The 143,639-nt window shown below is 48.1% G+C and overlaps 2 protein-coding genes across 2 annotated transcripts; one reads left to right on the forward strand and one right to left on the reverse strand.

The window, feature by feature from the left end:
- The first annotated feature begins 3,087 nt into the window (after window positions 1–3,087).
- Gns (glucosamine (N-acetyl)-6-sulfatase) lies at window positions 3,088–39,449 on the forward strand. The gene is made up of 14 exons (XM_041672316.1): window positions 3,088–3,332; window positions 9,020–9,079; window positions 12,291–12,497; window positions 14,011–14,076; window positions 14,442–14,540; window positions 16,283–16,450; window positions 18,510–18,592; window positions 19,695–19,813; window positions 21,700–21,803; window positions 29,143–29,244; window positions 32,569–32,676; window positions 33,316–33,426; window positions 34,600–34,760; window positions 37,196–39,449. The coding sequence occupies exons 1-14, from the start codon at window positions 3,171–3,173 to the stop codon at window positions 37,272–37,274; spliced, it is 1,629 nt and encodes a 542-aa protein (XP_041528250.1). The 5' UTR covers window positions 3,088–3,170; the 3' UTR covers window positions 37,275–39,449.
- A 12,703-nt stretch (window positions 39,450–52,152) lies between these two features.
- Window positions 52,153–113,263, reverse strand: Rassf3 (Ras association domain family member 3). The gene is made up of 5 exons (XM_041671435.1): window positions 112,943–113,263; window positions 59,230–59,337; window positions 58,544–58,781; window positions 56,934–57,043; window positions 52,153–54,850 (listed from the first exon to the last, which is right to left on the reverse strand). The coding sequence occupies exons 1-5, from the start codon at window positions 113,051–113,053 to the stop codon at window positions 54,701–54,703; spliced, it is 717 nt and encodes a 238-aa protein (XP_041527369.1). The 5' UTR covers window positions 113,054–113,263; the 3' UTR covers window positions 52,153–54,700.
- Window positions 113,264–143,639: the final 30,376 nt, after the last annotated feature.

Here is a 143,639-nt window from a genome sequence, read left to right on the forward strand (position 1 = left end):
TATGTGGGTACCTGAAGAGATGAGGCCGACAGCCCTGGAGCTGGAGTTACAGCAGTTTGTGAACCCAGCTTGGATGCTAGGAACCCAAGGTCCTAGCAGGTCCTCTGCAGGAGCAGTAAGCATCCTTAGCTACTTACCCATCGCCTCTCCAGTCTGACATCTGGCTTCTAAGCAAACTGTGTTGAAGAAATACCTTATGTCTTTGAATCTGCATGACTGAAAGTATGTATGGATAACCCAGCTGAACCTCACTGAGATCTCCGTGATTTCCGGTGATCGCGTCTGAGCAGCACTGGCCCCAGAGAATGCTTTTTATCATGGTTGACCCTGTAACTGCTGAAAACTCTGACAGGAGTTACAGTCAAATCTGCGTGCTCAAAGTCATATTGCTAAAACCGGGGAGGAGGCATGTCAGACAGAGGCCAAGGGGACTCACCCGGGAGTCATCTGCTAGCTTGGAGCCCCTTGTAATCGGTAAGCGTGTTTCTCTTGCTGCTTTTCCCCCTTTGTCTTCCAATGTCTTTTACTGTGATGCATCTACTTATGGATCCTTAATCAGTTAATTAATTTGCCAGGCTGGCTGCAAACTATCAGAGTAGCTGAAAGTGACCTTAAATTTCACGTCCTCCTCCATCCGCCTCCTAAGTGCTGGGATTATAGTTGAATTGCATGTGTGAGATACCAGGCCCTGTTTATACAGTCCTTAGGGTTGACATAAGAAGAGCTTCTTGCGTGCTAGCAGGTAAACCCGAAGAACTATGCCCCCACCCCCATCTGAGGATATGCTTGGACATTTCTTTCTTTCCCTTCCTGCTGGTCTGGCTGCCTCTGAGACCACAATGCTGAAAGGCTGGTGGAGAGTGAATATTCATGGTACCAGCCTAGAAAGCTAACATTAAGCCTTTTTTACAGTGAAGCGGGTGGTTAGCTGGAAATTTTTCTTAAGGCTCTCCCCCTGCCCCCCAGCCCAGGTTAGCCTCAAATGTGTGACCCTCTGACAGGAGATGACATCTCTGTTAGTGCCCGCCTTGCCCTCTTCTTGGGGAAAGCTGGAGCATCCATATTCTTCTCCCCAGCCCCTCACGAACACCTGCCAGAGGTCCCCAAGTCACTTCTTTCCTGCTGTCGGGGTCTCCTTGCTTACAGGCCCGCACTGGCTTTCTCGTCTCTGCGTGAACGCGCTTCTCTCCCCGCCCCCGTCCCCCCAGCGCCTAATTGTTCACAGCAGGAGGGCTACTTTGGCTTGGTCAGTCCTTCCTGGTTAGGGCTGTAGCTACCAGGTTATTAAAAGTTCAAGTGTAGCATGGGCGTGGCGGTTCACCCGGAAGTCCCAGCGCTCCGTGAGGCTGAAAGGGCTAAGTGACAGTTTTAGGGCAACCAAACAAACCTGGGCTGCGGAACAAGACCCTGTCTCTCAGGAGTGGTGGGAGGGGGTGTAAGGGAAGGAGGTTTACATTCCAGAGATTTTAGGGGAAATAGTGTTTATCCTATAAGGAAATTTTCATGGGAATTCGTCATTTAAAAGTTGGACTTTATCCACTTTTTCCTAAAGTCTTATTTAAAAAAAAATTAAAAGGGGGTCTGGAGAGATGACTCAGAGGTTAAGAGCATTGCCTCCTCTTCCAGGGGTCCTGAGTTCAATTCCCAGCAACACATAATGGCTCACCACCATCTGTAATGGGGTCTGGTGCCCTCTTCTGGCCTGCAGGCATACACGCAGACAGAATATTGTATACATAATAAACAAATAAATAAATATTAGACAATTAAGGAAGAATTAATCGAAATAAGAACGCATTAAAAGTATTAAGTCTAGGGCTGGAGAGATGGCTCAGAGGTTAAGAGCACTGACTGTTCTTCCAAAGGTCCTGAGTTCAATTCCTAGCAACCATATGGTGGCTCACAACCATCTGTAATGGGGTCTGGTGCCCTCTTCTGGCCTGCAGGCATACATGGAAGGAATTCTGTATACAGAATAAATAAATAAATATTTTTTAAAAAAGTATTAAGTCTAGCTGCCTGGGGAGACTTCTCAGGGGCCAAGAACACAGGTCACTCTGGCAGAGGATCCGGTTCAGTTCCCAGGAACCCTCATGCTGCCTCGCTACCTCCAGTCCCAGGGATCAGATGCCCTCTTTTGATTTCCCCAAGAACTGGGCAAGTACAGTAACATACATGCAGGCAAACACTAATACACATACATCTTTTTTAAAAACACATAAAGGTATTATGTCCAGTACCTAACCGAATGGCAAATGACAGTGTACAGTCAGTCTGCTCTGCATAAAACATTATACTCCTTTGGTATACCGTGTACTAATCTCACAGGAAGCTCTAATAGCAATTTAACTTACTAGTCAACCGGAAATATTTATCTGAGGCCTTATTCAACAAAGCAAAAGATTTGTTGCAATTGATAGTGCACAGTCTAAAAGCTTCCAGGAAGACTTGTAGAAACTCTTCAAAGCGGCCTGGCTAGGATGACTCAGCATACAAAGCCACCCGCAGCCAAGCCTAAGAACCTGAGTTCGGTCCCCTGGACCCACTCACTAAAAGGCAAGAACTGACCTTCACACAAATGCCGCAGAATGCACACGAGCGCACAAAACACACCAAAACAAATGCGTATTAGAATGTAATTAACTTTTAAAACATCCACCGAGAACTATTTAGTGTAAAGTTGTTAAGATATTCCTAAATTGTTTGAAACTACACGCCAGCTAAGCTCAGTAGAATAACAGCTGAGCCGAATGAGAACGTTCATCTCTAAAGGTGAGAAGTCAAAGGACGCAGGCAGAGCTGTCATTAACCCCAGGAATTAGCTCGGACTTTGGCCATCAGCTGATCTGTGTACACAGCAGACGCGCTCCTTCTCTCTGGAGGGCGGATGAGCCGTCTGCCCCCGGATTTCGTCCCCAGTCCCCTGCCGTCCCGCCCCCAGCAGCAGAAACAGGCGCGGCCCGGGCGGTCCTAGCTCTGTCCAGCCGCCCAGCGCCGGGCTCTCCGCGGCTCCCCAGACCCCGCCCCCGGCCGCCCGTCACGTGACGACGCGCCCCACCCCCTGCCCCCGGCTCACGTGATCTCGCCTAGAGAGAGCAAACCTGACCCGGCCGGCCTGCGCCCACTCGGTGTCTGTCTGTCTCTCTCGGTCCCCGCGGAGCGCGGCGGCCATGCGGCTCGTGTCCGCAGCCTGGCCCCGGCCGGGCCGCTCACCCGCGGTGCTGCTGCTGCTGTCGCTGCTGGGCTCCTGCCTGGGGCTCATCGGGGCGGCTCGCAGGCCCAACGTGCTGCTGCTGCTCACCGACGACCAAGACGCGGAGCTCGGCGGCATGGTAACGCCTCTCCACGCCCTTCCCCCACTCTCCCGTACCCCTTTTGCTGGGTGCCTTGGCCGTGGGTGGGTGTGCGCAGCCGCTCCGGATCCTCCATGAGCTCAGACGGACCGAAGGACTCGGATTCCTCTCCTGGGCTCACCCGCACGCACGCTCCATGCACACGCTGCCTCTAGTCCGGACCTTCCTGCTGCAGTGACCACTCACCGCTCAGGACAAACCTGTGGAGGCCAGAGATGGATCAGGGAGATCCGAGGCCTCGTCGGCCCCCTTCACGAGGGACCTGGGACGTCGGCATTTGTGCTTCATTGATGACTATAAGTGATGATAGGAGCCAGAGTGGTTGAGAGTGTGTTTTTGCTTAAGAAGCATCAAGAAAAAAAAAATCGGCCTAATTGAACACCTGACTGAGGCAATTCTGTCAGGGCTCCACTTTATAGCTAATGGGTGTTGTGACGCGACTTCATTTCCTTCCCGGAGTCACTTCTGCTCTTTCGAGGTTCTGGAATTTGACCTTAGGGAACATCCACACCAAAACCTGCTCCCCCACCCCCACCCCCTATACCAGGGTCTTGCCCAAGGCTCTGAAGGAGGAGGTGGATTAAGAGGAAACCTCCACTGTTCTGTCCTGGGTCAGCAGTGCTCTCATTTAAAGAAAAAAAAAAAGTCTTTTCCCTTCTCTCTTCAGTTCCCCTTTGGCTCTCAGCTGATGGCCGGAGGGTCCTGCCCTTTCCTCTGTGGCAATAACCTTAGGCTCAGTGCCCTTCAAGTTGCTGGTCCCAGCCGGTCTGTGAGTTGTGAAATCAGTTTAGAGAGTGGCTGCCAACATTTTGGCTTTCCGTGTGTCACATGTGATAATGGTAAGCAGAGCCATAGGTTTCGGGACCGTGAAGTAATGTGTGCCTTGTATTCCGTGGACCTTCTCTGCTAAGTGGCGTTTAAGATGTCAGCGTGGCCACTCAGTCCCACGTAGATCCCGTTGTCTCGTTGCTTTGTAGTTTCCACTGAGCCACGAGGATGCTGAATCTCTTCTCCTGAGTTTTGGGGATGGAGCCCAAAGCCTCATGCACGCTGAGCCAGTGCTCTCGGTTTGAGCTAACCCCCATTTCCTGAACCGAAAGTCTCGATTTAATTTCACTCTTAGATTTTAGGTTTTACTATCTATCACTCCAGCTGTTTCACAGCCTCCTGCTCCCAGAGCTTTCTTCTCTTAATTCCTTTTTCTTTGCTTGTTTCTTGGTTATTTGGTTTTTTTGTTTTTTGGTTTTTTTTTTTTTTTGAGACAGGGTCTCACTGCGTGGCTCTTGCAAGCCTTGAACTCAGAGATCCATCTTCTGCCTCACATGTGCTGGGAGTTCAAAGCTTAAAATAAAAAAAAAAAGATTACTGTTAAAAACCAAATTCTCTTTGTAGCAAAAAGGCGCTCTTAGTTCAGTGAGCTTCTCTTAGCACAGCTGCTGGCCGTGTGTAGTCGAGGTAGTCGAGGTATCATTTGCTCTCTCTAACTTTGTTTCTCCCAGCAGATTCTGTATTTAGGGGTGGGGATGTGCACCTTCCACTGTGGCCTGAACATGGAGGTTAGAGGACAAGGTGGAGGAGTCACCTTGCTCATTCTCCCTGTGGGTCTTGGGAATTGAACTCAAGTTCTCAGGCTTGGCAGCACATCTCCTTGTACTCCATAAGTCATCGTGCTGGCCCTAGCTTCTTTTTGTTTTGTTTTGGTTTGTGAGACAGGGTTTCTCTGTAGCTTTGGAGCCTGTCCTAAAACTCACTCTATAGACCTGGGTAGCCTCGAACTCACAGAAATCAGCCTGCCTCTGCCTCCTGAGTGCTGGGATTGAAGACATAGACAGGCCTGAGAAACCATAACAGATAGAGGGGACAAGATGAACCTGCAGCCTCTGGCTCTTGGGCTGTCAACAACCCGAGTCCAGTTCCCTGAGTCCTGCGATGGTGTTTTTATTTGTTTCAAAGCTGTAGCCCCTAGGCACTTGAGAGAATTCTGACTTTTTTCACAGCCCCTTTCAGAGTCGTGACACTGAGTGTCAGCTAGGATAAGGTGGCGAGCCGAGGCAGGAATGGTGTTCGAGAACCTCCTTGGTACCAGGCAAGGTGTGAGGTGTCTTATATTTGTGTTTCTAACATCACAGAAGCTTGGAGGGACAGCAGTCTTATTTGCTTTCCTAGAACACTGTGGTAGCCCTGCCTTGGCACGTGTCATCTGGTGCTCACACCCGCGGAGGCACTTTGCACTGTGTCTGAGTCTTCAGTGGCATTCTGGAATGTTGTCAGTGGGGAGGTCACCCTTATTCCTTAATTTACGTGTAAAACTTCATGTAAAGAGTGTTTACCATAGAGAGGAATTGTGTTTCAGTTTTTGTAATAGTTGGCAAAGTAAGCAGTTGGGACCCCCCCCCCCCCACACACACACACAGCACATCCACGCTGACTCAGGCCACAGTTTGATATCATAAGGTTTTCATTTACTGTGAATTTTTTTCTTTTCTTTTCTTTTTTCAAGACAATCCATGTCCTACTGAAGGACACTATTGCTTTGATGAAACACTGACAATAAACAGGTTGGGGAGAACGGGGTTTGTTTGACTTACGTACCCATAGACACAGTCCATAAAGGGAAGCCAAGATAGGAACTCAAACAGGGCATGATCCTGGAGGAGAAAGCTGGCGCAGAGACCCTGGAGGGGTGCTGCTTACTGGCTTGCTGCCCATGGCTTGCTCAGCCTGCTTTCTTCTAGAACCCAGGACCACCAGCCCAGGGCTGGCACCACCCACAGTGGCTGGGCTCTCTCCCATTGATCACTAATTAGAAAAATGTTCTATATACAGCCCGATCTTATGGAGGCATTTTCTTACCTGAAGTTCTCTCCTCTCAGATGACTAGTTTGTGTCAAGCTGACCATGCTGTCCAGCATAGTCCAGGAGGACTCGTTAGCTGTGAGGCTGAGGGTGTACCTGAATTCCTGATCCTCCTGCTTCTACCTCCCAAGACTTGGGATTACAGGCATGCACCGTGTTTTTTAAAAAAAAAAAATATGTATGGGTGCTTTGCTCATCTGTGTGTATGTGTGTACAGCCGTGTGTGTGTCCTGGTACCTGCGGAGACCAGGAAAGGCATCAGATGTGCTGAGACAGGACTCAGATGGTCGTGAGCTGCCATGTGGGTGCTGGGAGTCAGACCTGGGTCCTCTGGAAGCGCAGCCAGTGCACTTTCCTGCTGCACCCTCTCTGGCCCCCGGCCTTATCCATCTTATTTGTGGTCAGAGCATCTTTCACATTTAATGTTTCATAGCATTCGTTCCGCGTATTATCCGAGGGTCTATGCTTTTATGAATTTTTCCAGGGTATGGTGTCTGCAAAAGCATGGGCTGTTTCTTAAGTCCTTCACTCTAGGAAAAGGGGTGCTTGGTCAGGAGCCATGCGGAAGGGTAAGGAAAGACTAAATATGACCTGTGTTACCTAACGCAAGATGACTTCCATTGTTCAAAGGAAAGTCAGCCATCGGCTTATCAGAGTCATCTGAGGACGTTCAGAGTGCTGTGCACGATCAGGAGGGTCAGTGGCACCTTCTGTGTTTCTGAAAGGGAGTTTGCTTAGGATGATAAGTAACGTTGCGCCTCCACTCCTGAGAGTGAGTGTGGCTGTTTCTTAATACCGTCACGTGGCTTCCACCTGACCAGCCACTGTCACTTCGAATTAGCACGGACACATACATTCAGTACCGCGCGATTCTTGCCCGGGACCTATTCAGCCATGCGAAGATTATTAACGTAAACATTTGAGTTGAAATTCCTATGAAGCCCTGTGCTGTCTGTCACCTTGTGTTCCCCTTCTGTCCTGAGCTGTTTCTTCCACATTGGCTCCTTCCCATTTTCTCTGTTGGGATATTTGCCTGCCTCAGCCTGTAAGCTCCTCCTCTTCGGCCCATGAATGACCTTAGCCCTGCTTGCCCGCTGTAGGGACCTCTCAGCAAGGTTGCCTCCTTTAAGGGCCCTCCCAGTTGCTCTTCTGAAGTAGCCCCTACCTCCTGCCCGCCAGCTGTGCCACTTGGACCTGCTGTCTTCCCTTTGTAGCACCTGCTACTACCTGAGGTCACCTTCAGTTGTCCGCATCCTAGAACAATACGGTGAGGTCAGGACCTTGTTACCTGCCTTTGCCTCAATCAGTGTGTGGCACATAAAGTATTTAACAAATGTGTTAGCATCACACCTTATATCCTCCTGGAAAACAAATAGTGTCTAGTAGTTTTGCATGTGTACAGACAGTTTGATAACTGAATTCTCTCTCAGTCCCGGGTCTTCCTCTAGGTCAGCAGTTCTCAACCCCTGTGACCCTTCACTAAGTTCCTCATGTTGCGGTGACCTCCAGCCATAAAATTATTTTTGTTGCTAATTCATAACTGTAATTTGCTACTGTTAGGAATCGTAAATATCTGCTATACAGGATATCTGCTATGCGACCCCCAAAGGGGTCTCGACCCACAGGTTGAGATCTCCTCATGGCATCGTCAAAGCTTGACTTGAATGAGTTGGAATTGTCCTTTGGAGACTGCAGGGAAAGGGACGCATTGTTGAAAGCGAGTCTCTTGTTAGCCTAGGTGTGTGTCTGGAAGCTCCACCTTCAAGGAAATACTGTGCCAGGTGGACGCAAGGTTGTATTTAGTCTGTTCTTGGGGTTCAGAGAATTCAGAATCGCACGGACCTCCTCTAGATCCTCGTTGTCTTGCTGTCTAGAAAGTGAACAGGATCAGTGTACCTTTCTTCGTAGTTAAATAACTGCCTTCAAACCTCTGTCCTTTGGGATGAAGTTAACTTTTCCCTGTACTTAGTTCAAAATTGTAGATTTTGAACAAAAGATAAAAAGCAAGAATATAATAATCAGAGTGATAGGACTGGATTTGTAGCTCCCTGGGAGAGCACTTGCCTGGGTGCACCAGGTCCTGGGTTCAATCCCTAGCCCTGAAGGAATGGTGTTCAGGATTGACTGGGTGTGTATGCTACGGAGGGGGCTCAGCAGGACTCTCACTGTCAGAGTCCGTCACGTGGAAGCTTGGAAGCAGTCTGCGAGCCTTGAGATCTTGTGTGGTTTCAGACATTTCAACACTCCATCTAAGTGTTGTCTGAGTAGTGTGTAGGTTTCCTTTCAGATCATTTCATGCCTTGGGGTTATCAGCAATAATAAGAGGGCATTGTGATTTTATTACCTGCAGTCAGCGCGGATGGAGCAGGGCTATGAGCTGTGAACTTCGCTTCCTGCTTGCACAGGGTTCATCTGATTGTAACCAAACCTGTTTGGTTCTGCTTCTACAAAACCATTGCTCTTTTGCTTTGTGTCAGAGCTGACCAAATAAATGACTAAGATAAAGCAAAAGGGGCTGGAGAGATGGCTGAAAAGTTAAGAGCACTTGTTGCTCTTGCAGAGGAGACCAGGATTTGGTTCCCAGCACCCACACAGCCACTAACAACTGCCTCTATGTCCATTTCCAGAGGATCCAGTGTCCTCTTCTGGCCTCTGCAGGTACTGCATGAATGTGCATGGTGCCCAGACATACACAGGCAGGCAAAACACCCGTACACATGAAGTAAATCTAAGTTGTAACCAAACACAAGTGCTGTTTGCATGTTTTATTTTATCAAGCATTGTTTAACAAGAAATTGTTTCCCTTGTAGACACCGCTGAAGAAAACCAAGGCCCTCATTGGAGAGAAGGGGATGACTTTCTCTAGCGCTGTAAGTTTAGAAATCAAAGTCGCGTTGTTAGCTTTCCTATCACATTCTGGGAAAAAAACACTCACGCTGGAATTCTAGTGTGGTTTATGTGGAAGGATTTTTGTTTGTGTTTTTCAGCAAAATGTCTAGCCTGAGGGGTTTTATTAATTCTTTTCATTGAAATGATAAATTAATTGCAGGTTTTTGTTTTGGGGAATGGGTTGTTCTTGATTTTGAGATAGAGTCTGACTATGTAACTCTGGCTGTCCTGGAACTCACTCTGTAGACCAGGGTGGTCTTGAACTCACAGAGATCTGCCTGCCTCTGCCTCTCAAATGCTGGGATTAAAAGGCATGCACCAATGCACTCAACTAATTGCTGATATTCTAGCCTGTCACATAACTAGGGTATTTTATTGAGGTCCTTGCTGTTTGAGGGTTGAAACTAGGTTGTACAAACCAAGAACATTTATGCTATGTAAATTGTTACGGAGTAAAAGTTCCATGAGCTCTGCTAGCTGACTTGAAAACACACATACAACATGTATGGAGTCAGAGACCCCAAATCTAACCATTCATATTCAAGAACCTTACAGAAAACTCCTAAGTGGTGGTGTGGTAGCTTCCTACCAAGAAATCCACTGAGCAGCGTCACAGTGTCGTGCTTGGGTTTAAGCATAGACTCTGAGCCAGATTGCCTAGTTTGAATAGTTACTTATTTATTTATTCACCTGTGTTTTGGTTTTTTGTTTCCCCATTTTAAATGAAGTCTGTACATCCACCTCAGGGTTACCATGGTTACATGGATTGGCACATGTGACGTGCATGCCAGTGTAGGACTACACAGTAAGTTGATTTGGGGTATGTTGTCCACAGAAGGGGAACTGAAGGGGAGAAGGGGAAACGTTTATCACAGTAGTTGTGTGAGGGCAACCTTACTAAGAGTATTCCAGACAAGTGGCATATCTCACGCTTAAGATGAAGGACTCTGCATAATCGGGGATAAGACTTTGGTCATTCAGGGTTCTGGATATCCTTACTATCTTCAGAAGTACATAAAACTATGGGAAAATGACAAAATTATTTCCATTCTTTTGGATTTTTTTTTTTACACCGGGAAAACTCATCCTATATAACAACTTAATAGAACCCAGGGTGGTGGCGCGTGACTTTAATCCCAGCGCTCAGGAGGCGAGATTGGCAGATCTCTGTGAGTCTGAGTTCCAGCCCAGGTTACATAGTGAGACTTTTTCAGGGAGGAAAAAATGGAACAAAAAAAGTTCCATTCCTAATAATAGCAGCAGAAAATTCACTCCAGGAATAGCAAGTGGTAGCCATAAATGGTTAAGATTTATACAAACAACCCAGACACGGTGGCACAGACCTTTAATCCCAGCACGCAGGAAGCAGGGTTAGGCAGATTTTTGTGTGTTTGCGGCCAGCCTGATCTACATAGTCCCAAGATAGCCAAAGCTACATAGTGAGACCCTGTCTTTGGGGAATGTTTGATAATGTTGCTAGGCACATTGTTTTCTATGTGAAGACACTATTATAAAATATAGTTCTAATTAAAGTCAAAACTTTTCTTAGATCCAGTTAAGTGATTTGAAATATTATCTAGAATGATTAAAATGAAGATTGGGTAAGAACCGTCACGATGGTGTGTCATTTGGTATTGGGATTGGTACCAGGGCTGTTGTATCATGCCCAACCACTGGCTTACACATCCGGCCCCAAGGTGGGGTTGCTTTGTGTCAGTACCAGAGATCAACCCCATAAAGGAAGGAATGCCTGAGCCAGTGCTGAAATGAAATGTGCAAATTCAGTAATGATGCCATTCTGGCCATAAAAGGTCACAGGGCAGAAAGGGAAATGTTGCAGTTTCTTTTCTGCTACTGCAGTAGAATACAACAACTGAAAGCAGCATGGGGGCAGAAGGTCTGATCCGTTCATATCTGAGGCAAGTCAGGGAATTCAAGTAGAATCTTGAAACAGGAGCCATCAAGGGAGACCGCCCTGCTGGCCCTGCTGGCCCTGCTGGCCCTGCTGACCCTGCTGGCCCTGCTGGCCCTGCTGGCCTGTTAGCTTTCATTTGTTCCTTTTGTTTCGTTTTTCAGGATTTCAGTGTAGACCAGGCTGGTCCTAAACTCAGAGATCCACCCACCTCTGCCTCCTGAGTGCTGGGCTTAAAGTTGTGCGCCACCATGACTGGCTTTTCTAGCTTTCTTATACAACCCAGTACCACCTGCCTGGGGAATGGTGTCACCCACAGTGGCTTGGATCCTCCTGTGTGGATTCACAATCAGGACACTCTGACCCTTCTGGGTCAGAGTGACAGGAGGCAGGGCTGGAGAGGAGGTCCCACAGTGGCAGCTGCCCGCTGCACCATCCTGAGGACTGGAATGTGGGTTCATCGACCGTGTAGCAATGGTTGTAACCATGGCCCCATTATAAGGGACCTGACACCCTCTGCACCCACACACAAATGACAAACACTCATGAGTACACACACTCACACATCCATGTAAATAAAATCTTTGTAAGGCAAAAACTTGAAAAAAGAGTTACAGAGGACAAACACATTTGATTATAAAGAAGGAAAAAGTGAGTGTTCATGTGGAGACCATCACCCTCCTGAGCGTTTTCAAACTCCAGTCAGAGAGCTGGAGGCTCAGCTTGGTGGGGGCGTACGATCAGGATGTGCTGGGCCCTGACCTTTCTGTCCTAGCACCTAAAGGGGAAAGCAGTCCAAGTCCAACTTGAAAGGCAGGAAAACAGCAGCAAGTACTTAAAAGGAAACAGTAATGCTAGCATGAATTCCAGATGATCAGTTTTTGTGCTAGGAAACAAAAAGTAATGGGTCTAATAACAGTGTGTGTGTGTGTGTGTGTGTGTGTTCGTTCCCTTCCCCATCTTCACTTCCCTTTTGTTGCCCCCCCCGTCCAGCGTCCTTCTGCTTTCATGTTGTATGTATCCTGTTTACCACCCCCACTTTGACCCCAATCTCTTCCACCTCTCTCATCATCTCAAGTAGCAACTTGTTCACTTTTTTTTTTTTTTAATCTACTCTGTTGCTTCTGATGAATGACTTGAGCAGCTCTGGAGTGCGCCATGTGTATAGAAAGAGCTCTGCTCCAGGAGACCCTGAAATTAAAATGCAAGCATCGAGTGCTTTTCCCTCTCAGTGAGTCTTTTTTGTGGTCTGACCTCACCCTTTGCTTCTGTCCCTGTAGTATGTGCCAAGCGCTCTTTGCTGCCCCAGCAGAGCCAGCATCCTGACTGGGAAGTACCCACACAACCATCACGTCGTGAACAACACTCTGGAGGGGAACTGCAGCAGCAAGTCCTGGCAGAAGATCCAGGAGCCAAGCACGTTCCCCGCCATCCTCAGATCAATGTGCGGTTATCAGACCTTTTTTGCTGGGAAGTATCTGAATGAGGTGTGTTGAACGATCTTTTCCTTTCCTATGATGGCATTTGAATGTGAATTAATATATTTCCTGAGAATAATTTTTTTTCTCATTGGTGTCAATTCAAGTCATGCTATTAAAGAGTTATTTGCAGCTTTTTGCTGACCTGCGCATTCAGCAGACAAACACAGGTGCTTGGGTTCTGTAGTTGCTTTCCTTCTACCCAGCCCCCACAGCATTTATTTACAAATTGTCCTGAGTGCTCTTCCATCTGTCTCTGCTTCCCTGTTCTCTCCAGGGATTCTGGTCACAGGGCTGTCACAGCATCTTCCTTTCCATTTCCTCTTTTCCAGCATCAAGTGGGGGGCTTTTGCTCCCAGCCTCTGCTCGGGTCTCATGGGATCATTTCTTAATTAGAACAATTCAGTGTGCAGCTCCTTTTCTACCTTCAGGGTGAGAATAGACTGAACAACCAGACTGTGGGGAAACTGATCAAGGAACGGCCCCATGGGCAGTGCGGCTGTGGGAACATCTGGCTGGCCCCGTGGGGCTGGGCGGGCGGTGCCTCACTGTGGCCTGTCACCTCGAGGCCCGTAGCCCCAAGTTCACCGCCTGGGTCTCAGTTTTCTTAGCATCTGTGCTGTGTTGGGGGTGTTTGGGTTCTCTAGTGATGGCTGAAACGGGGTGCAGGGTGAAGAGACAGTGTGCATTTTCTCACACCCTTTTCCTGCAGTAGCCAGAGGTCTGTATCTGGTCTGGATTTTCTCCGCTCCTTCCTCCCTGTCATTGAGGGGATAGCTCTGTGACCTGTGAGTCAGTTTGAGAGAATCATGGAAAGTCGAAAGATGCTCTGTCGCGGGGTCAGAGACCTTTGATGGCCGGGAGGGAACTTAGGCTGCTTTGCACAGTGAAGGTCATCTGATGTGTATGTAATGATGTTTCCAGAGATTCCATCCTGCCTTAAATGGCAGCACTAACTGTGTTTAGGTAGGGAAAGTGTACTGTAGTCACAATCATTTTACCGGGTAACTTGGCCTTCAAACTTAGATTTCATCAGGACAGCTGAAGTAATGATCCATGGTCTGATTCTCTAGGCTGTTGTCAGCCAAGGGTCGTAGCTCAGCTCTCACTCCATGAGAGTCCCCTGCAGTAGCCAGACGGTGAGTGTTGGGCTTCGTAGGCCACACACCATGTCCTAGAGCTATCGCGGCGGCGTCATAGCGTAGGTGCAGCCTGCTCTCCGAAGTGTGTTCAGATACAGCCTCTGCATTGAAATCTGACCAGCTCTGTACATTTAAATGATGAAATGGCACACTGGCCGTTCAGAACAGGGGCAGGCAGGATTTAGCAGTGACCAGTTACTGACTCCACTGAAGAAATGGCTTGAGTTAGGGAGTTCTTTATTCTTTAACTATTTGTGTGTTTGGGGCAGTTGTACGCTGCTGTGTTTTAGGCCCTGGCCGAAAGGTGTGCTCGGTTGACTGTTCTTTCTGGTCTGGTCATATCTAGGGAGTTCTAACATCCTGCTTGGTTGTCTTTTCAGTACGGAGCCCCGGATGCAGGTGGCCTGGAGCATGTTCCTCTGGGCTGGAGTTACTGGTATGCCTTGGTAAGTGACTGTTAAGGTCAGTGGCGACTAGTCACAGCCCCAGATGCAAAATATATGTGCTCTGACTTAGCCCCATTGCCAACACAAGTCTCACTTTATGGAAAACTGTTTGTCTCCTTAATGACAGTCTGTGGACTGGTGAGTCACTCGGTTCCAAGTGTTTTCCCACCATTAGTGGACTGGTCGTCCTGACCCATGTCTGGCTTCTAAAACCACACAGACTTACGAAACTCTTCTGGTCTATGGTGATGTCCCCCAAACCCAATTCAGTATTGGCTTGAGCAGTTGTCCCTCTTACTTCATAGAGCCCAGCAGGAGCTCACACTCTGGACTCAGATTTTGAATTTCCTTCCTCCTTTCTACAGGAGAAGAACTCTAAGTACTACAACTACACGCTCTCCATCAACGGGAAGGCGAGGAAGCATGGTGAGAACTACAGCGCCGACTACCTGACGGACGTTCTGGTGAGCTCTGGGGCCGGTGCCATCTAGACAGGCGAACCTCCAGAGGGTGCTAGTCTTGGGTCTCGTGTCCTCATGATCCCTACAACTCTAGTGGCTGCCTCAGATGTCCTTCAGGGCTCTGTGGCGGTGGAGCCCTCCTGTCCTCACACGTGTGTGATGGAAACCGTGGTGCAGCCGTTCCCTGATAACTGAACAAAGCCCAGTTCCTCGGAGGGGAGGGCAGCCTCTTCACGACCAGCAATTAACCTGCCGTGGGTGTGTGGTCGTGTGCACACATGTCTCTGTCGCTTCGTTAGGGGCTGATAGGTTAGACGAAGGGAAAGGGTGACTTAGGTAACTTTTGAGCAGAAGCCCGAGGGAGGTTAGAGTAACCAATACAGACAAGGGAGGATCCATCGCGAGTGCTTTGGCCAAACAGAAGTGAGTCTTGAAGAAAACCACAGGAAGCTGTAGAGCTTGTGGTGTGAAAGAATTAAGACAGATGCTCTTTAGTGTTGGGAGATACGAGGGCATGAACGGGCTAGAATGAAATGATTAAAGAATGTGGGATCAGTTCTGCCCTTCCTTCCACCATGATGGGATCAGTTCTGCCCTTCCTTCCACCATGTTGGGATCAGTTCTGCCCTTCCTTCCACCATGTTGGGATCAGTTCTGTCCTCCCACCATCTTGGGCTCAGTTCTGCCCTTCCTTCCACCATGTTGGGATCAGTTCTGTCCTCCCACCATCTTGGGCTCAGTTCTGCCCTTCCTTCCACCATGTTGGGATCAGTTCTGTCCTCCCACCATGTTGGGCTCAGTTCTGCCCTTCCTTCCACCATGTTGGGATCAGTTCTGTCCTCCCACCATGTTGGGCTCAGTTCTGCCCTTCCTTCCACCATGTTGGGATCAGTTCTGTCCTCCCACCATGTTGGGATCAGTTCTGCCCTTCCTTCCACCATGTTGGGATCAGTTCTGCCCTTCCTCCCACCATGTTGGGCTCAGTTCTGCCCTTCCGCCATGCTGGGATGTCTGGGAGGATACGCAGCTCATCAGGCTTGGCAGCACTTTACCTGCTGAGCATCTCACTGGCCCCCTAACGTTCTTTGAGGCCATATAGCCATCATTATTTTAAGTTAATGCTAAAATAGACAATTTACTATGTCTTACTGTTTGGGGAGCATAACAACCTCTAGGTCTCGTAAAGTTAAGGTCTCAGTTGCTTTCCTTGGTAGACATATCAAGGTTGTAAGCATTGTCCAAACCAAATTAGTATTCCAGCAGTGTGTTGCGCATGAGGGCCTTCTGTATTTGTGTTGATTTCATTGGTTGTATAAAGAAGCTGCTTTGACCTTTTGATAGGGCAGCCCTTAGGTGGGTGGAGTAGACAGAACAGAATGCTGGGAAGAAGAGAAGTGTGGCAGATGCCATGCTTCTCCTACCCAAGATGGACGGTGGTTAGACTCATTCCGGTAAGCCACAGTCAAGTGGCGATATACATTAATAGAAATGGGTTAATCAAGATGTGAGAGTTAGCCAGTAAGAGGCTAGAACTAATGGGCCAGGCAGTGTTTAAATGAATAGAGTTTCTGTGTAATTATTTCGGGTGTAAGCTAGCCGGTCCTGCCACCCTCATACTACATGCATGACTGTGACGTGAAATACATTAGAGATTCGTAGCCACACTGTCTACCAAGAGAAACTTCCCTATTGGATGTGCAGTTGCTAGGCGGGGGTAGGAGATGACAACTCTCTGTGTGTGTCAGGCCAATCTCTCCCTGGACTTCCTCGACTACAAGTCCAACTCTGAGCCATTCTTCATGATGATCTCCACTCCAGCACCCCACTCACCTTGGACAGCTGCACCTCAGTACCAGAAGGCTTTCCAGAATGTCTTTGCACCAAGAAACAAGAACTTCAACATCCATGGGACGGTAGGTTCCTCCAATCCGTTAAGTAAGCCTCACTCTCCGTATCTAGCAGGCAGGGAGCCTTGGAAGAAGTCCCCTCCCCCCAGAGCTCCCAGAGGGACCATTGCACTTGTACCTAGTGCAGTTTTCAGGGATACAGACAGAAAGTTCCTGCCACACATCAGTGAGCAGCTGGAAGAGATTCCCAGGAATGGTAAAGACACCACCACTCCTGATGCTAGGCATGTCTCCTTCCTCCTCTGTCCTGGTAGCTGTGTCTCTAGAACATCTGCCCTTGCCGCACCTTCAGGGCTTCTCACTGGCCCAAAGCATGAGAAGGAAGGTGGCACAGTGCAGCGTGTGTAGGGATGACAGGCTGCCAGATTAAACCACAGCCAAGCGGTTGCCTCATCTGTTAACGGCGCCTGTATCTTAAGCTGTGTAGACCAGGAAGGTCTCAGACTCACAGTGACCCTCATACTTCTGCTTCCTGATTGCTGGGATTAAAGGTGTGTGCCACCATGCCTGTCTCCTTGAAGTATTCTTTAGTTAGTGAGTTATGCATCCTTTGGCAGAGGGTGTAAGCAGGTCCCCATTGCCTGAGTCTTCCCGAGAAGTCACAGTGCTTCTAATGTACAGAATGAGTCTTGGCATCAGAGCCAGGAGCATCAGTTTCTGTCTGTGAAATGAGCAGGAGTTTATGCTCCTGTTCTCCTAAAGGGGGCGGCCTCGAGCCTTTGATTACTGTAATGGTTACAATGGAGAGAAGCATCTGACATACTCTCAGCCACACCACAGGCGTATGCTTGTTACAGTGGAAGCTGACTTAACTAGTGGACTAGTCTCATTTTTGTGTTCCAAAAAGAAGTTCCCGGGGAGCAGCAGTAAGATTGAAAACCTTGAGTTACATAAGTCACAGGACTTTCCAGTCACATGATCTCATGGGAACCTCCGACAAGAGAACTTAAGATTAAATTTCTAAAACCTGTTAACCGAGGAACAGTTTCAGGAGTGTAGTTTGAAAGTCGTCACTTAGAGTCTTGTGAATACAAGATAATTGATGGCATACGGGGATGTTTTTGTTACTTAAAATGTGGCTACTATGTAAATAAAAAAGTCCCTCTTGCCTGGCAGTGGTAGTGCATGCTTTTAATAGAGACAGGCAGATCTCTGTGAGTTCAAGGCCAGCCTGGGCTACAAGAGCTAGTTCCAAGACAGGCACCAAAGCTACACAGAGAAACCCTATCTCCGTCTCTAGCTCTGTTTCAAAAAGAAAAGGAAAAAAAAAAAAAGATTCCTCCAGAATTGAAGGGGTTTTTGTTATTTTTTTAAGATTTTGTTTGTATTTTTAAATGTGTGTCTTGGCTGTGGGTTTATGTTGTGGGTACAGTACCCAAGGAGGCCAAAAGAGGGCTCAGATCCCCTAGAACTGGAGTTACCGGCAGTTGTGAGCTGCCGAGTGTAGACTGCTGGGGACCACGCTTGCCTGCTCTGCTAGTGTGTCAGATGTGTAAAACTTGAGGTTTTAAACCCAGGGTTTTTCTGGGGATGTCAGTCTCCTGAGCTGACAGACCGTGGAATGCAGGGCCATACAGGCAGAACTTAGAGAGAGGTAAGGTAGAGCTTGCCTGTAGATGATGGGATTAGAGTCACCAGCTGAATCTCACTTTAGCTGATGGCTTCTCTGTGGACCAGATTGTCTGAACACTGCTGCCAACCAAAGAGCGCGGGGTGTTTAGCAGTGGGAGGCTGGTGGAGTACTGGAGTAGTCCATCTGTCCATCTGTCCATCTGCAGAGCTGAGAGGCAGTTTGTCATGTGATTATCAACCTTCCTAATGCTGCGGCCCTTAATACAGTTCCTTATGGAGTGGTGACCTCCAGCCGTAACATTATTTTTGTTGCCACTTCATAACTGTAACTCTGCTGCTGTTACGGATCATAATGTAATACCTGATACGCACGATATCTGGTGGATTCAGAAGCACTGTTCGCGATAGTTTGCTAGAGTGTAGATGGTCCTTTGTCTTCCCTGGTATGTGACGGTGATGACCTGGTGTAACATTGGTTTCTTCTGAACTTTAGAACAAGCACTGGCTAATTCGGCAAGCCAAGACTCCCATGACGAACTCTTCAATACAGTTCCTAGATGATGCGTTCAGAAGGAGGTAAGCGCTGCGGTGGTGAGGTTTTGTTTTATTATTAAGACCGTTCTCAGTGTGCATGGTTTTAGGCTAGAGGTGGCCACTGTGTTATTCCTGAGCAAACGGAGGCAGGCCAGTGGGAGAAGCACTTGGGGCACTGACACCCCACCAGCAGGCGTTCGTCTGCCTTCCAGTGCATGACTGATTAAAATGTCTACTTTTAAGACTTGGTAAGGAAGTGACAAACTTGAACTATTTGCTTGACCATTTTTCCCCAAGCTTAAAGGAAAAGCTACATAGAAATCAGAGCAAATAGTGAGCAGAGTATTTATCTTTGATGTTTGGGAGTTGAAAGACGTGCTAGGTCAATTTTTGTGAAAATTCACTACTTTTCTCTTTTCTTTTTTCTTTTTCTTTTGACTTTGGACCAGAGGTCAGTAAACATTTTTTGTAGGATCAGATAATAATCATAGCAAATGTTGTAAGCTTGCAGGCCGTGTGTCTCAGCATAAAGGTAGCCTTAGGCAATATGAAAATATTGCTATATGTCAATAAAACTTTATAAAAACAGGCAGTAGACAAGCTTTGGCCTCTTGCCTGTAGGCCAATGCCTAGTGTTTGGACTAGTAAACAGTAGTGTGGCACAGACTTATTTGAACCAACCTATAGTGATCTATGCTGAATTAACAACTATCCTTTCTAATTAAGTCTATTCCCAAACAGTAAAAGATAAAGTTTGCTCATTATTAAAAGCCTGATTTATTTCTTTGGAAACAGATTTGAAATAAAGTAATTATTATGTTCTGGAATTTTCTTTTTCTTTTTTTTTTTTTTTTTGGTTTTTCGAGACAGGGTTTCTCTGTAACTTTGGAGCCTGTCCTGGAACTCGCTCTGTAAACCAGGTTAGACTCGAACTCACAGAGGTCCGCCTGCCTCTGCCTCCTGAGTTCTGGGATTAAAGGCGTGTGCCACCACCACCCGGCAATGTTCTGGAATTTTCTAATCTGTCTTTTGCAATGACAGAATCTGGGGGACAGACTGAGCTCTTGGTGTTTGCTTTAGTGGGATGGGTGTTTTTGTGCAGCCATTGCCCCTGAAGTTGATTCCACCCTGTGTTGGTTCCCAGGTGGCAAACTCTGCTCTCGGTTGACGATCTCGTGGAGAAGCTGGTGAAGAGATTGGACGTCACCGGCGAGCTGGACAACACGTACATCTTCTATACCTCAGACAACGGCTACCACACAGGTGAGGCAGGGTCAGCACTGTCGTCCGTGAGAACACATCCCCATTGTCACCGTGTGGCCGGAGTACAGCGCTTCACAGCAGACTTGCCAGGCTGAGGCACAGAGAAGATGAGCTCCTCTGTAGGATAAGTCAGACAGGAGACAGAAAGCTGTCCTGCGGGCAACTTTAGTACGAAGTCTTGCAGTTTGGGGACATTCCTGGTTTTTGAAAGCGGCAGTTTGAGTGGACTCGGTGCCACTGACTTGCGCCTCCTCCAGCTAAAGACGAGGGTCCCTTTCTGTGTCTTTGTGTTTCCTCTTAGCTGGCGCGAGGCTTTCGCCTGTGCATTGGTGCAGCATTCACTACATCATCATGGCTGTTCCTTAACGGGCAGAACAGGAACTGGAGTGGCTGTGTGTGACAGCGAGGCTGTTGTAACTGAACTAACTGAACAGGCTAAGGAGCTTGAGGCCTGGTCAGCATCCATCCTGCCTCTTTGAGTAGAGCACTAATGAGAAACACCTTCCTGTCTTCCTGCTCATATTTCAGCTACAGATGGCCAGTACTGTGCATTCTGACCTCCTCCCTGTGGTGTTCTCTGTGTGTAGGGGTGGGGGGCAGGTGTCACGGTGGCTCTGACAGTCAGACTGCAGCCCTTACACCACTGAGCCCTTGGGTTTTTGATTGGGGTCTCACTTTATCTCTCAAATTGACCTTGACCTCATGATCACCCCCACCGTGGCCTCAAATGTGGGGATTAATTACCGTGTACCTTGGTATCCGGCTATTTTCTAAAGGTTTTGAAGGCACTTGGGAATCCACAAATAGTTCCATGGGCATCTAATTTATCAAGCAGATAACTCTACTTACGACCTTGAATTTTGAGTTCTTCCAAGTCTCAAACTTCCTGAGAAAAGTGCCCCCTCTGTCCTGTGGAACACTTCTTATTCTGGATTTGGCTAGTTACCATCTGGTGAGGGAGGCCTTGCTTATTGATTTCCACTCCGTTTCCTGTAGATCGGTACTGATAGATCTGGAGACCTGACACAGGCTAGTGTCTTCAGGTCAGCAGGCTGCCCCAGAGATGCCGTCCATGCTATACTTCCTGCCTCCAGTTTGTGAGGCCATGGTGTCTGGTTGTGCCTCTCTGGGGACACCAGTGTGGATTGATGGGCCAGGCGGTGTAACACGGTCCCTTCCTCTGGACCTGTCATTGAGATTCCCTTGGAGGTTGTTGCTGAAACTGTACCTCAAACCAAACTGCCATATGTTGACCTCTTTGTTCTATCCCCATGTGTCTGCCGGATCTCCTCAGGAGGCCTTTCTGCCTTCATGGCCTTGACTGCGGTGTACCGGGGGATGGGGCATGTTTCTCTCTTTATGTGGCGGTGTTGGAGTGGCACCATTCACCTGGATCAGCTCACATGTGCATACATGTTTCCATGCTTGCCTCTCGTTCCTTCCCGACATTGTTTTGCTCAGTTTGCCCTGTTTAGAACAGGTCATTTTTAGTTACTTACCTGGAGAAGGTAAACTCAATTATTTTTCCTGTCTTGTGCTGAAAAGGACCCCAGGCAAGTTAAGCTTTGTATTATAAAACTAGAATTAAGGGGCTGGAGAGGCAGCTCAGTGGTTAAGTGGAGTGCTTCCGGAGGACCTGAGCTCAGTCCCCAGACCCATGTTAGGTGACCTGTAACTCCAGCTCCTGGAGATCCAGCATCTTCTTCAGCCTTCAAGGGCATGCACACATGCAGCATACTTTCACACAGATACACACATAATCACACACAAATGCTCATGCAACACATAGATCTTAAAACAGCGTCTTTTCAGTTTCTCAGTGGCTCAGAAGGTGTGTGTGCTGCCAGCGTCCTGGCTCTGCACTGACCTTGTGTGTTTTGTTTCAGGGCAGTTCTCTTTGCCAATAGACAAAAGACAGCTGTATGAGTTTGATATCAAAGTTCCACTGCTGGTTCGAGGGCCTGGAATCAAACCAAACCAGACAAGCAAGGTAGGTGCCTGACTACAGCCAACCCTGTGTGGAGGTCGTACTCGCCTTGAAAAGTCGGCAGTCACTCCTGGGAATGCTCTTCTGCCCTTGGGAACCTTGGAAAGTGGGGCTCTTCTCTCCCCCAGCTGTCCACCGCCATGTGTGTATGTCATGTCAGCGTGCACAGCTTTGGTTCATTTCAGGATTTACTTCTGGCCCTAGAGATTCTCATAAGAGTCACCATCGGAAATTGTGTGGTTTATTTCTTTCCAGTTTTCATGTGTGTGTTGACAGAGGTTTCTGTCCTGCGTGGTCCCGCAGCCATTCAATCTCAAAGAAATACACAGAGGTCTACATTAATCATAAACTGGTTGGCCTATTAGCTTAGGCTGATTATTAACTCTTATAATTTATATTAGCCCATAATTCTAGTCTGTATTAGCCACGTGGCTTGGTACCTTTATCAATAAGGCATTCTCATCTTGCTTCCTCTGCATCTGGATGACGACTGCAGTCTGACTTTTTCCTCTTACCAGAATTCTCCTGTTCTTGTCGCCCCTTGTTGTCCAAGTTTCTGTCCTGTCCAGTTCCCACAATTGTTAAGTCCCAAAGAAATCACATGGAGGTCTACATTAGCTATAAACTGATTGGCCCATTAGCTCAGGCTTCTTATTAACTCTTATAACTTATATAGCCCATTATTAACCCATTATTCTTGTCTGTGTTAGCCACATGGCTCAGTACCTTTTTCAGCAAGGCAGTCATATCTTGCTTCTTCTGTGTTCGGGTCAGGACTGCAGAGGAATGGGCTTCCTTCTTCCCAGAATTCTCCTCTTCTCATTGACCCGCCTCTACTTCCTGCCTGGTTGCCCTGCCTCTACTTCCTGCCTGACTACTGGCCAACTGGCGTTTATTTAAAATATAATTGACAGAATACAGACAGTTCTCCCACACCAGCCCCCGTCTCTACTTCCTGCCTGGTTGCCCCGCCTATACTTCCTGTCTGGCTGCTGGCCAATCAACATTTTATTAAAACAATAGAAGACCATTGTCTCACAGCATGTGTGAATGTGTGTGTTTTTCTGTGTGTGTGTACACATGGGCAGTACATGCATATGTGTATGCATGCACATGTATATGCATACATGTAGAGGCCCAAGGTTGATATCTGTAATCATCCTTGATCAGTCTTCCATTGTATTCTTGATTGCTCTCCCACCATATTCATTGGGGCAGGCTGTCAGTCAAACTCAGACCCCACTGATAAAGCTAGTTTTGCTACCCAACATGCTCTGCTCCGTCTCCACCTTCCAAAGCTGGAGTGGAGGTCAGGTTGCACAACCACCTTGGCTCCAGAGATGTGAAATCTGGTCCTCACGCTTTCCTGGCAAGCACTAAGTGCTGACCGCCAGCACAGTCCACCCTGTGAGGTCATGAAGGAAGGATTGTGATTGGCCTGCGGTATAGAACAGACACCCAGCACCCACTTTTCATTGCCCTTTCAGTGTGGATTGAGACCTGGTGTGGGCCCTCGTGGTACAGCAGAACACCGCAAGCTTTGCATGTGAAACTCCCCGGGCATCTGCTACTGGGCTGACCTCACTGCGTGTAGTGAGGGGCTGTGAACAAATGCCCATCCACCCCAGTTAGGGCACCAATGGGAAACCAAAGCCGTGGCTCCACCTGGCGAAGCTCATGAGTCAGTGATTTGCTGGGGCTCCTTAGAGATGGCGCAGGGGCTTAATCTCTGGAAAGCCTATCCCAGAATGGGCGGTGAGTGATAAGAGACACTTCGCTGGGGCCCTCTGCAGCTAGAAGCTCCACCAAGGAGTCTGCTCCATTCTATCGATTGTTGCTGCTCCCAGTTTCATGAGTCTACATGCAGGAGAGCACACTCTCAGGCACTTTGTTTTCCTTGCTAAGCTTGTTTGCTCTGTCCCCTTCTGGCCTGTAATGTGCAGCATATTCTGCAGCTTCCATTGGCCAGTGTCCTTTACCAACCATCTCACTGGGACTCTTTGTTCCTAGAGGTGGTGGCCACCGTGATCCTGAACACGTCTCTCTAGTGGTCAGGAGATGGCAGTAGGTTCTCCCAGCTATGTCTTCTCTCTTCTTGATTTCACGTTGTCACCTAAGCTCTGGGACCAGAGAAAATGAACAGACACATAAAGCTAAAATTGTAAGATGGGTTTCCAGAGGACTCGAACTTACGGGTATGTGGGAGGTCTGGCCTGTATGCAGTGGTGGTAGTGGTGGGTGCTGATGCTCACCTCGCTTTCTTCCTACCTTTCACCTACTTCCTGTTGCCACATCCATGGTGCAGCACTGTTAAGTTGCTCCCAGAAAGGTAGACTGGCCTTCACAGCCATCATTTGTGCTACATTTGCTCTTATCAAGACCTCTGTTCCACTACAAGTGTTGGCCCTTTCTGGTCAGGCCCCTCCTCTCAAAGGAGGCGAGCTGGGAAGGTCAGCAGATCTTAAGGCTGGCATTTGACCTGAGTGCCGGTTCTGTCTCAGCAGGATGTGCACGTCTTGTATTCTGTGGGAAAGAAACTGAATGGGAGCAGAGTGAAATGTGCCCATCAGCGGCGGGAGGAACAAACTGTTCCTTCTTTTCATCAGCTTACTCTGCCAAGCAAATATTCAAATCCGAAACCGCGCCTCTTCTAAGCATTTAAATGGTGTCTGGTTCATCATCAGAGCTATATCATATCGACATGTGGAGTTCTGAGTGCTGTGTGAATGGACCCGTGAGATCATGCCCTCTTACCCCATCCCATCGGGGAAGGAACTAAAGGGTCAAGGGAATTATCTGAGCTTACATGAGTTAATAAGTAGCAGAGCCCTGCCTTGCAATTCACGGTGTGACTCAGAGTCCATGCACTGGCAATGGTATTTACTCGGTACATTTTCTTTTTCTTTTTTTTTTTTTTTTTGGATTTTCGAGACAGGGTTTCTCTGTGGCTTTGGAGCCTGTCCTGGAACTAGCTCTTGTAGACCAGGCTGGCCTCAAACTCACAGAGATCCGCCTGCCTCTGCCTCCCGAGTGCTGGGATTAAAGGCGTGCGCCACCATCGCCCGGCTACTCGGTACATTTTTATGACGGCGTTGCCTGCCTGAAGTCCTGGGCATAGCAAGAAGCAGCCAGGGAAGATAAATTCTTAAATCCTTGCATCTGAGAAGACAAGAAACTTTAGCCAGGAGAGGCCTCTGGGCATTGAAGCAGAGACCTAGATGTTGAGGAGAGTGGAGTCACATGGTCCGTGGATCCAGCACTCTGAGCGGAACAGTGGGAAAGCAAAGACATTAGAGCAGGCAAGGGAGGTGGCAGCATTTGTACGGACCACTTTCCCCTCTCAAGGAAACCATACCTCTCCTCGGCTTTGGCACAACTGGCTGCTGCTTCTGACTGAAATGCCCACCTCAGCTCCCCAGCCTGCTTGTCTTTAAAGGCTCTGGAGTGGGGTTCCCCTAGGAAGGGTCTTATCACTTTCCCTTGCCTGGCATCCATACCTCTCTATACCTTCATCATCCTGTTGAGTTTACTGCTTGTTCCTCTGTGGTCCCCTACTGAGAATATAATACCTCACATTCCACATGCACTGGGCTCACCCACACTGGTCATACCTCATGCTCAGATACAGTGGGGTCCACACACACTGTTAAGATGGATTTGTAGTAAGTAGAGTCAGGACTGAGAAGAGCTGTGTCTGTTGTCACCATGGGGTTTTGTCACACTCGCTGGGCTGACAGGTGTGCAGTAGAAGTGTGAACTGCGGGGAGCGGGGTGGGGGGCCTAGAGAGGAGCTCAGCAGTTCAGAGCAGGGGCTGCCCTGGCAGACAGCACAATTCTGCCCCCAGAACCCACATGAAGGCTTATGCTCAGTGTTGGGGATCTGATGGCACCATCTTCTGGGGTCCTTGGCACCAGGCATACACATGGTACTCACATATATGTGCAGGCATGTCTGCATGGCACTCATACACATGAGATTTTAAAAGTCTTCAAATAAAAAGAACGTCAGGGAGCATTACTGTGTGTTGGCAATCACCAAACAGCCAGTGGCTCTGTTTGATCTATGGCCTGAGCTACCTGTCACTACTCAGAAGCAGAGATAGAGTGTGTCTGTCAGAGCCAAAGTTGACCGATTTTTCTCCTCCGGCGAGACATCAGTCTAGGTCTAGATTCTGCAGTAGCAGTTCCTCAAAGAAGCTTTAGAAAAGGAACTATTTCAAAACTGCTCTGGCCCAGGGGAGGTAGATCTGATTAGAAGTCAGGAGGCTACCTGTTAGCTCTAAGACCCTGACAAAGTCCTGCTGCTCTCCCTGGTCCTCAGATAGGGAGGGTGTTAGGTTTCCTCTCTCTCTCTCTCTCTCTCTCTCTCTCTCTCTCTGTGTGTGTGTGTGTGTGTGTGTGTGTGTGTGTGTGTGTGTGCATGCGTGCAGTACCCACAAAGGCCAGGACAGTGTTGTAACAGCAATTCTCAACTTGTGACCCCTTTTGGGGGTTGCATAACAGATATCCTGCATATCAGATATTTGTATTATAATTCATAACAACAACAAAATTATAATTATGAAGTAGCAACAAAATAGTTTTATGGTTGGGGTTCCCACAACATGAGGATGGTACTCAATGGTCCCAGCGTGAGGACAGTTGAGAACCAGTTCCCTATAACTAGAGCTAGAGGCAGTTGTGAGCCGTCCAGCCTGGGTACTGGGAACTGAACTCAAGCTCGCTGGGAGAGCAGCAAGTGCTCTTAGCCTCTTAGCCGTTGAGCCATTTCTCCAGCTACCATCATCTCTACTGGCTGACACCCTGGGCTTCTTCCTACCTAGAGAAGCTAAAGGCAGATCCAATGCTGCCCCTTAGCTTTGGTGGCGCTAGACTCTCATAGACTCCAAGCTCTTTTGCCAAATGAACCCTTGGTGCCTTCTGAGGTGCTGTGTGACTTGCCTTAGGTAGCCCTACATGGTTGTTTAATATCAGAGCTAAGTGTCTGGAAACCTGACCGTGTTCTGAGAGCACATCCCCTTGTTTTCAGTGATTTTGCAGGATTGTATTTCTTTCAGAGCTAACTATACACTCGTGAGACCAATGGCAGATTCAGTTAATTCTCTGCTCATAACCTGTACCCATGAGGTCTCTGGATCTCTTGAAACCATCTACTTCATAGGAAAATATCATGTCCTATTTAGAGAGGACACAGTGATTGTGTGTATATAGGAAAATATCATGTCCTATTTAGAGAGGACACAGTGATTGTGTGTATATAGAAAAAGATCATGTCCTATTTAGAGAGGACACAGTGATTGTGTATATATAGAAAAAGATCATGTCCTATTTAGAGAGGGCACAGTGATTGTGTGTATATAGAAAAAGATCATGTCCTATTTAGAGAGGACACAGTGATTGTGTGTATATAGAAAAAGATCATGTCCTATTTAGAGAGGACACAGTGATTGTGTGTATATAGAAAAAGATCATGTCCTATTTAGAGAGGACACAGTGATTGTGTGTATATAGAAAAAGATCATGGCCTATTTAGAGAGGACACAGTGATTGTGTGTATATGGGAACACATGTATGCTTGTGGTGCGTAAGCCACATTGTAGTGATTTGTACTGGAACTGACAGGCCTTGCCACTGAGCAGAAGTCCATTAGGAAGTGTCTCCCATCATGCAGCTCTGGAATTAAAAGTGAGTTGTTTCTGTGTGTGTGAGAGAGACTGGCAGTCACCGTTTTCCTTTGGATTTTTATTGCTTGGTATTTACAGTTTCTCTTACACCCTGCGTTGACTGCCCCGTGGCCTATGGGACGGCTCAGGGGCTTATGTTCCCTCCTATGGTGATCTCTTCCATTGTTATAGGCAGACTTACCAACTGTGAGCCCAGCTGCTCGGTTCACCCAGGGGTCTGGCAGGAATCTCTGGGGACAGCTCTGGTGAGCTTTCTTGGTGACATATGGATTGCTGCTCCCTGAGGTGTCTCCGTGACATGGTAGCCCACGACATCTGCCGGGCGCGCTGATGTATTCAGCACCAGCTTGCGCATCCCTGGCTCTCCCAGCTACCAGGAAATCTGAGCCCCGCTTTTCATACAGGCCCTTCTGGTTTGGTTTTAAATTAAAAATGACAGTTAATTGATTTTTCTAATCTCCATGTTTGACTGCCTAAAATGAAGTTTCCTTCCTAGTTTCAAAGACTATTGTGGGTGTGCGCGCACTTGAGACTGTGCGCATGGCCAGAGGACAGCCCCAAGTGAGGTCCTTGGGAGCTGTTTGCCTTGTTGCCTTAAGACAGGCTCTCGCTATGTATTTCTGGCTGTCCTAGAACCCACTCTGTAGACCAACCAGGTCTCTGTCTCCCAGAGATCCGCCTGTCTCAGCCTTACATTTGCTGGGATTAAAGATGTGCACCACTGGGCCTGGCTTCTCAGGGGCTATTTTTGAGACAAGGTCTCTCTGCCCTGGAGCTCACTCTGTAGGCTAAGCCACACATAGATACGAGGACCTGAGTTTGCTCCTCAGAATCCACATAGAAAAGCCTGTGATCTCAGCACAGAGGAGGCGGGAGGTGGGGACCCAAAGGCTCTCTAAGGCTTGCTGTAAACCCCAGGCCAGTGAAAAACTGTCTTAGAAGAACAACACCTGGCCCTCTTCTGACTGGGCATTGCATGCTTGTGGTGCATTTACATCTGTACAGGCAAAAACACATACGTAAAATACATAAATCTTTTTAAAATGCTAGGAATGCATGCGAGGTCAAGTCTAGTGAGTGACTGTGAATGTCAGGTGCCGCAGTAGTCAACAGTGCTCCCATGAGTCATGGTGAGGAGACTGCAGGAGTGTTTCAGATGGTCTCTAGTAACCGTGAGGTAAGACGAGTGCACAGCTCCCCGGTGCATCCGCCTGTGCACCTGATAAGCTCGTGTTTAAGATGAGTGCACAGCTCCCCGGTACATCTGCCTGTGCACCTGATAAGCTCGTGTTTAAGATGAGTGCACAGCTCCCCGGTGCATCCGCCTGTGCACCTGATAAGCTCGTGTTTAAGATGAGTGCACAGCTCCCCGGTGCATCCGCCTGTGCACCTGATAAGCTCGTGTTTAAGATGAGTGCACAGCTCCCCGGTGCATCCGCCTGTGCACCTGATAAGCATGTGTTTAAGATGAGTGCACAGCTCCTCGGTGCATCCGCCTGTGCACCTGATAAGCTCGTGTTTAAGCTGCAGTTGAGTGTCTGGAACTGGGTTCTAGGAAAGCGATGGCGCCGTGGATTTCTGGTGGGCGGCTCAGGTTTATTAGAGGGAAAGGGAAGATGAGACCAGCTGTGTCCCATCCTGTTTTCTTTGCTCATCAGATGCTGGTCTCGAATATTGACTTGGGCCCCACGATCCTAGACCTTGCTGGCTATGACCTGAATAAGACACAGATGGATGGAGTGTCCTTAGTACCCATTCTGGTGAGTACAATCAACAGAGCCCAAGCTCTGAGGAAACCCAGGTAGGCAAAGTAAAATTCCTAAACCTGGTAGTCAAAGGACAGGATTTGTCTCTCGCCATGTGGTGGGAAGACGCTTCCTAAAGGAAAGATGACATTGGGTGGTGGTGGCACACACCTTCAATCCCAACACTTGGGAAGCAGAGGCAGATGGATCACTATAAGTTTGAGGCCTGCCTGGTCTACAGAATGAGTTCCAAGATATCCAGGGCTACACAGAGAAACCCTGTCTCAAAAAAAAAAAAAAAACCTGGCTGACTGACGGGACGGACCACTTGTCATCTCTGCTTTCTGTATTCTCTCCCCTCCCTTCCATGAACATCAAGGTGACTGAAGGGTCATCCAGGTTCCGTCCAGGATGACAGTTGATGGCATGTGAGGGCTTAGAAAGAGAGGTTGACATCCCAATAGAGATAAACCAGAGAGCTCTGAGTAACCAGCCACCTATGAAACGGAGGAATGGCCCAGGTCACTGTGGTCACCTCACTGTCATCAAACAGAGGCTGAAGTGAGGAGGTCTGTGTCACCTCAGAGTGGCAAAGACTAATTAATTAATTAATGCCCACTGTCTCAGAAGTCTGAGGCATGGAGGGCGCTGGTACACTATTTACGAGGGCCGGGGAAATAACTGTCCTGCTAGTTTACTGCCCCGAGTGTGGGTGGAGAGATCGCAGATTGGCAGGATTGCGGATGCGGCTCATGGTGGAGCACTTGCACAGCATATAAGGCCTTGGGCTCGTTCTCCAGCGTCAAAGGGCGAGGCGGGGGGGGGGGGGGGGGGACGGGGACAGGAGGGGTAGGAGAAATAAAAGAATCAGGGGAAATCTATGCATGTTGACACTCCTCATTGTCCCCATGCTGGTTATGTATGTCACCTTAAACATGCTAGTTTTGACCTTGCTTTGAGCGTCACACACATGCACACATGCACACACACACAATTCTGCAGTGGATCTGTCTGGGCTTTTTGAGAATTCTGCATTGTTTGCAAGATGGATTCATATTGTTTCAGCTACCTGATCCCCCATCACCTGACTCCATCGTCACCCCGCTGTCTGTCTCTCCTCCGTTAGTGTCTGTGGGGCTCTAGCTCTGCTGTTTAACTTCTTTCCCAAATGTTCTCTTCCACCTCTTGGTGCTTCTTACAGATTTCTGCAAACTGACAGGGACGTCTGGGGAGTTTCTTCTGCTCTTTTCTGCAGGTCTGCACAAAGGGGGCACAAGTAGGCGTCTTTTCTCTTTGTTCCTGGTCTGAGGAGCATGGGGCATGACTCCCAACCGAATGCTAGCTGCCTCGGGTGCCCTGGGAGATGTCTCCTGGGATATTATTTAGACACTGAGTCTCACCCTGGTCCCCGTTAGAGTCACCTAGGGAAATGAGATCCTAGTGTTGGGCCCCCCCTCCATGAGAGCTGCTGATTTAATTGGCATGGGCCATAACCTGGTCCTCTGGACACGTGACACCTAAGTGTGGGACTCAGGTCTACCCACGCGTGACAGATAAGCTCTCCCCAGCTCTGGCAGCATGAACAAGGAAGAAGGGGCACTTCTGCAGTCTCCAGTGACTCATAATTTGAAACCTGGACCTGCACAGTTTTGCTCAGGTTTGAGTGTAGCCATGAGTTAAGTAATCCTCATCACCGACTCTCCCTTTCCTGGCATTCAAGGCCATGCACAGGCTAGCACCCACTTCCCTAGGGCTTCCAGCTTCAGCACAGGCTAGCACCCACTTCCCTAGGGCTTCCAGCTTCAGTACAGGCTAGCACCCATTCCCCCCAGGACTTCCAGCTTCAGTACAGGCTAGCACCCACTTCCCTAGGGCTTCCAGCTTCAGCACAGGCTAGCACCCACTTCCCTAGGGCTTCCAGCTTCAGTACAGGCTAGCACCCACTTCCCTAGGGCTTCCAGCTTCAGTACAGGCTAGCACCCATTCCCCCCAGGACTTCCAGCTTCAGTACAGGATAGCACCCACTTCCCTAGGGCTTCCAGCTTCAGTACAGGCTAGCTCCCATTCCCCCCAGGACTTCCAGCTTCAGTACAGGATAGCACCCACTTCCCTAGGGCTTCCAGCTTCAGTACAGGCTAGCACCCATTCCCCCCAGGACTTCCAGCTTCAGTACAGGCTAGCACCCACTTCCTTAGGGCTTCCAGCTTCAGTACAGGCTAGCACCCATTCCCCCCAGGACTTCTAGCTTCAGTACAGGCTAGCACCCACCCCTCTAGGGCTTCCAGCTTCAGTACAGGCTAGCACCCACCCCTCTAGGGCTTCCAGCTTCAGTACAGGCTAGCACCCACCCCTCTAGGGCTTCCAGCTTCAGTACAGACTAGCACCCACCCTTCTAGGGCTTCCAGCTTCAGTGGTCTTTAGAGCCATGACTCTCAGCTGACACCAGGGATGACCGTGGACTTGCTAAAACCTGAACTGCTCTTCCCTGATTTAAAAGGCTTACGTTTATTGTTGCTGATGTTAGAACCACATCAGCCAAGGACAGGATCTAGAGATGAAAAGGCCGAAGGCAGGTCCAGTCAGACTCAGTGCGGCCTTACTCTGCCCTTCCTAACCATCTCCTGCCTCTTACTGTGCAGAGTCGGGTCTCAGTATGTTGCCCAGTGATCAAACTGGGCTCAGTCATTTCTTGTGCCTCAGCCTCCCAAGTAACTGGTGCTGCAGGCTTGTCCCCTGGGCCCAGCTTGCCTGCTGCTTGGGGCCTCCTGGCATTTAGACCCTGGCTGTCCACCCCAACCTGTTCCTGCTTCCACCTCTTGGAAGCTGGGGTTCATGACCCACCTATTTCCATGTTCTCTGCTATCCTAATTCCTGAAGTCATCTACTTTTCATCTCACACTTTGTCCTGTTCTAGAGCCTGCCTTCTCCAGCATTCATATGTCTGCCTCAAATGTGTGTGTTTCAAATGCTGCAGCCTCTCTCCACATGGCTAATATGCAATATGGGATGCACGTGACATGTGGGTGGTACTCAGGATCTGCACCCCACACTGCCCGTCCCTCTCAGGCCTGCACTCCTAGGCACTGTTCACACGGACCCTGGTTTGGAGCAGCCTGGACCACCGTCAGCTCTTGTTAGCTACCAGCTTCCATTCAGCCTGCCTCACTACTGCCCTGTAGAGAACTATAAAACATTCTAAGTCCCTTTATAGACTGTAAATCCCAGAAATGACAGTGGTGGCTTCCATCGGCGTCCACGCTCTTCACTCCTGTCCAAAGGCCCCGCAGGCAGCACAGTGAAAGCGTGCCTAGCAGAAACTACCTCCACTCTTTTTCCTAGAAAGGAGCCAGCAACTTAACCTGGAGGTCAGATGTCCTGGTGGAATACCAAGGAGAAGGCCGTAACATCACTGACCCGACCTGCCCTTCCTTGAGTCCTGGAGTGTCTGTGAGTAGAGCTTGTCTGGGATTGCAGCTTTCTCGCCACCCGACTGATGCCCTTTGGCTGGTCCTGGCCTCAGGCCCCACCCCCCTCACCTTACCCACTCCCCACAGCACACTGTCAGGACTGATGGAGACATGGGGTTTGCCCCGTGTGCCATCACATGCCTTACACTGGCGGCAACCCCGCAGGTCACACAGATGTAACTGACACATTGACTGGCTTTGGGAAACTGAGCCTTGGGTCTCCTGTCACTCAGTGTTCTGAGTAAAGGACCCAGCCCAGTGCAGGCACACAGTCCTATCATCCTAGGTCTTGGAAGGCAGAGACAAGTGGATTTCTAATTCAGGCCAGCAAGGGCCCTGGTTGGGGGGGGGGGGTGTTCTTCTAAAATGTGTGTGTGTAAAAACACAACACAGCCCACTGTGGACTGGCAGAGCCTGTGGAGAACATGGGGCTTGGTCCTTTGTAGCACTGAGATCTCGGGGCACTCTGCATTTTTCTTCTCACCCCAGGATGATCGTTCCAGATCGTCCTTCAGAGAGATTCATTTGATATCTGGTTCCCCTCCCTGGTGACTAGCTTCAGCCATGAGATTCTATTACTGTCAGAGCGATCCTCATTTAACTTGTAAACTTCCCCCAGCAATGTTTCCCAGACTGTGTGTGCGAAGACGCCTACAACAACACCTATGCTTGTGTGAGGACGCTGTCATCGCTGTGGAACCTGCAGTATTGCGAGTTTGACGACCAGGAGGTAAGGGGGACTTGGGCCTGGTGGCATTGATCGGTCCCAGCACTACCCAGGGAAGGTGAGTTTCTTCTCTGCAGTCTCAAGACAGTCCTATACAGACAGGCTTCATTCTCTGACTCTTCTCAATGGAGCCTTCTCTCCTCACCACCCCCGCAGCCCCTACTCTTTTAAGTGCACAGCTTACTGTCTCAGAATGACACACGCCTGGTCTGTAGGCTAAAAGTGAGCACTTGAGCGTCTACAGAGAGGAACCGGGACATTCCCAACAGGCTGGCCAGCAGCTGACATACCTGGAAGCCCCCTTGGCTCACACAGCACAAGCCAATGCTGTCTGTTATTAGAGTGGGGGACACAGGCCCAGAAGGGCCATCCTTGGGAGAAGACGGGACTTGGCCAAACTGATAACTGTGGATCCCTGAAGGGTCCCGAGGACACCGGGCCTTGCAGTCACACTGAGCTCAGCAAGTGCTTGCATACCCAGTCTGGCCCCCTCTTACCGTAGGAAGTAAATGCTCACTGCCTTCTTCAGAAGGGGACTGCCCCTTCCTGGCAGCTCAGCAGCACAGTCTTCGCTTGAGCTGAGCTGGCCTTCCCCGTGTTTATCTGTTTGGTACCATTGCATGGTAGACTGAGGGCAGCATTCACTTCGCATGTCCTGGAGAACATATGCGGATGAGAGGGAGGCCCTGATGCCAGACAGTCTACGTTAGAGATAATGCTGCCGTAGACAATACAGCTGTAGCCTTCCCCGCTGGCAAGAAATAGCCCCAACTACTTTTTAAAATAGGAAATGATTCAGGGGCCGGCAGTCAGCGCAGTTCTCTCCTCTATCCTCACTTGAACCCCCAGGTTCTGAGGCAAACATGGCTTTCCGTACTGCCCTCACCGAGTACCTGCAATACTGTCTGGGTACTGAGGCCAGGCCATCGAGGGCTCACCTCGTGTTCACTTCTAGAGTGTGTGGTGGACAGGTGACCGCAGTTCATCACGGGCTGTGTGTCCAGTGCAGGTGAACCCCAACAGTATGCGAATGTGTGGATCTTGAAGCCTTAGCCCACCTGATGGATGGGCCTTGGTTTTTCTGTATCTTCCCTTTCCATTTAGAAATAATTGCCTTAGGAATATTCTCAATATAACCTTTGGTTTTTTTCCTTTGCTCCTTCCTTTCTTCCCTAGGTGTTCGTAGAAGTCTATAATATAACTGCAGACCCAGACCAAATCACCAACATTGCTAAAACTATAGACCCCGAGCTTTTGGGGAAGATGAACTATCGCTTGATGATGCTCCAGTCCTGTTCGGGGCCAACCTGTCGCACTCCAGGGGTTTTTGATCCGGGGTAAGTGTCCCCGTGCTGTCCCTAGAGGTCCTGCTCTTCTGGAAGACAAAGGGAGGCTGTTGGCTCCCCCCACATACACACTTTGAGCTGTGTTTATTTTTCTGCTTTTTGAGGGAATCCTGTGTTCTTGCTGTGTCGGCTTGTTATGCTGGGAACATAAACTTCTTGGGACTTGGCTCTCTGCTGCCAGTGGCTGCTGAGTCCACAAGCTGAGCTCTGCTTGGTCACACTAGTCAGCTCTGGCCTAGTGCTACCCTGATCCTAGCACTTCAAGAGCAGAGCGCTTTATTCCTTAGAAATCCAGTGTATGAAACACGGCTGAAAACAGATATGAACTGAGGTGCATTCTGAATGGAAACCCACTGCGGCATGTTAAATGTGAATGGCAGTCCTTACCTGTAAAGTCGTGTGTGCCTCACACATTGGAACCTTCTACAGTACTGTGTCTGCAGAACACTGACTGCTGCAGCCCATGCATTCACGCTGCATCAGCAAGAAGCATGCTGTGATTTTATGCTTTAGGGTGATAATGATTAAATCAGCATGTCTCTGGGAAAGGATTGTTTCAGCTCTCATAAGCAGTGACGTGCGGTGAGGTGTGACTGACTCTTCCTTCTTCTCATTGCCTTCATCTGCTCTCCAAGTCAGAGATGAACGAACATGCGTAGAGAAAGTGGATTGTGGGCCGTTACCCGGCACACAGCCAGAAACAGACCCCAGACTGCCCCGACAGGACCGCCGCACTCAGAGAGCCCTCAGTTCAAGCCCCAGCTTAGCTTTTTGTTTTGTTTAGAGACAGGTCTCTCTGTCTTAGCCACGGTGGGTGCTTCTGGGATTAAAGGTGCACCACCGTGCCTTGCTAAGATGAAGGGGAGAGAGAGAGAGAGAGAGAGAGAGAGAGAGGGAGAGAGAGGGAGAGAGAGAAAGAAAATGAGATTTAAATAGCTAGGCAACTGTATAAAGAGACAATGCCATCTTATCTAGCATAAACAAATGCGTGTAGTAAGGCTGCCCAGCCATTTTCACTGTCCGGCCTCCACCCTCTTGGAAACAGGTCATTCTCAAAAGTCACAGACATCAGCTCAGAATGACATAGCCATCCAAATGAACTTAATACTTTTAATCATATGTTCTTTGGCTGGCTCTGGGAATTGAACCCTTGAAAGGAGAGGGAAGGACTCTCTGGGGTTATGATGCATGGCCACCACCCACAGTGACTCTGCTGCTGGAACACAGACCTGCCGCAGCGTCTGGCCGACCAGAGCAGGATGGCTGTGGTGCTGTCTTGTTTCTTCTGGGTCATTGTCTGCTTTCCAGAGAGCCCTCAGCCCCCACACACACATTTCACGTCAGGAAGTTAACCAGACGCACGATTTGCCCAGGGGTCCCTCAGAAGAATGGATGCAGCATGACCCTGCTTCCCCAGCACTGTTTAACCCAAAGCAGTCTTTATAATTCACTCCGGATGCATATTTATATAATAAGGAAGACGCTGGCTTTGTGTGCTCCTATTGACCTGAGCTATGTAAACACCAACCGAGTGTGTTTTTAACTTATCATCCCAGGTTATTCTTTCCTACCAAACATTTGGTTTTACAGAGTCCTCTGCAGTAGGGTCATCGGGGTAGATCCTGTAGGCACAGCTGTAGAACCCAGCCACACACGTCCATCACACACTGTCTGTGGCCAAATGCTCCTCAGTCTGTGCCTGTCATCTGGCTCCTTATAACGCGTTGCTGCAGAAACTGGCCACAAGCAGGAGCCAGCGTGAATTCCACGCAGTGTGTTTCTGCTTGGCATGGAAAGCCCATCTCTGGCCAGTCTGTGCTCTTTATATCCAGAGTCCTAACTGTTACCATTGAGCCTGTGCTTTGAGCATCCATACATTTTCCATGAATGCCTGTGTTTGGTGACCAGAGACATTTGGAGTTGTTTTTAGCTTCATGAGGCAGGCTCAGGCCTGCATCTGAGGTCCATGTGCTGTGTGCTCTTAAGTGCCGGTGGTCTAAAGAGGAGGAGACCGTGAACCTGCAGTGGAACTCTGAGGGTCAATGCAGCCACCTGGATCCTTTCTACATTAGAATTTGCCGTTCCTCCCTTAACCACCTGCCTTTAGTCCCAGCACTGAAGACTGAGGCAGCAGCTCTGTGAGTCTGAGAACAGCCTAGTCTGAGTAGGATTTCCAGGCCGGCTAGGGCTGTATAGCAATTTATTTTTTTTTTTAAGAACCTCCTGCTTTTTACCATTAACCTTGTTCTCTCAACTCACAGTTTGTGTGGAAATATTCTCACCTTCAGAAACCACCTTTAGATTACAGCCTCCTCCGACTAGCTCCTTGTAGTGTGTCAGCCCCTCTTGCCCACTCTGCTGGAGAGTGTGCCACAAAGTCCCCATGGCTAGCTAGAGTTCATGTGCTGTCCTTTTCCTTCCCTCAGATACAGGTTTGACCTGCGTCTCATGTTCAGCAATCACGGCAGCGTCAGAACGAGAAGGTTCTCGAAGCACCCTCTGTAGGGACCGTGCCAGCTCTGCGTTGGATCCTCACACACCCCTTTCTCGTGAAGTGGTTGCAGTAGGAGCCTGGAAGAGCTCTGGCCTGGCTGTTCAAGTCCTATTTGAAAAATCCCCCCACTGCTCAGCTGACTTCCAGTACTGTGACTCCAGCCCCGTGTTGAAGCGGCTGACTCTGTCTCTTCCTTCAGATGACAACCAACACTCCTGAGGTCTTTGTCCTCTCCATGTCCCTTCATCTCGGTTGGACACAATGTGTGATGACCTCCCACGTGGTCAAGTCTGAATTTGTCAAACTGTTCAGATAAATGGCAATACTTTAGGGCAGAAAGAAAAGGCCTTTTGGTATGTGGCTAGCCCCAAATCTACAGCCCTGTATAGCATCTCAGACTGAGCCTCACCATCAAACACACACAGCCCTGCAAAGAACTGTCTGTGGAGAAGTGGTGTTCACAACATGGTCGTGGTAAACGTGCCCCTTGTCACCCAAGCTCTGCTCTGTTCTGCTGGAACCCTGGGCTATGCTGGTGCAGCCGGAGGCTGTGTAGGGTTAAAGGTGAATCCCCCTAGCTCTCGGAGCCATCAGCTCCTCAGTGGCTCCAACCATGCCGCGTGCTCAGAAGCCCTGGAGAGAAGGCACGCCAAAGGGAAGGGCTAGCATGCTTCATGAGTGCCAGAGACCAGCGCAGAGCAGGCTTGGCCGAGCAGGTTGAAGGGCTGCACAGAGAAGTGCCTGTCCAGGGGTTCTCAAGTGTCAGTGCCACAAGATGTCATTGTGACCAGCTGCAGTTAGCTGCCTTTCTCATTTAACATAGTGGGTGACTCAGGGCTGGTGTGAAGGACCAGCTGCTTTGTCCCACCTGCTCCCGCCCCCCCATGTAAGCTCTTGAGTCTCCAGAGTCTTGACCAACTAGGGTTCAGTCGGTGTTCCCTGTCCAAGGTTCCTTGCTGCCCAGAACTGCATCCTCCTGTTCCTTAGCTCGAAGACCAATTCCACTCTGACATTTCTGCAGTGGGGCCGAGTGCTGGTAGGACAGCAGAGGAGAAGGGAGACGTGTGGTTTTAACCTGATCTGCGTAGGCAGTACGTGATTTTAGCTTTACACGGCCTCTGCCCAGCTTTAAACACTTGGAACACACAGCTAGAAGCCACTTTTGGGATCCCAGAGGCCATGTTGGGGCAGTAGCCATGGAGTTGATTCCTTTACCTCATGTGACCCCAGCAACTGCAGTGGTACTGAGACAGACAGTGGATGGACGCTCTCCTGTGGCCGCTTTACAGGGAGAGGATGGGAACTGAATCCCAGACACTGTCTTCTGCATTAGTGAGGGTGACCGTAGCTGTCCCCAGTACAAACCCAGCTGCTCTCACCAGGCCTTGGGCTGTGGCGCCATCGCCTTCAGTTTCGGGGCAGCGCCCAGAAGCAGGTGAAGCCAGAGTGGCGTGAGCCACCACGAGTGTATCTACCTCGCTGCCCTTACTTTAGGTGACATGTCCAGGGGGTGGGGCATGGTGCCGGTCCTGCTGACACTGGAGTGGACCTCAGTTTACCCCAACAGACCACAGCGTGCACAGCTTCCCACCTAAGGGCCTTGTAATCTGATGTCTCCCTTGGAGGTGTCCGCCAGTGTCTTCAAAATAGAGAACCATAAAACCAATGTGGAACGCAGGGATTTTGCCTTAAGAGACTTAATGTCTTAAAGCTGTCCCTCAGACACAAAGTAAAGGGCATGCTTAGAGTGTCGTTGGGTTTGACAAGTGGCACTGTCGCAAACACCTTCTGAATTGTCAGCGCTAGGGGTTTTGTACAAAATAGTAAGGGTAGCTGTGGAGGTTACACCTTCATCTGTGAGAAATAATCTTAAACTTGCAACTATCTACAGACAGCGTTTTTTTCTATTTTTTCTTTTTTTTTTTTTTAAACAAAAGAAAACAGGCCAGAATCCTCAGGAGGAAGCCGAGGGCCCTCAGCTGAGCTCCACTGGGTAGGCGCACACTGCAGGCTTTAGTTCACCAGCTCTTTCTGCTCGATGGACTTGGAAATTCTCTCCTTAGCACCACGTGTTCTGGAAGTCCCTCTGCCCCGGCTCTGTGTCATCTCATCACTTAGAAAGTGCCCTTCAAAGGACCCTGTTCACTGCTGCACTTTTCAATGAATTAAAACTTGTTTCTGTTCGAGCGGCGTGTCTGGTTTGTTCAGGCCACAGGAAGGCGTCCTCACAAGGTGGAAGGTGGCTGCTTCACGGCGATTTGTGGTGCTGGGCACCACACTCAGACCCGACAGATCAGGTCAGCATTGTCCCGCCAGAAAACCTTTCGGCTGTGGCGTGATGCTGATCACTGGCCGCTTCCTCGGCTGAGATCTCCACCTGAAAAGCTCTCACATACCAGTCCCTGCCGATCATCCGAGCCCTGGGAAGATGGCTCAGTGGGTTAGAGTTCAATTCCCAGCAACCACAGGGTGGCTCACAACCATCTGTAATGAGATCTGGAGCCCTCTTCTGGCCTGCAGGTAGAACACTGTATTCATAATATTATTAATAATAAAAGCATAAGTCTTAAAAAACAAGAACATTTGATCTTGCAGAGGGCCAGGTTCAGTTTCCAACACCCACAGTAACCACTACAGATGGTTACAACAAGCCCAGGGGCTCAAGTGCTTCTCTGCCCCCACGATCTCCTTCATGCACACAAATACATATAAATTAGTTATTAAGAGAGAACATCCTGATTCCTGATGAATCATTTCTAGTGTTTAAGTCAATGGACGAACCCACCCACGAAGATGCCTTGTGGTAGTCAGGGTTTTGAGCCATTTCCCTGAGAGAAAAATGACATCTTGCAGGAGTCAGCAAACTTTCTTAAAGGGACAAATACCTCCCATTCTAGGCTTACAGGTTATGTGGTCTCATCACAACTACGTCACATAGAGTTGGGCTACAGCTCAGTGGGTAGAGTTTGCCTCATTTGCACAAAGCCCTGGGTTCCATCACTAAGTAAACTGGGTGTGGTGAGGCTCCTTCAGCTCCAGTGTGCAGCTCTGCTCCAACTAAGAAAAACAAACTGGCCACAAGCTACCAGCCAGGCAGGGTGGGTTACTTCACAGACCAAGGAGATGTCAGATGTTGAGAATTAGATTGACAGGTTACTGTCCGAAAAAAAGAATTTGGGACTGGAGAAATGAATCAGAGGTCAAGAGCCTAAGTGCTATTGCAGAGGACCCAGGTTTGGTTCCCAGCACCTACATTGTGTGGCTCACAACCACCTCTAACTCCAGCCTCCGGAGATCCAGCGCCCTCCTCTGGCCCCCATAGGTACTACAGACATGCACAAACCCACATATACACACTTAAAAATCCTTAAAATTAATTTGAGCGATACTGTCAAGATCACCCCTAGGAATCACAGGCCTGTCCGCCTCACTTGTGTGAGTGCCAGGCAAAGTCCCACACTGAGGGGACACACGTGGGTTTGGTTGCAGGTGAGGAGACTAAGCTGAGCCCCCTGCCGTCTCCTAGCAAGCCTGCTCTTGGCCCCAGAGAAGACATTACCTCACCCATCCAAGCTGTTCCTTTGCCAACAGTCCGGAGAAACAGCCCGCATAAACAGTGTTGGGGGGGGTGGGGGGGCTTGCAACTGGGATGCCGTAGTTGACTCTCACCCAGCAGCTTTCGGCTGGGTAATAGCAGGTGGTCACTGAGTTGGATGCATTCCCTGCCCAACCACAGAGTCTAGAAGCCAGCAGCCATCCACAAATGCTGTGATGTGGTCAGGAGAGCTGCTTTTTAATCAACCCTGTGTTTAAGGTGAAGGGTGTGTATAGGTAAGTAATGAGGATGGGCACTGTGCTTTTATATATTCTAATCTCTATTGTGTGTGTGCACATCAGAGGACAGCTTCTGACAGTTCTTCATGTGTGTGCTTGTATGTGTGCATGTGTGCGAACATCAGAGGACAGCTTCTGACAGTTCTTCATGTGTGTGCTTGTATGTGTGCATGTGTGCGCACATCAGAGGACAGCTTTTGACAGTTCTTCGTGTGTGTTTGTATGTGTGTGTGTGCACATCAGAGGACAGCTTCTGACAGTTCTTCGTGTGTGTTTGTATGTGTGTGTGTGCACATCAGAGGACAGCTTCTGACAGTTCTTCGTGTGTGTTTGTATGTGTGTGTGTGCACATCAGAGGACAGTTGACGGTTCTTCTGCCCACCATGTGGCTCTTGGGGTTGAACTAGAGTCCTCAGGCTGAACTGGGAGCCTCTTTGCCTACTGAGTCATATAATCAGCTGAAGCACTGGCCTTTTGACATAGAAGATACCAAAGCCTTAAAGAGATGATGAGGGAAAGGTCACAGTGGAGGTGTTTTGGTCAGAATATAGTCCTAAATAGAAAATAACAGTGCAGGGTGATCACAAACTACCCAAAAAAAAAAAAAAAAGGAAGGTTTGCAGATCCCTTTAGGAGGAAACATAAGACTTAGCTCTGTCTCACTGGCATGCCAACAGCAGTCAGCACAGGCCCTCCTGGAGAAGACCTAACATCTCACCTTGTCCCATTGACATGGCCCCTGTCCCTTGGAGCCCCTTCCATCCCTCCAGCAGCGGCTCTCAAGGGCTGGGTATATGCATGCAATGAAGTCAGATCCATGAACCACAGAATCTGCATGACCCAACTTCAAAACCCTGTAATGAGCTCTCCTGGTGGTACTGGGGATCACTGTAATTAGACCAGGTGGAGAGGTGGAGCTGGGTGTGGCAGCACACAGCTCCAATCCTAACTCAGGCAGACTCGGTGAAGGCCAGTGCTGGCTACATAGCAAGACCTGGCCACCAAAGGCCTGGAGAGATGGCCCCCTGGATACAGCACACGTGTGAGAACAAGAATGGGTCCCTAATGGATCCCTAATAGCCACGTGGGTGTGGGGAACACAGCTCTGACTCTAGTGGCAAGAAATCCCTGGGACGAGCTGGCTAGTTAGACTAGCAGTCACCAGTGAACCCTGCTCCATTGGAGGTCCTGCCCAACATGAGGAGTGGCTGGTTGTCAGCTTTAAGCCTCCGTGTGTGTACACACACATACACACAGGAGAGAGAGAGAGAGAGAGAGAGAGAGAGAGAGAGAGAGAGAAGAGCAAACACTTGCATAGCCACACAAATGGGAGGGATAAGAAATAAGAGTGCCAGTTCTTATGGTATCATAGCCTAAGAGAGTTCCACATTATAGCTTTGTGTTGAAGGGAAGTACTTCAGAAATGAGCTTGGCAGTGCATACCTAGAATCCCAGCATGCAGGAGGCAGACGGGTCAGGAATTCAAGGCCAGTTTTAGCTATGGATCAAGACTGAGGTCAACCTGGGCTATGTGAGACTATTTAACCAAACATGTCATGGCCCCACTGTAAGACCCAAGCTGCTCATGTCCCCCCTCCCTCTCTCTCCTTCCCCCTCCACCCCATTCCCATGTCCATTCTCTTAGCCTGCACCTCTAATACCTGGTGATGATAGGTTCCCAAAGCATAGAGAAATAAAAGGTGCCTATAATTTTGTTAACCACTAAAACTCAGCTGGGTGGTGGTGGTGCACACCTTTGATCCCAGCCCTCAGGAGGTAGAGGCAGGATCTTGTGAGTTCGAGGCCAGCCTGGTCTACAGAATGAGTTCCAGGACAGGCAGAATTATACAAAGAAACCCTGTCTCCAAAAACCAAAATCAGGGCGGTGGTGGCGCACGCCTTTAATCCCAGCACTCGGGAGGCAGAGGCAGGCGGATCTCTGTGAGTTCGAGACCAGCCTGGTCTACAAGAGCTAGTGCCAGGATAGGCTCCAAAGCCACAGAGAAACCCTGTCTCGAAAAAAACCAAAAAAAAAAAAAAAAGACAGCAAAAAACCAAAATCAAATCAAAACAACAACAACAACAAAAAAAAAAACCTCACGGGCCTGGTGTGGTAATGCATACCTTTAATTCCAGCATGGTCAGTCGCTTTCTCAAAATAGGAATAAAATTTATGGACAGATTACCCCTTCAGCGTAATTTATCAAAGCTCACAAAGCTAATTAGTAAAAATATAGATTTTTTAAAATAAGGATTTCAAAGATCCAAGTTTAAGTTGGGAATGGCGGTGATAAACCTGTAATTCTAGCACCTGAGACGCTAAGATGGAATGACATGTGTTCACGGTTAGGCTGGGCTGCATAGTGAATTCTAGGCCATAGCAAAACTCTCTCTCTCTCTCTCTCTCTCTCTCTCTCTCTCTCTCAAACAAAGTGGAGCTTTAAGTCCATCTTTTGTCCTTTTATGGCCAGGAGTGGAAATGGGGAGATGTTTCTTTTTCTTTTTTTTTGTTTTGTTTTGTTTTGTTTTGTTTTTCTAGACAGGGTTTCTCTGTGGTTTTGGAGCCTGTCCTGGAACTAGCTCTGTAGGCCAGGCTGGTCTCGAACTCACAGAGATCCGCCTGCCTCTGCCTCCCGAGTGCAGGGATTAAAGGTGAGTGCCACCACCGCCCTGGCGGGGGAGATGTTTCTTAAGGTCATCATTGCGCAGCGTGTCTCTTCATGTGACACCTAGAACTCTCCTGAGACATGCCCATCCACAGAAGGAAGTAAACTGCAGGATACGGCAATGGAGCTTGAGATACTGCAACCGTGTAATGAGAACGAATGATGGCAGATACCTGAAGATAGCACTGCTTGGAGGAGCGCATGGGAGAAGGCGAAGAGGAAGGTGCAGAAAATGCAGGATAGACAGCGTAAGGAAGACTGTGGAACCTTAGGTGTGACAATAACACAAGCATCTAGGACTGCCCAGGATAAGAACAACTGAGAACCGCCATAATCGGGATACACATGCATGCTTAAGCATGGCCAGAGCATAAATGATGATGATGATGATGATGATGATGATGATGATGATGATGATGGGGGTAGGGGGTTGGTGCCGTGCTGAATAGTTTTTGACCTGATACAAGATAGAGTCATTTGGGAAGAGGGAACCCCAACTGAGAAAATTCCCCCACCAGACTGAACTGTGAGTAATCCTGTGCTACATTCTTGACTGCTAATGGGTATGCAAGAGCCCGTTCACCCTGGGCGGTACCAACCCTGTACAGATACCCTGGGTGGATAAAAAAGCCAGTGGTGTCAACCCCAAGTGGGAGGTGCTGAAGGGTTAAAGGAAAGCAGGCTGAGCAAGCCAGGAGGAGAAAGCCAGTGAACAGCACCCCTCCGTGGCCTCTACATCAGCTCCTGCCTCCAGGTTCCTGTCTTGTGATGTTGCTCTGACTTCCTGGGTTGATGGACTACAAGCTGTAAGATGAAATAAACCGTTCCCTCCCCAAACTGCTTTCGGTCCTGGAGTTTTACCACAGCAATAGAGACCCAGACGAAGACAGACAGGGTTGCTAGGCTTGAACCCTAGAACATTCTAAGCCTGCTCTATCACAGAACTGCAGCCCCTGCCAAATCCGTTTTTCCATTGAATCCACTCTCTCTGCGTTCTGCAGGGTTTGCCCCTCCTTTTTCCAAAGCTTATTTAATGACAGGTATCTGGGACAGAGAAAAGCCAGCCATTGGCAAATTCAACTCGTTTCCAAAGGGGACAGAACTACATTGTCCAGGTGCAGGAACCCATGCCTGTAATCTTGGCACTATGACTTACCCATCTTTGGGTCATTCCTCCTCAGTTCTTACCTCCCAGGAGGCAGGAGGATTACAGGGTTGAAGCTGAACAGCTAAAACAGTCCACAGCAGCCCGGGATATACATAGTGAGCTCTTGTCTCAGGAAACCAAGGACTAACAATGTTGCTGGGTGGTGGTGTTGCCCACTGTGCACCAAACCCTAGGTTTAACACCCAGTACCGCCTCCACCAAGTGTATGTACACTACATGTACAAGAACATAAATAAACACGAGTCCCCACCTTTGCTCCTAAAAGGAGCAGATGTGTCTGCGGAATGCTTGCTAAGTGCTCGGCATATGTTGGAAAATATTTGAAGGGGCTCCCTAGTTGGCAGCTCATCAGTCAGACCTCTCTCCAGTGTGTTTCTGGAGCTCCCAAAAGTGACACAAGGGACAGTCCAGCTTAGACTGCCAAGCACCTGTTAGCACTCCCCCCACGCACCCCCACCCCAGTCTGCCTCTGAGCACTGTTGACGCTATTCGGCTTAAAGCTGCGCTGTGACCTTGCTATCCACCTCCTCATCAGCAGCATCTCCCATGCAGTGTGACACTCTGGACTCTGACTGGGGATCTGGAACGAGTGACAATGACTGAAGTGGAGTCTCCTCTCAAGGCAGCCGTCCACGTCCACCTTCTTTTGCACTCTCTCAGAGAAAGAAGCCCATGGTGCCAGAGTGAAGAGAGAGACGCTTCAGACCCGCGATGGTGGCCGCTTTGTCCTCCCTGAGGTGCCCGAGAAGCCCCACCAGAGCTCAGCCGGGGGCAAAGGCTGCAGCAGAACTGACCCAAGCTGCAACTGGGTGTGCCCGGGGAGGGAGGACCCTTCTGTCTCCAAGGTATCCATGTGGCCACACCTGTCTAGGAAGTCTTTCCCACCACATTTGGTGTCCCCAGCTAGGAGCCATGCAAAGGAGACCCAGAAAATCACCAACTGAGGGAACTGGTTTTCGTCGTGGTGGTTTATCCTTGAGGCCACACACTCCTGCCTCAGCTTTAGAAGCGCAAGGATGACAGCTGTAAGCCTCCATGCTCCGCTAAAAGAGGGGGTAGGGGTTTACTGGCGTGGAAACATTAGCCTCCAGCTATGGCTTGGGGTCTGGATCTCTTGCCATCATCCTCGCCTTGCAATGATATGACAGCCCCGTGGCACCGCTGCTCCTGAGCCTGTGATTCTATGTTACAGGAAAGAACGCACCCTGTAACTGCCTCTGCGGGGAACACAGGGCTGGCTGTAAGTCAGCCTCCATCAGTCGCCCACCGTCGCGAGTGGTCTCTGTGGAAATCAATTTCCTTCTGCAAGCATACACTTTAAAAATACAAACAAGACACTTGGAGATGGCCACTCCCAGCTCAGAGTCCCTCAAGCTCACACACTTTGCTGTGCCTCCATAGCCATGTCTGGCCCAACCCCCAGAAGGCCAAGATCCAAAACTAAGTCAAAACTGAAGACGGCAGAAACGGGAGAGGAAGAGCCAGCTTCCAAAGGGAATGCTGGGAGAGAAAGGAAGGGGGCAAATGGCAATGAAAGATAAATTGCCAGCCTTCACTGTACTCCCCACAAGCAATACCTTAGGTTGAGTCTTTTTTTTTTTTAAAGATGTATTTATTTATTATCTATACAGTGTTCTACCTGCATGTGTGCCTGCAGGCCAGAAGAGGGCTCCAGATCTCATTACAGATGGTTGTGAGCCACCATATGGTTGCTGAGAATTGAACTCAAGACCTATGGAAGAGCAGGCAGTGCTCTTAACCTCTGAGCCATCTCTCCAACCCTGTTGGTTCTTGTTATGGAGGTGTGCACACGCATGCACGGACATGCATGTTGAAGGCCAAGGTTAAAGGCAGGCAGCTCTCTGAGTTCGAGGCCAGCCTGTGAGCTGCAAATGCTGTTGAACATGTAAATGTGATATTTTGAAGCCTAAACAAAAGCTTTTCTCCTTTGAAAAGGGTTCCTCTTGGAAACTGACAGGTAGGAAGCTCCTAGACGAGCTTTGGTGTCAAATGAGGACTGAGAAAATACCACCCTATGGTACACCGAGACTCCGAGACCGGCAGTGTGCAGATTCTCTAGTGTCTCTCGTGACCTCATCTCGTCCTCACAGTAGCCCTGTGACAGAAGCCGACAACCCCGCCCTTCCCATCTTTCCATCCTTGCAGGGACTCAGGTAACACGGGCTGGTCCTGAATTCACTGTGCAGGTGAGAATGTCCTTGAACTTCGGATCACCCTGCCTCCAACTCTCTAGTGCTGGGGTTACAGGCACAGACCACCACACAAGGCTTACACAGAGTTGGGGATGGGTCCCAGGTTCTGGTCATGGGAGGCAAACAGTCAACTGAAGGGCCTCAGAACTTTTCCATTTCAGAGAGAAACAATAACGAACCAACTGAGTTTGACTTGGAGCAATTGTTGCTACAGACTTAACTGTTTGTCTTCAAAAGTGAACTGTAATTCTTGTCTAGAATAATAGAGAGCAAAACTGCAGACGAACTCTAATAAACACCATTAAAACCACCTCAGAAGTTAGTTCACCTGCTAATAGAAAAGACACCCTCCAATTGTGAATCCAGCTGGTGGCCCTCCCCCTCAAGACTTCTGCTCTAAATGGCTTCTCTCGTCTCTTCAGTTGTCACTCTTTGAAGCACCTGGACTCACATCCACAGCACCTGGCTGTTTACATGGCCCCTTGTTCCTATGAAGGGGTGTGTGTGAGGGGGGGGGTTCCTGCTGCCATATAATCCACCCAGTCCCCAACAGCTAACTTCCTAACTCCTGTTGATGACAGGGATGGTATGGCTCTCCCTATAATCTCAAAATTGGGAAACAGTGACAGGAGAATTGCCACAAGTTGGAGGTAAGCTTGGCTGTACAGTAAATTCTAAGCCACTTTGGCTACAAAGCAAGACCCTGTCTGAGAGAAAAATTGTTCAGTTAAAACAAGATTGGGCAGTGCTCTTAACCTCTGAGCCATCTACTGCACGTACTGGCTTTGTGGGAGCCTAGGCAGTTCGGATGCTCACCTTACTAGACCTGGATGGAGGTGGGCAGTCCTTGGATTCCCACAGGTCAGGGAACCCTGATTGCTCTTCGAGCTGATGAGGGAGGGGGACTTGATCGGGGAGGGGGAGGGAAATGGGAGGCAGTGGTGGGGAGGAGGCAGAAATCCTTAATAAATAAATAAATAATAAAAAGAATGCTAAAAAAAAAACAAGATTGGGAATCCTGGAGTTTCTTTTCAAGCTAAGGGCAGAAGGTACTAATAGAGATGAAAAATGTGAAAAACAGAAGGTGCTATGTAGTAAGGAGCTGCGGGCAGGCCTGCTTTTCTTCCCCTCCGGCTCCTGCACCGCTAGTTTAACCCATTTCTAATAATCTGTGTAGCACCACAAGGTGGTGGCTTACCGGGAAAGATTCAGCATGTCTGACCTGGCGGCTGGCTCCATGGTGGCTGCCTCACTGCCTTCTTTCTCCCAGCATTCTGTTATGTTTACTCCGCCTACCTAATTTTCTGTCCTATCAAAAGCCAAGGCAGTTTCTTTATTAACCAATGAAAGTAACACATAGACAAATAACCCTCCTACATCAGTAATAAGAAAATGGGCATCAGTTGGGTGGTGGTGCATGCCTTTGATCTCAGCACTTGAGAGGAAGAGGCAGGCAGAAGTCTGTGAGTTCAAGGCCAGCCTGGTCTTCAGAGTGAGTTCCAGGACAGCCAGAACTACATAGAGAAACGCTGTCTTGAAAACCAACAACAACAAAAAGCTGCTCTAGAACCAGCCATGAGTTATTTGACAGAGAGATGCTACCAGACCAGAAACCAAACCAAAGCCTAAACCATCCCTGCTGATGAGGCTGATGAGCTCAACCTGGAAGTAATTCCATACCTGGCTACTCCCTGTTCTGCCTCTTTCGGCCTTCACCTGGCCTGCCTCCCAACCTGTTAACCCTTAAGTCAAGATTCTCTCTAGAACACTGAATTGAGCAAGTAGTGGCTCACGTCAGTAAGTGGCACGTGGCAAACTCTACTTAGCTCCATTGCAAAGGATGACGCTTGTCTTGAGGTGGCAGCGTGGGTCAACCCCCTGCAAGTTTGCATGGTTTGCATGACTTGCTCCTGAACCCTTTTTTTTTTCATGGTAGTTCAAGAAATTGTCAGAACAACAGCAAGAGCAACACTGGGATTGGCTCCCTGATCTAACCACTCCTCCCTGGCAGTAGACCCTAAGGAAAAACCCAGGACAGGTCCTTGCTGTAATTTAGCATTATCCCTTAAATTAGTGGTTCTCAACCTTCCTAACACTGTGACCATTTAATACAGTTTGAGTTGTGGGGACCCCCAACCATAAAATTATTTTCATTGTACCTCCTAACTGTAATGTTGTTACTGTTATGAATCATAAATATCTGCTATGCAGGATAGCTGATTCAATCCCCTCCAAGGAGGTCGTGACCCACAGGTTGAGAACCTTTGCCCTAAATGAGAACAACCACCAATAAATAAGTAAATAAATGGGTGAAGGTCCGTCTGCTCCGACACAAGCCTGCTTTCATGATGTACCCATCAGAGATGTGTTTGTTCTTTGAAAACGCAGTTTACTGCACTCCTTGGAACTGGAGAACAAGGTGGCTGAGAAGGCAAGTCGTCTGAGGCCTGCCAATCACGCTCACGGTAGCTTGGCTCTGACTGACAAAGTGGTTCCTCGCCAGGGAGTGGTGATGTTTCCATCATCCACTGTGGGCTTTACAAATAAGCCTGGCACATGGTTAGCACCTTGTTGACATGAGGTAACAGAGACTTCCTTTGCAGGAGAAGGAAACAGCAACTTCGGATCATCTGACAGCACCCAGATGCAGTGTTTATGGAACTGAGTTCTGTTCCTCTTACAAATCCCATGCTCACACTGCTCCATGGTGTGAGCCCGGAAGATGCGAGGACTCCCCACCAGCACACAAGAAACTGTACAGCGAAAACCAGGAAGATGACCTCTTGCAATCCATGCACAGCTCAAGGGCTCAGCCCCCAAAGCTCATTGCACACTGGACACTGACGTCCCAGGCTCTACATCTGGGTCCCCTTGGCCCTCCCTCAGGCTTCTTTCATTTACTAGAACAGCACGCAGGAGCCAGGGAAACACCCATCTGTGTGTTCTGGTTTACTACAAAAGATACAGACGAAGAAATTCACTGGGCAAGACACAGCATCCTCCAGGCAGCTCCAGAGGAAGATGGAGCCTTCGCCACATAACATGCCTGCAGGGAAGCATGGGCAGCCATGTTGAAATGGGATAGATCAAATGCGGAAACCCAGCAATGCTGGGGAGATGGCCCCAGTGCTTTGAACAGCCTACCTTTCTACAGCAAAGAGGCAAGAACCCTTTGAAATGGAGTCTGATGCTACACTTCAAATAACTTTCTTCTCATCCTATCAGGAAACTACTCTGACATAGAGCGGGGACTGGAACTCAACCCAAGGTCACCTCCATTTTTTCTAGATGGTTTTTATTTTTAATTATGTGTCTGGGGGTGGGGGAGGAAGGCACGTGAGCATAGGTGCCCACAGAGGCCAGAGGCTTGAGAGCAACCCGAAGCTGGAGTTATACATAGGTGGTTGTAAGCACCCTGACGTGGGTGGGTGCTGGGAACTGAACTCAGTTCTTTCTGAAAGAGCAGTAAACACTCAACTTCTGAGCCATCTCCCCAGCTCCAAGACAAAGAGAAGAATATTTGTTTCCATGACCTGCCTTAGGGAAGAGAAATTCTCATTTCTATGATTTGCCTTAGGGAGGGAGGAGTCAAGAATCATAGAAATGTAAATGTTATACAAATATGTGTATGTACTGGATATATACGTACACATATATATATTTGCACACACACATATATGCATGCATATGGGTACTGGGTGACTGTCTTACCGAGGAAAGAGGAAAATATCATATACATTCTCTCTCTTTAAGACAGGGTCTCACTGTGTAGCCCCAGGCTTGCCTTGGAACTCAGTCAATCCACCTGACTCTGCCTCCCAAGTGCCAGATTAGCGTGCACCCCACCCCCACGCTAGGCACCATACGCAGGCTTTGTGCAGACTTGTGGGAGGAGCATAAGGAGCTGCTCTCGGGCTTCGGTCACCTCAGTTCCTAAGTGTTCACAGTGTGGAAAGTCAAGACTGCTAAAGAAGAGGGGAAATCTGAAGATTTGGCAAAGGCAGACCAGGCTTGTCCTGAGAGGAACGAGGAGCAGTCTTTCCGTCCCCAGTGTCTGTTCCGGCGGAGCCACATGGCGTCTCCTTGACTTCGCCTACTCTCTCTATATATATTTCTTTTAGCCTGGCTATATTCTGTTAAACTATTGCCCGAAAGCAGCTTCTTTATTCATTAGCCAATAAAAGCAACACATATCCAGAAGGACTTCCCATACCACCCATGGAGTCCAGAAGAGGACACCAGATGTGTGCTGGGAATTAAACCCTGGTCCTATCAGATGAACAGCCAATGCTCTTAACCACTCCATTCCCCCAGAATATTAATTAGGGGGGAATCAACTGACAATACATTTTGTAAAGAAGCCTAGGGCAGGAAGGTAGTCCCTTTAAGGGGAAAAGTCCCAAACCCTTCACTAGAGTTGAAGGCTATCCAGAGCCAGGCCCCACCCTCCACCCCCGCAGGTCCTCATTTCACAAGGCCTCTAGGGGGCAGCATAGCAGAGCAAACACTTTGAGCAGCCTGGGAGACAGAACAAGGGGAGGCAGTCCACACCATATCTAAGAAAACAGCTCTGTCCCATTGTAAAAACAGTGTAGGAACCGACACTAAACACCCCCTGCTGCTGAAGTGACCTGTTTCAGGGAAGAAGTGGTAGGATGAGAGAGGCAGGAGTGGGCAGGAGTTTCCAAGGACTGCCTGGTTCTGTTGGTGTATTTTCATGTTCGCATGGCTTTCTACAGTCTTCCATGGGTGTGTGGCTCACAAGGAAAATGGTGTTCATGCCCAGGACAGGCAGACATGGGGCTAGAGGAAGGAAACAGGACCAGCATCTGGAAGAATGATATGCCCATTCCCAGAAAACAAAACAAACAAAAAAACTTTGTAAACATTATTGAATTCCGGTATATATGTCTCCCATAAAAGCTTGTTCCAAAACTATATATATATATATGTATGTATGTATGTATTATAATATATAAAATAAATCATAAATAAAGACATACAAATATCAACTAACAACTTCAATTTTTAATAATAGAAACAATTTTGCCATTCCAGACACAACTTCAGGGGAGAAAAATCTTCCCTATAAAAATAAAACTTAAAACTCATCAACATTATAAATATAGCTTTTAACTTCTAGATTTCAAATGCTCCCCTGCAACTCCGCCCTTCATTCAACACCGTTCGTTCGGGCACCATCGCATTCCGGAGAGAAAACGGCATTACAGTAAAGCTTGCTTTCACTTGACAGAAAAGCTGGAACGCTGGGTGACAAGAAAGATCTTTGGCCTCTGGGGCTCTTTTTCATGTTTTGGGGACGCTGCTGTAGTAACCAGTGTTTGGGAGAACAGCAATCTCCAGGATCCCCGAACGGGCAGATCTTCAACAGTTTCCGAGTCATGGGGTGTAGTGCACACGGCAGCGAGCGAGGTTCAAACGAACACAGGTGAGGATCCCTGCATCACACAGTCTACTTCAAGTAAAAAAAAAAATAATAATAAATTCACAGATAGCCATCAGCTACTACTTTCAGGTTCTAGCAGGGTCTTGAACTGAGAAACGAACACTTCACCAACTCTAAGCTTACTTGGAGGAGTAATTAGAAGACCAGGTGGTGGGCGACAGCAGACACAAACCCCAGCCCCAGTCTCAATAGTAAAACCAGCACAGAAGCCACGAAGGCGTTCCCTGAACAACAAAGGCGAAGGGTTGGGTGACGGTGTCACTGAAGCCAAGCTGATGCACTAAGAAATTACATGCAAAATTAAACACGATGTGTCATCCATATTTTATAGCTAGTTCTATGTTTTTGTGTTTTACTGTTTTTTCCAACTCTTCCTAATAGCTTAGACGATCCGATTGTCTCGGGAGCCGTGGGCACACCCTGCACTTGGATCTGCCCCACAGGGTGACAGCCTCTGACGAGTCACGAGAGCCACCGCGAAGGGACAGATACTCACTCAAAGGCACGGTTCATAGAAAGGCAAAGAGCTGGAGCACCTTGGAATTTCCAAAAGAATCCATTAAGTCTCACCCGTTAACAATTCCTTGGGAATTTATAAACAACAACAGAATCTACCTAGACTCAAAGCAGAGCCCCTCCGGAAGCCCAGCGCCCCGCTCCCTCTGCTCTCCTCTGCTCTCCGAATTGCCAGCTGCTGCAGAAACCGAGGAGACGGCACCGTCCTCAGGAAGGCTTCTATTGCACATGCATTTCTTTGGTTGGAAGGATCACGCACAAGTCTGTTAAAATAGTTCCAGAATGAGCAGCTGCGGTGCAGTCAGTGGGGTGTGGACTTGCCTTCCTTGGGGCCTTAGTCAAGTCTCTGCGAGGCAAGGATGTGGTAGGATTGGCCTTTGATCAGCATCCCTGTCCTCTACTTTGTAAGAAGAACACTTTAGAGGGACGAAGGGGACACCAAAGGGGTGGCGGAGGGGAAAGGGGAGGTGGAATGAAGGGGAAAGAAAGTGATTGTCAAAAAGTTTGCTGTGAGCCCTGGACTTGATACATCTTCTAGCTAACAGCTGAGGGCAAACAGCTGCCCTACCTAAACTCCTTTTTAACTGAAAAAAAGCTCTGGGTGGGGGGTGCGGGGGGCAACTACATTTAACAGAGATCAGTCATGGTCAGGCCCCACTTGAACCTACACAGAAGCTATAGGCAGAGATCATCCGCTCTACACCAGCAGAGTCGGGGAACTGGTGCACAGACGCCAAGTCCAGCCACAGGAGCAGGAGGTCTACGTCTGGATCACCACAGGGCCAGCCGCAGGGAGGGGCCTTCCTTGGGATCACCTCAGTCAAGGGTAAATCCACCACAGGCCAGCTGCAGTTCATGACCCCTCCTTTGGGCTCAGCTCCTAGTTCTTTGGCTCTGACCCCACACTTTACCACTAAATCAAGCCATCTTAACACATCAACCCTGAATGCTTTTAAATGCTTTTGACTCCTTTATGAACAAATAACACCTTCCTCTGCTATCACTGACTCAGAAGCCACACCACCCTCCGAAGCCGGGGGCTCTCCACTTTCTCTACCTTCCCAACATGCTCTTTACTTTCTTTATCAAAACTCTTACACATCTTCTCCCAACCCCCCAGAGTTCCTACATTCCTGTGTCTTTCAGATCACGGAGCAGACTGTTCTGAATGAAGACAACCAAGCAGGCAGTTTCGCCGCAGGACAAGTTTGCAAAGACCACTTGTTAGTATCTGCTCACCCTGAAGCCTAACAAAGATCACAGAATCAAAGAAACTAGAAGAAAACAGGGAATCGACCCAGAGTTCATGCTTCTGAGCACTCCAGGATGTGCCTGAGGACCACAGGCTCACAGCTTGCAAGAGGTAACGTCGCCATGCCAACAGAACAAGCTTGCGGAGTCCCTTGTGCCAATCGGTGAGGCGCAGGATGCTGCGTGCGCAGGCTTTGAGAACTGTGTCTAGAGAGAAAAGAGGAAGGCCCCAGCATGGCGGGCACGGAAACAGCTCTCTGAGCAGGGGCAGTGCCGCTCTTTCATGGTCCGAGCTGTGCCTTCCTGACAGGAAGCCCTCGCCTTAGCCGGGCTTCCACACCTCGCCCAGGGCTTCCTCCAGCTTCTGCCGGTAGGCTGTGTAGCGCCGCTTCAGGCTCTGCAGCTGCTCATCCTCCTCCTTGTCCAAGATGCGCAAGAAGTTCTGCAGCTCTGGCAGGCTGAAGGCTTCCCACTGTGGGGAGAGAACAGGCCGTGTGTAACTCAGAGTCTGGGAATAATTACTTCAGTTCCTTTTTCCCCAGAGACAAGGTTAGCTACGTAGCACAATCTAGCCTTGAACTCATGATCATCCCCCACCTCAGCCTCCTGAGCGACTCCAGGCCCTGCAGAACACTGGTTATCAGAAAGTCGGGTGTATGGTTGTCCTCAGCTCCTAGACCAACCCTCCAGAGATCAATTCCCGGTGTCTGCATCTTCTTCCTCTCCTACAATCTCATCAACTCCAGACAGTTGCACAGCCCACCTGCTTTCTCCATCTCTGCCCCCCAGCTCTTGGTGGCCACTCCTGGACCCTGGCATCAGCCTCCTCTTCTCAGTCTTCTCTCGTGCCCCACAACCACCTGGCCCTCCTATACACACGGGTATGGCAAACGCCCATGGTTACAAGCATTCAGTTGTCACCCACTGAACACCACATGAAGTGAGAAATCCGCTACCTCCCCAGCCCAACATCTCACACTCACCCAGTACCCCAACTGGCTTGGGGCTTGTTCGTCCCTTCTCTGCTTTGCCATTTCCTGCTCACCCTTTGGATCTCAGCCTGCCTTCCTGACCTTCCAGGATCTCCCCGCCTCCCTTGCCATGCAAGGCTCTCACTGCACCCTTTAAAAGCCCTGCTTACAATCCGGACTGAAATGACTGAAGCTCCCAGGGTCCCTCACCTACACCTGCCCTGCGTGGCAGCTGGCTGCCTCCCACTACTCGGAGTTTGTTTCCTGTCCTGATGACAGAGTCTCTCCCCACAGCAGGTACCGTATCGCACACACACTCAAACGCGCGCGCACACACACACGCAGGCACCAAACGGAGTGATGACAGTGAGGTGCTTCAGTGGTAGCATCATCTCTTATCAAGCTGATGACTCGAGTTGATACACGTGGAGAGATCCGACTCCTGCAAGCTGCCCTGACGTCCACATATGAGCCACGCCAAGCGCATGAGCACACATCCACACAAAACAATAAAATATAATTAAGACAAACTTCTTGTTTTTTTAAGCAGTGACCGTCAAGGAAAGTACTGCACAAGCCTGGTGACCTGGGTTCTAGCCTGGGACCCACCTAATGCGGAAGGGAAACGATTCTACACGGCTGTCCCCTGAGCTCTATGCCTGTGCTGTGGTACACATGCCCACAAACACATATCACACATACACACAGTAACAATGACGATACTTTAAAGGAAATATTTAGCATCACCTTATAGATCATTTTGATTAAAAAAGCTAGAACAATTATAGGTTTGCCTCAGGCCGTGTCCCCCGTCTAAGCACAGTGCTGGTCTCTGCCGTCTAAGCCAGCAAGCCTCTTCTCCCAGCTAACGCTCTCCACAGGACATTTCACACTTCTGGTTTTTAAATTTTTATTTATTTTTATTTTATGTGCACTGCTGTTTTGCCTGCATGTGTGTCTGTATGTGAAGGTGTCAGATCCTCTGGAACTGGAGTTACAGACAGGGCCAGCTGTCATGTGGGTGCTGGGAATTGAACTTGGATCCTCTGGAAGAGCAGCCAGTTCTCTTAACCACTGAGCCATCTCTCCAGCCCTCACTTCACACTGAAAGCTCACAGATGATCTACAGGGCAGAAAATGTTTTCCAATGAACACCCCAGGATATCCTCCCCTGGGGAGAAGGATGCTCACGTCAAGAACTCCCAAGTCACCCACTGCATGAAGAGGGAAGCGGATTCTGAGGTCCGCATGTGCTGGGTTTCCCTTTATTTCCTGTCAGAAGGAAACTGGCCTGGAAGTCTTTTCTCAGCAGCAGAGGGAAGATGAGGCTCAGCTGAGTGAGTGATACGGGGCTGGGAGGAGATCAGAATGGCTCTCCACACAGAGCCAGACAAGGAAGAATTATTTCCTGCGACTCCCCGAAGAGCTCCCGGCAATGTAATCGCCTAAGAGAATTATACTGTAAGCTAACTTGGGGATCATTCCGGGCGACTCCTGCTCCCTCCCGCCCCACCTCCTCGATGAAATAAAGCAGGCCAGCTGTTCTGTGGGGCTGGGTGCCACTGTCAACAGTTGCTCGCTCACCTCTCCAATTTCGTGTTCTCGAAGGACAAAGCTCAGCGTGTCAGTTCTGGGCCCTGCTACCAAGCGCAGGTAGAGCGGGTGCTCCCGGTCAGAGAGCTTGCAGGCATATACTGGGGAGGGAGACAAACAGCCTGTTACAGAGGTCTCCCTCACCCCACCCCCAGCCCACTCCCAAGCCTCTATAAACACCAAGGGCACATGGTGAACAAACCGCCCAGGATACACCAAGCCTTGATGAGGAGGAAATGAGTTCTAAAAACAAAATAGGATTTTCCCCCAAAAGATTCTGTCCTTCCTGTCAGAAAGAAGACAAACTTTTGGAGAGGCAAGAGGAACTTAACCCCTTTAAAAAATAATGAAAATATCTCAATCAAGCAACATGAATCCAAAGCTCTAGGAGCAAGCCTCTTTGTAGATTAAGAACTGGCAGCCAAGCGAACCAGAAATTGTCACATGGACATGGCATGTCTCTACACAAACGCACTCTAGTGTCTAAAGATATGCCAGCGACGAGGGTGACAATTCAGGACATGGCTGCTTTAGACTGTGTAGCTGATGTCCAGCTGAGAAGTTGCTGGCAAGCTAAAAATGTCGCCAGACCTTCCCTGTCCCTTGCTACTTCAGATGGCACTTCACCACAGTTCCCTGGTCGTCGTCCACCAGGCTGCGGAGCCTGTGGCTTCAGGAGGACCGGAGCTCTGTCAGGACTGTGTCTAACAAATGGCACACCCTCAGAAGGACGCTGTGTCAGTCACCCTGTGTGCCAGCACATCTTCCTCTATGGCTGCTGCTGGCTTTTCCCAGAGCCAAACCGGAGAAAGCGCAAACAGCTCACTGCTATTTGTTATACTTCCGGGTTGGAGCAGAGTGAATCATAGACACCAACTTCCTTCAAACGCCTCGCCCAGGACATCCCATCCCATTTTATGAGATAATCCACTGGGCATGGGCCTAAGTTCAGACAGAGCCCGGGTCAAAACACCACTTATTCTTCTCACATGTGAGATGAATGAATTATACGTGTGCCTCTTTGTCCATCACACCACGTGTGTGGGTGAACTTCAAACGTGAAAGCATTACTGAAGACTTCAACTAAAATAGTCTTCTTTTTTTAAAAAAAAGTTTTATTTATTTACTATGTATACAGTGTTCTGCCTTCATGTATCCATACAGGCCAGAAGAGGGTGCCAGATCTCATTACAGATGGCTGTGAGCCACCATGTGGTGGTTGGGAATTGAACTCAGGACCTCTGGAAGAACAGCCAGTGCTCTTAATTGCTGAACCATCTCTCCAGCCCATTCTTTTGTGTCCTGAAAGGTATTAAAATCCTTGCCACCACACCCTCACCAAACCTGCCCCTCCGGGCGTGCCAGCAAATCTTTCCACACGTGCCTACTACCTGCAGCCCCAAAGCCCCTCAACCACTTTTCAGCTCAGAGATACAAGCAGCCAGGAATCATAGAGATCCGCCTTGAGCGTGTGGCTTCCAGTCTGTCCCTGGGCTCTGACACAGTCTGACACAGCATCTATCTGCTGCCCTTCTCCCAAGGCAGACAAGAGACATGAACAGAGCGGACGGACTGCTCTCCCTGGACGTGTGGCCACACACCTTGGTCTTCCCTGTGACATCGCTTGTAAAGTGCAAACTTGCTGGGGCTCTCTGTCACCAGAAACTTCTTGAGCAAGGCCTCGATCACTTCTCCCACGGTGTTTGTACTGCTGATGTGAAGAGTGTTCACACACCCTCGGCTGCTGGGTGGGGGTCTCCCGGGGCTGGGTGGGGTCTGGGTCGGTTTGCAGAGTTCCATCTGCACCTTAATGAAGCCAGTGTAAATCCCATTTGAGTTCTGAAGAAGGAAGAAAGGTCACGGTGAATGGTGTGGGCAGGACAGGAGTGCATTAGTGCATCAAGACCAAGGGGAAGGCCAACAGTTCTTTGTGGCTCTTCTCTCAACCTCCCAGCAGAGTGCAGAGAGGGACCTCAGAGAGGAATCGGAAATGCAGTGGAGGAAACACACTCGCCCTGCAGCGCTGGCTGGCCCTGCGGATTGAGCCTCTGAAGTCTCGTGTGCTGGGCCAGGACCCATCCGAGAGGACAGTCCTGTGCGGCACATGTCTGCCAGACCATAGCTCCTTTTCTCTTCTCTGAAGGGGTGTTGCTATTACAGATGTGCACTACCCCATCTGGCCTTCTCCTGGGTCTTGGGGATCAAACCTGCCAGGCTGTACCCACCGAGCCATCTCCCTGACCCCATCTGTCTTTTGGTAGAACCAACTGAACCAGGAAGGACTTACCAAGGTCATCTTCAACTTGTCTGTGACGGCTAAATTGTACTTATGGACTTTCTCCTTGATTTCCTCTTTGCTGAGATAATTGTGAGTTTCCTTCTCTTTCTCCACATCCTAGAAAAAAAAAAAATCGTATCATGCACGAACAACATAGGGAAAAAGGCAGATTGACTAGGCGTCTTCTCCATCCCAGAAAAGAGCAGCAGGCGCATTTCCTGAGACACAACACTGCTCCATTTCACCTTTAACACCCCAGGCTCACTTGCCACATGTGCCCCCATTTCCCACACTGAAATGAAACCAACCCACCAGCAGCTGAAAACAGTGCTTCATTAAACAGCATTCTGCAAATCTCCCTCTGGTCAATTTCCCTTCTGCAAAAACATCATTCCACACAGTACGAGCTACTGGACACTTCGACTTCAAGCAATTGCTTATTTACATGTTTATTTCATTTTCTTCAAGACAGGGATTTCTCTATGTAGACCTGTCTGCCTCTGCCTTCTGGGGGCTGGAATTAAAGCTGAGAGTCTACACCCAGTTTCTAACAATATTTAAAGAGGCATGCCTAGAATTGAATTAACGTTATGGTCGCTCCAGCTTTCCAGTCTATATTAGCAATAAGCACAGCAGGGAATGATGCCAATCGACTGGCGCTAACCATCACCTGTCAAACCATGCACAACCTCCCTAGGCCAAGACGCAAGTAACCAGACCCCTCTACCCAGCACCCTGCCTGCTTCTCCCCACACCTCTCTCTCCGTATAACCAGAAAGGGGGAAAACTGACCAGTTAAATTCTCTTGTGAGCCTTTAGAATTTACTACTAATTGCCTATAAATAAAAGACCATACATCCTACCTAGCTTTATGTCAACTTGACACAGGGTAGAATCATTTGGGAATAGGCGACTTCAGCTAAGAAAACACCCCCACGAGACTGAACTGTGGGCAAGCCCGTGGGTCATCTTCTCGACTGGATGATGGATGTGGGTGGGCCTAGCTCACGGTGGGCGGTGCCACCCATGGACTGCTGGGTGAACACTCCTCCAAGGCCTTACCCTCAGATTCCTGCACTCTGATTTTCAGGACAATGGACTACATGTAACTCTAAGGAGTAAATTCTCTCCTCCCCAAGCTGCCGTTGCTCAGAGTCTCACCCAGCAGTGAAGACCCTAAGACAGCACAGGTGCAGCCACGTAAGCCCGGTGCCTGCCTGGGTCACACGGAACTCTCCCAGACACCTAGCAGAGCTGGCATAATTACTCCGGAGCCCAGGTGAGACCGAATTTGAGGATTTGAGGAAGAGGATTAATTTGCAAGTGAAGAAATTTCGCTGCTAAGGGGAGGCCTAAGACCAGAGCCCAGCAACTCTCCCCAGCCCAGCTGTCTGGCAGCCTGTAAGTCTCCATGTGGGCACTTTCATTTAATCCTCCCCCAAACTGAGCTAGCTAGTCTCTGTGGCTTAAAGAGGAGTCAGGAGAGGTCTGCAGAGCTAACCAGCCCTTCCAGTGACAGCCCCCACTAGTTACCAGAGCAAGCTCTCCCTTGCTCCGGGTCCTACATGTCATTTCCACTAAACCAGTCTTCAAGGCTCTGGCGTAGACGAACATTTGAAAATGTAAAGACTGTGTACAGTCAGCTTCAAGCTCGAGGAGCGGATTGGAATTAAATTTGGATGGTTTATCCACCAAAAAGAAAGGATGAAGACACCTCTCTTCTGTAACATGTAAGGGCCTACTTGTTGGGGGTTTCTGCCGAAGATCACCACGCTCACGGCTAGATATTCTCCAGGCAGCAGCATAAATACATCAGGAATGGCCACTACGGAAGCCACAAGCGGAGAACCACCCAGCATATAAAAAGGCTCTTAGGCCCTAACGAGGGTGAAGGGCATCGACTATGACCACTTCCAGTTTCTGCACTGGCCTGGCACAGTACTGGAAAATAACCAGCACGGATAATATGCTCATCTCCGTGGCTCCGCGGGCAAGCCGGAAGCCCGCTGGGAACACTGCCAGTGCCGACGTGGTCCCCACCGCACTCCCGGAACAGTTTTATATTTGTTGTTACTGTGGGTTAAGATTTTCCCAAAGAGGACTGGAGAGATGACTCAGCGGTTAAGAGCACTGACTGCTCTTCCAGAGGACCCAGGTTCAATTCCCGGGACCCACATGGCAGCTCAGAGCTGCCTGTAACTCCCATTCCAGGGGACCCAGCGTCCTCACAGAGATGTGCATGCAGGAAAAACACCAATGTACATAAAATAAAAATAATTTTTTAAAAAGGAAAAAAAAGATTTTCCAAAAAAAATTCTAAGGAAATGTAAAATATGTAGCCCAAACTGGGCACGCCTTCCACCCTAGCACCTGGACAGAGGCAGGAGGATCTCTGTGAGTTCCAGGACAGCCTGGGTTGTACAGTGAAACTCTGTCTCAAACAAAACAAACAAACAAAAATGTAGCCCATTCCTCCTTGCTGTTCTTTCCAGTTGACAACTAGTCAGCCAATGGCCACAGCTGCCAGGGAATGAGGTAGCCTCATCTACAATTCGTGGTAACTGCCCAGAGGCCTTCAAAGTACATAAAATTATTCCTGAGAAGACAGGTTAAAGGTCATTGCCTCCTCCATAGACACCAACTCCTTCTGTCCCGTATAAAGAAAAAGGCACGGGATTTGCGGCTAACTCGGCTTCTCTCCCCGCACAGCTTAGACATCTCCAGGTTATTTCCCACCGCTAACACGATGCCAGCACTGCAGAAACAGTTGCCGCTGCGTTATCAAAGTAATACTAGTGAGGAAAAAATTTCTATGCAGATTCAGTAGCGATTGTAGCTGGTTGGCTGAATCCAGAGACAGAGACCATGCGGGTTCAGAGGGGTGTGGTAAGAACTGAACGGCCCCGGTGTGGTGGCACATGCAGGAATCCCAGCACTCAGGAAGAGCTAGCCTCGGCTACATAGCAAGAGCCTGCCTTTAAAAAACAGGAAAAAACTAAAGGAATAGCTGAGGGGTAGCAAGCACCAGGCTTTGCTTTTGATCCCCAACGCTGCAAATGAGCACCCGACTAACGGTGTGGGGTGACTGAGCAGGGACGGGAGGTGCAGAGCATTCCAGCAGGCTTCGGGCTCTGCTCCCTGGTCTACCCCAGGGCCTTGGGGCTTGTTCACCCTCCCAGGTCTGTCTCACTTCCTGCTAGATGGCCAGTCTGTCACATCTGAAGAGCTCCTGACCTAGCAGCAACAGGTCCGCAAAGATCTAATCTGATGCTGTTCTCTCTAGTAAGACCAAAGGAGGGACATGGCTCCATCTACAGGATCAAGGAAGCCAATGGCCCCAGACCACGGGCTGCACATAAACATACTGCATGTGTATCCTGGGGCCTTCAGCTGGGTGGGATCCCAAGGAAAAGAAGTGAAGGGGCAAAGAGAGGGGTTGTTAGTCAATTCCCAAGGGCAGCCTTGATGACACCAGCTAGAGCCCGCCCTTAGGCCCCCTGGAACCAGGAGCCCAAGGCACTGAGAGGAACATCAAAGGAGCCATGTCCTCAGGACAACCCACACAGGACCACAGAGGAACTCAGAAAGGTTATCTTTACTTCTCAGAGATTAAACCAAGGAAAGAGCAGAAAGCATTAAGAGAGTTGTGGTCCGTGACCTACAAGACCCTTTCTGGGCCGAGCATATCATTGTTCAAAGATCAACTGGACAGCAAATCCTGGGAAAGCAGAGCACTTCTGAGCAGGGTTTAAAAAATAATGTGGGGAGAGGGGTTACTTGATCTAATCATATAGGCGTGTGCCTGGGGGCGGGGCACGGACACAGGGACTCAGTGAAGAAGGAGCTGTCTCCATCTCAGGGTGCACGTTACCTCTGGGTAGTCCAGGTTGAACGCGCCTGACAAATTCAGCTGCTTCAAGACAGGGAAGGGAAATGACACCGATTTCAGGTAGGGTCCAGACTGGAGAAGGACCCTTACCTTGGCAAGACTTCCAGGTTGTTTAAGCCTTTGAGAGACTCTTGTCTGCCAACCTGGGGAAGAATCCCTCCAAATACATGCACAGCCCTGCAGGAGGGAGGGAAGGAAAGAGGTGGGAAGGAAAAGGGCAAAGACGGGGTTAAGCCGTGGCGTGGCAGGCGTGGTACAGTCTGTAAGCAGGACTCTCACTTCGGGGCAGGACAGGGAAGGGCAGAGGCATCCGCCCGTGAATAATGCATGGTTATTGCTATCGGGAGCCAGGGAGGAGTTGAGGCCACACCCCAGAGCGGCTGCTGGGCAGGTTACAAGTCATCTCTGTCTGAGGCCACAGGGAGAGGTCTGCCATCCCAACGCTACGCTCGCCCCTGGCGTTTCAGCCAGTGTGCCCAAAGAGCACAATTTGGGTCAACCTCGCTTCCTGGGTGGGGCCACATTTCCAGACCGGTTTCTCACCGGTGAGACACACCCACTTCACAGACACAGACAACCTGGACCCAAGGTGTGTTCCGATAGGCTCATGAGTCAGACTTTTCCAAAGATGGACCCCTACAGGTCTGACAGAGGGTCCGCGAACAGCTTCTGTTTGTCTGGTTAACTCTGAAGCTACACCAAAGTTTAAATTACAAAGCCACTGGACAACAAAAGCTCAAACCATAATGAACAAATACGAGTGGCTTCAAAAGGGTAAAAATAGAGATGCACAATCACTACCTCTGTTTTAGCTTAGCGACAGAATGTGAATTATGGTTTAGACATACTTAGGTCTGAAATCATGGCTCTGCCACACCCTAGCTGTGTGGCCAAAGGTAAGTTATGTAACCTCTCTGAGCCCTGGCTTTCTCATCTCTGTGAAATGTGCAGAAACAATACCTACTTCATACAACTGAGAGGGCACAGTGCCGGCCATCACTGGACAATTATTTATTAGTGCCCACTGGCGCCAAGCTCCGGGCCAAGCGCACTTCAAGCTGTGAGAGGCAGTTGTGATCGCCACCTCTTCCCAGCCAGCAGCCTGCTCAAGTTTGCCTTGCTCCCTGTGCCCCACCCACACCTGCCTGTTTGACTGTCATTTGGCTTGGCACCACAGGCCTCTAAGATACAAGGTGGCACTAGGGAAAGAGGTCATGGCAGAGGGCTTGTGTGAGACACCTGAGGTCTTGGGGAAAAGCTCAGCGGGGAAACTGCTCTCCAGGCGAGCCTGAAGACCCGAGGTCTGATCTAGCGCCCTGAGAAAGCTGGGCATGGCGACACACACCTGAGCTCCTTTGGTGAGATGGAGACATTGCAGGGCAGCTACTCGGGAGTGTGCAGCAGCAATCAACAGAGACCTGTCTCAAAACCACTCAAGGGAGGTCTCTATCCTCCCCCGCTTTGGGAGTGCTCCGATGCCCACACGCACACACACAAATATTAATTAAACAAAAATTAGAAGAGGAAAGAAAGATAAAGAAGCTACAGACATTCTTCCAGGGGTGCTAAGAGGAAGAAAGAACAAAAACAAAAAAAAAATCAAATTTTCCACAGAGTAAGGAAGGTGGACCACCAGTGCGTGCTGTGGCCCCCTTCCTCGCGGCTCTGGCACCCGATGAGGTCTGGGTCCACCCTGCAGCATCAGAGGGTAACCTGACCAGGCCGACAAGCGCTCTCTCTGCACACTAGACTGAAATCATGAATTACTGCTTTGCATTTCACCCCCAGTTTTGAAAGCAGGCTACCCAGCGGCGTCCATCCTCAAACAGCACAGTTCCTGGACAGTGCGCTCTGGCTGCCAGTTACGGTGAGCCGAGTCCAGGTCCTGACTCCTAGAAACATATTCCCGCCAGGCGGGGCTCCAGTAAGGAAGCGGAACAATGCATCATGGGGCGTGGTGGTCAATTTCAATTGTCAGCTTGGATAAGGAACAGGGCGAGCATGACTAGGCACACTGTGTTATAATGGTGCTTGCAGAGGGTCAGTGGAGGGGAGCACACTGTGTTATAATGGTGCTTGCAGAGGGTCAGTGGAGGGGAGGATGCCCACCCTGACTCTGGGCAGCACAATCCCATTGAGCCGAGGTCCTGGACCGGGTGACGGGCCAGCTAGGCACTGCTCCCCACTTCTCTGTTTCCTGGTGGGCACCACAGACCAAGCGACCCTAGCTGGCTGTCATGCCTCCCTTGCCATGTGAACTTGGTGGGAAATAAGCCCTTCCTCCCCTTTAAGTTCACAGGAGCCAAAATTGAGAAGCCCACTCTCTGGAGAGCCCCTCCTGATGCATGCAGTATGCAGGCGAGAGGGAAGTTCTCATTGGCTGTGGTGGCGCTGGCCTTTTAACCCCAGCATGCGGAAGACAGAGCAGAGAGAGGCGGGTGGAGCTGTGAGTTCCAGTACAGTCTATGCTACACTGAAACCCAGTATTCCCAGTGTCACCCCCAACCCCCAAAGAAACAAGTTCTCCGGGAGCAGAACAAGCAGAGGCAGGGCTGATGTGTTTAAAAGTTCTTTTTTCTAGGAGGTGAAAGGTCCCAGACAGGACCCCATATCCCAGGCTAGCTGCAGACTTGCTATGTATGTGGCTGAGAAAATCCTCCTGCCTCCACGTCTAGTGCTGGGGTTACAGGCACACCTCACGACCCCGAGTTGACTGAAAACGTGTTGTGAGTTACATGCTCCGGAACTGGGCTCTCAAGTATGACAAGCAGTAGAGAACCTTGGCGGGAAGTCTTTTTAGGTGTGTGCGACATGGAGACCCTGGTACGGGAGGAACACAGAAGGGGCTGTCACACAAAGCTAACATATAAGAAGGGCAGGACGGCCCGAGTCTGTATTTACATCAGCTGCCCGGCTAACACTCCTCACTAAGACACCGAGGAGGCAGAGCACAAAAGTCTGTCCAAGGATCAACTTTTCAATGCATGCCGTAACTATCCAGCAGCCTGTCGTGTTCCGGCCAACCGCAAGCCAGGAGTCGCATGGAGCTTTGGAGACTGGCACAAGGAAAGGAACCGCGGGGCTTTGAAGGGCTGCAGCAGGCAGTACAGAGCTAAGCAATACAGACATGGGTGCAAACAAAGGACGAGGCAAGAGCACCAGGAAAACAATATGAACGGGTGTGTAAGTGTAAAGACGCGGGAAAACAATGTGAACAAGTGTGTAAGTGTAAAGACGCGGGAAAACAATGTGAACGGGTGTGTAAGTGTAAAGACGCGGGAAAACAATGTGAACGGGTGTGTAAGTGTAAAGACGCGGGAAAACAATGTGAACGGGTGTGTAAGTGTAAAGACGCGGGAAAACAATGTGAACGGGTGTGTAAGTGTAAAGACGCGGGAAAACAATGTGAACGGGTGTGTAAGTGTAAAGACGCGGGAAAACAATGTGAACGGGTGTGTAAGTGTAAAGACGCGGAAAAACAATGTGAACGGGTGTGTAAGTGTAAAGACGCGGGAAAACAATGTGAACAGGTGTGTAAGTGTAAAGACACAGGAAAACAATGTGAACGGATGTGTAAGTGTAAAGACGTGGGAAAACAAGCAGACACAACTGTAAGACTCAGAAGAGCAGTTCCTGGCATGCTCGGTGCTGACCTATGGCCCTAGAGAACAGCTGATGGGGCTGGAGAGATGGCTCAGTGGTTAAGAGCACTGGCTGGATGCTCTTCCAGAGGATCCAGGTTCAATTCCCAGCACCTGCAGAACAGCTCACCCCTGTCTGTAACTCCAGGTGCAGGGGATTGACACACAGACACACGTGCAGGCAAAATACCAATGCACATAAAATAAAAATAGATAAATCACTTAATAAAAAGTAATAATAAAAAAAGAACACGGCTTCTGTGTTCTCAAGGCCCCATTGCTGCAAACCCACGGGTGTCATGTTCAGAGATTCGGTGCCTCTCTTGTGTGTGGTTCCGGCCCCTCTGGGACTGCTGCCCTGCGGACACGACGGAGAGCTGTTGCTGTTTCCAGTCCTGTGAGGACTCAGGAGTCTATCTTGCCTGAGTTCAGCTTGTAGGCAGGTAACTCTCCTCTGTACCTGTGTGCTCTCCTGGTCAACCCCGACCTAGTTGTCCCTGCAGGGACAGCTGTGCCCCCCCCCCCCCCTTCCTCAGCTGACAGAGGTGCGGGCCTCTAGTAGTAGCAGAGGAAGCCACGTGACCTGTGTCTCCTCTCACCCATACAAATCTTCTAAGATGCCCAGTGGCCTTCGGAACACTATAGGCTCTGGGAAGCCCTGCAGATAAAATGTCAAAATACCCAGCCCAGAGGAGACTTTTAACAATGTTATGAACATGCTATAGTGCTCATTTATTGTGACCCGGTGAGTACTGTAAGCAGGGACGTATTTTTTTTGTTCCTTCATTACACAGCCCAGGCTGGCTTCAAACTTGCCTGAGTGCTGTGGTGACGGTGTGTGTGATAGTCTTGTGTCTATTATCTGGGGGCTACCATACACCTGAAACACATCTGTCATTCCTGGTCATTTGAAGCATCCTACGGCTACTGATTAACAGTCAAAATGATACCAGGAGAGAACACTGGTGGCTATTTTAAACTATTCATTAAAAAATTAAAATTAAACAAACTACAAAAACAAAACCACAGCAACTTTCTAAGGATGGGTGTGCAGCCGTCTCCTCTTAAGTGCCGCAGAAGAGAAACAAGAAGAGGTGTGCTCTGACCACCAACTCAGCCCCTGTCTGTCACCACCCAGTGCCACCCTGGCGGTCCCCTGCTCCCCCCACCCAGGAAGCTATCTTCACCACAGCAGCCCATGGGTGCGGCCTGCGCTACAAACATACAGGTCCAGCATCCTCGGTACCTTCTAAGGCTTCTAGCAACCCTACTGTGTTTTTAAATCTTCCACTAGCTGGGTCCTGAACAGAGGCAGGCCCTGTCCTCCACACAACAGACGTGGTCATGACTCTGGCTGCAAGCCTGCATTTGCAATCTATCCTCCTGCGTGTCTTGTCAAGCCGTGTGATGTTCTCACAATCTATAGAACCGCAAGCGCATACAAGGTCTTTACAGCATCAGACGCAATGTTTTACATGTCCCCGCTATCCCTCTGCAGCATCAAGGAGCATGAGGCCTTCAAAGCGTGCCCCCTTAAGTATGCTGGCACAGCCGGGCTGCGAAAGCGGGTCCCGGCCCAACACGTTAGTGAGACTGACTGCAGTTGTGGTACACATTAAAAGGCTTCACTTGGGCTCCATGACCTCACCCTTTTAAAGCCCTGGTTCCCACTGCACCAATACCCTATATGGTTGTGCTTTTAAAACTGGGTCTCGTGCCAATCGTCAAACAGCCACTCGCTCGTTTGTCTGGAGCCAGAAAACAAACTTGGAGGTGGACCTGTGGCTCCAGGAGTGCCCCAGCCGAGGTTCCAACCTCAAAGCGTACCAGATGACACTCAGCCTTAGAAGGCCCCGTTGAAACGTTTCTAAGGGAGCCGACTAGACGGTTTCATTTTGGAACGGCGACACAATTCGTGGTCGATTTAACTTTGATCATTTTGGGTGAACAAATCAAGAGGGGAGAAACCTGGCTACACTCACTGCCTGAGCAACAGGCAAAGGAAGGAGGCGGCAGGTGACGTCAGCGCTCAGGCAAAGGCCAGAGGCTTTCATAACATGCCAACTCCAGGCCTCCGTCTCCTTGATGACTGGCAGCCCTGAACTATGGTCTCTATCACCCCCTGCATTATCTAACACTCTATTTGACCTGCCTGCAATGCTCCCCTAATCAAGTACTATAAAGTAAGTGTGCTGGAGATTAGGAAAATTAACTAAGAAAATGAAGACAAGAGGATGCCTGAAGCCAGGAAGGAAGTGAGCCACACAAAGCCGTGGCAACACACCTGTTGGCCCAGATTCCGGATTAAGGTTCTCTGGTGCACTCTGGAGTCATCCAGTGGCCACACACCACCAGCTAACGGCAATTACTACCAGGGCTCAGGAGCCGGCTCAGTGCCCGCCCCCACGACAGCCCCAGGAGACTGGAAGCTTTGGTGGGTCAGAGTCTGGAGGTCGTGTCTCATGTTGTCACAGCCCCCATGGAACTTTTGAAACTCTGTGGTTAAGGGGAGGCTCTGGGGAAAGGGAATCGAACAGGCTGGTTTGGAGGCTGGCCAGAAAGGAATGCTGTGACCTGAAAGGCAGGTGGGGCCTGGCTGGGAAACCCCGAAGGTGGCAGCTACTCCACCACCAGCAGGAATCCAAAGTCACCAGAGGTGGGCAGACAAAATGTGTGACAACTTTGTCAGGTGACGCCTGGTTTAAAGAGAAAAACAAAAAAAGTTTTAATAAAATCAGAAATTGGGGTTAGAGAGGTTGTTCGGTGGTGACCTGGATTCGGTTCCCACCCACCAACATGAGGGCTCATAACCATCTGTAACTCCAGTTCCAGGGGATCTGACGCCCTCTTCTGGCCTCCGAGGGCACCGCATGCTCAGGGAGCAGATGTAAAATGATCTGCACCAGGCTTATAGGACGTCTTTCCTTCTCCTGTTACAAGTGTAAGTTCCCACCATATGAAAGCCTAGATAATGAGTTTTTAGGTCACCAAACTATAAATGCAGACGCTCAGAACAACAGGGAGACAGTGTCCGACAGGCCACTCTGAACTCCAGGGCGGCTTGGATTTACATACGGTGCTGTAGTCTCACTAACATGCCCACCTAAGAATTCTCAGCACTTGCTTGATCTTGTACAGCCCAGGTCCACCGCACCAAAAAGAATGAGTCATGCTGGGGACGAACCCAGGGCCTAGCAGATGCTAAGAAACACTCTTCCGGCGAGCTTGCATCTTAGTACTTTCTTTTACACACAGACAAAAGTCCAAAGAGGCCATAGGGAGGTTTAGGTTAAACTGTTTATCCCTCTTGTTCCCATAAATTCAGAATATTCCTCCATAGCAGCCTACATGCCTCCCAAGGTGGCTCTTTTGATAAGTCAGCTCCTAACCTATAAAAGGCATGCCTCAAGTAGTACATGATTCCTTCTGCTCAGAGCAAAAGACAAAGATGTCCCCTTTGGTGTGCCGTATCTCAGAAAACGCTGCTGCCCGCAGAACGTGGGCCATGGAGTTCACCTGGAAGCCGCTGAGCCTCTGCAGTGTTGTTTTGAGCATGCGGCTCCGCAGCTGGCTTTGCAGCCCAAGAAATCATCTCTTCCTCTTGGCCAGAAGGGCAAAGTACTGTTGATGACGGAATATAATCCGAGAGCAAAGAGCCAGGAGACTGGCACCTGTGGGGGCTGGGCAGCGTGCGTGCCCAGTCATCCTGCATAGGAATCGTCTTCTTGTCTCCTGCTCTGTGGCAGCTGTGAGGAGAAATGTGAGAGACCCAGAGGCTGGGGTCACACAGGCAACGTTCACAGAAGGACCAAGGAGTGCCAGTGTTGCCCCAAAGGCTCTGGCCTAAAGCGAAAGAGGACTCCTAACACCCAGAAAGAATAAAGGTCATCTCCATTCCACACACAGAAGGAATGGGGGGACATCTCCATTCCTCGCCCCTATTTTGCTACCCTTCTCTAGTGTGCTGGCTGGCCTACCTCAACCTGACACAAGCTGGAGTCATCTGAAAGGCGGGAACCCCAACTGAGAAAGGGGCTCCACAAAATCCAGCTGAGGGGCATTTCTTAGTTAGTGATTGATGGGGAAGGGCCCAGCCAGGGGGAGAGATGCTGCTGCTGGGCTGGTGGTCCTGGGTTCTGTAAGAAAGCAGGCTGGACAAGCCAGTAAGCAGCTTCCCTCCGTGGCTCTGCATCAGCTCCCACTTCCAGGTTCCTGCCCTGTCTGAGTTCCTGCCCTGACTTCCTTTGATGATGAACTGTGGTGTGGTAGTATAAGCCAAACAAACCCTTTCTTCCCCAACTTGCTTTTTGATCATGGTGTTTAGTCACAGCAATGGAAACCTTAAATAAGACATAGTCTCCAGAGTTGAGGTTAGCCACCCAATGGATTGGTAGCCTCCCCCCTCCCCGTGTCAATCTCCTCACAATTACCTTCCAGGCACTATCTCACGCCCTTCACAATCAGATAGAGAGCAGCTGAGCAGCTGAGACCCTGTGCTCAGCGCAGAGACCTGCTCGTGGTTTTTGGAGCCTGAGTTATTTTTGCCAAAGTACTCAACTGAGTGTGTGGTGATCTGAGCGCGTGATAATGCTATATACCTGGCAACTAGAGAAGTCATACCTGGCCATGACCAAAGAGCTCATTCAAAGACTGGAGAACCATTTCCAGCATTAAGAAAATGGCGAGAAAGCTGGGAGAAGTGACAGCTGGATCTCTGAGTTCAAGGTCTACAGAGTGACTTCCGGGACAGTCAGAGCTACACATGGAACCTGTTTTGAAAAACAAGGAAAGAAATAAAGAAAGGAAAAAAGGAGAGAAAGAAAAGAGAGAAGGGAAGGAAGGAAGGAAGGAAAAAAGGAAGGAAGGAGAAAGAAGGAAGGAGAGAAGGAAGGAAGGAAGGAAGGAGAGAGAAGGAAGGAAGGAGAGAGAAGGAAGGAAGGAGAGAGAAGGAAGGAAGGAGGGAAAAAAGGAAGGAAGGAGAGAGAAGGAAGGAGGGAAGGAAGGAAGGAGAGAAGGAAGGAGAGAGAGAGAAGGAAGGAAGGAGGGAAGGAAGGAAGGAAAAAAGGAAGGAAGGAGAGAGAAGGAAGGAAGGAGAGAGAGAGAAGGAAGGAGGGAAGGAAGGAGGAGAGAGAGAGAAAGAAGGAAGGAGGGAAGGAAGGAGAGAGAGAGAAGGAAGGAAGGAAGGAAGGAGAAAATGGCTAGATACTGTCATACCCTAAAAAGCACCATCCTGCTCATGGAAGGGTTTCTAAATGAAAGGAAAACCAGAGAAGACACTCTACCAAGTACGAACTCTGCAAAGAAAGCCAGCCTAGTGGACAGAGGGCTTGCCTAGCACGCAGGTAGCCCTGGGTTCAATCCCTCAAGACTCATAAGCTGGACGTGGTGGTGCATCCTTCAATCCCAGCACTCAAGGCACAGCCAGAAGCAGGAGCTCAGTGTTATCCTTGGCGACTTGGCAAGTTTCAGACCAGCCTGGGAGACCTAGCAGAAGTGCCTAAATATGGAAGTATGCCAGAAAGTTGAGTGTTTGCCCTCTATCTGGGGAGATCTGGAGAGGAGCCTCCCTCCCTTCCTCCTCTTTTTCTGTGGAAAAAAGAAACATTAAAAAAATTACAAACACTTCAAAAACCTTCTTCAGAGTCTGGATGACTTAGTCGGAGAAGAAAAAGTGAACCATGGGGTTAGTGGGGGACTTTTTACGTATAAAAAATAAATATCCCTGGAAACAAAAATAATCATAACACAACTGAGCACTTTACCAGTAAAACTGAGTTCACTTTCATATGCCAACTGCCCCCCAAAAGAAACAGAGGCACTAGCCAGGCAAGGCTGACAGCCAGCTGCATATGGAGACCGCAGGAACAAGGAGCCAGAGACAGCAAACAGAATTCTCTGGTAAAGAGACATCACCATGACAGGGGATTAAAAACAGCTTATCAGCTTCTAAACACACGTGTGCGCACACAGAGAAGTCAGGTAGAGAGACATCACCGTGTCAGTGAAATAACCGTTCCATCAGCTTCTACACACACACACACACACACACACACACACACACAATCTCAGGTAGGTAGAGAGACGCCACCATGTCAGTGAATTAAAACAGCATCAGCCTCTAAACACACACACACACACACACACACACACACACACACACTCTGATGCACTCAAACATTCACACAAAAACACACATTCACACATGCATGCACACACACGCATACACACACACTAGTACTGCTAAAAAACAATAGTTGGCTCCTGAAGTCACACAACTGAGCAATTTACAAATAAAGGCTGCCCAGAGCTGCCCGAGAATGGGGCTGCCTGTTTGTTTTTATTAGTGTTTGTCTGTAAGTGACACCGTCTTTGCAGGGGTGAGGCTCTTCCACGCTGAGGTTTCATTCGCCCTCCTGCTCCATTTCCTCCTGCAGTGGTGTGCACAGGAAGCTCACAGTCCAGGGGAAGCCAGCTCTACCTCGCCTCAGCTCAGGGGGACAGCAGCTGGCCCTCCCCCACCGCCCAGAGGGTCAGCCTACAGGAGCAGGGGAGTGCTAAACCCTGGCTGGGTGGGAGGTATGGATGTCCCGGAAGGACTGTGTGCATGGGCAGGCACCTTCAAGCTGCCCTTCTCTCCATGCTGAAGACCCAATGGGAAGCGGGCGGCGGCCAACACCAGAAGACGGTCAGCAAAGCCACAAACAGGATATTCTGCGAGGCATTGCCTGAGCAAGTGTCCCCGAGGGCACAGGATGCTTCACTGTGGAAGCGAAGGAAACGATAGGCCAGGGACCGCATGGAGTTTCACTCATCCGGGGCCACACTCCTTCCGCAAGGATGTCAAGGTTCTGTCTTCCTGCCTTTTCAGCGTCAAGTCAATTTCCTCCCCGGGGAACAAGTCCACGGGGTCCTCTAACAGGCAAACACAAGTACGCTTTTTAAAGAGGCACTTCAGAATGTCCTGTAAATCAGGTATTAGGATGAAAGACATTTGTCCCCCAGGGTCACCTACCTACAAAGTCAACTCCAGGTAAGGCTGAGTAGGTCTAGGGAATACATAATGCACAGAATTCTTTCTCTTTAAAACTTTACTTGCTTAGGAACACTTTCCTTTCCCTTCCGAATTATCAAAGCAGTAACGGCTACATACCACCCTACTGTGCACAACCCTCCAGTCAGAGCGTGAACACAGCATGAGCCGTGGACCGGTGCAGAGAGAAACACACTAGGTGTCACTACGTGACATCTGCACTACGGATGCTTCGGAAGTGAGGTGCCAAGCAGAGGTCCAGGCCACTCATGGTACACTGTAACCTACCCACAAATCCCCGCGGGAGGACATCTGTCCCCACCATACAGATGCGCAAACAAAAGCTGATGTCACAGGTGAAGACTACAACCATGAAGCCTGCTGACTCCAAAACCACGCCCTTCTACCAACTGGCCTCTAAAAGCCGAGGAAAACAAAACAAAACAATCCGTTGCCAGCTAACCATGTGGCACGGGAAAACACTGCCTCACCACGCGTGATTGTCATCCCGCCCCCTCCCCCACCCCGTTGCTGAGCAGGATCGAACCTAGGACCTTGTGCATACTCTAGCAGGCAGGCAGGCACTCTACCGCTAAGCTACATCCCCAGCCACTTGTCCAGAGACAAACTGTGCTCGTCATGTCAACGTCATCTGTTATCAGATATGAAGATAACCGGGGCTCCTGTCTTCTCAACCGGTTACGGGCACAGGCGGGGACGTGGTATAAAATGTGGTCCTCTTTAAATACCCAGCGTTTGGAAAATGGAATTTATAAGACAGAAGTTCTATTAAAATACAAGTTAAGAGCCCAGTCCCCAAAAGAAATATATGGACATGGAGAAACAACTGAAACGTGGCGAGCCTAGAAATCGACCAGTGAAAACTGTTGACCTGGCATGACCACTGCACAGATGCCATCTTAGAAACAAAAGTAAGGGCTGGAGAGATGGCTCAGAGGTTAAGAGCATTGCCTGCTCTTCCAAAGGTCCTGAGTTCAATTCCCGGCAACCACACGGTGGCTCACAACCATCTGTAATGGGGTCTGGTGCCCTCTTCTGGCCTGCAGACATATACACAGACAGAATATTGTATGCATAATAAATAAATAAATTTTTTTTTAAAAAAAAAGAGGAGAAAGAAACAAAAATAAGCCTTAGAAGTAGCCAGTGTAGCTAGGCATGCAGGCACATACCTTTAATCCCATATTCAAGAGGCAGAAGCAGGAGGATCTCTGAGTTCAAGGCCAGCCTGGTCTACAAAGCGAGTTCCAGGACAGTCAGGACTACACAGAGAAACCCTATCTTGGAAGAGAAAGGGGAAGAGAATAAAAAAACCAGTGCACAATTGAGGCAGACAGCAAACCCCTGCTCTGAGCGGCCGCACCTGACTTCCTAAGCAGCGGTGAGTCCCAATACGAGTAACCCCGCGGGGCCACGGAGCTTCCAGCTACGTTCCCTTCCCACCTTCAATTGCTTGATTTTCGTGTGAGAAAGCAAATCTCTGTGCAGATACCACCAACAAATAATATCTTGCTTCCTGCCGCGTAGTTAATGGACCGACTTTGGCCCCTGACAAACATTGACTCGGCACAAATCCTTTAGCAAATAGTTGTCTTAGGTACAGACACACAACAGTGAAGCCGCATGGGTTCAGCCTCAGGGCCCAAGTGGGACACAGAAGTGGCAGGGAGGGAGTGAGGGCAGCTACCATAGGAAGGACAGCAGGAAAGGCCCCATGTGGGGAGGGCACCTCCATAAGTTGCCACGTGCAGTCACTGGTTGGCTTCTTTATCAAACATGTCACCCGGCACACAGAAACCCAGAGGGGGGCCAGAACAGCTAATGGAGGGCTCTGGAGAACCAGAACACAGCCCAAATGGGCTAACTTTAGATAAAGAAAAAAATACTTAGCATGCTGCTAGAGGGTGCTTTTAGAGTTTGTTCCAGTTAGCCATCACCAAACCCAATAGTTCAAAGTAAAAAGGCAAAGAAAGCTACTCCGTATCTGTAGTGCTGGGGGTACAAGCCAATGTTAAGGTAGGGAGGGAGGGAGGGAGGGAGGGAAATTAAAGGGGAAAAAATAAACAATCTGCCTGCCGAGCTAGAGCCAGTCCGTGCCAAGACCAGAACTATTTGCTCTGGGCGGGGGCGGGGTTGCGGCGGCCCTTTCTCACTGTTTATCTTGAAGAAACATCGAGTGATGTAAAACACACACGAGCAGCAGCAATCAATTAAGCAGACCGGTGGCACCTACGAACAGGCTTAAACATTCCCTAACTGGGGCAGGCCTGGGCTTCCCTTGCCGACCAAAGCGAAGGCCGAAGCAAATTCCAGAGTTCAGCTTCTGCTCTCTGAAAAAGACACCAGCCTTGGAGATTTAGGCTGAACTGCCCAGAGTCCGACCAGAACTGGAGACCACTTCATCACCAAGCCAGCTTCACTTCCCAGAGAGCCTGCCCCTCGTCCTCGGCTCCCGCTAGCTGGGGAGCCTGAGAGAACATCACTGCCTATCTTCAAATGGCCAGTGTTGTTCCATGACATATACCAGTCATGTTTCCTTCCCACTATGCCACAGAGATAAGTGAGTACCCCAAGCTATGTAAGGTGCTTTGGGAAGACAGAGACAGCCCCAGCCCACCCTCTTTCTAACAAATTCAAAGAATGAATTAAGCCTTGATACAATGTGAAAAAGTAATCTTGCTTCATATAACTCAATGTAACCACTGCCAAGTAACTGAAGTAGTAGGGATCCCAAAGGTCTCCTGCTAGGTGGCTCCCCACTGGTTCCAGCTTTTGGGGAGACAATGACATTAGCATCAGAAATCCCAAAGAGACACTGGCATGAATCATCTCCACTCAGGCCTGTTCAGTGGGCAGGGGATGCCTGGTGACCAAATAGGGACTTCTTCCCAGTAAAACTGAGATTATGAAGTGGATCCCCACTCCTCTGGAAACTAAGAACAATCAACAGCAATTCAGCCATTTTCTTGGTAAACAAAGCCACTGAGAGGAAAGCAAAGTTAGAAACCTGCACATCTTCAGGAGGCTAGGAATGCGAACACACCAGTCAGTCTGTATTCTGGGGCCCTGAGGACAAGCAGCTGAAGCTTGACCTTCTGCCTCGAAAGCGAATCCTCTTAGAAAGAAAAGCTCTCAAGGCAGTAAGTAACCTGCAGGCTGCTGCAGAGACCTTCCCACTCAGGCTACAGCGACCAAGGAAAAGCAACCGCGACAGCAGTCGCTCCCTCTAAACCTGGTTTCTTTTTTCTTTCTTTTGTTTTTTGAGACGGTTTCTCTGGCTGTCCTGGAACTCACTCTGTAGACCAGGCTGCCCTCAGACTCACAGAGATCCTCCTGCCTCTGCTGGGATTAAAGATGTGTGTCCCCTCCCTCATTCCCCCTCACCCCCAAACAGTCCTGGCTATCCTGGTATTCACTATATAGAACAGGCTGGACCCTAATTCACAGATACATGTACCTGTCGGTGCTGCCTGGAGCGCGAGGATTAAGGTGTGCACCACCGTGCCTAATTCTAACCCCAGTTTCTTGTGGTTGAAATGAACGTAATAAAATCCTATTCCCTCAGAGGGTCTTGTTAAAAGGAAGAGATAACCCACATGGCCTTCACCACCGGCACTTGTCAGGATTATTAATGTCAGTATTTCATAATGATAAATTCAAAATCTAGCCAGAAAAAAAATGTTTATAAACTGGGCCATCTCTGACCAGAGGCTCTCAAAATACTAAGATACTGCGGGCATGGTGGCAAAGCCCTAGAATGCCAGCACTTGAGGAGGCCGAGGCAGAGGATCAAAGTGAGTTCACGGCCAGCTGGAACTACACTGCAAAACTCTGTCCCTAGAAGACAACAAACCAAACCAAAACTGAGAGCAAACCATTTCTAATAAATGCTAAACTAGTCAGGTTCAATTTTAGCACCCACCCGAGGCTAAGCGCCCTCACGGGAGCCTATCTGAATCATCGCAAGAATGTCCTGAGCTGAGGGCGCGAAGGACTTCAAATATGAGAAAACCGTGGAGTTTTCAAGGGCGGGGATTCCACCCAGAAGCTTGCCGCTATCTCCTCGGGCCGACAAAGTACCATACCCCGAGGACTTCATACCTGTTCATTCTGAATCTTGGATTTCTTAAGTAGTGTGGGATAAGTAATATTTTTTTAATGGAGCCCTGTTAATAAAATGACTTAGTGACCACTGTCAGACTGAGATCGGATTCTACGCAGACAACTGAGACAACAAACAGCGGCGCTCAGGAAGTTCTCAAAGTGCTGTTTTCACCCATCACAGAACCCATGTTCCTAAAACTAAAAGGCACCCCACTAAGAAGCGGGTAAGAGCACATAGGCACACACCCCATAGGGTGAGCTCACATCCCTGAAACAATTTCTGGACTCTCTAAACCACAAATTCAGTCTCTGAACAAGAGATAGATGGAGAAAGGTACTAGAGCAGTGGTTCTCAACCTGTGGGCCACAACCCCCAAAAGACCCTTCCACAGGGGCCACCTATGACCACTGGAAAACACAGATATTTACATTACAATTCACAACAGTAGCAAACTTACAGTTATGAAGTATCAACAAAAATAACTTTATGGTTTGGGTCACCATGACACGACAAACTGTGTTAAAGGGTCACAGCGCTAGAAAGGTCAGGAACCCCTGGTCTACAGCCTGGGTTCTCCTCCAGCGAGCGCCACATCTCCGCTGAGTTTCTGACCGCCCTGCCTTCCTCTGTGTACAGAGACCTGAGGACTCTGAGGATGTGTCTGCCCTTGGCCCATATCCTAGGTAGGAGCAAGAGCTCTGTCAGAGATCTGTGTTTCCGGCTTCAAAGACAGTCCTCTTAAATGGCCACGGGGGCAGGGAGGGTGGAGGGAGGAGTGACAGTGTGTCAAGATGGAGGGGCTCGACAGCTGTGTGTGCTCACGAGTTTGGTACTTGTGTACCCACCGCGTCTACCACTGGACAGCGGCCCCTGGTTTGCAGTTAGAGCTCTGCTTTTTATGATGGGATGTGACAGAGCTGACGGCTACAACGGCTACAATTTATGGACTGCTCCACACTGCCCTAAGCTTCCTCCATCCCAAGACCACACACTCACTTCTCCCTCGATCCCTATGCTTTGCTATGGGGTCCTCGGTCCAACCAGGCAAGATCCAGGACCCCCCAGGCCAGGGACAGGCGGGAACCCTATGTCAACACAAGGTCTGGTCCCCATCTGGGACTTAAAGACACATTGCACATGGAAACGGCATGTGGTGACAGTCATTTAACATTCTTCCCTCAAAACACACACAGCACACAGGCACGAAGTTACTGCGTGGAAACTTTGTTTCTCTTGGTAACACTAATATAGCTTACATTTTAGCCATTTCTTTTCTGTTTTTCTCTATGTGTTGGGAGGGGGTTCACTTGCCTGTGTGGATGCATATGTGTGTGCATTCGGATAGGTGCTCAGCAGCCAAGAGATTGATGTTTGCAGTCTGCCTCAATTGCCTCTCTATTTTTTGAGGCTGGACTGCCCAGAGAATCTGAAATTAATTCACTAATTCAGCTCAGCAGCCAAGAGATTGATGTTTGCAGTCTGCCTCAATTGCCTCTCTATTTTTTGAGGCTGGACTGCCCAGAGAATCTGAAATTAATTCACTAATTCAGCTAGAATGGCTGGCCAGCAAGTCAGTCCTACTGCCGCCCCGCCCCCAGTGCCTGGGTCAGACGCACACGCCACCACACTCCTTTTACATGAGAACCGGGGATTCAAACTCAGGCCTTGAGCTCTTTAATAGTTGATTGATTGATTGACTGATTTGTTCTCTCCCCAGCCCCAAAAGTAAGCGCCAGGAATTGAACCAGGAATTTGCACATGCTGGGTAAAAGCTCTGCCAACTGAGCTGCAACCCTTGCTCTTGCCTTTCTCCTTTCGTGTGGAGAGAAGGGGGGGGGGGGTTGAACCCAGCGTCTCCTCGCTGTTGGAACCCAGCATCTCCTCGCTGTTGGACAAGCACTGTGTATTTATCTTCTTTTATGGCCTGTTTTCTTGAGTTGGGATTTTCATGAGTTGGATCCTAGCACCCAGAGCAAAGCCAGAAACACTTGGGGCTCATTAAACACCTCTGAAAAAAAGTTTAACAAAGAGGGGGGCACTGACGCCCATCAGAGAACTCTGGGAACCTGCTCACACTAACAGCAGTGAGTCGTATCTAAGGACTCAGTGTTATCACTAACACACGGACAGAGGGAAGTCAACTTGTCCACGCTACCAATTGACTGAGATCAGGATCTGAGTGCAAGAGTTGTGAGCAAGGGTTCTCTCCCTCTTCAGGAGTCTTCTGCTCAAGTCCTGGTTTAGAACGCCCTAGGAGCACATCCCCTCAGGAGTACATTCCCTGGGAGCACACGCCCTGGGAGCATACACCCTCAGGAGCACATGCCTTGGGAGCACACCCCCCTCCAGGAGCACACACTCTGGAAGCACATTCCCTCAGAAGCACACCTCTGGGAGCACATCCCCTCGGGAGTATACCCCCCCTCAGGAGCACAACCCCCTGGGAGCATCCCCCAGGAGCAAACCCCTGGGAACACATCCCCTCAGGAGTACACGCTCTGGGAGCACCCCCCCAGGAGCACACACCTGGGAGCACATCCCCTCGGGAGTATACCCCCTCAGGAGCACAACCCTGGGAACACATTCCCCGGGAGCACATCCCCTCAGATAAGGCTCTGCAGCAGGGCGCTGTCCTACAGAGTTACAAACTGCATGGCTGACAAGCACAATGAAAAGCTGTGCTTGGGGGAGAAAAGCCAGGAGACCTCAGCTGCAGGTGGACGAGGAAGACACAGCCTGCTCTCGCCTCCCAGAGAAGCCAGCCGTCTTCAAATTTCATTCCCCCCTCTAACCGCCAAGTTTTCTCTGTTGGGTGTATCTCAGTCACTGGAAGAAAGCACATAGTGCTGGGCTGTGGTGTGCACACCTCTGCACTTGGGAGGCAGAGGCAGGTGGCTCTCTGAGTTCGAGGCCAGCCTGGTCTACATAGTGAGTTTTAGGACAGCCAGGGCTACACAGAGAAACGCTGCCTCGAAAAACCAGACACACACACACACAATCTCCCTACTCCTATAAAAAGTTTATCGCTACCTTGTTAAAACAGGATTTTGGGTCGCCTCCCTCAACTATATTGACGACTAGGAACTCCTTATAAAGCACGGTGCTGTGCTTGTCTCTCAGGACACAACACAGGCGCCCAGTGCTGGCCAACACATCCCCAAGCACACCTGAAACAAAGGGCTCTTTATCTTCCCTTCAGGCGTCCACTACAATGGCTTCCAAATGTGACAGGCTGTGGGCACGTACCATTTTAGGTCTAATGATTGTCAAACTCCCCTTGCTCTAAAAATAAATAAATGAATAAATAACATTTGCTTCCAGCACTATCAGGTTCATAATTTGTAGCTTTTGATCTTTCTTTCTAAATTCCTTTGCAAATCTTATTATATCCTAAAATGTGGTAACCTCTGTTCCTACCCATTGTGAAAAAAATGACAGAAAGACATAAGGTGATCTTTTATTTACATTTTAATACAGACATAAGCATGAGGGTTAAGAAAATACAATGCTCATAAGGAAACAAGACAGGCCCGAAAGCATGGGAGTGGGCCTCAGAGCCACAGCACGGAAGGCAGACCCAGAGCTGAGTGGAGGCAGGGAGCTCGTGAGTGAGTCTCCTGCTTTTGCCTGAGACAGTTTAATGCACAATCCAGCTCCCTGGTGCTGGAACCACGGGTGTGTGCCACCATGACCAGTTAACAGAGTGCTGGGGACAGATCCCAGGGCTTCGTGCATGTTTGGCAAGCACTCTATCTGCTGAACTACATCCCTGGTCCATGAAGAACAGACCCTCCATGTCCTCGGAGCCACCTCAGGACGCAGCCTCAAAGGTGAGCACAGACTGAGGCAAGCTCCTCCAGCTGTGCTTCCGCCAGTCAGAGTGTGACCAAGGCCGAGTTTCACTTGGGAGGAATCTAATCTTATCAGGAAATTGCTTTGTATCTCAAGTTATTCCAAAAATACCACATCCTCACCTCACTTCACCTCGTTCTCCTCCCTCCAAAAATTTATTTAGCAGATGAAGAGCCAGGTCTCCAGACACACAAATGGGGCCAAGGAATGTCCTTGAAACAAGGGTCACCGCCCAGTGGCGTTCACACTTCCCTTCCACTTTTTGTTCTTCAGAAATTGGGTTGGGGGGCTGGAGAGGTAGCTCAGTGGTTAAGAGCAGCGGCTGCTCTTCCAGAGAACCCAGGTTCAATTCCCAGCATCCCCACGGCAGCTCATAACTGCCTGTAACTCTACTTCCAGGGGATCTGATACCTTCACATCAATGTACATAAAATAAAGTTAAATTAATAAAAAATTAAAAGAAAATAAATTTGGTTGGAGAAATGTCGAGATGTCTAGGTTGTTAAGAGAGCGTACTGCTCTGGCAGAGGGTCAGAGTTCAGTTCCCAGCATCCAGTTCTCTACCACCTGCATCCACTCCAGGGAACCCTGATGACTCTGGCCTCCATAGGGACCTTACTTGGTATGTGATGATTCCCACCCCCCCATGAATTCTCCTTTGTTTACATATGGCCGCTGGTTGTATTTTGGTCTCCTCCCAGACCAGCACACCAGTTTCCTAAGGGCCTGGCTGTGTCAGAGGTCGTTAGATAACTCACATAGCCCTGGGGCCAGCCCCAAGTAAAGGCACTCTGGCACCCACAAGGACCTCTCCTCCAAAAGATTTCTAAGATGCAGTCATGACTTCAAGAGACATTATGTCTCTGACAAGGACAGGTCTTGTTGGCACCAGGTTTCATCCACATACTGACTTCCCAGAGGATCTCAGCGTCACCCCCAAACAATGCCACCTACACTTCCGACAGGTGATACTACAATTTTTGAAGTAGATGGGCCTCTCATAGACAGGTGCCCTCCAGAGTGCACACACCTATGCACACTCTTTTATCCTGCACCAACGTTTCTGAGACAAGAGAGATGTTCTGAATGATTGGCAGGAAGGAGGTCAAGAGTGAGATCCCACCAAGCGGTAAGCACTGCAGGTTAGCTTCGCCTGTGTGTGTATTGGCACCATGTGTGTGCCTGGTGCCCTTGGGAGTCAGAAGAGTACATCAGATCTCCTGGGTCTAGAGTTTTTTACGGTGGTTGTGAGTGACCATGTGGGTGCTGGGACCAGAACCCTAGTCCTCTGCAAGAGTATTAACTGTGGAGCCAACTCTCCAGCCCCCGAATTATTCTACTGTGACCAAACACACATGAAACTCTGTCCCCATGAACTCTGGCTCCTGCTCTCCATAGGTGCCTTCCGTCTTTCCAAATCTGCTTCTCTGGTTACTTGTTCTATGCTTATCCTTTCAAAGCAGACGTCTTTCGCATGGCTGTTACATTTGTCGACCATCTTTACTTCAGGCAACCATTTTTGTTGATGGTCTTTAAATAATCAAGGGACCCACATCAGGACAGCCTGGATCTTCCTCAGGTGAGCAGTGTGGCCCATCTTTCCCTAGTCAGACCTTCAGTCTGGCCTGTTTTTGTTATCTCTGGGTTTACAGACTGCACAAATCTGGGAGCCCTCTGCATTTCTCTATGCCAGGAAATGTGCCCTGCCTTTCACTGTGACTGCTTCAGGAGATGCAGAGACCAGGAGAAACCAGCCACTGCTGCCTTCAAACCTGTGTGGCTGCAAAGGAAGTCCTGACAAATGCCACGTGAGGAAGGCTGGGTTTGTCCTGGCTCAGTTTCAAAGTTCCATCCATCATGGCAGCGGACAGCAGCTGGGTCACACTCAGAGAGCCATGAAATGGTGTCACGGTGACACTGAAAAACATTTGACATGTCTGTCTAGGTGGTGGTGACGCATTCCTTTAGAATCCTAGCTCCCAGGAGGCAGATGCAGGTGGATCTCTGTGAGCTGGAAACCAGCACAGTCTACAAAGTTCCAGGACAGTCAGGGATGTTACAGAGAATCCCTGTCTTAAAATACAAACAAACAAACCCCCCACAGAAAGAATTTTCGCCATGATTCACTGTTTACATTTTTACCAACCAAGAAAGAATCTCTAAGCCCATAATGGTCCCAGCCCACTCTGTCCCACTAGTATGGTCTTCAGCTTTATAATGTAGTGGTTTATACTCTCTCATCCCGGCTGTGCCTCTGAACAAGTACTTCAAGGTCTCCAACAACCTCAAGAACAGCTTTCTCTAGAAATAAGCAAACTGTATTGAAGCACAGCCCACTGACTTCGAGTTCCAGTCAGAAAAAAAATGACAACTTTTTTCTTTTTTAAACTAGAAAAAGCAGTAAGGGCTGGGGGGTGGGGGTTTGTTTTACTTTTGTCTGTTTGTTCGTTGAAGCAGGATCTTTCTTGCAAGGTGGCATTAACTGACTTGGAATTCATTATTTAGACAGAGCAGCCTGCTGAAGCTCCTCTCGAGGAGCTGGGCCCTACCAAACCTACCAGCTTGGGTTTGGTTTTCTACAAATAAAATTGACAAGCAGTGACTATGTTATGTATTTCATAAGAGGGCTCCTCTCAGGACATGGTTGCCTGTGTGTAAGGAGCTGTGTCCACCCGCTCTCTCAAAAAGCCTACTTTTTCCCACCGCAAATGACAGGTAGGGGGCTATCACCAATCCATTTAGCAATGTTTTTAAAATAAAGATGTATCTATTTACTATAATGGCATACACGCGGGTTGGGGACAACCTGCCAGAGTCCGTGGGCCCTGGGAATTACATTCAGTTTGTCAAGCTTGGCTGGTCAAACTGCCGAGCTCTCTGACTGGCCCAGCAATGTAAAAACTGTTAAATTATAACGCTATTGTCTCTTATTTAAAGCACTGTCAAAGAATATCAGAAGACATCACAAGCTTTTAAAAGAGTAACGTTACTCATAAAGAGCTGTAGAGTCGTTTTAAAAGCTTAGAAGCATTATATACATTTGAACCCTCTACAGCCCTCCACCAACTCTGACCGAAAGCTATCCCTGACTACTGCAGTGATTCTCAGCCTTCCTAAGGCTGCAACCCTTCAATACAGCTCCTCACCTGTGCTGACCCCCAAACACAGAATTATTTTCATTGCTACCTCATAACTATAATGCTGCTACTGTTAAAAGTGGTAATGTAATATTTTTGGAGACAGGGGTTCCCCAAAGGGATCGTGACCCACAGGTTGAGAACTGTTGCTCCATCTGTGTCCAATTCTGGTGTTGCTGTTTTCTGATGTCCAATACATCACAGCACACACATGTGAGGACAGCACTCACAGCACACACATGTGAGGACAGCACAGACATGTGAGGACAGCACACACATGTGAGGATAGCACTCACAGCACACACATGTGAGGACAGCACTCACGAGTCACTGCAAAGAACAAGGCGGAGGACGGCTATGGTCACATATGCGGAGACGAGAGAAAGCAGTTTTCCATCCCATCTGTGTTAAGCAGGGGATTTTGATGACATTAGGCAAGTTTCTGGTGCCCAAGTCGAAATGACTCACAGGGGCTCTCGTGGGAACTCAGCAAGCAGAGAGCTGGCAAACATCAAGGGGCAGCATTCTCCTTCTCTGACACAGACTTGCTCCATGGCCTCCTTCCAGGCTAGAAGGGACGCACCAACAACGGCTCTCCACCAACCTGGGGACCCCTGGCCTGCACCCTCCACACAGGGCTTGGTGGAAATGCCATGGGCTGGCTGTGAACGACCCTCCTATGGATTCGCTTGTTTCTCCACATTCATATGCCAAGCTGCAATCCCTGCCACCTCGGTGTTGAGGGTCCTTCATGAAGCCGCTGTGTCAGCATTACCATTAGGGTAGGTGCCACCCTCCTAAGGCCCCAGTACCTCGGTGTTGGGGGTCCTTGCAGAAGGCATTACATCAGTGCAGCCATTAAGGGTGGGTCCTGCTCTCTGTGACTGGTACCCTCCCAAGGGATTCTGGAATAGCACAGAGAGGATGCTCTTCTACGAGCCAAGGGCGAGGCCTGCAACAGATCCTGCCTCAGCCCTCAGAAGGAAGCAGCTCCATCTCTGGCTTCCAACTCCAGACGAAGGTGACACATTTCCATTGTTTAAGTCTTCCCATTTCTGGTCGGTTCATTTTTTGGTCGGGGGTTGGGGGGGCAAGACCAACATAAATGCCAAGACTTTATATAAATACAACTGTAGTACAAACTACATATTGAAACAGAATCGAGTTTTCTGAGTTCTGCACATCCGAGAAACTTGAAGAGTTATTTCTGTAGCTGCTGTGGCATTATGTTACTCCATACTGAGGGGCTCTCTGGAAGACAAAGTGTCACAAACACACAGAAGAAGAAAGGGAGGAAGAGGAGCAGCACGTCCTCAAGTCTGTATCAGACACTCCCAGAGTCTGGGAGATGGACACCAGTCTAACCAATTAACCATCTGTCTCCTGTAAAACCAAACAAAAACAAACAAATGACATTATGTCTATGAAATGCCGTTCTTGGGTGTTTTCAAACTTAAGCCCCTTCCCCCACCCCAGAGAACCTGCCAGAAGAAGGGTAGGGGAGGAAGTTTAACAGTGTCTTTATCTAAAAAAGTTACTAATGGCTAGGCACCACGTAACACACCTTTTCCCAGCACTCAGGAGGCAAAGTTAGAGGGATCTTTGTAAGTTCAAGGCCAGTCTTGAGCTACAGAGCTAGTCCCAGGACAGCCAGGGCTGTAAGGCAGAGAAACCCTGTTCTGAACAACAACAAAGTCACCCACAGGTTTCGTCCCAGCATTTGGGAAGCAGAAGCAGGTGGACTTCAAGGCCAACCTGGTCTCCTTACAGGGTATTCCAGGGCTGTAGAGACACACAGAGACCCTATCTCAAGAGAGGAAGGGAGGGAAGGAGGGAGGGAGGGAGAAGAAGGTGCTAGAGGGCTGGCTCAGTGCTTTAGAGAACCTGCTGTTCCTGTAGAAAACCTGGGTCCCATTCCCAGGACCCATGTGGCTCACAATCACCCATAACTCTGTTGCAGGGGAACTGACACCCTCTTCTGGCCTTTGTGGGTACTAGGCACACACGTAGTACACACACACACACACACACACACACACACACACACACGTAGTACACACACACACGAAGGTAAAACATATAAATAAAATCAATAAATCTAAAAAAAATTAAGGTCCATATCTACTTTAAAAACAAAATGAAATACACTATCTCGGCTAGGGCCAGCTCAGAGGTAGAGGGTCTGGGCTTCACGCCCAGCATCAAAACAAACAAAACAGAAGTCTGTGTCATTAGCAGAACTGGCAACTGGCAAAGATCTGGCCAAACAAGCAAGGTCACACGGACAAGTAGGAAGTTAGGGGGTAGTGCAACCAAAAGTAAGAGTAGCCGGGACTTTCCAGGGAGCAGCTAGAGGTGTTTTAAACAGAAAGTGTGCAAGGGTCAATATAAACCTGCTAAACTATGGGTCACTCCACGGACACTATTCTGTACGGGGCATTTGCAAGACCCCTAACCCTAACTCCTGAGGTGAGAAAGGAATTCTTACTTCAGTGTGCTGAGGACAGGTGAGAGGTCGGGCAGGTTTTGAGGCAATATTAGCAGTCATGGAAGGACTGCGTGAGGATCTGTTCCCTCTTCTGCCAAGAGATGAGCAGATTTGCTCATCCAATCAGCCAAGGACAGCCAAGGGTGAGCAGATAGATGAATCCACAGAGCAGTTAAAGGTCTCCTTGTGGGGTGCTACCTCATCGCCCAGACATAGAAGTGTATCGCGTACACGCCAAAAGGAAATTATATAGTCCTCTTTTATTTAGTACTGGTCAGGACCGCATTCTGGGCACCTACGCAATCGGTGGAAGTGCCCCAGAGGCCACCAGGGTGATTCCTTGATTCCCTGGTGGCGAAATCCAAGTCGATTAAGCAGAGTTCAAGGTCAGTCTGCGGCACAGGGGAAATTTTCCCATATTTAAAAGAATGACTCTCAGGTTACAGAGATGGCTCGGTGGCTAAAAGCCCTTGCTGCTCTTGCACAGGACCCCGCTCTGATTCCTAGCACACACTTGGAGGCTCACAACCATCTGTAATCCAGTTCCAGGGTACCCGGGGCCATTTCTGACCTCCTTAGGACACAGCATGACTGTGGTACAGATACCACATGCAGACCTGGAACTCTGAACAGTCAGAGGAAAGCACAGAATATAATACTTCAAGATGTGAGGCGACTGCAGCAGCTCAGGGGATCCTGGCCTCTGTGGGCACCTGCACTCCCAAAAGCTGGCCAACACACATACACATAAAATTTCTAAAAGGCTTTAAAAGAATAAAAATTTCTGCTGGAAAATGGAAATTCTCATAGTAAATGAAATAAGTCAAACTCTGAAAATATCACATTTTCTCTCATTTGTGAATCTAAGGTTTCATATAGATACATAAAATCACATATTGTATGTGTTGTAATTTTAAAAGGCAGTGCGTGAAAGACACCATGCAAAAGCTCAGGTGGAGGGGAGAGGGAAGACCAGCCTCTGGGGACAGGAGCAGGAGAAAAGTAAGGACAGAGAGAGACAGAGAGACAGGCAGAAGAACAGAAAGAGCGAAAGGGAACCTAGCGCATGTGCACAGGGGGCTGCAGCTGAGGACGTATCCTGTCAGGACCTCCAGGGCAGGCCAGTGCAGCTCCTGGATACTAACAGTGTGGACATACATGAGACGTGCAAACAGAAGCAAGGCTGAGGAAAGGGAGACATGGAAGGGAGAGTAGAGTGGGTAGGGCGATATGATTGATGATGGATGACAAATTAACTAATTATTGGTAAGTGGTGTATGAAAACATCTAGGGGATCCATCACTACACGCAATGAGCACATGCCAATAAAAACGTATATACAGGTTTCTCAAAACATAAAGAGCTGAGTGATGGTGGCACATGCCTTTAATCCCAGCACTTGGGAAGCAGAGGCAGGCGGATCTCTGTGAGTTTGAGACCAGCCTGGTCTACAGAGCTAGTTCCAGGACAGGCTCCAAAGCCACAGAGAAACCCTGTCTCGAAAAAAAAAAAACAAAAAAACAAAGAGCAGCAAACAAACCTGTGGTACCTGGGCACATACACTCCCCAAACCTAAGTATCTACAGTTTAGAGCAGATTCACACTCCTGACTCCAAAACAATGTCCAGACACACGAGGTAACTTGTGGAAGCACAGCCCATGTGTGTCCTACGGACAACGTGGTATCAACACCCTAGCCATAAGCACCTCTAACCTTGGCTCAAAGACTGGGCCTGTTTCTCATTCATCCTGGATTACAGTCTACAAGGACCTAAAATAATTTTGGGAGGAGCAGGGGTTTTCATTTCATTTGGCCAGGATGGGGGCAGGGTGTAAAAAAAGGACCCTTGGTTAGTAAATTGTAAATTTATAATTATAAAGCAGAAATTACTTTGATTATTGAAAATAGGGTCTTGTGTAGCTCAGGCTGTCCTGGAGCACAAGGATGACCTTGAACACCTAACCATCCTGAAACAACAGGCCCCGTTTTATGTAGAACTGGGAATCAAGCCTGGGCTTTTGTGCACACCAGATAAACCACTTTGCCAAATGAACCGTACCCCCGGCCTCTTGATTAATTATTGACAAACTAACAGTTATGAGGAGGGAGCCTTTGTAGTCACCGATCTAGATTAAGACCAGCTCCTACACTGGGTAAAGGTGGGCAACCTCGTCTGAAAGGGGAGAAGGGTGGTCCCTACTGGGCCAGAATAACTAAGGACTAGAAATCTGTTTGTACAGTGCCTGACCACCCCCACCCCCACCCCAGGCACTTGATAAACACTGTTGCTGCAATCTCCAAGCTCAGTTTTCCATCATGGCCTTTCAACAAAGAAACAGAAAGGAACAAAACCTGGGAACGCTTCAAGCCACACTTCCTACAGGAACTTGAAGTCCCGTGACCTTTTGTTGAAATATCAGCATGATTCTTATCATGAAAGAATACAAGAAAAATGAGACAAGAGTTTATTAGCCAAGGTTGTTTCAAAGAAAACGTCGGCAGGTCCTGATTTTGTTGTTGTTGTCCTGGTGCTTACTGGAGCCTCCTGCTGGTTTTCTGTTTTGTTGTTGTTGTTCTGGGTTGTCCCAGGACAGCTGACCTAATGAGTAAGTAGCTGAGTAGAACCTTATACTTATGTATTGGCTATATATTTTCATTCTTCCCAGGTCACTGATCAGCAGCCTTCTCTCAAGCTCCTACGCAAAGACAGAATGAAAACCACACAAGGGAGGCCGGAGAGATGGCTCTACAGTCAGGAGTGCAGTGTTCTTACAGAAAACCAAACTGGCACGCCCAAAGCTTCCTCTAATTCCATCGGACCTAAAGCCTCTGGTTCTTTAGGCACCTGCCCACATTCATGCATACAGAACCATAATTTAAAAAAAAAAATCCGTTAAAAAAAAAAATTGCACAGGGCTTAGGCTATCGCTCAGTGATGGAGCATTTACCTAGCTCGTGCGAATCTGATCTGCTATCCAGCATGAGGGCGAGCTGGACCAGATATCTAAAACAGCCACTGGAAAGTATGTGGTGTGGATGGAATCTCATACATTGATGGTGGACATATACATTGGTAAACTGATGATATGTACCAAAGCCAAACATCTACCTCTTCTAACATGCAGCAATTCTGCTCTGAAGTCATTATCCAAAGAAATGGGAGTGTGTGTCCACCAAAATGTGTGTACAAAAATGCTCATGATGCTCAGCCTTAAACAGGGAACCAGCATCACTCTCTCCAAGGCTCGGAGAACCTGGAGAAGGGGCAGAGAGAATGTATGAACCAGACTACAGGGAGGAGAGTCACGAAATGCTGTCTTATGGTTAGGCCAGGGTGGAAGGTGGGCGGGGCCTCTACTCAGTATGGAGCACTGATTTATGATCTGTCAAATCATATCAAAACTAGATATGGAACTCGAGGCCATGGCATGGTCACCACTGAGTCTGGCATCAACTATGCATGTGTGTGCTAGTTGTGATGCCAAGTACCTTAAGGCCATCTGCTAGGTCATTCAGGGTGATTTATGGTCCAAGAACAAACCAACTGCTTACAGGTCAGAGGTTTAGTCCATTGTCATCAGGGCAGGAAGCACGGTGGCACATAGGCACACATGGTGCTGGAGAGGCAGCAGGAAGAGAAAATGCCACGCTGGGCCTGGCTAGAGCATCTGAGACCTCCAAGCCCACCTCCAGTGGCATGCTTCCTCCAAGGCCACACCTACTCAAACAAGGTCACAACTCCTAATACTGCCACTTCCTGCGAGCCTATCATTTTCTCAACACACCACCATCTCTTTATGATTCGGTGTTTACCTCCTTATTATTTCATTGCAGAATAGCAAGAAGATCAGAGATACCTCTGCAATAAGTACCCACCACAGGACCTGGGGCCAGATCCACCATCAAGGGCTCTCCCATTGGTTTCTGCCAGTAGGTGAGAAACTCTGGAGCAGTGACTACATCATACAGCGAAACTGTTTGGAGGGCCTGGTTGAAGAAAAGAGTTTCATAAATGTTCTAAAAAAGGAAAGAGGGATTATGAAGAAACTGGGACCATCGGCCTTAAGCCTGCCCCGTGGGTACTTTGGAAACCACAGAGCACGCCTGGGCAACTGGAGTAGGAAGAACCTGATAAGGGAACACAGCCTCCTTTCAACTGAAGGGACGGTGCCAGGTTACCTCAAAAAAACCCTTTCATGCTCAAGTCGGCTCTCGAAATTTCGGGCACCTTTCACCTGCTACTTGAGCATTCTGAGAAGGTTTAAAAAGAGATTTTAAAATAAATTAAGAGGGCAGGGATGAAGCTCAGTTGGTAGACTGCCTGCCTTGCATGCACAAAAAAACCTGAGTTGGATACATAATACCAGGATTACATAACATGAGGGTATCCACGAATGCAGTAATTCCAGCACCTGGGAGGTAGATGGAGAAGTTCCCGTCATCCTCAGCTACAGAACAAGTTCCAGGCTAACTACAGATGACAGGACCCTATCTCACACACAAAAAAAAAACCCTGAAATTTTAAAAAATGTAATTATAACAATTTTGTATGGGCATATAGATCAGCTGATAGAGAACTTGCTTAGCACATACTAAATTCAATTCTCAACACAGCATGAAACCCAGCTCCAGAGAGCACTGACAAGGTGGGGGCAGGAAGATCAGAAGTTCAACGTCAGGGGCAGCTGTGCAATGCCTTTAATCCCAGCACTCTGGAGGCAGAGGCAGGCAGGTGGATCTCTGTGAGTTTGAGGCCAGCTGGCTCTACAAAACCAAGTTCCAAGACAGCCAGAGCTGTTAAACACAGAAACCCCGGGGGTGGGGGTGGGGGGGGGAAGATAGTTCAAGGTCACCCTGCTAAGCAGCAAAGGCTTAGCCAGCCCAGAAGTAAGACCTGACTCAGATGATAAAATGATAGACAGACAGAAAGATAGATTAGATAGATAGATATTAGATAGATAGATAGATAGATAGGGAAGAGAAAGAGATGATAGCTAGATAGGTATAGACAGATACTGCACAAAAAAGTTACTTGTTCAAGTTTCCTGTGCCTGCACTAAGCTACAGTCACTCTAAGTCCCGTCTGAAGACACCAAGATCCCACAAGGAAAGAATTTAGTTATTTCCTGAGGTCGCAGAAAAAGCATGAAATTAAATGGGACTTTACACAGTCAAGGTGCAGCCCACTGACACCCAGTAACATCGTCTGCTCTACACCAGACCCCCTAACTCCAAAAAGTCACAGTTCCTTTAGGACATAAAAAATAACCAACATGCTAGTTCATTTCTTTTTACTTCTTTCTCTGGAGACAAGGTTTCACTACACAGCCCAGGATGAGTGAATTAATATCCTCCTGCCTCTGCCTCCGAGTGCTGGATTACAGGGATACTCCGTGACCTCTGACGTAGGAGCGATTTATCGCCAAACTTCCTTTTTGAAGCTGGAACCAAAAGAACCTAGGAAACTGCAAACAAGAAAAATCCTCTCCGTGAGCAGGCAACCCAGGAACTCAGATGCTCACCGCTCACAGGAGCAGAAACATTAAGATGCTCACTGCAATATTATTGTAGCCAAGTAAGTGGGAGGTGATAATCAGGGGCAGCAACAGGAAAACAGCTTCCGTGGTGCTGTTCAGCAGCTCAGATGATCTACAACAATGCGAACCAAACTTGGGAACAAGGCAGAACAGGAGCAACAGCTTAGGAGAAGACGCAATATGAAGACAAGGCATGGACTTCACCCTGAGACCAGATGAGTGCCCAAGTCATTTCCTTTCTATTGCAATTTTGGATTCTCTAGTGGAAGCATCTCATTTAAAGTCATGGAAAGAGAGTGAAGAGGAACGTGTTGATTTGCAGTGTCTCTGTCCCCAGATGCATGGTACAGTATTTCTGAAGAGTGAATGTCAACACATATCACTCCGCCCCTTGAGATGTCGATATCCAAGGCACACTGCATGAACGAATGAATCGAAATCTCTCATAAAACCCACAGGCTTTTTGAGTGAGGTAACCCACACCTAGAAAGACAAACATAGTATGTACTCACTCATAAGTGACTTTTAGACATAAAGCAAAGAAAAACCAGCCTACAGTTCACAACCCCAGAGAACCTAGACAACAAAGAGGACACTAAGAGAGCCATACATGGATCTAATCTACATGGGAAGTAGAAAAGGACACGATCTCCTGAGTAAATGGAGAATTTAGGGGTCACTAGGTAGGGTAGGGAGGAAGAGAGGGGAGCAGAGAAAAATGTATAGCTTAATAAAAAAAGAAAAAAACCCTCAATATGCTCTCCAGGCACTTTACAACATCTCAAAACAGACAAGTGCTTTTTGTACAGGAACACAAGATACCCACTTGGTCTCGAAGCTTTCCTTCCAAAACCAAATGCAAACACCCAAGCTGCCCACTGCTCAACAATGATGCCTGAATGACTCAGACACAGGGACGCTGCTGGTGTCCACAGTGTCTGTCTCCCCACACACTGGAAAGTCCCTTACAGCAAGAGAAAGGCTTTTTAGCGACCCAACTGAATACAGTGCAGACAGAGCTCTGCATGCTCCCAGAGTCATAAGGGGATGTGTGATGTATTTTAATTTTTGGAAGGCACCCAAGTTTTTAAATTTTCTTATGAATCTGAAAGGAAAAGAAACAATCCGTGCTGGGCAGTGGTGGTACACGCCTTTAATCTCAGCACTTGGGAAGCAGAGACAGGTGAGTCTCTGTGAGTTCGAGGCCAGCCTAGTTTACAGAGAGTTCCAGGGTAGCCATGGCTTCACAGAGAAACCCTGTTTCAACCGCCCCCCACAAAAAAGAGAAACAATAATCAGTAACACATAACCAGCCTTCAGAACTTCATTCACTATCCCTTGAAACAAATTTCAAAGACCTATTGATTACAGACAGCTCTTAATTACAACAAAGCGTTCGGAAAGGCCCAACTTCTTTGGGGCTGAGGAGACATCCATCAACAGTCATTACAATTTCCACTCATGTTGCAGGAGAATATTTATCAGATGGATGTGATCGGTAATTGAGCTGGAAGCTCGAGACCCAAAGGTTTCCTGCAAATATCTACAATGTAAAGCTCCAAATAGAGCTTCAGAAATGCCATAGTAACCTTTGCCACAGAAAGGGCCAGCACGCCACCACTGTCACACGAGCCCACCCAGCTTACCTACCTGCTTCCTCACCTCAACCCAGCTCCATGAGCACAGCATTAAGTCCTCATCCTCTGACCTCTGTTACTGGGACAGTCACCCTGGCTAGACTATGGCTTCCCCTACTCTGCTCAGCCACCCCAGCTTCTACCCACCACCTGTGCAAAGGATAGTGGTGCCCTTGTCAAAGGCCTGACAAACCCAAAATGTATCACGCATGTGTCTGTGGTCAGCCGGGGTGCCTTCACCATCCTCCACCAGCACCACTGTGGCTGTCAGTGGCTCCCCGTGACCTTCCACTAGGCCATGTGCTCATGAGGCAAAGACACTAACCACGCTCTTCTGTGAGCTCTGCAGGGTCACAGTCCTGGGGAAAACATACATTCAGAAAGTAGAGACACTAAGTCAGAGAGGAAGGGGCAGGGAGCAGCAGGGGCCCAGAAGCCATCTATCTCCTGCATCCCGCACAGATGCCAAGCCGCCCACTACTGCTGGAAATGCCAGGGAACTTAGAGAGTCTGCTGTTCAGCAAACATTCTCACGTCACACCTGCAACCTCACTTAAAAGGGGGAAGCAGAAAAACGCAGATGTTATGGCCTATCCAGCAGGAAGGTCAGATAAGTAGTTAAATGTGTCATCAGACTGTTTTTCTCCAGATGGAGAGGGGCTTTGAGAAGCACGTGCTGGCCTAGGCTTGTAACCCCAGAATCGGGAGGTGGCGGCGTGGAGTCGGGAGAATCAGGATGTTAAGGTCACTCCAAGTTTCAGAGTGAGAGTTTGAGGCCAGACTGCAATACATAAGATTCTGTGTCAAAGAAAGATAAATGGAGAGAGGGCTTGCTTGGACAGAGAGCTTAGTCACCTAAACCTAAGCTCAATCCCCAGAACGCATTAAAAAAAAATAATTAGATGGATAGATAGATAGATAGATAGATGATAGATAAAGGGGGGAAAAGCTGGCTATGGTGGTTGTCATGTTTTAAGTCATAAAAGATTCTTTCACTATAATACCATTTTTATCAATTCTTTAAGAACTTCACACCGGGGCTGGAGAGATGGCTCAGTGGTTAAGAGCACTGTCTGCTCTTCCAGAGGTCCTGAGTTCAATTCCCAGCAACCACATGGTGGCTCCAAACCATCTGTAATGAGATCTGGCGCTCTCCTCTGGCGTGTGGGTATAAATGGAGGCAGAAAGTTGTATACATAATAATCGTATAATATTGCATACATAATAAATAAAAAAAAAAAGAACTTCACACCACGCCATTCGACCGTATTTTGCCATCTACTCCTCCCAGCCTTAGGCCCTCTTTTTATGCTTGCTTTAAATACCCTACCATTCTAGTCTGTGCTGCCCGCGTGCTCAGTGGGTGCCAGGCCGGCCACTGCAGTGCAGTCATCCTGCCAGGGGCCACACCTGTCAGGTAAACCTGACCAAGAAGCCATCACCCGCCTGTAGCTTCTCAGCTGAGAGGGGTGGGGTGTGGGTGGCCCCGGTTGTCCCATGAGGGCAACCACAGCTACTATAGGTCCATGAGAACAGCGGTCCTGTCGTGCTCAGGCTGAAAGTATTCCAAAGAACACTTCCTGGCAGGGTAAGCGCATGCCAGTTGGGAGAACATAGATGTCAGACGCAACAACAAAACTGACCCTTCCCCAACACACTTCCTCACCCCTACGCGCCACCCCAACTCAAGTCCCACTGTTCAGGAGCACAGTGGACAGCCCACACCCCTTCTGCCCTTCACGCTTAGTAAGCAGACCGTTCCCTTTGTGTGTGTGTGTGTGTTTACATGGGTGCATCGTTTGTGTGAGAGTATTATGCACTAGCAGGAGGAGCCCAGAGAGCTATCTCAAGTGGTGGTCCTCAGGAGACCAGGGCCACCTTGTTTATTTCTCTCACTAGCCTGGACCCCATCACTAGGTAAGACTGGCGGCCAGTGAGCCCAGGGACCCACTAGTCTCCACTCCCCGAGAGCTGGCGTTTACAAACTTCCGCACCTGGCTTTTCACATGGGTTCAGGGGACTGAGCTCTGAGGTCCCTATGCTTACACTTACACGCCAGTACTTTACCAGCTAAGCTATCTCCCAAGCCCACTGGATTCTCAAACACAACATGGCGCCGCTGGTGGGCTCCTTCTCGGGACTGTATCTGTAGCTCCTGCAACACAGAATTCCAGATCAAGTTTTCTTTTTGTCTTCATGAGACTCTTTCTTACTGGTACCCAAAAATGGATGAATGAAGTACACCATGAGTCCTTCAATCTCTCTCAAAACATTTCTCCTTTCAGAAAAGAGATGATCCTGCATATTCTGCTCATTTCTCAAACACAATCAACTAATCAACTCCAATTCTCTCTTTATCCAACTTCCATGCATTCGTGAATAAAGAAGAAAATCCCCCCAAGCATGCTGACTGTTCCTTTTACCCCTCTCCAATCAGTAACTGAGTTCCAGAAGAAAATTAACATTCATTAAAGCATTAATTAGCCAGGCCTCTGAGGAAGAGATGGAAACCCACAAGGTAGCCCCAGCACCACGACCGTCAATAAAGCAGCGGGCTTAGGACCTGGACTTCCCAATGTAGCCCAAAGCACTGCCGTCTCCCCTCACATCCACGAGAACGCAGAATTTATTAGCACTGTCTTCTTATTTCTCCACTAAAAAAGCCACTTGTTTCACTGCCTTAACCCAACTTCTTGATTACAGTTCTGACACAAGCTTGACCAAATTAAAACCAGATGGTAAACTAATAAATGTATTTGACTTGGGGTTCACTAATGCACTCACTCAACACAAAGGTTCCTTCCCAGCAATGCCACTAAAAAAATAAAAACCAATAGGCTCCCTCTGCCCCGTGCCAGGCACCACACACACTGAAAGTCATCTAATCTAAGACAGTAACAGCCTCCATAATAACATTGTAGGGCAACACTTCACCTCCCCTAGTAGTGCTGCGGTGTGAACTCCCTAGTAGTGCTGCGGTGTGAACTCTCCTAGTAGTGCTGCGGTGTGAACTCTCATAGTAGTGCTGCAGGCGTGAACTCTCATAGTAGTGCTGCAGGCGTGAACTGCAGCCAGTGGCATTAAAGCAGCGCACACACTAGGGACAGAACACTTGATAATTGTGGCTATGTGGCTGGCTTGTCTACTTATTAAATATATTTTCATTGTGATTTTAGTGTGTACAGCCTTCTCCTTAGAAAAAGAAAACACAAGGTGCACCATGAAACAGGATGCCACATTACCATAGCAACAGTCCCACAGATCCCACATCTGTGTTCTCTCATATTGCATCAAGAGGCCATATGGAGTGACTGACGACCAAGAGATACCATCTAGGTTTGCACGTATACACCCCGAATTACATCTAGCTGGCTATCTGGCTCATGTGATGAGTATCCCAGAATGGGTCCCCAACAATCAGCTCACAACTACAGCATTATAAACCAGAGTGGTGGTCTGACTTTGTCAAGTTCACAAACTGGATGGTCTAGAAGATGTAAAACTTTGCAAGTCCCCTGACACATCTAACAATGCACCAGAATGTCATCCTTCTCCAAAGATTCTTCATACACAACAAAATCAATTCCAAATAAAATTTAAACTTAGAAAAATATCAAGCCAGGCAATCTCTGTGAGTTCGAGGCCAGCCTGGTCTACAGAGTGAGTTCTAGGACAGCAAGGGACACAAAGAGAAACCCTGTCTCAAACAAATATTTATCTGTGAGTCACTTATAATTTATCAAAAACACTACAGCTAAAATTGAGACTATGCATTAATCATGCTAGCGAAGGCGTTCAGAATTAACATACAGCTGATTTCAGACAACCAATTTTCTTGGTAAGAAACACAAACCCATCCAGGCAGTGGTGGCTCAAACCTTTAATCCCAGCACTCAGGAGGCAGAGGCAGGCAGATCTCTGTGAGTTCAAGGCTAGCCTGGTCTACAAAGTGAGTTCCAGGACAGCCAGGGCTGTTACACAGAGAAACCCTGTCTTGAAAAACCAAAATGAAAAAAAGAAACACAAACGCAACGCTAAGGGAGGCCAGGGTGGACATCAGAATCCAGAAGGCTCACACAGCTCCTCCCCAGAGTAGACAGGAACTCTGCAGGGTTGGTCAGCAGATCCCTTGACTCTGCACTTCCTCAGTGTCTGTATTCAAGCATAACCAAGTGCATTGAAACTGTGCAAGCGCCCAGCAGAGCTGCAAACAGGCACTGTGGGTGGGAGACAGCTGAGCAGCTGCTGGAGGTAGGGCTGAGGACAGCAGCCTTGGCTCCCGCCCCCTTTGCAGTTACTATACATTATCTCATCTCATCTGATGAGAAAGAAGACAGTGACTAAGTGAGCAAACAATGACCATGTGACCCCTGCAGGAAAAAGGAAAGCCCCCAGGAGGAAATGCGGCTGTCCTTGCACCAAGAGAACAGCACTCCATGGCTGGGACCCTGCAGCCATGCAAGTTACAAGAAGAAAGGAAGTTGACACTTTAAACTAGGGCACAGCTCGGTGACAAACACTATACTTTTACGTGACCGATTATCTTCCCTCAAGCTAGGGTGGCTTGCTTGGAACCGGGCAGACATCACAGAGTTAAAAAATCTGAATACCCTCCAGGAATGCCTGGCGTCCCTCATCAACTCCACCGAGAAGCCCTGCGCAGGTCAGTTGACACAGTAAGATATTTCACCCTTTGTAACGGTTCATTTTAAGTCTCTCAACTGCAGTGGTTCCTCCATTTGGCCTGCTCAGTTAAAGGGGTAAAATATCACAGGTAGTGGGATCTCTTAGAGCAATTGCTAACATTTATCAAGGCGAGGCAGGCAATTAGTTCACAGACTTTAAAGGCAGGTGGTGACCTGCCCACGGCACGCAGCTAGACTGCTTCAAACACCAGGTGTCATACATAACTGCTTTAATCAATCAACTCTTCATTTATGAGCATATATCCAACTGGAGACAAATGGTGGAGAGTACTGACCTGCATGCACAGGCCTTGGGCTCCACCCCCCCCACCCCCCCCCCCCTCTCTCTCTCTCTCTCTCTCTCACACACACACACACCCGTTTCTATGTATGCGTGTGTATGTGCGTACATGTGTGTGCATATACATGTTAGGATTAGAGTTTGACGTCAGGAGCCTTCCTCAATCACTTCTCCACCCAGTTTTTGTTTTTTTGTTTGTTTGTTTGTTTGTTTTGAGACCAATAGTCTCGCTGAACCAGGAGCTGACCAATGTGACTGGCTAGGCAGGAAACAAGCCTTAGAGAGACCCTCCACCGTCCACCTTCCCAGCGTGGTTCACCCAGTTTTGTTCTGTTCTGTTTTGTTTATTCGAGACAAGGGTTTCTTTGTGTAGCCCTGGCTATCTTGGAACTAGCTCTTGTAGATCAGGCTGGCCTCAAACTCACAGAGATCCGCCTGCATCTGCCTCCAGAGTGCTGGGATTAAAGGCCTGTGCCACCCCCTCCTGGCTGTTTACCTGGCTTTTAAAAGCCTGAGCAAGCCAGGCGGTGGTGGCACACGCCTTTAATCCCAGCACTCGGGAGGCAGAGGTAGGTGAATCTCTGTGAGTTCGAGGCCAGCCTGGTCTACAAGCACTAGTTCCAGGACAACCTCTTAAGCTACAGAGAAACCCTGTCTCAAACCCCCCCCCAAAAAAAAAGCCTGAGCAAGATCCCAGGACCCACACAGTAGAAGAACCGATTTCCATTGAGTTGTCCTCTGACGGCCACACAAACACAACTGTGTGTGTACACAAAGAATAAATAAATAAACAACACAGAAACCGAGCTCCCTCCATCAGGAAAGGGTCTGAAGCTGATGGCCTACCTTTAGAAAAGCATTTCTTACCCTAAATAGCCTCCCCCCAAATTCTCGCCAACTGGCAAGAACGATTAAGGAAGGGGCTTGGGCACTGGTTCTCAACCTGTGGGTCTTGACCCCTTTGGAGGTAACATATCAGCTACCCTACACAACAGATATCTACATTTTGATTCCTAACAGGAGCAAAATTACAATCATGGAGTAGCACGGGGTGGTGTCACGAGGAACTGCATGAAAGGGTCACGAGATTAGGAAGATTGAGAACAACTGGGTTGGAGAGATGGCTCAGTGGTTGGGAGCACTGGCTGCTCTTCGGGAGGGCCTGGGTTCCACTCCCAGCACCCACATGGAGGTTCACAACAACCAGCAACTCCAGTCCCAGAGGATACAATACGCTCTCATGACCTCTGAGGTACACACACGTAATGCACGAACATACACACAGGCAAAATGCCATTCACAAAATAATAATTAAAATCAAATGCCCCCTAGCAGAGACCAAGGATCAAACTGAGCAGGACAGTTTCGAGCTAACTGATTGTGCGCCATGATCACGGGTGGTCAGAGGAAAGACAAGAAAGCAACCCTCAAACTTCAGAAAACTCTGAAAGGCAGAGCCTTCCCACAAAGGAAGACTGGCCCGAGGAAGAGCAATCAGCAAGTCTGTTTAAACTAACGGGGGCAGACCTGAAAAGGACAAAAGTACTGTTATTGTTTCTCTAACCATGTACATAATATTTACATTTTCCCACAGCTGGGAAATTACTCACGGTGCTCCAGTTTCCCTGAATTCACTCCTTGCATGCCATGGAACCTGCATCTGCTGACATCTTGAAGCCGTAAAGCTCCTGTTGGCTTGCTTCTCTCACAAACAATCAAATCACATCAACTTTACTTGCTCCACTAACTGCAAATCACAATGGCAAGCTTTTCCTATGCAAGTCCCAAAGTTTTCTCCTGTTCTGCTGTTTGGAAAGCTGGATCCTGCGCAGGTAAACGCCACAACTAGGCTGGCAAACAGGGAAAAGGAGACTCGGGACCGCCTTGCAATCTACCATAACACCAAACAGTAACTCTTGTTATTATATTTATTTAGTTATTTATTCGGTATCTCATTGTAACAGGCCGAGCTGTCCTGGACCTCACTTTATAGACCAGGCTAGCCTCGAACTCACAGAGTTCATGCTGCCTCTGCCTCCCAAGTGCTAGGATTCAAGACAGGCATGGACACTGCTTGGCATTCACTCTTTAAAATGCTCATTTAGCTCATTAAAAAATAAAAAACGCCGAAAGAAAGGTTACATCCGAGTAGAAGAGAGTTATAGTAATTTTCTACAGAGACACCAGCTTGAGTGAACAGCAAAGCTGGGCTCCTCTGTAACTGTGATCCGTCAGCCTAGAAACCTAGAGGCAAACACTGCAATTCTCCCGGCTGGGTGGGTTTCTATCATCCCTTTCCTTTCCTTTTTCTTTATAATTTAAATTTATTTTATGTGCATTGGTGTGAAGGTGTCAGATCCCCTGGAACTGGAGTTACAAACAGTTGTGAGTTGCCATGTGGGTGCTGGGAATTGAACTTAGGTCCTCTGGAAGAACAGCCAGTGCTCTTAGCCACTGAGCCAGCCACCTCTCCGGTTTTAACCGTTTTCTAACAGCCTAGTCTATTTAATGAGATGACTTTGGCTCCCCTGAATCCTACAAGGTGGGTGAGAATCTGACCCATATTTGTTGGAATTTTTGACAAAATTTTGAGACAAAATTCGTGAAGGAACCACCTTCAACAGGTTCCCCACTCCGCCTTCTTGGCAAGGCCGGTCCTACGCGTGCGGTAACAAGAGCCACAACCCATTCCAGAAGCTCTCAATAGCAGTGATATCAGCCTGCAGCTCAATCTCACGTCTTTCAAGGCCCCGAAGTATGGAATGTCCCTCTACTACAGGGTAAGGTTGAAAAACCAAAGCACATAGCCTGAAGTTCAGCCACGGAAAAGGGGAACTACCACACCGAGAGATCAAGACTGGAGATTTCACCAGCCTCACAGACGAAAGGCCAGAGGTCGTGGGTGAAGCCAAGCTTACACAGAAAGAAGATCCGAAACAGAGAAATAGTAAAGTCCCTGTTAATTAAAGAACTAGAAACCAAATGAGAACAAAACACTCCGAGCTTCTCACTGCGACAGTTGTTGGACAGGATGGCTCTCCGCAGCACGGGCTGTCCTTGAAATCCTGTTCCCTCTTTTCACCCCAGTGTTGATGCTCCAGGCCACCCCAGCTGAATCTTTTCCCTGCTTTGATGACTCCATAAAAGAGAGTGACCAATCAGGTTAAAGGAACTAAGAGAGGCCAAGGCAGTGCAGAGCTGCAGCCACCGAAGGGTCCTCTCGTACACTCAGACCCATTTTACGTTTGTATACCTAAAAAGACGAATCCTTAATGGAAAACTTTCACACTCAAAATGACAATCACCAAATGTTGAGGCTGGGGAAACCACACATTGGCACAGAGTCTGCCTCACAGAGGCCTAACGCCTGCGCTTTGTACTTCTTCCGTAAAGTGTTGTCATAGACATACTTTCCAATAAACAGAGAATAGTATCTATTTAATAGACTACAACACAGACATCAAATGAAAACTAAAATCATAAGAAATATCCCAGAATTTTCTATTTAAGTGACAAGACTTACTAAATGTCAGTTTAAGTCTACAAAAAGATGTAAAAAGTTGAATTACAAGTGATATCTGCTAAATAATAGTATTTCCGGGTGCGCATGCCCACGAATTACAAGCAGGGCCTCTCACTGATATCCGCACTGCACGTCCACTCAAAGGCTCTAGTAACACACGTGTGTAAAGAATGGCATGTACATGCAGACATTATTATTCACCCCGAAAGGGGAAGGGAATCCTGAGGCATCTACAATGTGGGTGATGAGCCTTGAAGACATTAAGCTAACCCAACTATGTCACAAACAGATCAATCCAGGAGCAGATGATTGTCCCTAGACAAGCTGTCACTAAGACGGTCTACAGAGACCAGTAACTGAGCCCCAAAACCCAACTGGTTTTGTTCTCCCTGAATCCCTAAGACCCAGCCTAGCACGCAGTCAACAGTTGGAAAATGAATTTAGAAAACTACCCTCCCCAATCTCTGTCTCTCTCTAGCCTGCCCATCACCCGCCCCAAGTCTGTTAAAGCTAAGATCTAAGACACCCCTTCTCTGGTCTCCGGTTTCCAGATTCATCCTTTTCCCTCTACTCATTGTCTCCCTGTGTTTAGTAACTGGGGAAAGAACTTGAGCGCTGCAAAATGTAATTAGTAAACTATTCTTAGCCGACTGGACCGCAGAGCAGCAGTTAGCAATTACAGCCCATAAAATACATATTAAGCTCTCCGTTCTAATACTCTGAAGTAACGAGTCCCATTCTCTCTGTAAACTGAACACAGACTTACATGTGGAAGGCCATTCGGGCCATTTTTATCCAATTAGCTCACGTGTGTGTGTTGGGGTGGGGGGAGTGTGTTCCCCACATACAAGTTTCATAACCTCGAAATGCTGGTATGCATGACTCAAGGCGGGCCAAAATGGAACTATTCCCCTCAGCAGTGAGCAAGCCCCCTTCATAGACAAAACTCTTCCCAGCATGCCCGGCTGGTAGCCCCCCAACCCCACCCCCCACCCAAGCCACAGCCACCCAGATGAAGAGTTGAACTCTGCTTCCCACGGAAATCTAATGCAAGCCATATGCAAACCCTTAGAGTTTCCAGGTGTTGAAAACGAGGTGAGGATAGTAAAAAGGGGCTTGCAGCCAAGCGTGCGGACCAGAGTTCGATTCCCCACACTGACTGTGGAAAATAAGAATCGGCTCTGACAAGCTGGCCTTTGACCTCCACACTAGTACAGTGGCCTTTGTGCTCACAGACAGACACACACAACTGTAGGCCGGGCACAGTGGCACACACCTTTAAATTCCAGAACCCTGGAGCAAGATGCAGACAGATAGATCTCTGTAATTTCAAGGCCAGCCTGGTCTACTTAGTGAAAGATCTCTCTCTAAATAAACAACTTTTAAATAGTCCTTTTTAAAAAATAGGTAAAATTAATTTAGGCCAATATACCTAAAACACTGTCATTTTGATGTGTAACTATTTCACATTCCACACACAGGACATGTAAGTCGCATGAACTACGCATGAACTGCAGTATGATTTCATTCAGGAGGGGTCCAACTAAAATGATTTTTGCAGTGCTGAGAGAGCATGTAGCGTATTTCATATTCATATTCTAACATTTCACCATATTTTTAAAAACTACTGTCTTGCGTCTTTTATTCTCTTTTATAGTTAAGTCTTTAAAATCTGGTGAGTAGTTTTTACGTACAGTACATTTCAATTCAGGTCACACATTTTTTAACTTATCTAAATTTATCTTATGTGCATTGGTGTGAAGATGTCAGATCCTCTGGAACTGGAGCTACAGACAGTTGTGAGCTGCCCTGTGGGTGCTGGGAATTGAACCCAGGTCCACTGGAAGAACAACCTGTGCTTTTAATCCCTGTGCCATCTCTCCAGCACCAGGACAGCCACATTTTATGGGCTTGGTAACTACAAGAGGTCAAACACCTTTGGAAGGGTCACTTGTTCCTACGAGCCAGTTCTGACATTTATTTTTCACATATATTTCAAACTTCAGTCATGTATGACAGGCTCCAACACCCTGTACTTTAGTCAAGAGCACAGCTGACCTACTCCATCAAAAACTTTTTTTGCTGTGCATGTTGGTGCACACCAGCACTTGAGAGGCGCAGGCAAGTGTCTGCGAGCTCGAGGCCAGCCTGGTCTACCTAGCAAGTACCAGGCCAGCCTGGTCTACAGAGTGAGTTCCAGGACAGCCAGGGCTACACAGAGAAACCCTGTCTGGGGCAGGAAGGAAATAAAAGCCATTTCACCAGCTACTGACAGCCAAGTCAGAGTTAACTAGACTAAGAAAAATGAAAAATACCCAGGCTGGAGATACAGCTCAGCGGATAGAGTGCTTGCCAAGTTCACACAAGGCCCCTAGTTAGATCCCGGGGACCCCACAAGGGCACGGAGTGCACACTTGCAGTGACAGCACTTGTAGAGGCTGGAAGATCACAAGTTCAGGGTGATTCTCAGCCGCAAAGCAGGCTGGTGATCAATGCGAGCTACAATGAGACTCAGTCAAAAAGACATAGGAAAGGAGGGGGCAGGAGGGCTAGGGAAAGGAGAGGAAGCTGTTGCCTGTGGTTTATATTTTGGCCGGCTAATCAGAAATCTGATCCACTCTGCCTATAGCTTTCTATCTTGAAAGATGACTGCATAAATCATTCACTAAATGAGTACACAAAGCAGCGATCAGCTTGCTTCAAACAGGAAGTTAAAAGCAAGGAGTTTTGGGTGTGCCTAAGTCCAGGCACGAGAAGGCTAAGGCTGGAGGAAGGCGTGAGTCCAGGAGTTCAAAGACAGCAGTGTAGTGTGTGCCAGCCTCAAAAACATCGGGTGGTGAGAAACAGGCTGGGCCTCACAAGTCATGCCTGCTTAGCCCCGAGAACTAGAACTTCCTGCCAATTCCTCTGACAGGCATTAGAGTCAGAGATGCTTAAACTTTTCCCAGCCAAGTTCCCTTTTCCTCAGAGGAACTTCTAACTTGACTTGGGGTTAAAGGTATATAAAACAGGCACACAAACCAAACATGACTGATGACAAATCATGAAGATATTTATTTTAGGAACTGGAGACGTAGCTCAGTTTGTAGAGTGCTTGCCTGGCATGTATGAAACTCATTTCATCGCCAGCATTCAAACCTGAAGTTAAAGGTTATCATCAGATACAACCGCTGTGTTACGAATCTGAGCCTGCCTGAGTTATGAAGAACCCACTCTCAATAAAATGGATGAGGTGGCCCAGCAGGCAAAGGCTTCTGCCACCAAGCCTATAATGTGAATTTTACCTCCGGGGTCCACACAGTGGAAAAAGGAAACCAACTCCCAACAAGTTGTCCTTTGACCCTCACACGAGCACCATGATACAAATACACATACATACACGGATACACACACAGAATACGTGTAAAAATTATCTTAAGGAAATTTATTTTACAACAACTCTTTAGTGTGTGTGTGTGTGTGTGTGTGTGTGTATATATATATATATATATATATTTAAAATTTTACTACAAGACAAGCCTAACTATTTAGTATACAAATTTGCTTTTGTCTTGAGTGGAAAATTTTATATATAGGCTAATTTGCATACTAAAAGATAGCTATGCTTGTCTATTTGCACATAATGAATTACAACTTGACTAACTGGCTATCTGATAATGACAGACATCGCATCTTCAACGTTTTTCAGAGTTGGCCAATACTCGATTTTATAATCATCGAGGCTGGGGATGCTCCAAATGCCAATCCACACACACAACAGCACAAAATGGCAAAAGTATGTATTCCGCCAGAACACCGTGGTTCCAAACATATAGCAAACCCAAACCTGCATGAGGCACTTCAGCCAGCATCCGTTGGTGCTGTGTGTCAGCAGGCACTGTGCATACTGCTCAGGGTGTGTGAGCAGAAGCAAGGCTATAGTGACGTCTGCAATGCAACCAACACACCAAGAAAGAACACAGATTCATCGCCTGCTTGACTTCGGAAGCCTTGCACTGTTGCCGGATCTTTCTCCACCTCCGTAGTCAACAGCAAGACGATTTTTCGAAGGAGCCAGAGTGTACAGAAAGAACCCTTTGCAGAGTGGGTGTGTTTGCCATCACACGAACACCAAAAACAATACAACTAGCCATTTACACACTCCAGTTTTCCACGATGGTTTTTGAAAAGGGGCCCCAAGGCTAGCAAATAAATGGCCTCAAGCCTCCAAGTGTGGCCTTTCTCAAAAGGCAGCTATTTATGCCAGGGAGGGAGAAGCAAGGCCAAGAGCTGGGGACCAGACCCCAATAGGAAGGATGGGGGTCGGCCTCACTTTTTCTTCCCCATTAGAAAAATAATGGTCACAGTATGGCAGGCACTGGCTGCCAAAGGAAGTCTAAAAAGAATAACCACACTATTGGTTATTTTTAGTCTTTCTTTTCATAAGTGTTTTTTTGTCACTGCTTCCAAATAATTCCAAATCTTGCATGTTTGCCAAAAGAAGAAAACGCCAGAGTATACTGCTCAGACGAGGCTACAGAAGGCTGGGTACGGATTTCCTTTTGAAACGCAGTTAGAGAAATATGCCGTTCTGAATTCTGCTGATGCGGTCACAAAAGCCAATGGATTAAGACTGTAAGAACAGTCATGCAGGCAAGATGTGCAAATGGCTCACACCGAGCAAAACTGCTGGCAGGGGTTGGCTCAGCAGCAAAGAGCATCAGTTGCTCTACCAGGACCCAGGTTCAATTCCCAGCAGTTACTTAGTGGGTCCAAGACGATGATAACTCTAGTTTCAGGGGATCTGACTCCTTCTTCTGGCCTCTGCAGACAACAAGCATGTATGCAGGATCCAAATACTTGCAGACCAAACACTCAAACACATAAAATACAATGAAACTTTTTTAAAAAAAGACTGCTGGTGGGAATACTTGTATTCAGTTACAAAGGATTAAAATTAGTATGGCTAAAATACTGCTAATATTATAAACCACCATTCTTTTGCCCAAGTGACCAAAACTTTCAGAAGAAACACTAACAAAGGGAGTTGCAGAGGCTGAAGAGGTGGCTCAGAGGGAAGAAAGAGCACTGGCTGCTGTTCCAGAGGACCAAGGTTCTGTTCCCAGCACCCACATGACAACTCATAACCAACTGTAACTCCAGTTCCAGGGAATCCAATGCCTTGTTCTGACCTCTACAGATACTGATGCAGACATACACGCAGGCAAAGCACCAATACACCATGAAATTAAAAATTAAAAAATAATAAAATTTAAGAAAGTGAGCCATCTAATAAAACATAACGAGATAGCCACAGAACAACGACAGAAGACTAAGGAGCCAGTGGAGGAAGCCAACCGCGGCTCCTGTGGCATAGCGCAGGCTCGCCTTAACCACTCTCCAGCGTAACTTTCCAAAGTTAACGTGGGTGGTACACAAAGTCCTCTCATGTTTCTGGAGAAGTCAGGGCTCTTCCACTTCCAATGCTGAAACAGAGTCCCTTATTCCACTAACTACCAGGGCTTTGGAAAAAAGGGGAGCCGGGCGGTGGTGGCGCACGCCTTTAATCCCAGCACTCGGGAGGCAGAGGCAGGCGGATCTCTGTGAGTTCGAGGCCAGCCTGGTCTACAAGAGCTAGTTCCAGGACAGGCTCCAAAGCTACAGAGAAACCCTGTCTCGAAAAACCAAAAAAAAAAAAAAAGAAAAAAAGAAAAAAGGGGACCCCTTCAGCTGGACAGGAAGACGAGGGCTGAGAAGAGGTTCTGTACTAGAGTGCTTATCTAGGTGTTCCGAGCCCTGGGGCTTGGTCTCTAGCACCCCAGAAAATTAAGCAGGACTCCTCACACTCTTGTGAAGACGGGAGAATCACGAAATCACAAAGTTCAAGATCATCCTTAGCTACACGGAGAGTTGAAGGCCAGCAAGGACTTTGTGAAACTGTCCAAAAAAAAAAAAAAAAAAGCATCTAAGTTTAGCTAATTCATATTAATAGTTTTAGGCCAAGACTGTGTTCTATATCTTGAGGCCATTTGATTTTAGTAACTACAGAGCTGTGGACATTTTTGGTTCTGCTTAAAACTAAGAATAGGTGGGTCTTTTTTCTTCTTCTTCTTTTTTGGGTTTTTTTTAAAAATATTTATTTATTTATTAGGTATACAATATTCTGTCTGTGTGTATGCCTGAAGGCCAGAAGAGGGCACCAGACCTCTTTACAGATGGTTGTGAGCCACCATGTGGTTGCTGGGAACTGAACTCAGGACCTTTGGAAGAGCAGGCAATGTTCTTAACCACTGAGCCATCTCTCCAGCCCCTCTTTTTTGGTTTTTTGAACAGGGTTTCTCTGTGTATTTTTGACATCCCTGGAACTCACTCAGTAGACCAGGCTGCCCCAGGTTGGCCTCTACCTGCCTCCGCCCACCAGGACTAGGTGTGGTGGTCCCCACCACCCAGACTTTTTTTTTACTGGTTTTTCGAGACAGGGTTCTCTGTAGCTTTTCAACCTGTCCTGGAACTAGCTGTTGTAAACCAGGTTGGTCTCAGACTCACAGAGATCCACCTGCCTCTGCCTCCCGAGTACTGGGACTAAAGACATGCACCACCACCGCCCAGCTGACTTTTTTGTTTTTAAAGATTTATTTATTTATTTTGTTTACAGTGTCCTGTCTGCATGCTTGCATGAAGGCCGGAAGAAGGCATCAGATCTCATAAATGGTGTGGTGGCTGGGAATTGAACTCAAGACCTCTGGAAGAGCAGTCAAATGCTCTTAAGCTCTGAGCCACCTCTCCAGCCCTAGGTGGATCCTCTGAAGCACGGTGACTCCACAAACAAGAATTGAGAGCGCTGTAACGGCATTATGTGCGAGAATGAGTCAAACTTCTGAGAAACTCTTGATACATACACATCCATATTTACAAGGGAAAATGGAATTTTAAGTTATCTTTTTGCTAAGAATGAAAATGGAATCTGAATTTGGAGATCCACGCTCCAGTCTTCCTGGCATCTGAGTGAGGGCCTCAGACAACCACTTGACAATCCTCTCCTCTCCTAAGATCAGTGCTTCAGAGGGCTCTCGGGGAACCGGACATATCATCAAGCCAGGAAATCAGTCATTCATTCAACCAGTATTCACTGAGCAACTGCTGAGCCGAGCGCTGGTACAGGTGGGGAGGGGCAAGGGCACCCCTAAAAGGCCAGTTTTTTCCACACAGATCTTCAGTCCTTTTTTTTTTTTTCTTTTTTAAGAAGAACAGGGTACAAGACAAAATGAAAATAAATGACACCATTTTCTTTATGTCTCTTTTCATTACCGTCGGGGGATAGAAAGAAGTTGGATCATGTTTCCCTGCCTGGCAAGAGAAGAAAGAAAATGTCTACGCCCGACCCTCCCCAACACACTCCCTTCTCCTCATCCTGTATTCACCAGACAGAGACTTCTTGCTTTCTTTGACTATGTGCAAGAGTTCCAGAAACCATACTTGGTAGTTCTTCCAACAGGTGGTACAACATAAGGGGTGAGGGGGATTACTGCTCTCAAGAATAAATAGATCCTTATGGCAACGGCTCTCCCCACCTTTCTAGAGGCACCGGGTATGTGAGAAGTGTTCATTTTACCCCCGTAATCATAAGCAGCAACTTAAGATACAGTCACTTCTTTAAATAAAACAAAATGCCTACTGAAATTCAGGGTCCAGACAGGCGTGGTGGCACATGACTTTAATCCCAGCACTCAGAAAACAGAGGCAGGCGGATCTCTGTGAGTTCGAGGCCAGCCTGGGCTACAGAGTGAGTTCCAGGACAGTCAAGGCTGTGTCTATAGAGAGACACTGTCTCAAAATAAATCCCTGAATGAACTAATTAAAATTAACTAATTCGGGCTTCAGAACCCTTTTCCAACAAGAACCCTTCCTTTAACTATCAAACAACTGCTACAATAGCACCATGCATAAGCTACACCAGATGGAATAAACAGGCAACGGAGCTTCAAAATATACACCGTGAACTGCTCAACCCAGAAAGCGACTCTTTCAACCCGGGTCTTATATACTCACATCAACGCTCAATAAACAATATTGTGAGATATATACACATATGCGCATACACACAGTTAGATGACTATTACATAAGTGAATGCATATAATCTAAACTGGCTAACTGTATATAATCCTAAAAAGAAATGCTACTGGGGCTCTGTGTGTGTGTGTTTTGGATGATGACCTTGATCTTGATTGCTTATCTTCCTGTCTTTACACACATTCTCTCTCTCTCTCTCTCTCTCTCTCTCTCTCTCTCTCTCTCTCTCACACACACACACACACACACACACACACTTTGGTGAACCACCACCACCACCCAGATTATGCAGTGAGCACCAGGCAAGCTCTCTACCACCTGATCTACATCCCCAGGTCCACTGCTCCAACTTTTTAAAGAGCAGGTTAGGATTCTCAAACTTAACTCCAACCACAACATTCCAGCTGGCCCTTGGGGAGGAGAATCTCACACCTGTAGAATTCAAGAACCCTCTAGTTTTCTGGAAATTGCTAGTCACCTCAGGATCACACTTCAAACTAGTACCCAAGCTCTTTAGTGGAGGAGAAAATGCAGAGAGGTAAGGGAAATAAAGACCAACCACGAAGAGAAAAACAAGGCGGAGAAGGCAGGAAGAAAAGCATTTCTCTCTCTGACCCACAGGGGTAGGCCGGGCAGGGGGTGCCTTAGACTTCCAAATTAATGCCATTAGCACATTCTGCTGGAAATAAAAGATAGCCCGAGTAAACGGAGCAACCTTAAATCTGAGGCTAAAGCCCTGTAGCACCCACTCCAATCTCTAGGGGCTAAGCTGTTGGTAGGCATATGGGCACTTGACTTCACTCTCCCCCCTTCCCCGGCCTCCTTCTCCTTCTTCCCTTTAGCTTGGAAATTTAATACACTAAAAAGACTAGAACTTCCAAATCTTAAAATTTTACTTCAAATTTTACTTCAAAAATTACTCTATTAAACTTAAAAGGGTTGGCAAGGACAACCTGGGCAGTTCCTCTCCACCAAAACCCCCACCATGACTGGGCCCCTCAACGATTGGTTTCTCTTGTTTTTCATTTCCAGAGCTCTAATAGAAACCTCCGGTGCGAGCCTGTTGTGTTTTAGGAGCAACAAGTTTGTTCCGTTGCAGTCTCTAAATCTGATGAGAGAGCATGGCCGGACTAGCCAGGCTCCTTGGTGCGGCTTCCAGGGCCAGAAGGCCACGGGTTCAAGCGCCGACCTTACAAGTATGGTCAAAGTGCCCCGAAAATAATCACTGTGAGGATCTGCGAAACTGGCACAAGTTCCCGTACTGTCTTTTCCCAAGCCACGCTTCCCACGGCACCCTTCCTCCAAAAAAGGAAGAAACCGGCGTAAAGCTCAACCCTCTGGAGCTAAATCTACCTAGGACGTCCGCAGCACCCGCAAACTGGACCTGACGGGAAACGCGATCTTGACTTTAGCGAGCCCCGACGATCGCCAGGTCCCCTCGCCCCACAGCTTGCCCATAGCGGGGGCTGCTCGGTGACCCCGGGTCAATGCGTGCCCTCAAGCCACTCATGGCCAATCGGGCGGACGGTAGCCAGGACGGCGCGGGGACCCGGCCATTGCCCCTGAGGGTTGCCGAAGGAGCCATCCCGCAGCCCGAGTCCCCCAGCAGAGCGGCCCAGGCCATCTGGCTCCTTGCCCTTCCACCTCCTTCCCTCGCCGCGGGCGCCCCACGCCCACTGTACAGGCTTCCAGCACTTTTCAGGGTCCGAAAGGGCAGAGGTCACCCTCTGCACCCTGCAAGCCCGCAGGCGAGTATCGACCAGCGCGGGGGCGGGAGGGGGGAGGGTTAGACACGTGGAGCAGGGACCCCGCGCAAGCCACTCACCGGCTGACCCGAACGGGACTTGCCCGGAGGCGCTCTCCTGAAGAAGGAGGTCCTGGCGGTGAAGAAAAAGTCCTCCGCGTCCTCCTCGAGGCTGCTGTAGCCGCTGCTCATGCTGCTGGTCCCGACGCGCGCAGGGGCCTCCCCGGGGCGCAGGCGGCCAGGCCGAGGTGCGGCGCCCGCCCGCCCGGCGAGGTTCCCGGCGCGCGGCCCCGAGCAGCCGGCCCGCCGTCCTGCTGCAGCTGCGGCCGCCGCTCAAGACGCCGTCTGATCCCCTCCCGCGGGCTCCTCCGCCCTCTCCCGGCGCCTCCCGGCTCTGGTGAGCCATGACCCCGCCCCCTCCATGCCCCGCCCCCGGGCAGCCAAGGCTCCACCCCAGACCAGGCCCCGCCCAATCAAAGCCCCGCACCCGGGCAGCCAAGACCCCCACCAAGCCCACCACGGGCCCCGCCCCTGGACAGCCAAAGCCCCGCCCAGGTCCCGCCCTCACTGGCCGTGGCTGCTGCGCAGCCCAACCCAGCTCCGCGCGCGCAGGTGGGGCCCCGCCCCCGTTCCCCTAACCAAGCCCCTCCGGCCTAGCAGCCGCTCCCGGCGTGGGGGTTGTAGGGTTCGAGTGCCACCGCTGCTACCTCCCGGAAATTGCAAATTCCTCAGTGACCCTCCTGTCCCCGCGACTGGAACTTTTGGAGAGGGCGGGAATACAGCGGAGAACTTTTGCCACTCTCTTTATTGGGCTCGTGCTTGGTCGAGACCGGAGACCTACGGACGTGAGGCTAGCCCCTCCCTGACCGTTGTAAGTTAGCCGAGGTGGGTGGGGAAAGAGCAACTGGGTTGTGCTTATTCGAAATAAAACATCCTCTCTGGTTGAACTTCGGTCTCTCCTCTTTCTCGCCTCCCCGTGGCGAAAGCGCTTCCCAAATGTGAGAATGGCTAAAGTTCAGATTTTAGAGAACAGACGAAGTCCATAATCACAGGACAATCCAATACTTTTAGTTAAGTGTACTTTGTAAACGTCGCCTTCCACAGGCGGCCCTTACACGGCCACCTACAAAGGACGAGTTAAATTGTGGTGACAAGTAGACCTCTCCGTTCACCCACACTCCGTTTCCCTTTGGAAAAAAAAAAGGTCTTTGCAATCAGCTAAACTTTTAAAACGCGACATTTTCTTTGATTCGGGTCATCTGAGGGTCGTTTTCACCTTAGTGTGACGGGGGTGACTTAAATCCTATTAATTTCCTTGCAGAGACCGTGAAGGGAAAGAGGTTTTGAAGTTTTAAGGTTAAGAGAAGGAAAAGAAATTGTTCCTGCGCCGTCCCTTCGACCCTGGGGCAGAAAGGAGACGTAATCTGCCTTCCTCCAGGCTTACTCACTAGTCTAGTTTGCGAAAGAGTCTCACTCCAGGGGACTCAACCCCAAACAGACCTCAGAGTCACAACCTGCCTTACAAACTTTCCATGAAAGACTTCTTCCTAGCCACAGAGCAACTAGGTGACTGGCAAACAGAGTCTAACTTCATGGTATAAGCTGGCCCCTCCCATATCTTTCTCATAGCCAAATATAAGAGAAGAGGACAACTGCTCAATGTAAGAGTTGTCTTGTTTGGCTCTTACTGTTACCTCGTTCAAACATTATCACATCGCGTCAACAGTGTCTTCATTAAATACTCCAGTCTGAGAGTAATGGTGCGTTAAATAATTTAGAGAACTTCTTTATCTATATCCAAAAAGGGTGGAGTCCCTCACCCAGAACAAATTGCTCCATCTATGACTGTTTTGAGGGAAAATCTGCCTTAAGTACTTTATAATCCACCACACACACACACACAAAAAAAAAAATATATATATATATATATATGAGCCTAGCCTGTTAACACTGATGCGTACCTATAATGCCAGCATTCAAGAGGCAGAGCAGGCAAATCTCTGAGTTTTTAGATTAGCCTGGTCTGCATATCAAATTCTGTGTCACCTAGAGTATATAGAAAAACCAAAACAGAAAAGATGTTTCATGTTGTTTTTAAGGAGACATGACTGAATTAAGTTTTGTAGATGCCAGCATTCCATCAAAATCAATTGGGATTGGTTTGTTCTTGTTTTGTTTTGTTTGTTTTTTCAAGACAGGGTTTCTCTTTGTAGCCCTGGCTGTCCTGGAACTCACTCTGTAGACCAGGCTGACCTCAAACTTAGAGATCCACCTGCCTCTGCTTCCTAAGAGCTGGGATTAAAGGTGTGTGTCACCATCTCCGGTAGGGTTATTATTTTTTAATTTTAAAAAATGATTAGTGTTTGTGTGTGCTGGCACTCCGTGGCGTGCCTGTAGAAATCAGAGGGCGGCTGTGTGACATCAGCTCTGTCCTTCCATCTTTATCTGGGTCCTGCCGGTTGAGCTCAGATGAATGGCATTGTCCCACCCTTTAGGGGCTCAGCCGTCTCCCTGTCCTCGTAAGAATCACTTGTAATAAAAAAAAAAGTCATGACTTGGGTAAGGTGTCCAGAGGTAGAACATCTTCATAAATGGGGCCCTAAGGTTTTATTCCCCAGCCCTGAGGATTTTAAATAAATAAATAGCGTGATTATTAACAAAGTAAGTCACTGATTTCAAGCAATAAAAAGCAAAAGGTGAATGATTATCATATTTCTCTATTTTCCACATAGCAGCATTGTGTGTGTGTGTGTGTGTGTGTGTGTGTGTGTGGTTTTTCAGGACAGGGTTTCTCTGTGTATCCCTGGCTGTCCTGGAACTCACTTTGTAGACCAGGCTTGCCTCGTGAGTATTGGGATTAAAGGCATGTGCCACCACTGCCCAGCAAAAGGACTTATCATCAAACGCAGAACTGAATTTGTAAGTGGACTGAATCACCATTGGTTTAGATTTTCACTAAATGCCTTCTAACATGTTCTTCCCACGTTAACGGGACACACATACACACACACACACACACACACACATGCTGAAAGGTTAGTAAATGTATACAAAGTAGCTTTGTCCAACCAGCCATAGCCTATAAAGCAGGTATAGGAGGCTAGGGAGCTAGTCCTGTCCATGTGTATGGGAAATGCTTCTCAGGTATGTGTGAAGGCCCTGTGGCAGGAGTGTGGTCGGCATATACAAATAAGAACAAGACATCAGTGTTTTCTGACTGTGTAAGTAGAAGGGGTGAGTATGAGGAACTCCTGTCAAAAGAGTAAGAGCAGGCCAGCAGCAGAGGCGTGGTTCACGGTGGAGGGCTTTCCTAGCATATGCAAGGGTTCAACCCCCAGCCGTGAAAGAGGAAAACGTAAAACATAACACAGAGAAGTCACTATTCTAGAATGATTTTGTATTTTTACCAGATTTTAGGCAAAAGGTTGATAATACTTGACTTCTTCATAAAGTACTTATTTAGTTACTAAGCGGAGAAAAGAGTTAAATAATATGAAAACCCTAATGAAAAGAACAAGGAGGTCCATATTTTTTTCTCTCCTGAAATCAGCCAACTTATTGTAAGGCAGGCCATGAAAGAGCATGCACGATATAATCACGTTTGTTCCTGTAATTGCAGGTGACACTCTTACTGTGTGCTAAGGCGTAAGATAACTTATCACAGATTTAGCCTAAAGGTCACACCGACAGAAGACTGTTCCACCAGGGCCTGTGTGACCTGGAAAAGGCATGACCTTGGGGGACAGGCAGACCGTGTTGGAAAGACAACAGTCTTGCTTACTCCTTTTGCTTCATTTTATTTTTTATTTTATGTGTTTGGGTGTCTTAACTGCATGTATGTCTATGAATTACATGGATGCCAAGTGCCAAAGGAGTCCAGGAAAGGGTGTCAGAGACCCCAGAACACAGTTACAGACAACTGTGAGCCGATGTGTAGGGGCTGGGATTTGAACCCACATCCTCTGCAGCCAAGCTCTTAATTTCTACATCATCTCTCCAGTCCCTGTTGCTTATTCTTTTGTGACTTTTCCTCCGTTGAGACAGGGCCTCACCGTGTAGCTCTGGACCTCACTATCTGGATCAGACTGGCCTCAAATTCAGAGAGATCTATCTGCCTCTGCCTCCTGAGCCCTGGGACTAAAGGTGTACTACCATACTAGATTTTTGTATGACTTTTAATATTTTAAGTAGCTACTCTGAGACAGGTTTGGCCTCAGTAAAATGGAAATAACGTTCCCATCTTATTCTCCTCGGCTTACTATAAGGATTAAGCGAGAGAAGTTTCATAGAGCCCTTGACACAGAATGGGGCCAAGCAAATATGAGTCTTTTGTACCCTAAAAATTAGGTCCTGATGCAGGCTTAGCATCTTTTGCCCATTTGTTTTTTGATGACTAAACATTTCAGCCCAAGAATCAAACCTGGATAAAAGGTTCAATGGCAGCTCAGGGGTTAATGTTCAGCCGCTGTTGTGGTTGCCTTGGGTACTGGCTGGGTTTGTGTGTCAGCTTGACACTGACTAGAGTCATTAGAGAGGAAGGAACCTCGGTTGAGGAAACGCCTCCATGAGAGCCAGCTGTGAGGCATTTTCTTAACTAGTGATTGATGGGGAAAGGGCCCAACCCATGGTAGGTGGTACCATTCCTGGGCTGGTGGTCCTGGGCTCTATAAACAGACTGAGCAAGTCAGGGGAAGCAGCACCCCTCCATGGCCTCTGCATCAGCTCCTGCCTCCAGGTCCTTGGCCTGCTTGAGTTCCTGTCCTGACTTCCCCTGGTGATGAATAGTGATGTGGAAGTGTAAACCAAACAAATCCTTTCCTCCCCAACTTGCTTTTTGGTCATGGTGTTTTATTGCTGCAACAGAAGCCCTAACTATAACACCTTCCTCTACCACAGACGGTTTTCAGTGTGGGCTGATCTCACAAGCCAACTATTAAGACACTAACTCGGAAGAGAAATCGTGCTGGGTGACTTTTTGAAACATTTCATCACCTTGGCAAAAGACATCCCTCTGGACTTTGCAGGCTAAAATGTGGCATCTGGGAATTCTGGAGCCAAATTCTGGACACAAGTGACACCCTGAACTTGGCAAAGCTGAATGATTAAAGAGCCTCCTTGGGTCTTTGAATTAACCAGCTTTGAAGCTGCCCTACTTAAGACTTGTTATGTGAGACAATGTGTTTTCTTAGCTTGGCATTGTAGCCCACACCCATAGTCCCAGCCGCTCAAAAGGCCTTAAGGCAGGAAGGTTGCTTAAGCCCAGGAATTTAAAGTCCTGTGGATTGACCAATGCAATAAGAGCCCCATCTCAAAATAAATAAGGAAAAAATAGTGTGCTAAAATTTCTCTTAAAAATTCTCAGAGAGGGGTTTTGGGTGGGGGAGGGTCCTTCAGCAGAGAAGAACACTTGCTGCTCTTGTGAAGGACACAGTTTCTAAACCCAGCACCTACGTCAAGTCACTCGTGACTGTAAGTCCACCTCTGGGGATCTGATACCTCTGATCTCCACAGGTAACCCCTGTTCCCCCCGATATATATATATATATATATATATATATATATATACAGAGAGACACATACATAAATACAAATAATTTAAAATCTTTTTTTTTTAATTCTAGGAGAGAGCTGGGTGTGGTGGTGACACACCCATCCTACAGCAGCTCACTAAGGGAGAGGCAGGAAGGTCGCACAGTTTGAGGCAAGCTTTGTCTCCGTACTGAGTTTCAGGCTCAGGAGGACTATGGCGTGAGTCCTGTCTCAAAAAACAACACAACAACAATTTCTAGTACACTCAAACCTAAAAAGAAAGAAAGAAAGTTGTGGTTAAGAGAATGTACTGTTCTTGCACAATACCTGCGTCCAGTTCCCAACACCTGCATCAGGAAGCTCACAGCTGCCAGTAATTGCAGCTCCAGGGCATGGGACTCTTCTGGCCTTCAAGTGCACATATCTCCACCACATATACATGCACAGAGAGCTACATATAAAAATAAATCTTTTTTTAATGGAAGTTGATTACTTCAAGACCAGAAGGAAATCATACAGGGTAGCCTTCCTGGTTCCATCCGTGCCTCTCCAGTTTGATCAGTCCCTGGGATTGTGGCTGTCACTCTGGTAACTTCCATTTTGTTCATGACAAAGACAAAGAGAAGCAATATAACTGACAGGCGGAGTGTTTGGTGGCTAAGTATGTAGGTTCGGGTGTCGAGGTGGTGTGACCAGAGTAAGCCATCAAACTTCATTACAGCCTCATTCCATAGCTAGAATTCTAGTAGAGAAATAATAACCCCCATGTGGCAGCATTCTTCCAGAGATGAAACCAAGTAAGGCGTGAAGGGTGTTGCACCTGACACACAACAGCTCATTGATGTTAGCCTGTGGATACAACAGTTCCATATTTGTGTAGTATCAGAACCTAGGGAAATCATGTGCTACTCATGAGCCTGAGGCTACCTAGGTGCAGAGCACAAAACAGAGGAGAAAAAAAAGGCTTTCCAATGTCAATCCGACAGACGTTGGACCTACTGAACCAAACTGAAATGTTTCCAAAATGATGCCCACAGTCTGACACCTATCCTAGTATATCCTACCACAGCATCTGCATTTCCTATCACAACCATAAGGCTTAGCCCAGGGACAACAGCTACCGACTGCTTAATCAGTTGATTTCCCTCTCAGATTCACAGCCCTGGATGGAGAGTGACTCATCCTTGATACTTGTTACTTGTTGCCCTTAAAAGATAAAGAAACAGAATAGGGGACTGGAGGAACAGCTCAATAGTTAAAGCACTTGCTGCTCTTCCATAGACCCTGGGTCAATACCAAACATTCATATGGCAGCTCACAGTCGTCTATAACTCAAGTTCCAGGGGATCTGACTGCTTCTTCTGGCTCCTTTGTGCATGAGATGTGCATGTATTACACAGACATCGTGGTGTTTGAATGAAATTGCCCCTCGGGAGCTTGTATGCTTGAATACTTGGTGCCCATTTGGTGGAGCTGTTTGTGAGAGATTAGAGGTGTGGCTTTGTCAGAGATGTGTCACTGAGGATCGGATTTGAGGTTTCCAAGGACTTACACCATTCCAAGTGATCTCTTTCTCTCTCTCTATCTCTATCTCTCTTTCTCTCCCTCCCTCTCTCTCTCCCTGTCTGCCTCTTGATTATGGCTAAAGAGACAAGCCCTTCTGCTGTTCCTGCCACCAAAGCTGTGTTCCCTCATCGTGGACTCTCATCCTCTGAAACCATAAGCCCAGTCAAGCATTTTCTTTTATAAGATGCCTTGGTATTTTTGTCAGAGTAACAAAAATTAATACAAACATGTATGCAGGCAAAACACCCATACATAAATAAAATATGATATAAATTTTTTAAAAAGAAGCAAAACAGGACTGAGCACTTAGTCACATATGGTTAGTCATGGGTAAAGGAGGGTTCCTGTGTCCCTAGCCCTCCCTGCTAAACTACTGGATGCTGATGGATTCTAGAGAAGAGACAGCCATTGTCTTCAGTTGTGCTCCCACTTAGCGAGCATGTTAGGCTCCAGTGGAGGATTCCACTAAACAGATATGGGAAAGAAACGTGTAGGAAGAAACAGATTGAGGGGTAGAAAAGAGATGAAAGAGGGCAGGAGCGAGAGTCATCAAAATGCATTGTACAGGGGGCTGGAGAGATGGCTCAGAGGTTAAGAGCACTGCCTGCTCTTCCAAAAGGTCCTGAGTTCAATTCCCAGCAACCACATGGTGGCTCACAACCATCTGTATGGGGTCTGGTGCCCTCTTCTGGCCGGCAGGCATACACACAGACAGAATATTGTATACATAATAAATAAATAAATAAATATTTTTAAAATAAAAAAAATGCATTGTACACACATATGAAATTGTCAATAAACAGATTTATTTAATGAAAAAAAGAGTAAAGTGTCTTGTCTTAGTCAATGTTCTATTGCTGTGAAGAGACACCATGACTATGGCAAATGCTATGAAGGAAAACATCTAACTGGGGCTGGTTTACAGTTTCAGAGGTTTAATCCATTTTCATCATGTCTGGACAAAGCTGCTCACAGCAAGACATGTTACTAGAGAGGTGATTGGGGGCTCTACATCTGCATTGGAGGGCAGCAGGAAGAGAGAGACACTGGGCCTGGCTTGAGCATTTGAAACTTCGAAGTCCACCCCAGTGACTCACTTCCTTCAACAAGGCCACACCCACTCTGAGAAGGCCACGCATCCTAATCCCAGTCAAATAGTGCCACTCCCTGATGACCAAACTTTCAAATCTATGAGCCTATAGGGGCCATTTCTATTCAAATTACCACAGGTCTCAAACTTAGGTCATAGAAATCAAGAAGATTCCCACAATTCTTTGGGAAAAAAATGACTGAAACTATTGAGAACAGCTTTGATAAGGTCTAGAAGGATACAATTCAGATGTAATCTTGTTTTGTACACTGTATGAACAAAGGGAGAAATCAGCACTTCCGTGTCTAATACTTCATTTTCCCAAGGAAATATAAACAGAAAAAGAACAAAATTATTCCAGAATAGAGATAAATTTAAGGGAATAGGAGAGATGGCTCACTTCAAGTCAGGAATCCTTGCTGCTCTTGCAGAGGACCTGGGTTTGGTTCCCAGCACCCACAGTGAAAAGCTCACAGCTGCCTGTAACTCTAACTTCAGGGGACTGGGCACCTTTTTCTGACTTCCTTGGGCACTGTACCTATGAATGCACAGACAAACAAACAGGCACACACCAGTGTCATACAGTGGTGCACAGACAGACAAGCAGGCACATGCCAACGTCGAATGGTGGTGCACAGACAGACAAACAGGTGCACACCAACGTCATAGGGGGCTTTAAAGGCCTTTGAGGCTGAGGAGATGACTCAGTGGGTAAAGCATGCTTCAAGTTCAGATCCTGAGTATCTACACGGAGAGCTAAGTGCAGCAGACAACATCTGGAACCCCAGGATTGGAAGGCTGAGACAGGAGGCTGCTGGGGGCTCACCAGCTAGTCTAGCCACATCAGTGAGCTCCAGGTTTAATGAGATATCAGTCCCCCCAAATAAGGTATACTTGCTAGTCATGGTGGTGTACACGTTTAATCCCTATACTCAGGACACAGAGGCAGGTAGATTTCTGAGTTTGAGGATATCCTGGCCTACAGAGTTACAGGACAGTCAGAGCTACATAGTAAAACCCTGTCTCAAAATAATAATTGTAGATGGGAGTTTCTGCCTCATCCAGTCCTGCAGTTGTTCAGTCCCAAAGAAACACACAGAGGCTTATATTAATTATAAACTGGTTGGTCTATTAGCTCAGGGTTATTATTAACTAGCTCTTACAACTTAAATTAACCTATAATTCTTATCTATGTTTAGCCATGTGACTTGGTACCTTTTCTCGGTGAGGTATTCTCATCTTACTTTTCCTGTGTCTGGTTGGTGACTGCAGATTGAGTCCTTCCTCTTCCCAGAATTCTCCTGGTCTGTTCCCCACCTATACTTCCTGTCTGGCTACTGGCCAATCAGCGTCTTATTAAACCAATATGAATGACAAATCTTTACAGTGTACAAGAACATTATCCTGTAGCTAATAATGAAAATAATAATCATAATAATAAGGTGAATGTGATATATACCTGATATTGACCTCTGGCCTCCAAGAACACATACACCTGACCACACATGTACATTGCACTTATATAACACATGCACACACACACACACACACACATGTGCACACTAATAAACACACACAACTTTCACATAAGTTATAGCTTAATAAATTTGAAAAATCCAATACCAACTGAGGTCTAAGATATTCATTGGTAATTTCCATTTACAATTACCTATGCTAGGTCACAGTTGAAAAGAGGAAAAAAAGCCATGGGGGGAAAATGAGTGTACACATGGAGAATAAAACAGGATTCTGGCTTTTCTCAAATGAGAGGAAAGCAATAAAGTACTGTTTTACTATTTATTATTTAAATAATTTTATTATTTGGATTATTTTATTATTTAGATTACCATGCAAATATACAGGATTCCTAAAAGTCATTTGAAATTAAAAATCCCAAGGGTTGTTCGCCAAATAATTGGAGATTTTAGTAGGTAAAAAAACTTTGATAAATACTTCGTTTAGTAATGTACATTGGTTTGTTGTTGTTGTAGTTTGTTTGTTTGTTTTGTTTTGTTTTTCAAGACAGGGTTTCTCTTGTAGCTCTGGCTGTCCTAAAATACGCTCTGTAGACCAGGCTGGCCTCAAATTCAGAGATCCACCTGTTTCAGCCTCCCAAGTGACGAGATTAAGGGTGTGCACCACTCTACCTGGTGACCCTGAACTTCTGATCCTGCTGTCTCCACCTCCCAAGTTCCTCGCTTGCAGGTGTGAGCCACCATGCTCCACCTATGTGGTAGTGGGGATCAAACCACTGACACGCCACGTTTCCAGGCAAGCACTCTACCATCCTGGCACTCTCTCCAAGCCAGTGCCAGTTTAGTCAGGAGCTGTGGGATAACTCTTCTGTACACCATGAATATATGTTGCTGTCATTGGCAGATAGTAAAAACTTCTTTGGCCTATAACAAGGCGGAATATAGTTAAACTGAATACAAGGAGAAAGGACGGAGGAGAGATGTAAGTCAGACACCCAAGAAACAAGATGACAGCAGACCAGCAACAGCCACGACCACATGGATTCGTTTAAATGTACGAGCTATTTAGTAATAAGCCCACACTATAGGCGAAACAACCTTTAATTACTACCAAGCCTCTGAGTGTTTATTTAGAAGTGGCTACAGGACAGGGCAGGACAGAGACACCTCTGTTTACATTCATGTTCAAGACATCCTATAGGAAAGGGGATGTGTAAAGATGCTGCTCCCTAAGGAAGGCCCCTTGGATGAGGCAAGTTCACTGAACCTTCTTGGGCTTTTATTGTATTCCAGACACTGATCTGTAGGGTTTACTGACACCTCATAAACTCCAGTGACCCTGACTAAAGGGCAGGGTGAACGTCCAGGAGTGGCGAAGTTGTCTCCACACCCAAGGCCGCCTCCGAACCACGGTGCACATTGCTTGTGGGGCACAGTCGCTGGAGGGGAAGCATGAGCCAACCTCAAAGAAAAATCCAGAAGGTTTCTGCCACCCACATACGATTTACTGGGTGCTGATTTATGGATGCCGTGAGAGACGCTGCGCGGCTGTGAGAGGGTATTTGCTATCAGACCACGTGAAGGGCCAGGGAGATGGCGCAGTAGGTAAAGCTGCTTATAGCCAAGCTTGAGGTCCTGAGCTCACTCCTCTCCGACCTCCACATGAGTGTTGTGTCACGCACATGTGCATACATACACAGACGCACAGATAAATGTTCTTTTTGTGTGTGTTTAAGGTTTGAGAAAAAAAAAATTCATTCAGATAACCCTGGCACTGAACTTCCTGATGCCTATGGGTTTGTTTATTTATGTAAGGGTCCCCTATGTAGTGCAGGCTGGCTCTGAATTGGTGATTCTCCTGCCTAAGCCCTCTCAATGCTGGGATTACAGTTGTGTGCTCTGTTAGCCGGGCTTTCCTGTACTTATTTTGACTCGTCCTTCTACTGTAAGTTTGTCTGTCTTTGTCCACATGCACCTGCTAAGGACTGTTAGCTCCCCAACCCTTATTCTGGCCAGGTAGGGTGATTCTGAGTTTTCTTTTGTCCCAGAATACTTGTCAAAGTCATGACCCACTCCCATAGCGGGACTCTTCCAGGCAGCTCCAGCTGGGAAACACATGGGGTCCTCAGACAGACATCACCATCCTCAGAGTCTATATTAGGGCAACAGTTTCGGGGGAGCACAACAGTTTCGTCACAGACAAGCATTCAAGAGAGAAAATGCTCTCAGCCCCCTTTTATTTTTACAAGCAATGTGCACCAAGGTTCAGAGGTGACCTTGGGTGTGGAGACAACTCCGCCGCTCCTGGACGTTCATCCTGCCCTTTAGTCAGGGTCACTGGAGTTTATAAGGTATCAGTAAATCCTATAGATCAAGCTTCCAGAACAGTGTCTGGAATACAATAAAAGCCCAAGGGGCTACAGGTTCAAGGAAGGCTGCTCAGGAACTGCTTACTGTGAGCGAAATGAACCATCCACATCCAAGCACAGGAGCCTGGCTAGGGGAGGGAGGCCTGCAGGGAAGCTCTGCTGGCTGCCATGGGTGCCTGGCTAGGGGAGGGAGGCCTGCAGGGAAGCTCAGCTGGCTGCCGTGGGCGCCTGTGTGACCCGGGCTTCTCTTTCACTGCTTCAAATGCTGACACCTCACTAGAGTCAAGAACACGGGGAACTGGGCAAGACATAAAAGAAGTGTCAAATTGGTACCTGCCTTTCAAAACCTTGTAATTTAACTGGGGAAATTATATCATAATGGCCGATGGTCTGTCATTAGCCAATCAATAAGCCCTTTAAGACTCTATCAAAATATAAAATAAAGATCAGAAGAACATGATAAGATTGGGTCTGGGAAGCCTTCCGAGTAGGTGGTACCTTTTCTGTCTGAAATGAGAAAGACAGATGGGAGGAGAGAGGTCACTTGCAAAGACGCAAGCGCAAACTATGAGCGCGTGAAATGAAAAACTGGGAAGAATCATAAATAAAGTGGTATGAGGTTTCAGTGTAGTGCCAAGATAGAGTGTGTTTAACATTTGGAAGGGTCTGGATTCAAATGCCTGCGCAAAACAGGAAAAGGAGAAGAAAAGAAGAACAGAAGAAAGAAGAGGAAAAAAGGAAAATTATTGAAAAGCCAGACTTGGTAACCTCTGTCTGTAATTCCAGCAGTAAAGAAGCTGAGGCAGGAGGATGATGGGTTGGAAGCTAGTCTGGAATGTATAAGACTTTATCAGGCTCGCCTGGACCTCGCCACGTAGACCAAATAAGCATCAAATTCACAGTGCTCCCAGCCTCTGCCTCCCCAGTACTGGAATTAAAAGTCAGTGCCACCTCCTTGCACAGGCCCCTCAGTCCTCAACTGCACTCATTTCCAGGACCCTGATGAAAAAGAGTAAACTGCTGTAGAAGAGTTGACAACACGTGTTGAAAGCCAAGTTCTTGAAAGCACACTAAGGAAGGGAGGCCCTCTCCACCAGGATTTGGAAAGAGTCAGGACGTGACATGCAGAACATGTTACGGTTTGATGACTGGGGACAATGTCGTAAGAGCCCTGGACAGGAGCAGACAAACAAGCTGTGTGGGCAGCTTGGGCAACTTCCCGTTTGTCATGGCAGCCTGTAGGGCAGAGCGCGGCTCTGGCTCCCGCGGCTCTGGCTCCCGCGGCTCTGGCTCCCGCGGCTCTGGCTCAGCACCGGGAAACATGACTCCAGGTTTTTGACCCTTGCTAAGCGCTGGCTGATTGGTGGTGTCAAAAGTAGACCTCCTCTAGTTTTGTTTGATGCGTGGGGCAAACCACAGACGGAGGCTGACGAGGTTGGGCGGGCTTGCTATTTCCAACCTGCCTCTCAGAGGGATGAAGCACTCGTTCCAAAATACACCGCTCTAAAATACGTCGCTCTAAAATATGCTGCTCTGGTATGAGGAATGTTTGGAGCTGAAAGCAACTGAAGAGCACACTCAGGTCTAAAAATAGAGCGTCCATTTCTCTTTCCTAAGACAGGGCTATAGCTCAGAGCTGTAGTGTGTCGTTAGCATGTGCAGATTTGTTGGCTCAGTCCCTAGCAACACACACACACACACACACACACACACACACACACCCCAAAAGTTTCTACTTAAAAACAAAACAAAACAAAACTTTCTCTTCTGTTGTACCAGGAAGGGAAGGGATATAGGGATATGGCTTTTTGTTTGTTTGTTTGTTTGTTTGTTTGTTTTTGTTTTTGAGACAGAGTCTTCTGTATTCCAGAAAAAAATATGTATGATAAAAATGCATCTTCACCGCTCCTACCATATATATTAAGCTTTATAATATATTTGTTTTCAACACAAAAGAGGGGCCTCGTACATAGCTCAGAGGTCCAGTGGCCGCCTAGCATCCACAAGGCCCTGGGGTTCATCCCCAGCACTGTAAGCGAAGCAGGCGTATGAAAGACAGAGATGAAGTATTTGACGAGAGACATGTTTGTATTCAATCATGGTTGCCAAAGCTATAAAGAAGCGCAACAGTATGACAACATATGAGAGATTGGACCAGAAGGCAAGCTGCAGGAACTATTAGAAATATGTAATCTATGATGTATTCACATATGTGTGTCCTCGCACGTGTGTGGATACCTGAGGAGGTGTTAGATCCTATGGAACTGAAGATACGGGCCTTTGTGGTTACTAGGAACTGAACTCTGTTCCTCTGGAAGAACAACAAGTGCTCTAAACAGCTCTCCTGGCCCAGGAACTGTTGAAATCTCGATTGTGGTTGCGGTGGATCATGCAACTCTTTGTTTGTGTATCAGACTTTGTTGAACTATCCTCTGGAGAGTGTGAACCTGCTGTATGTATATGACACGATGGTATTTTACCCCCAAGTATATTGGCATCTAGTTATGTGGTCCACACTGGTCTTGAACTTGCCTTTTCTGCCTCAGCTTTCCTAGTGCTAGCATGCTGGGGTTGCAGCATGGACTACCACACCCAGTTGCTACCATTTTTTATAACAAGCAGAGAGTACTCGCTTAGCATGCATGCGTTCCCCAGGCCCATGACAATTAAAATAGGACCATAAGGTGGCTCAGCGGGTAAAGGCACTTAGTCCGGGCCTGATGAATTAAGTCACCCAGAACCCAGTGGAGGAAGGAGAGAACTGATCCCACAAGTTGCCCTCTGACACTGGCGCATGCCATGGCAACACATATACAGAAAGTAAAATGAGATTTAAAAATTTTTAAATTATAATAAAAAGAGGAAACGCCAAAATGCCCATAAGTTACTCAATTGGCTAAAATAAGTATTATATAAACCCTAAGAAGAAATCACAACAATCTCCATATGTTGATATGATGTTGGCATTATCTCTAGAGAAAACCTTTTAAAAAGACTTATTGGGGGGCTGGAGTTGGCTCAGTGGTTGAGAGCAATTGGTTCTCTTGCAGAGGATCTGGGTTCGATTTCTAGCACCCATAAGTCATCTCACAGTGGTCTGAAACTCCAACCCCAGGACATCTGACACCTTCTGGCCTCAGACACTAGGCATGGAGGTGGTACACATACATACACGTTGGCAAGACATTCATATGCATAAAATAATAATTTTTTTAAAAATTAAAAGACTTATTTGAACTCAGGTGGTGGCATTTGGGAGGTAGGGGCAAGAGGATCAGAAGTTTAATGTCATCCTTGGTTATGTAGTGACTTTGTGATCAGCCTGAGTTAAAAAGACCCTGTCTCAAATCAAACAAACAAGCCAAAATTGCACGGAATAGTGTCTCTAATATAAAATATACCCCAGATACATTCCTCTGGTGATTCAGAGAAACTACAGATGGCAGTCATAGAAATGGTTCTGAAGAATCCTACTTTTTATAAGAGAAGTTTGTACGTATTACACATCAGTAGCCGTTAGAGATACAGGCGTGTCTGTCTTTGTCCTGGGAGGAGCTTTTTCCCCAGGGAAGAGGACACTTGATCTAGACAGATGACCACAGGTGACTGTCACCTGGGAGAGTTCTCTGTATAACAGTCACTGTTTGCTGCTACTTCCAGTCCCTAACCTTCTGTAGATTGTCACCCCCCCATTGCCTCAGAAACCCCTATGGCTCTAAGCTCCGTGTGAAGGTCGGCTGTCTGGCTGCTCCGAGTGGAATGACTTGTTTGCACATATACTAGCTATTTGTGTGTGTGTGTGCGCGCGTGTGTGTGTGTGTGTGTGTGTGTGTGTGTGTGTGAGAGAGAGAGAGAGAGAGAGAGAGAGAGAGAGAGAAAGAATGCTTGTGTGCACGCATGCATGTGCACATGTTGGGGGCCATGCCTGTGAATCAAAGGAGCATGCTCACTAAGCACTCTATCCCTTCACTACATCTCCAGTTCACGAAACATCTTCCCATGAAGCCACTGCGTGCGTGTGAAGGGCAGGGGACAACTTGTGGGAGTTGGCTCTCCTTCCTTCCCCGCTCGGGTTCCAAGGATTGAACTTCAGTGGTCAGCTTGCTTAGCTCGTGAGGCTTGCCAGCAAGCACCATCCCCTACCGAGCCATGCTGTGAGATTTTTTTAATAAAAATCTGGAGAAAGAGAACAATCACAGCCCCCACATGCCACTTGATTCAGTGGGCAAAGAAACATCGAGGCACGGAACGCTTTCATCTTCAAAGCTCTTTCAGCGTCTTAAAGATAAAGCTTTGCCGTGCCATCGAGGGGTGTGCCTGCCGATGGCTGTATCTCCACATGGAGAAATTAAACAGCGGCGTGTAATAATGATAGCTCTGTGTGTCTTGGGCCATGCTTTTTAGAAAGTTCCCAGCGCCTTCTCATGTACTTATCTTAGCCCAAAGGGCCTATCATTACTTCCTCTTCACAGGTGGGAAATTGAGCTTTACCAAAGATAAGTCTGTCTCCCATCGTAGCCTAGCTGACACTCAGACAGACACATAGAGCACGGAGGAGATTAATGGGACGGGGAGTCTAGCGTTCATATTTCAGGTTTTACTCCCTAGGTGGTACCACTTAGAAAGATCACCTCCAAACCCTACACTTTATATATAATGAACAGTCTAGAACGCGTTAGAAACCTCTTAGTGTGTGCTTCCCATCCTTCTCCTTCTCCCTTTTCAATGAAATGAAGGGTGTCTCCTCCCCTTTATTTGAGAGTCGAGTTCATGGGCTTGTGTCTACAAAGTAATTATACGGAATGCGGGGCTTACTCAAGCTGTGTGTGGGCAGACCTGGTCTCGCTGCTTCTTACAGAGGCTTGAACTGCTAAGTTCATGTTCACAATAGTCACAGATGTATCAGTACAGAGAAAGCTGACGTCCCAAGCGTAGCTTGTCCTTTTAGGAAAACGATTATAGATTGTAACCAGACTACCCAAATGGTTGCCCCAATTGTTGTGGGAAGCCTTAATTGCTAGGCTGTAGTCTTTAGTGTTTATTTGTAGAGGGACATCCTTGAAAACTCAGTTGCTACATTTTTTTGTGCTTTATTTTGATTGAAATTCAGGCTCACCTAGAATTGGCTACATAGCTGAGAATGGCCTGGAATTCATGATCCTCCTGTCTCTACCTCCTGAGTACTGGATTATAGGTATACACCATCAGGCCCACTTACTCTGATATTTTTAGCTTGAAAAAGAGAATTGGCTTTCAATATCAAGTCTCAACTTGTATTTTGTTCTTTATGTAAAACACCTGACTTTATTGGAAAACTTTTAAATTATATTTTGAATGGTAATATAATGATTTCTTTTTCTTTTTTTTCGAGGCAGGGTTTTTCTGTAGCTTTGGAGCCTGTTCTGGAACTCATTCTGTAGACCAAGCTGGCCTCCAACTCACAGAGATCCACCTGCCTCTGCCTCCCAAGCTCGGGAATTAAAGGTGTGCATCACCACCGCCCAGCAACATTTCTTGTCTGTACATCAAAGTTTTATTACAATCAGGGTCATAACAAGAATATTCCAAGCTAGATATGAATAAATCATGTAAATATTATTAGAAATTACAAGATAAACATTTTTGACCCCAACGAAAGTATATATTTTAACAAGCCTGAAGCTACAGCTCAGTTTTGCTTGGGGAATATAAGGTTCTGGGTTTGAACCTCAAGAAAGCTCGGTTTGATTCATGTTAACCTGGTGACCTGGTCTGCTTCTTTAAACCCACATTAAAAACAAAAACCTGGATGCAGTAGTGTTCTTTCATAATCCTGGCATTCCTGTACAGGAGGGAGGTAGAGACAGGAGAATTGCCTGGAGGATGCATCTGGCAGACACAGTGATCCTATCTCCTAGACAAGGCAGAGGAGAGACCACTCCTGAACTTCATCCTCTGGCCTCTGTAGAGCATACTGTAGCGTGCACATGCGCACACTCACATACACACAAATAATACATAATACAATTTAAAACAAAAAACATATACATGTAATAATGTTAGAGCTTTTCGGGTTTTTTAAAATATTTATTTATTTATTATGTATACAATATTCTGTCTGCGTGTATGCCTGCAGGCCAGAAGAGGGCACCAGACCTCATTACAGATGGTTGTGAGCCACCATGTGGTTGCTGGGAATTGAACTCAGGACCTTTGGAAGAGCAGGCAATGCTCTTAACCACTGAGCCATCTCTCCAGCCCCTCGTTTTTTTGTTGTTTTTTTTTTTGTTTTTGTTTTTTTACATTTTTTATTGTGTATTTTAGTTGTGGGGGACATGCCACAGTGAAAAGAACAGCTTCTGGGAGCTTCTCTCCTGCCACCATGTGAGTTCTAGGCGGGTAACTCAGGTTGTAGGCTTGGCATCACGGGCCTTGACCCACCGTGCCATCTCCGCAGTAAGGTAGAGAATATTACTAAGAGTGATTCTGCACAGCTTCCAACAGCTGTGTTGTAAAAACAGGCTGCAAGTGTACAGCTGAAGGGCTGGAATGCAGCTCAGCTGGGAGAGCACAGGCTCTGAGTTCTGCCTCCAGCACTTACTAACTGGGTGAAGGGCTGCACGCCTGAGTTCCTAGCACTCCTAGGTGAGGGCAGAAGGATCAGAAGTTCAAGCACACCCTGCTCCATAGCAAGTTTGTTGTGCAACAGTTCCTCCTGAGATTGAAACATTCCCTCCTGCTGGGAAAGCTCCTTAAGCAGGAAGATGAACAACTCAAGATGGCTTCAGGAAGTCCCTGAAACTATCTAGATCCACCAGGTCCCTCCCAGCCAGAGTAAGCTATCAAAGCTGAGAGTCCTGCTGAGAAAAGCAAGGTGACAAAGAAGACTCAGACCAAACCAGCTGTCCGGAAGAGGTTTAGACCAGCTGAATCACTGGGAAAGGGCATTCTCCAACCTGTTGAGCTGCTGCAGGCTGTGCAGGGTGCTCCAGGTCCCAGATTTTGTGACCTGTCATCCAGGCTGGGATGGGCTTTGGTGATACAGCTGTCTTTGAGTCATTTCTGCTCCTGTAAGTAACCCCTCACCCATACTACTGTTAATAATATTCAATGGTTCTACCAAGTTGGACTTTGGTGGAACCCGTTCTTTGGTCTGACATGGGCTCCCCACTGGGGTGAGTTGGTGGGTGTTGTATCTCCCCAATAAACGTTTTGTCACACAACAAAGTTCAAGGCTAGCTTGGGCTACAGAATCTGTGTCTCAAAACACAAAACACAAAAGCACAATTGACCGAAAAAAAAAACCAACCCAGTGGTTCAGTTTCTTTTTCTTTTTTTTTTTTTTTTTTTTTGGTTTTTTGAGACAGGGTTTCTCTGTGGTTTTGGAGCCTGTCCTGGAACTAGCTCTTGTAGACCAGGCTGGTCTCGAACTCACAGAGATCCACCTGCCTCTGCCTCCCGAGTGCTGGGATTAAAGGCGTGTGCCACCACCGCCCGGCTAGTGGTTCAGTTTCTTATGCTGATCCTTAGAGAAATAAAAACCTAGATATTAAGAAATATTCTCGCCAGGCAGTGATGGCACACGCCTTAATCCTAGCACTTGACACAGAGGCAGGCGGATCCCTGAGTTCAAGGCCAGCCTGGTCCTTCCTTCCTTCTTTCCTTCCTTTATTGTTTGTTTGAAATGTTTGAAACAGGATTTCATATAGTCCATCTGACTTTGGACTTCCTGGGCATCCAAGGATGACTTTTAGCTCCTGATCCTCCTGCCTCTGTCTTGCAGGTACTGAGATTACTGGCATGAGCCATCTCTGGCAATAGTGTCTTTTTTTTAATATTTATTTATTTATTATGTATACAATATTCTGTCTGTGTGTATGTCTGCAGGCCAGAAGAGGGCACCAGACCTCATTACAGATGGTTGTGAGCCACCATGTGGTTGCTGGGAATTGAACTCAGGACCTTTGGAAGAGCAGGCAATGCTCTTAACCTCTGAGCCATCTCTCCAGCCTTTTTTTTTTTTAATCTTTTTGCTGTTGCAGGTTTGTTTTGTTTTGTTTGGGGGGGGTTGGCTTTTGTGATTTTTCCTTTCTTTCTTTTCTTTTTTTTTTTTTTTTTTTGTCTTTCGAGACAGGATTTCTTTGTAGCTTTGAAGCCTGTCCTGGAGCTTGCTCTGTAGACCAGGCTGTCCTCGAACTCACAGAGATCCACCTGCCTCTGCCTCCTAAGTGCTGGGATTAAAGACGTGTGCCACCACTGCCCGGCCTTGTATTGTTTTTTCAAGGCTGGATCTTACTTACTGCAGCCCCAGGTGACGTCTCCGTAGCCTAGGCTGGCCTCAAACTCCTACTGGTGACCTCCTTCTATCTCAGCCTCCTGGATGCTCCAGTTAAAGACATGAAATTGTGCTGGCCTTGTCTCTATTTTCTTCAGTTACTTGGTGAGAGTGTGTGGAATCCTAAGAGCAAATCAAGTGCCTGGCATCCTAGGACAGAAGCCACAGGAGCACAGCAGCCGGGAAATACCAGGGAGATCCCAGCCTGTGGCATGGCGCATCTGTTCTTTACTCCACAAGGGACACACAGAGAGGGACATGGTGACACCACTGGGCTCAGACACGTTAAGCCTGTAGATGGGTATCCATTGTCTAATTGAAGGTCTTTTAAATTAAATAGTGAAGTTTACGTTCCACATGGGAATTCTCTGGCCAGGCAGCATGACATTTTAGACATATATTAGCCACACTAGGTCATTCTCAGATTATTAGTTCCTGCGTCCACACATGCAGCTGCTGCTACCGTGATAGAAGGAAAAGCGTGGAGGTACAATACAAAAACCAGGCTTAAAGCTCAAAGTATAATACGTGCCTGTGTGAGTAGTGTGTGTGTGTAATAGATACATGTGTGTGTGCATGTGTTGTGTAATATATAACTGGGTGTGTGTGTAATATACACATGCTGGTGTGCATTCACACAGGTATTTATCAGTGTTCATCAGCTATCAGCATTAGATATGTTTTCTGTCACTCTTTTTGTTTTTTGTTTTTTTGAGACTTGGTCCATCACTACATCTGGGGTTTGCCGGTTTGCCAGAGACTGGCTGGCCAGCAGCCAGCTCCTAGGATCCTCCTGTCCCTACCTCCCCAGTGCAGAGAGTGTGTGCCACCATGCTGGGCTTTCTATGTGGACTGTGGACGAAGCGAACTCAGGTCCTCATGCTTGTGGACCCATCTCCCGAGCTTGCTGTTCAAATATTATTTAAAATTGAAAAAGGAATTAGACTTAAAAGAGCATATGAACTTGGAGGTGGGACAGTTCACTTACTGGCTGTGTGGCTTTGGGGAAAGCATTGACTTTTCTTGAATCTTCGTTGTTTCCTATGCCACTCAATGTCATAGTGTTCCTGTTGGTAGTGTGATCAGAGCCAGACGCTGCTGGAGAGCCAACTCACGGGAGTTTCCTCTGTCCCTCCCTCCCTCCCTCTCTTCCTTTTCCTTCCACCTGGTGTAGGCGGTGCTGGGGATTGAACCCAGGACTTTGTGCTTCTTCCCTCCTTTCCTCAGCTCCTTCTCTCCGCCGCTTCCTTCCTTATGTCTATGTGGGGGCTTGTGTGTCCCAGCAAGCCTCTGGAGGTCAGAGACAGCTTGCAGGGGTCTGTTCCCTCCTTCTACTCTCTTGGTTCCAGGGATAGCGCTCAGGTTATCACTCAAGTGCTTTCTCTGCTGAGCCGCCTCCCAATCTCCCTCTCCTTTCGTTCTTTTGATATCTTCTGGGAGAGGGTTTTCTGTGAAGGACCCACCCTGCATTCCTCCTCAGGACAGCTTTAAACTCTGATTCTTCTGCTTCTGTTTCCCAAGAGCCGAGGTCACAGTTGTGCACCACCATGCCTTATACAAGAATGAAAAGGCTAAGTTCATAAAATTCTAAAGTAGACCCAGTAAGACAGGAGTAAAGGGTTCTGTAGATGGGAATACTCTGCCGGTTAGCATCCAGTGGGACACAGCGAGAGTACTGATGAAGCCCCGGGGAAAGAGACCTCTTCCCGCCCTCCATTTGAATCTCTTCAGTGCAAGCTTGAGCTTGTGAAAGAACATACTATTCCTAAGGTGTTTCTGGAGCCTAGAGCTCAGTCAGTCTTCATTTGTTTGAACCTGACCCCAAACTCGCTTGACCTCTTGACCCTGAGATCTGGTATTATAGGCGTGCACACCCATGTTCAGTCCAGTCAGTCTTTATGGTCTTGGATTTTTCAAGTCATCCAAGAAGTGTTCAGGTGTCCTTAGGCTGAGGTCGATAGTTTCCAGCCTGCTGAAGAACCCGGTTTAAAAAATACTGTTTTGCCAGGTGGTGGTGGCACAGGCCTTTAATCCCAGCACTCAGGAGTTCAGAGGCAGGCGGATCTCTGTGAGTTTGAGGCCAGCCTGGTCTACAAGAGCTAGTTCCAGGATAGGCTCCAAAGCGACAGAGAAACCCTGTCTCGAAAAAAAAAAAAAACAAAAGAAAAGAAAAGAAAAAACAAAAGAAAAAATACTATGTTTTCCCAGAGGCACTGAATGACTGCCATGCTCCAGTTGAACCGTAGTCCTGTTTGTTGCCTTGAAATTTGCTAAGGCTTTGGTATTTTCCATTAGAACTTTGTTGTCTATGTTGCTAACCCAAGGTGACAACTGACTTTTGAGGAGCTGTCCTGTGACTTTCACCTGCCTGTTACAGCGTATGCCCCTGAATTCACACACGTGGTGCATACGCCCATTATACATACAAACACAAAACAATAAATAAATAAATAATAAAACTTAAAATAAAAGATCTAGTGTTGCATATTCAATTACCAAATTTGTGTTGCTGGTCTGTGAAGGTGGGAAGTCCTTTGGGAAGTAATTAGGATTTCTGTAGATTTCCCAGTCTCCAAAACTGCAAGGCAAATAATCATCCAGGGTTTAGGAATTCCCCCAGCTCAGTGCTCAGCGACAGCAAGTGGATAAACCAACACTTGAAGGCATTTGTGAGAGTCATTGGGTGTGAATCGTGGCGAGGTCATAGCTGTGAAGCTGTGGGATTGTTGAGAGGGGAGAGAGGGGCAACAAACAGAGCGTTGGGACCGCAGAGATGGCCCAGTGCTTAGAAGCACCGGCTGCTCTTCCAGAGGGCCTGGGTTCAGCTCCCAGCACCCACACAGCAGCTCGGCTGTAACTCTGGTGTTATCTCCTGCCATCTTCTGCCCTCTGTGGGCATTGCATGCACACATCCATGTGGTGCACATCCATACACGCAGGCAAAATACCCATACTCGCAAAATAAAGATAAACAGAATTTTAAAAATGGAACGCTGACTTTCTCTTTTTTCCTAAATTATTCTGTTTATCATTAACATGTGTTTGGCGTGCTGTTCCCTCGTGCCATGGTGTACGACAGCAGTCAGGACAATTTTGTGCTGGTTTGCTCCTTCCGCCTTTGCTTGGGTTCCCAGGATCATACCCCGGGCACCAGGCTTATGCAGCATGCTCATTTACCTGCGGAGAGATCTTGCCAGTCTTGATTTGTATAGAGCCAGGATGGAATAGCACACTCTGGCCTCCAGCTAGCTATATAGTCAAGGATGACCTTGAATTTCTCACTTGACCTCCACCTCCTTAGTGCTAGGATTAGCAGTGTGTGCCGCCACGTCTGATTTAGGTAGTTCTGGGGATTCAACCTGGGGCTAGGCAAGTACTCTAAAGCCAAGAGTGTACATTCATGGCCTCTTTTGGGAGGAATCTGGAGAAAACAGTTCTCAGAGTAAAAAAGTGGGAGGCAAGGCCAAGAGCAAATGAGAAAATAAGAGCAATAAGACATTCAGGGCAAACTTCATCCGACTCTGGTTCCCTAAACGAAAACTTTCTTTTCAAGCCCTCCGGGCAAAAGTGGGGCTCAGAATCATAAAAAGTTCAAAGTTTGTTAGATGTCGAGGAAACAGCTGCTTCAGGAAGTGGGGTTTCTGTGTGTAGAACACTCTGGCAGAAGCCAGACTGGCATCCAAGCCTGCTCTACCTGTCTGCCCGGCTCTGAGCTCTGCGGAGACCCACAGTCACGGTCAGCGGAAGGAAACGGGGGAGAGAGCTGAGTGCCTTGTTGTTGAGCACAGCTGGCTTGAATTACTGTACAGCCTCAGAGCGCAAGCTACCTGGACACGTGGTTTTAGTGGGTGACACCATTTCCAAATAGGAATCTTGCAGTTACATTTAAGCCATGTTAGTGCCTGGGACAGTGGCTGGCAAGCATTAAAATATAAATTGACTGAAAACTGATAGCGCTGGAAAACAAACAAACAGCGTGTGCCACATAAAATAAGATTTTGCCAGCAGGCTTTAAAAAGAAACAGGAAGTGGACAGGCTTGGGGACAGAAAACCAAGCGACTTTGCTGTCAGGATCCAGTGGAATTGCTGCAGGGCAGGGTAGGTAAGGGGTTGTGCTGTGGGTGGGGCCAACAAAAGTCACAAGGATGACTGACATCCTGGTTTATGTAAAGCACAGATCCGATTCTACCTGACACAGAACACTTGGGTAAACAATGAGTCAACAGAGAAAGTTCTCTTAATTTCAAAAAGAGTCCAAACAAGGCGGCTGTGTGAGCTGTGCCAGCAGGTGGACTGGGTAATCCTCCTCAGGAACAAAGGGTCAGTATTTTAAGGCTGTGCAGTAGGCTCCTTGGATTCCTTACTTTGCCTGGTGTAGAAGCAGGAGAGGACCTCTCTGCAGGGCTGACGACAGCTTGTTTTGTAAGGATGGCTCAAGGGCTTGCACAGGAAGGGTGGAGCGCAAGGCGACAGTCCCCACAACCAAACCGCACATCCCGGTCCCCTGCAAATCTCAGATCTCTCTGTACACTTCCAGTTTCCCATATGAAAAGCAAGAAAGTAGTACACCTACAAAGGGCGGTGGGGAAATGATGGCGGGACAAGTCAAACCTGTGGCTCAGTCTTCGTTTACATAATGTGAAGCCCTCGAGAGCGGGTAGGCACCTGATTCCTGTCTAGGGAAGTGGTGCCGACTCCTAAGATAGCTCGGAGGGCGGAGGGCGTTCTGGAAGGGAAGTTGTTGCAGTTTTTCTTTTCTTCTTCTTCTTTTTTTTTTTTTTTGAGACAAGGACTCACTATGCAGCCCAGGCTGACCTCCTTGAATTGCATTTATTATCTGTGTGTGTGGTAATTGGAAGGGCACACAAGCCACGGAGATCAGAAGGCAGCTCTCTGGAATCTGGTCTCTCCGTCCACCTTATTTTTGAAGCAGGTCTCTTGCTGTTCCTGCGGCACTTTGTAATTCAGGAGAACCAACCTGTAATGTTTCACGTGACTCTCCTGTCTCTGGCCCTCATCACAGGAGTTCTGAGACGACAGGTGTGCCACCACAGCTGGCTTTTTCACATGGGCGCTGGTGACCCAACTCAAGTTGTCAGGCTTTAACAAGGCCGGTTAAACTTAAAATCCTTTGTGCTTCTGTACCCCCAGCTCTGGGATTTCAGATATGAGTTACCATATCGTGCTTTCTGTGTAAGGACCGAGGAACCAAGTTTGTAGCAGGCTTTCTCTTTGGGCCGCCAACCAGCTACCAAGTCATGACATGGGGACTTGTTATTAGTTATGCAAGCTCAGCCTTAGCTTATGCTTGTTTCTTGCTAGCTCTTATAACCAAATAACCTGCTTCTCTTCATCTGCATTTTGCCTCGGGGCCTTTCACCTTTTGTTCCTTCTGCACGTCCTATACTCCCTGCCTGCTCTGTGTCTGCGTCAGACTGGCGTCTGCCTGGCTGCCCCAGCGTCTCCCTTTCCTTCTCCCTCATTCTCTCCTTTCTTGTTCCCTGCTTCTCTCCTCCTACTTATTCTCTCTGCTCACAAGCCCTGCCTGTCCCTCTCCTGCCTGGCTATTGGCCGTTCAGTTTTTTATTAGACCAACCAGGTGCCTTAGGCAGGCAAGGTGCAAGAGTAACACATCTTTACATAGACGAATGCAGCATAAACAAAAGCAACACATCTTAACAGTCGGAGTAATAGTCCACAACAGCACAGGTTCCTGACTCCCCAGGCTTGCTACAGTGCTGAGGGGCAGTCGCGAGTGGAGCCGCTCCCAGTTTCATAGACGAGCCAAGCTTAGAAGACATGCCCCCCCCACCAATTGGACCCTGATGATCAGTCCTTAGCTAGCTCTTCTCTACACAGAGCATCTCATTCTGTGTTTCTGGGGGAAAAGGAAGATTTCTCAAGGGAGGAAAAAAAAAATCACTTCTTTTGATTTGTTGTCAATGGAAAGATCCCACAGCAATTTTTAAGAATTGGTTTGAGAAAGACAAAAAAAAAAAGAAAAACCTGTCACTAGGTTAAAGAAACTCTTTGCAGTTTTCGCAGGGTGTCTTTCATTCCCCTGCCAGTCAGATTCGCTTGTTTTCCATCACCATTGTCGCGGACCTGCCTCTGCCACCCTGTCCCTTGCTTTCTGTAATGTCCCAGTATGCTTCGACGTTCCCTACACATCATTGCCATTACTGAAGTTGTTTGCTTTTCCTTCCCATCATTTTTTACTTATGATTATGTACACATGTGTGCATCTGTGTTTGGTAATTTCCGTATGTGATGCTCGTACCTCAGAGTCCAGGGAGTCAGTCCTGGAGCTAGGGTGACAGGTATGTGTGTGTATGAGTACGGAGATGTGTATTTGCACGTATGTGAACACACATGCACATTGTGTGTACACACATGGGGCCTGAGGTTGACGCCGAGCATCCTCCCTGCTCGATCCCCTCTTATGTACTGAGGCAAGGTTTCCTGTTGAATCTGGAGTCACCGTGTGGACTTGCCAGCTTGTTCTCTGTGTAGACCCCGCCTTTGCTTCCCACCTTCACTACCACCTCACCAGCTTTCAGGTAGGTTTGGGGGATCCAGTCCTCAGGCCTGCATGACAAGCACTTCAGCGTCTGAGCCACTGATGAAAAGGTCTCATAGAGCCCACCCTGGCTGGTCTGGAATTCACTATGCAGCCGTATGTTTCTGACCCTCTTGCCGCCGTCTCCTGGTGAGTGCTGGCGTAAACCACCACACCCGGTTTACGGGTCCTTGGGATCAAACCCCGTGCCTTCTGAGTGATAGACAAGTAGCCTACCCACTGAGCTATGTCCCCAGTCTGCTCTTTTCTGTGCCTTTATCTTTTTCCTCTCTGGTGTTGGGACTTGATCTCCAGGCTGCATGCTTTGGAGGCAAACCTTGAAATCATCCTGGTAGCTATACCTCAGACCACTGTGTAAGTCCGCTGCTGCCTATCGAACCACCTCCCGGTGTTGATCATTTGCACCGGTATTAGGGGCTTTGTGCCTTCACAAAAGCAAAGGTTAAGTCAACTTCACCCTGGTATGAGAAGGAACAATTTTATGAACATTTAAGACTTGGCCAGATGGTGGTGGCACGCCTTTAATCCCAGCACTCCAGAGGCAGAGACAGGTTGATCTCTGTGATTTTTGAGGCCAGTCTGGTTTACAGAGCAAGTTCCAGGACAGGCCCCAAAGCTACACAGAGAAACCCTGTCTTGAAAAGCCAAAACAAACGAACAAAAAGCTTAACTTGGCCAGCAAGATGGCTCCGTGGACAAAGGAACATCTTAAACCTGAGCTCCATCCCAGAGCCCACAAGCTAGGAGGAAGGAACCAACTCCTGCAGGTATCCTTTGACCTTCAGATACGTATGTGAGGGCACATAGACACTCACACAGACACACACATGCAGATGTATGATGTTTAAAAACAGAAATATCATTTTAAGAAGATACAACGTGCAGGTAAGCAAGAAACCAGCTGCCCAGCAGTCCTTGCCTGTCTCATTCGTCCTCACAAACAAAGCAAAGAAAACCTTGGTTTCTTACTAACCGAACATGCTGTGTGACTTGGAAGATTCCCCCCAAAGAAACAGGCACTCAATTCAGACAAAGGGGAGTGAGTGGTGGCTCCTCTTGTGGTCCCAGTTTTCTCACATTCAGCCAAGCCTTTGTGGTTCCCTCCCTGAGCCACTAAGACTCCTCTTATTACAAAGCCAACTTGGGGCTGTGACAGTGCCGATCCCAGCTCGAATATTGGTCCTGATGAGTCCAAAGGGAATGTTTCGAAACCAAGCCTCTCGGGGGTAATAGAAAACGTGACCTAAGGGATCTACTGGCCTTTAGTGCTTCCTGAGCCAAGGTTGCCATGGAGGCAGGTACACAGGAAGAAGTCTGTTCTCAAACTACCAATACCTGGGACTGCGTGGATGTTTCAGCAGTTAAGAATGCTTTTATAGAGGATACAAGTTCGGTTCCCAGCAACCTCATCACTCCAGTTCCAATGGGTCCACTGCCCTCTTCTGGCCCCCGTGGGCACTGAACGCACAAGGTGCACACAGACACTTAAAGCATGTAATTATGACAGGGTGTACCCCCCCGGAGATGACTTAAATGCTTACCTAAAGAAGGCAAGACCCTGAGTTCCATCTTCAAAATTTTCAGACACTATTTTTTTTTTGAGACAGGTTCTTACCAGGTAGCCTTGCTGTCCTGAAACTCACTATGCAGGACAGGCTGGCCTTGAACTCACGGAGATCTGCCTGCGACAACACACTCAGCATTTTTTGTTTGTTTTTAATTTAAAAAAACAGGGCTGGAGAGGTGGCTCAGTGGCTAAGGGTGCTTACTGCAGTTCCAGAGGACCTGCGTTTAGTGCCCAAGCGCCCACATCAGGTGGCCCACATCCAGAGGATATCTGGACTTCCGGCCTTCACTGGCAGCCAAACACACGTGGCGTTCTCTCACATAGACACACACACACACACACACACACATACAGAGAAGTAAAAATTAGAAGTAAATCCTTTTTTAAAATCGTATGTATTAGCCGGGCGGTGGTGGCATACGCCTTTAATCCCAGTACTTGGGAGGCAGAGGCAGGCGGATCTCTGTGAGTTCGAGGCCAGCCTGGTCTACAAGAGCTAGTTCCAGGACGGGCTCCAAAACCACAGAGAAACCCTGTCTCGAAAAAACAAAAACAAAAACAAAAACAAAAAAACATTGTATGTATTCAGAGAGGGTGGGGGGGACAGAATCAGAGGACAGCTTCCAGGAGTCAGGCCTCACCTTCCACCAAGTGGGAATTTGTAATCAAACTCAGGTCAGGCTTGGCAGCAAAAGCCACTGAGCCATCTTGCTGGCCCCAGCGGGTTTTTTGGTTTGGTTTGGTTTGGTTTTGAGACAGGCTCTCATGTGGCCCACATTAACCTCAAATTCTCCATATATTTGAGACTGATCTTGATAACCTGATCCTAATAACCTCTGCATCCCCTCTCAGAGACTCCAGATGCCAGGCAGCTGCCATCCTGGCCTGTTTATGCAGTCCTGGGGACTGAAGCCAGGATTCATGTTCGGTAAGCCAGCACTGTACCAACGGTGCCACATCCCCCCGGCTTGTGTTTTGGAGACAAGATCTCATATAGCTTTGGTTAACCTCAAACTCCTAATTTTTTCATTTTTTTACTCCCCAAACCGAAAATTATAGGCTTGGGCTTAGCAGCCCAAATGACTTTTCACAGGGGGCTAATTTGCCTTCTGTGGTTGTTTGAATGGAAAGGTCCTCCATAGGCTCAGGCTTTGGAGCACTTGGTGTCCAGCTGGTGGCGCTCTTGGGGCAGGCGGCCTTGATGGAGGAGGTGTGTCCGTGCAGGTGGGCTTGAGAGTGCCTAGCCTCGTCCTGTTAGCGCCTTGGAGAAGCTGGAACCTCTTGACTTACTGCTCCTGCTGCCATACCTGTTGCTTCCTGCCAAGCTTCCCCAAGATTGACTCTTATGTCTCTGGAACCCTCAGGCAAATTAACGTTCTTTCGGAAGTCGCCTTTGGCCATGGCATTTTATCATAGCAACTGCTGAGTAACTAACACAGCCTCCCATGTATGGGAATGTAAGCGCTTCAATTATCGTTGCTTAGTAGTTTTAATCTTCCTGGTATCAGTTATTCTGGTGAGCATCTAGTGATAGCTCTCTGTGTGTTAGCATCCAGGCACACCTTGGCGCTGCCCCTTGGGAACCTGGCTCAGTGTGTCACCCCTCTGCGCATGACAAGCAGTGCCCTGACTGTACAGGTGTGGAGGCCCCTTTACGAGACAAGCTCCGCCCACTCCCACTCTTTCCAGCTGCTCTTCGGAAAAGGCAGGGTGGTCCCTGCCTCTTCTTCCTCTACCTCTCTTCCCTCGCCCACTCCCTTTATCTCAGTAAAACTCCCACCGACGCTCTGCTTGCATGGTGTGTCTGTCCCTCACCCACCCACCGTGGGCTCTCACCTGCCGTGCGGCCCCTTGGCCTGCCAAGGTCTCTGTCGCCCTGTTTTACAACACTATGGTTATTTTGTCTATGTGATTTAAATTTGGAATCTCTTGATCTGATTTTCTAATATCGCTGGGAACATCTAAATATATCTGTTAATCGTTCCCTTTTCTGATGGATGCTTTTGTTCCTTTGTCTCATTTATGCTCGGGTGTTTCTTTTTCAATTTAATTTATAGGAGTTCATTAGCCGTACTGGGCAGATGTCCTTGGTTAATTGTTTTACTCTCTCCACTTGTGCCAGTTGAGGAGTCGATATGCCTAACTTTAGTTTAGTCTAATTCAAGGGCTGACAAACACTTTCTAAAAAGGACCAACAAGGAAATAGTTCAGGCTTTGTTAGTCACACTATCTGGGACAGCCTCCTCAGCCCTGCCAGGCTGTGAGCGCAGCCACAGAAACTCTGAGT

Source organism: Microtus oregoni, unplaced genomic scaffold (genome assembly GCF_018167655.1).
Source record: "Microtus oregoni isolate MIOR12 unplaced genomic scaffold, Mior012 000001F_ref0000356, whole genome shotgun sequence".
Taxonomy (NCBI): domain Eukaryota; kingdom Metazoa; phylum Chordata; class Mammalia; order Rodentia; family Cricetidae; genus Microtus; species Microtus oregoni.

Excerpts from the sequence above, each read along its gene's own strand:
- Gns (XM_041672316.1), top strand. The coding sequence starts at position 3,171 with ATGCGGCTCGTGTCCGCAGCCTGGCCCCGGCCGGGCCGCTCACCCGCG. Across the intron at positions 12,498-14,010 it reads CTGGGAAGTATCTGAATGAG|TACGGAGCCCCGGATGCAGG; the intron begins GTGTGTTGAACG and ends TTGTCTTTTCAG. Across the intron at positions 32,677-33,315 it reads CCTTGAGTCCTGGAGTGTCT|CAATGTTTCCCAGACTGTGT; the intron begins GTGAGTAGAGCT and ends AACTTCCCCCAG.
- Rassf3 (XM_041671435.1), bottom strand. The coding sequence starts at position 113,053 with ATGAGCAGCGGCTACAGCAGCCTCGAGGAGGACGCGGAGGACTTTTTC. Across the intron at positions 58,782-59,229 it reads ACAAGTTGAAGATGACCTTG|AACTCAAATGGGATTTACAC; the intron begins GTAAGTCCTTCC and ends TTCCTTCTTCAG. Across the intron at positions 54,851-56,933 it reads GAGAACACGAAATTGGAGAG|TGGGAAGCCTTCAGCCTGCC; the intron begins GTGAGCGAGCAA and ends CTCTCCCCACAG.